Raw genomic sequence first — 144,179 nt, forward strand, 5'->3', positions numbered from 1 at the left:
GCTGGCCAGTCAAGTAACTGGTAGATCTGTGGTTTCACCAGCATCACTGGATGCAGTAGGTACTGCTGTGACTGCATGCACTCCTCAATGGAGATCCTCAAGGGAACCAAAAAGGGATGTGGGTTTTCGATTGGGCTAGGCTAGGATTTCCTACTTGAGGAGCAAGGAACACAGGCCAAGGGAATTGGTAGTCCAAGAAGGTGGAAGGAGGGTATTAGTGGAGTCTCTGTTGGGCTATGGGGATAGGGCCATAATGGAGTAAGACATGGTATGCTTTACATTACCCCTGGCCTTCACCTGCCTTGACAAAAATAGTGGGAGGGGCAAGGAGAGGCCCTTAAGTGGTCATTAATTGACCCTTAAAAATCTTAATTGACCCAGGGATGGGTGGGCACCTTGGGTGTTTGCAATATTGTGGAAGGTCGAGGGTGGCTGGATAAACACAGGGACATATGCCTATGTCATTACTGGACCAAATCTTACACACTTCACTTGCAGGTAAATCACTCTGCTGCTGCGAAAAATAAAATTCTGCATCATGCTTGTGGATGTTAAATGAAAAGAAGGCTGTTAGCCCTCATTGAATAGCCTGATGATGCTCACTGTTTGCATTCTGAAACAGAGAATGGCCACTGGATAGGATACTGGATGCTACCAATTAGCAAGGAACTATATCGTAACATTAGCCAATGCCTTAAGCAGAGAAAGCAACCTTATTTTTACAAATCTTATTTTCCTTCTGCTTCTCATTTTCTGCCTTCTTTTCCATGGCTGACACAACCATTTGGTTGGGTATTCTCAGCTCTACAAACACTTTGCTGAATTGGAAATTGTGATACATGCAAGGGTAGCTCATCCTAGAGAAGATGCTAGGTTTTATTTCTGTATCTCTTGACAGATTTTGAGGCAAGGAACTCTAGACTGATGCCAAAACATGAGTATGAATTTTACTTGTGCTTTCCATCAGCACATTAAATCCTTTTACATTTCAGAAAAAAACAGAAATGGGCTGAAGACACTCAGCAGATCTTTTGAGAGCCAGTCACAGGGTTCGAAACATGAACTCTGTAACTCTAAATGCCACAACACTGATGCTGCCAGGCCTGCTGAAATTCTCCAGCCCTTTCTGTTTCTCGTTCAGATTTCCCGACTTCACAATATTTTGCCTATATTTCCCTTTTTCGATCCTGATAGGCTAATTCCTTTTCTAAATCTTATTTCACTCTCCTGGAGGAACATTAGAAATCAAATTCGAACATTTGTACATGCTCAGCTGGTCCCATTGCATTTGCATGAATTATTAAATTATTATATTTTCCAATAATATCGATAGTGTAATCATTTCATTGGCATTAAACCATGGTGGTGACCAAATCAGAAGCCAATCAGCAACTACCAATTTTGATGTTTCAAATTGCTTGTGTCATGAAACTCATTTGTAACATGATGGAAGCATGTTGATTTCTCAGGGCAGGACATGTTTACCTGGTTACAAGAGGAAGCTGTTTCTCAGATCTGAAAGCTCCAAACAAATGTGCCTCTCCATAGCCACCATACCAAGGCAGCTAAGGTCACTTACGTTCAGGAATGCTGTCAACTGTTTGAGACTCATGCACTGAGTCTATTGATGTCAAATCACCTTCAGAAACAGCATAAAAGGGTTAATAATTGGGCTGTCTTTTCTGTCCTGCAGCTTCCAAGGGACAAAACAGTTTTTACAAGACCACAACATCACTCCAAGATTTCACATTCAAATCACAATTTGAACAAATCAATACCAAATAGAATCAAGGAGAGACACACATAATTTTTCTTCTGTCTCCTGTGACTGCTGCCCTTCAATTTCAATTCAATTAAACTCTGAAGTATAGTGACATTTCTTAAACCACTGCATATTGACTCTGCCTGTTCATTTAGTTAGTACTCTGTGTTTAATCTTCAGAACATAGAAATTGCTAGAATCATCCCTTGTTACCATAAATCTTCTTTAGAAATGCTTTTTTTTAATTAAAAAGGGCATAATTTTATTTATTTGCTTTGCTGAGAAGTATATTATCCAAAATCACTTCATTTTGTTCTCTCAAATATTGTTTTCATGTCTAAAATATGCTAGAAACACTAATCAATCTACATTAGAAAACTGCAAAGATTCAGTGAGCAACACAATTAAAGAGAATGGAAATTATCTTTTAGTGAAGTCAGAATTTCCATGTTGCGTGGCATCATCTCTTAAATCTTTGCTTAGTATAATTACTGTTGGTACAGGAGAGGAAATGTTTGGTGTGGTTTTACTGGCTTTTTTTTTTCAAGCATTACAAGACAGATATTAAAAGCTTTATGCTCCTGAAATATAATCTATGAATACACCATTGAAAATATAATTAAAGCAATTGACCTACCCAAAAACACATTTGTAATGTATTTGGTTTTAAAGACATTTCAACTTTTCTGGATTATCTTTCTTATGTGGTTTGGTTTATAAGTTTTAAGTTACACTTCTGCCATAATACTAGGCACTGCTTCCATTTGCTGAAGGAACTGGTACTGCAAGGATGAAACTTCTCAACAGATGCCTGTAAAAGGACCATTTTATCTTTGGAGGGGAAGAAAATTAAAATTTCTTTGATACCAAATGCAGCACTGATCTGATTTAGGGCAACTCGGTTAAATTCTCTACTTTCAAGTTGTGTGTGCTAATTTGAATAACAGAAAAATTGAAGCAACCTTACTGCCCCAGTGGGAGCATGGGAGGCAAGTGGCACGCTATGTGGGTTGTAAACAATGCAGATGTGTGGGTTGATGCCATCTGCAGCATAGACACAAGAGAAACAAAAAATGTGAGAGAAGAAGAGAACTTCTCATAGATATAATAGTGAAGGACCGAAAGTAATCAATCAGAAGAGTGACACAAATGGTGAAACACAACAGCGCTGATGCGACAAGATGTCCGAGATGTCAGCATCACCCGCAGCGTGTCAATCCCTCGGGTAGCTTTGCTTTATATATTGCACCCCTGATATTAAATAAAGTTCACTTCCATTGGCCCATGCAACCAAAGCATTGCTGCTTCTTCTTGCGCTTCTTAACACGATCTTTATGATTGCGCAGTCTTATGTGCTTGAGTACATTTATCCTTTGACCAATGCTGACAGTCCCTTGTAAGGAAGATGTTGGATCTACCAGATGTTGCGCAGTCCCACAATTACATAGGGATTATTTCAACGGAGTAACAATCTTGCAACAATACAAATGGAGCGTAAATACAATGGAAGACCAAAAACCTCAGCAACTGACACAATGCGTATTTTCCACAAATTTGCCTGAAGTGTTTCTCCTTGACTAAAGTTTTTATTTCTCACTCTTTTTAAAGAAAAGCACAATTGTGGTAACTTTCACAAAATATTCCTCACCAAAATAGCCCAAAAACCAAATGCACAATGCAAACCAAGAACATTCAAGGCAATTATGCTGCCATACTATTTTGCTTTCACCTACATCAGAATGCAATTGTGGACTTTGTTATTACAATAGAAATAGTGCTTGAATTCTTCTGTTTCAACATATTGTAGAGATATATTTTTAACACATAATAATAGGAAGAGAAGATCCCGAAAAAGAGAAATATTTGCTTCATACTTGATCAATATTCTTAGTTTTATTTCAAGGAATTCTTGGGAATGGTGTAATTATGTTCAATTTGATCGACTGAACATCTCAGCTTCTCCAGCGTGAAAAGAATGTTTAATATTGAATGGTTCTCAAGAAAGAAATATAGAAAAGAATCATGAGGGCAGTAATATACTGGAAATTGTGATTTTATTCTGCACCAGTATCAAAGGTTTGACCACCATTATTTCAGGTAATGTTTCACAACTGCAGATTCATCACTTTTCTGCTTTTTTTTTGATTTTCATATACCCTGTCATCAGATTCTAAATTCAATCAACTCTTCATCTTGACCCGAGAGCACCACACCATGATTTTCAACATACCACTTGTCAATTTTATCAATTCCAAAAACAGCCCATTACTGATTGTTCTGTAACTTGTCTAACCGTGAAACATTAGTAACTAAGTTAATGCAGTACAGCTTAACAACCTTAAATAAATCACACAGAGCTTCAGATGTGAATGGGGAACATTCTTGCATGATGTGACATTAGATACTAAAGACACCAATTTTCAGCTCTAATCCAGCATTCGCTGCGAAATACAGGTATGGTTTTAATTAATATCTATTAGTGTCCTTAACATTTTTTCAGCATTAAGCAAAACTTGATGTGTGATCACCTGAAAAATCATCTTTGATTAAGCTAACAACCTTCACAATTGCACCAAGTACCAAAAATATTCTACATATAGTAGCAACATCTAAGCAATTCCTAATTTTAAGCAGCACAATTATATACTTCATATTGTCATTTATTTTTAAATTATGCCACCCTCTATCTGTGTTCACCTATCCCCACCTCACCATCCTGCCCCCCCGCCATCTACTTTATCTGCAGCTCCCCTTACACCCACCTCCAGTCCTGAAGAAGAGTTACACCTCCTGATGCTGCCTGGCTTGCTGTGTTCTTCCAGCCTCCTGTTTGACTACCCAATAATATCAGCAACAAATACTTGGTAATAACATGCAAAATAAAATTCCTTCTGTACTAGCCGAGCAATGCATGTTAATCCAAACCTCAGATGAATACCAGTAACTGTGTCAGAGTGATATTTCCACATCTCATTACAGTGATCTGTACCCTTCTATTATACATGCCTAAGATCCTTTGGTAATGTTTACACTCTCATTCCTGGCTATTTGCAAACAAGAATAAACTATCTATTAAATTAACTCTGTCTGCCTGCATAGCTTTGACTATACTGGCTTTAAACAGTTGGTTTAACTATTTCATTTAAAATCTGCCAAACATGGATTTTGTGCAACTTTTTTTCAAGAAATCAGTATTTTAACATTTCAGTAAATGCAAGAGCTGAAAAAGAATATAAGTGAGTAATTTGAATTCAGAAGTTACTTCAGCAGTGATAGAAATACCAGCAGCTGTTATGTTCTGGGTACTTGACTGAAAACCTAGAAATCATAGGAACTTAGCTGGGAGGTGAAGGAGAATATAGATCAGGCAAAATAATCTGCAAATCAAAGGGAAATTTGCAAAAAAAAACTCTTCGCATTTTGATTTGGTTTCGAAAGCTTTGTTAAAGACAAAGAAAGAAGCAATTGCTGTGACCAACAAAGCTGGGACACTTTCTAAAACAGCAACATTCCAGGTTGTTAATTTACCATATTAACTATATTAATATAATCTATATTACATTAAAACTAAATCATCTAAAAAGACAGTTAAATATTACAAGTGTTGTTTACAGTGTAATCATGTGTTGTGGAGTGTTTTGCATGATTTCAAAACACAAAAAGCTAAACGTAATGAATCAAAAATAAATAAGGCTTCATTTTTTCCTGGAGACATGTCAAGCTGATTATCTGAAATAACAAATTGGCATGTCAAACTTATCTGTGTTGCTTTACCAAACAAACCTACATATGGTTTCTATTCCTTAATGGACCTTTTTTTTTCAAATTAATAGACTGCCTGATGTAGATTATAAGCATAGCAGAACTGAACAAAAACTGTATTCACTGAAAATATGTTTTTATCACGTTTATGTATAGACTGACAAAACACAAAAGATGGCATCTTCTACCTTCTAATCTTTATTATCAACACAGTGCACTTGGATGGTTTCTTTTTGCAAAGCATAACACATTGGAAATCTTGGTATTAGTCTCTCTAACATTCAGTGTGTGGGTGAGAAATTCACTACCTACTTATCACACTTCCTGGTCCAAACTTAACTACTAATAATATCTGTTCCTACTACTCGATCTGTGATTTGGCAAATACAGAGAAAGCTGAAGTTGAGTGTGTTTTAAATGTTTCTTACTTCTTCTGTGTTAACAAATAAAATAAACCAAGTATTCAAACAAATAATGATTGCAAAAGGGATATTGTGCATAAATTGCCATTATATACCTTCAGTTCTTCAAAACTTAAATTTACAAAATGACCTTGGAAAATCATAGCAATAAATATGAGTGTAAAGAAACTTTCAAGATATGATTCCCCAGGCTAGAATTAGACTATGACAGAAATAAAGTGAATGAAAGAAAGTAAAAGAGAAATATGTTTCAACATCTTAGAATAATGTCATGCTTGAATGATTTAAAAGAGTGCATTGATATAGGGCAGGTAGATGGGAGTCACCACAGATTAGGAGGAAAACATTCTGAAACAATTGTTCTTTAGAGTATTGATGGAGGTTTGCATGATTAACAGTCCTTGCAATTACACATGAGGTAACTTAAAGGCACATTTTCAAATAGAACGACATAGAAGTTGCCAAAGACTGTTGATTCAAATTGAAATATGCACAGTAGCAAATTTACCAAAGCAACCAGCTGAGATATATCAAAGTTTATAGACCTTGACAGATCCTGATCACTCACCCAGATTACACTTGTGGAGTCTCACACTCATCAAGGCCCAACTTACTTAAACAAAGTTCATATGCAAGTTCTGTGAGCAGCGTACAGTAAAATCTTATTTTTAAATTATTTACCCAGTATCTCTTGTATTACAGACAAGTGTAAATTTTTGGTAAAAATAATGATTAGTTCATCATCATTTTCCAAATCCTCAACTTTTCCAACTGACATTGTGAGTTATTGACATTGTTATCAAAATTCCAATACCAAAAATAAATTTTATTCTAACAAGCTATTTTAGGATATTGAACAGATCACAGTAGAGAGATTAAATTATTTGGATGGAGTCCATAGTGGAAAAAATGTCAATGATTGATGTAATGATTATGTTGGCCAAGTAGATTTTTTGATTCAAGCTTTCCATACTAGAAAGCAATCAAATTACCAATTATTATTTTAGGAGAAAGTGAGGACTCCAGATACTGGAGATCAGAGTCAAAGAGTGTGGTGCTGGAAAGCACAGCCGGTCAGGCAGCATCCGAGGAACAGGAGAATCTGATGAAGGACTTATGCTTGAAATGTCAATTCTCCTGCTCCTTGGATCCTGCCTGATTGGTTCAGTTACTATTTTAGCTTGGTTTAAAAAAAATTCAAGCAGTTAACCAAGTCCAGTCTTTTTCATTTTAATAAAGACAATGTATTTTCCTGGTGTGGAGTGTAGTGGGTGAGTAGGGGAAAGGAGAAGCAAAACTGTGAGTTGACAGGAAATAACACACTTTTTGACGACAGTCTAAGATTTAGTTATTTATTTTTTAAAAGTTAAAAATCACACAACACCACATCTTTATTTGGAAGCGCTAGCTTTTGGAGCACTGCTCCTTCATCAAGTGGTTGCGGAGTAACTTATACTCTTATACTCCACATCTTATACTCCACAACTACCTTATGGAGGAGCAGTGCTCCGAAAGCTAGCGCTTCCAAATAAACTTGTTGAACTATAACCTTCTGTTGTGTGATTTTTAACTTTGTACACCCTAGTCCAATATCGTCATCTCCAAATCGTATTTTTTTAAATGTGCTGTTTTCTTTTGTATTGGGAACATGTTACAATGCTATAAAGTGAAGCTTTTTTGTGATGAATTATTTATAAATATAGCAGAATAAGCATATATTGTTTTTGCATTATTCAAATTTATAACAGGCCAAATATTTTCAAAACAGATGATTGCTTAACCCTGCGGTATTATGTTTCTTGTTTTCAAAAGAAAATTGCACCACATGGAGAAACTGTGATGGGCTCAAAATGGAACTAAATTCTCACCAGTAAATCTGATGTGATTACAACAACTGTGCAATGGGACAACTGTAATTGTTTTCATTAAACCTTGGAATGTGTTCAGGGGATAAAGCACTACAGGGTTAAAGTGAGTAGGTGGTAAAATAGCCAAGTGGGCACAACATAAAGTGAATAAAATGACTGATTTGACATATTGGAGTTTGTGAGATTGTGTATTGAAGCAAACACTTCTGTGTCTCTTTTCATCCATATTCAGGAAAGGGTCTGGGGGAGGCATACACAAAGCCTCCTGCTGGGCTGGTGCCTATCATTGGCTGACGGTACTGATCTTCTGTGGAGATGTAAAGCTGTGAGTAGGAGGATGTTAGCAGCATTTAGAAGACTAAGTAAGTGAAGAAGAATTTCAAAAAAACAAGCATCACTATTGCTCCTAATTAGTCTTGCTGTAACAAAATCTAAAGGAACATTGCAACATAAGAATAGTTATAATTAACCTAATAATCTTTACTCAGTTCTCTCAAACAAAAGCTAAAATATGGGATAACAAATTTCAGGTATATTCAAATGAGTTAAATGGAGGTGTATAACTGCAGCAGTAGTCCTTTATCCCCAAAATGGTTCTCTGAAAGATTCTGAGGAAAACCACAACCATTTTATTTATAGTATGTCTGCTTAAGAAGCCATGCTGTGCACAGTGGGATCCCAAGGATGACCAGTAAATCTATGGTGTGGGATAAGGGACGGATGTTGTTCAAGGGGGAATGGGTGGTGGTGGGTGTGTGTGGAAATGTTGGCCAGGTCAGTTATGTATTACTTTTTGAATAATATCTTGGGATAGGATCCAGCTAAACCAGAACAAAGAGGCCTTGATTTACTATTATATTGATAGCATAACTCTTCAGTCAGTTTTCTTTTAGATGGTCTACCTAAAATGTCAGGATTAGTTTCTAGGTTACTTTAAAAAGGTTAAGATCTTAAGATTTTGAAAGAAGTTTGCTTGCAACTCCTTCAAGTTGGGGTGGATAAATTCAATTCGTGACTTTAATTGGGAAGTGAAAATATATTTAAAAATCACAGAATTGTGAAATTGCAGAAGGAACTTCATGTCTGGATCTCTGAATGATCATTATGATTTCATATCATTTTTCTTCCTTCTCCTAACCCTGCACATTATTTCTATTTAAATAATCATCTAATGCTTTGTTGAATGCCTCCATCGAGTCTGCCTCCAATACAGGTAGTGTATTCAGGATCCGAGCTAGTTACTGTGTGAAAAAGTCTTTCTCATATCCCATTTGCTTCTTTTGCAAATTACTTTAAACCTGTGCCCTCTCATTTTCAATCCTTCCATGACTAGGACATTTTCTCCCTCTCTACTGTGGACAGACCTTTATGGTTTGGAAGACTTCTGTCAATTTTTTTCTTGGCGATCTCCTCGGAAAGCAGTCCTAACTTCTCCAATCTGTCTTCGTAACTAGAGTTTCCCATCCTGTGTAATGTATTAGCAGTTTATTTATTTAGATTGCAAATTCCTTCTTTGCTATTCGCTTCAATCAATCTCAATGAATACATCCTATGAAGACGATCTACATTTTGCACCCTAGCTAAATGATGGTCGCATTCTTTGCATAATAGCATATTTTTAATAAAAATTCTGTTGATCAGCAACTGAACTGTTTGCACGGACAAGAAGTGCACTCTCTCTATATATGATCTGTTGAATTTAAATATGGTGAACCCAAAAATGACAGCAGAGAATTAAATACGAGAACCTATCTCAATGTTCGTATGGTTACAATTCATTCGCCACATTATTAATGAATAGGAATGCGTTTAAATGCAGGTTTAGTTTCTGCGTTTTCACGCTCTGCTGTGAGTGAACAGCACATCGAGTCGGCCTCAAACCTCTTGCTAACCTAAAGTTCTAATCCGGGTATTGGGAGGTTGCTTTCCCGAAACTTTATTGAACGCGAAGCGCTCTAACGATTCCACTTGGTGGCGCTGGCAGGTCAGTTGCAATGTGAGCAAACCCAGTCGCTCTCCATCCAGTTGTAACTATTTCAGCAAAGCCTGAGTCCGTCTGTCTGTACTTAGCGACCGGGAATCATTCGTCACTTGGATGGAAATGGTGCAAGACGACAAGCTGAGAAGACAGGTTTGGGTGAGATGAGAAACAGGCGTCAGATCCAGCCATCTGGGCCCGAGACTTCATACATTATTGAAACAACTTCTGAAAAGTTACACGAGAGGTTAATGCTTTGCCCCAGTTGTGTAAGTTAGTAAAGCAACACCCGCCACCACACACCAACCCCCCCCCCCCCCCCAGTGAAATGTAACAGATATTCTTATGGCATGCCCAATAACTCCCACAGTGCTGGAAGTATACCAGTGCTTAATACAGACGTACAATTGTATAGTTCTTGCCGCAAAAAAACCCTCCATTGTTGGGATATTCAGGCACTCCAATGACACACGATTGAAATATTTATAAGGCGCAACGAGAAGAAGGAAAGTGCCAGTACTGGAAAAATACACACATCCCGCTGGTGAAGTATGGTGGACATCCTTCCTTACTGACCTGGTAACAGGCCAGCGGTTGTTCTTTGGCATTGGCTTAAAGCCATTGATGATTCAGTTGGTGAAACCATGAGAATGAGCGGAGTACGTGAAGACACACGGTGCAATTCCAACCTTTGAACGCTCAGAGCACGGGACTACATGAAACCCTGGGACTCCGCCGAACTCGTCCCCTGTATTTTGCCCACGTGCTGCACTCAGAAAGCTGAAAACATGTCCCTTCAAATCATTTGCCAAACTGGAGTCGAAACCCTTAGTGTGCACTCCCAAAATAATTACCCGGGAGGACGTTTACAAATGATAAATGCGAGAGAGTGCAGAAAATGTCCCAAGTTGTTTTGATTGGGGCGGGGGTTGGGGAGTGTTCAGCCAGTGTCCGGAGTTATATGTGTGTGTGTGTGTGTGTATTGGTGTCTCTCTCACACATACTGATGCAGGTCTCCAACAAAACCAGATATGAGAATTGAAGGAGATTTGCCGCAGTCTGTTAGCGAGAGAGTGGGACCATCTCCATGCTATGATTTGAGGGTTTGCCTCCTGCCCCCATTCTGAAGGCTAACTCAGGACCTGTGTGGTGGGGGGGGGGGGGGGGGGGGTGGTATTTTGAGTGGGATCGGTTTGATTGACGGCTGACGTCAGTCTCCGTCCCCGCCCTCCCCGGCAATGTCTACAAACTGCAGCTCCCAAAGTCCACTCACTATTCCACCGGGAAACTGGGCAGGCAGGCAGGCGGGCCAGCGAGCCGAGAGAGGAGCGCGATGGCCTGGATTGTACAGTTTACCGCCTGGGCGCTCGCCCTCCGCACTGCTGCCGCTTTCTACACCTCCAAGCTCCATCCACCTAACCAGGGTAAGTCAGATCGTCCCTCTTACCCCCCCCCCCCCCCACTGCGGAACTTGCGAGGATTTGTGAACTTGGAGCGGAGCGTTCCCCTGCTCCCAGCCAGTGCACTGGGGCAATAGCACAGGAGCAGAGAGGCAGATACCCAGAGCCTCGCTCTTAAAGTCTGTTCACCTTTCTCTCCCTCACTCCTTCCCTCAGACTCTTTCTCCACGGGCCGGCTAGCTCTCCCGAACCTTTTTAAACTGTTCGAGCGGGCTCCCCTCCAACTCTTTACCCCGTCTGTCCCAGGGAAGTGCCCTTCTTGGTCAGAGGGCTGCCCCCCTCCCCTCCCCTCCCCTCCCTCAGTACCGTGAGGGACAGTCCACACCTTCCGCAGTCCCGAGCCTAACCCAACACCTTCAGGAATCGACCGTGGGAGCCGCGTTCGCAAAATGACCAGCATTTTTTTTTGTGCGTTCGGCTGCTCACACCGAGCAAGGAATTTGAGCGTTGGGAATGAGGAACAGTTCAAGGTTGCGCAGCGTTGCGATCTGAATGGGGAATTTACAAGATTACTATATTTGAGGGAAAAACACACTTCACAGCAATCGGGTCATTGAAATGAAGCAACAGCGGGTTAACTGTTTTCCTGAAGTGCTTTTTTAAAAGTTTTTTTTCTGGATGTTTGGGGCAGAGAGAAACACAAAAGGCACAGATTCTGGTTTTGCGGCGAGCTCTGTTCAATATTCAGACCATGTCCTCTGTCCTTCATTGTCCTCCCGCAGTGTAGCCCATGTTTCAGCACATCTCCAGCGGAGCCAGTCAGTAATTCACAGTCACTCCGCCCCCGGGAGTGGCATTCAGCCCCTTCACCCACTTTCCCCCTGCAGCCTCCTACCCCGCTGTGCCCAGTGAGGTGCCAGTTAACAGAAGTTAAGTGGGTGCTTTCCAATAATTCCTGAACTCAGGCATTGCTGGGGGGAGGGGGGGGGGGCTCTCGATAACGGCGCCGCCCCCTCTAACCATTGCGGCTGGCATTCAGAGCTGCTCTCGCCCTGAGGAAAATCATGCGTTAGGAGGAAATTTCCCACTCTCCTATCAAACATCCATTGGCTTCTTGTAGCCCCCCCGGGGGGGGGGGGAGAGATCTTATACACTGCACCGCTTGGCAGACCCGAGTTCTTACAATGAGTGTTCTTCTCTGTCTCCCCTTGTCCTTGCCAAGAGTTAGTGACAGGGAGCGAGTGCGGGCTCCCTACCTGACCGTTCAAACCCTGACCTTGCACTATATCAAGTCAAGCCCTGTTCTTTCAATCACATCGAAACACTGGCTGCTGCAGTGGCGAGTGTTGCTGAACACCACCGTCCAGTCAGGGAGCGGGCATTAACGAACCACATTCCTACCGAACCCAAACAGTTTCAAACTGGAAATGTTCTCGCTGGGTTGAAGCTACTTGGACATAAGCAGGAGTTTTTTTTTTGGTGGGGTGGGGGTGGTGTCAGCCTTTATTTACTGTAACCTTTCCGCTGACGGCTTGTTCTTTCACTCCACGCAGTGATTTTGTTGGACTCCAGGTCTGTCCAGGGCGAGTTGGGCTGGGAGGCGTTTCCCCCGGAGGGCGGAGTGAGTATGCCAAACGTTGAGACTCTCTTTTGCAGGTTGAGAATGATTCCGTTGCCAAAATCTCTGTTGGCAGCGTTTTGGAGCGGGAGGGAAGGTCACGTTCCCACCCCCCCCCCCCACCCCGTGAACTCTGTCCCGGGGGGAGAATGATACCTTCCCCGAAGGGGAGGGAGCGATCCAGCGTTGGAAACCCGAAAGGGCCGGCAGCTTAGCCGAGCTGGTCAAGCAGAACGGGGTGGCCTTTAACAATGCTCACATGGTTCCGAAAGCCATGATCAACTCGTGGGATCCTCCCCCCACTCACCCCCCCCCCCCCCCCCCACCCCGTGCACCCAAAGCAGGGTTAGAGTACACAGTCACAATGGCTCGCTGTTAAAACGGACTGCAAATACCTCGAAAGAATCCTCCCAGACATCATTCAGGCAATTACTGAAGAAGGGTTTAGGATGGATCACAACCAGCCGGAAAGTGGCTGGACGGTGGGCACCGGTTGAATGTGGGAGTGATTCCATTTGTGGGTGCAGTTAGGTGGAAGGGGTGGGGGGTGGCTCTGATCGGTGCCTGGTGCTGAGTCCGGGGAGCTGGGGGGAAATCAGACCTCCACACCACCTTCACTTCGAGACAAGCGACAATTGGCAAACAGAAGCGAGGCAACTTGTGCCATCGACCCAGGCTAAAGGACTAGCCATTGCAACTCTTCCCCACAACACTCTTTTATTTTTAGGGAAAAAATGGCAAATTTTCTTTCCAGTTTCCCTCAAAGAAAATGTGCAAACGAGGGCAGTCAAATACAGTTTGAATCGAGGTAGATCCCCACAGTTCGAAATACGAAGGACGGTCAGTCCCGATGCTTTAGTTGTCGTTAAATATTTGCAATGCGTTATTTCTCTCACTGATTGGAATTGCATTACCGATTCAATTACACAGACAGACAGTGGTTTCTGAAGAAGGTTGGCAGGGAGCGTTAGCGTCAGCTGAACTTTGGTTGCATTTTTCCCCTGGCTCCGTTTGCATTTGCGCGTTGCTGGCTGTGGAACGGTAATCCCGGTTACAGGCCGGTTGGCAGCAGAGTGGGGGATGAGGCAGCAGCAAGCACCGTCCGCCGGCCAGTGTCCTCCCTTCGCCGGGCGGTGGGGGAGTAATTTTTTATCTCAGTCAGTGTCAGACATCCCCATTCGAAGCGAACATCCCAGGCAAGGTCACTGACTGCAGAGGGAACTGTCTCATCTCAGAGGAGCTGGAGTGGAGGCAGCAGAGCAGGGCAGTCTTGAATGAACCGATATGGGTCTGACTGATGGGCCAGTTAATAAAGTCTGCTCGTGGCCATGGCTGCGGGCGAATAGGACACTTTTTGTTGTTTATTATTTACAAAACGGAGTTTAACATTGAAACGCTTTTCATTTAATTGAGAGGTTGGTTGCTTCCATAACAGGTGCTTCAACTCTATTTATAAACCCTTGTGAAAAATTAAACAGGCCCTGTTTCTCTGCCGCTCAAAGTGCGCTTGAGGCATTTCTTCAGATTTCCCTGGGCCAATGTTTTAATACAGTACAGGGAAAAAAAAATGACTTTACGTTTTCAAATACAAGTTGTCATAACAGGCTCAGACGTGAAGCAACCAACGTATTTACACCGAAATGTATGATTTACAATAAACGCAATGAAAAAAAAACTGTCCTTGTACCTTTTAAAAATGTATATGAGCGCTTAAAATTAATTAACACGGGCGGCGAGGCACTGGAGTGGTTTGAGCAGCATACAATTATTCTGAGCAGTTGATGAAGGTTGTCGGGGATGAGAGGCAGACGTGACCCTGCCGTGTAGCTTGATTTGAAGCCAGCTTCTAATTAGAGTTTATCGCTTTGTCTCTAACAAGATTTAACACATTGCTGATAAATTAAATCCTGGTACCCAATCTCCCGGGAGCTCCGAATGGCGCGATGGCCACTGAATCTTTATTAATTCCGCGGCAAGTCAGGGTAATGACCGAGATATTATGGGACTGACATGAGGATTCATGTGTGGCAAGACAGCAGGTGCACTGTCTCCACTTTCTCTAATTAAACCTAACCAGCTACACTGACAAATGCAGAATGAAAGGTTACGCTCAGCCTTCAGTTAAATACCATCCGAATCCAGGCTATATTCTGCATTGAGCACACAACTCGTCCTTTCCCGTTTGAAACAAATACATGCAGACTGATTATGAATGTAAACGCAATGTATTGTGTCATGACGTAACTTTTTATAAAAAAAGCAATCTGTTTTAAAACAATTCAACTACATATTTACAGCAGTTTTTAAAAACTGTACTGCAATGAGTTATTGATCTGTACACCTCAAATTGGTTCCACCATATATAAATTGGGATTCATTCAAAACTCACTACCCTCGACTTCTGATTATGCCCATAAATTACCAAATTTTTAAAAAACTTTTACAAAATCACCTCTGCAATCTTTTCCAGTACTGTTTCCATCCTCTGTCCTTCTATTCCCAAGTACCTTGCACATTTTGTCCATCCATTTCCCATGGCTACAGTTTCCTGTATCCTTCTGCATTGATTTTACAGTCCATCATCAAGAAATGTCTGGAAGCCTATGTCACCATCAGTCATCTCCCTTAAAATTTCATTGTTCAATGGCATCTGCCTCTCTCTTCAGAAAGCATCTTATAATACCTGTAATTATTTGATGTACAAAAATGTATGTTATTTGCTCAATGTTTAACCAACCAGCTCCATTTAACATCCATCATGACTGGTTTTATCGAAAGCAGATTGAGACAAAGTCTTGGGCAATGTAGATTACACTTTTGGAGAAATGCTTGCAGTGTGAAATTTTACATTAATGATGGTAAATTGCATTACACCGTTGTATGTAGACATAGAAGTAAAAGATGGATGCATTTATTTTAACAGTGGGAGGAAGTAAGTATCATGGATGAGAAGAATACTCCAATTCGTACGTACCAGGTCTGCAATGTGATGGAAGCAAATCAAAATAACTGGCTGAGGACTGATTGGGTCCCTCGTGAGGGAGCTCAGAGAGTTTACATAGAGATTAAGTTTACCCTTAGGGACTGCAACAGTCTGCCAGGTGTCATGGGAACATGCAAAGAGACATTTAACCTATTTTACTTTGAGTCAAATAATGATAATGAGTGGTATATCTCAGAAAATCGGTACATAAAGATTGACACCATTGCAGCTGATGAGAGTTTTACGCAAGTCGACATTGGCGATCGTGTGATGAAACTGAATACTGAAGTCCGGGATGTAGGACCACTGACTAAGAAAGGCTTCTACTTGGCATTTCAAGATGTAGGTGCCTGCATTGCCTTGGTATCTGTCCGTGTTTTCTACAAGAAATGCCCACTGACAGTACACAACTTGGCACAGTTCCCTGATACCATCACAGGTGCTGACACCTCATCCCTTGTGGAAGTCCGTGGTTCATGTGTGAACAACTCTGAGGAGAAAGATGAGCCAAAAATGTATTGTGGTGCAGATGGAGAATGGCTCGTGCCCATTGGCAACTGCCTGTGTAACACTGGATATGAAGAACAGAATGGAGAGTGCCAAGGTAGGATACAATAGTATATTTGAACTTACTTCATTTTGACTTTGTACATAAGTAATTTCATTAGTGATAAGATTGTATGGTGTAAACAGGGATAATTAGCTGGTCCAGTGGGACATTATAAGATGGAACAATGTAATTAACAATTTAATATTTAAAAAATAGATTGTCCTTGAAACTGGTATTTGGTGATATGTCACTGGGCTTGTGTCTAATTCCTTGATGTAACCCATTTGTAAGTAACCTCTTGTTGGTCATAATGATGCCATACTGACTTCTGTTCCAATACTGTATCATTCACAAGGACACAAAGTTACAATGATATTTTAGTATAACCATATTTTTGTAAAAATGTTAATTTATCATTTATCATGATATCGTTTATCTAAACATCACAATCTTGTTGATTAATGAGGAATTGTTGCTGCAAATTTCCATTGTAGTTAATGCATCTAAAGGTAAGTGCAAAGTTCAAGTGACCCCCCCCCCCCAAAAAAAAAGTTAATGTTAAAAAACATAATATTGATTCTTTTTTAGTAAAGGTTTTAGATTAGGGACATTACACACTGATTTCAGCAGAATATCATTTGGTTTCTGCTAAAGAAAAGAAAATACAGTATGTAACCTAAGGATCAAAAGGAATGGCATGAAACCATTTTTACAGTGAATAATCTAATTTTAGAAATTGTTGAGGAATTTTTTTGATTGTGAGCTGCTAACAAAAAGAGAAATAATGTAATCATAGTGCTTGAGTACATATGTGTACAGTAAAATTACACTTTAAGAAGAAGCTGGAGCACCATGAAATTGCAAAATGTCTGTCAAATCCATTTAATAGTTTTAACCAGAACTGCTTTATTTTCTTACATAATTTCAATCTTTAAGTATCCCTACATTCCCTTTTCCATGAGTTGTACTGTATTGGGTTCACTACGTTTTTAATGTGGGAAAAGAATTACCAGCCACCTTTTCATTTATTTCATAGACTTTGTAATCTATTTAGTTTGGCCATACTGGGGATGATCAAGAGTTGAAGATATATAGCTGAATGGATCATTATTGGATTGTCCTGATTTAATAACAGAATGAGTTTTTTTAAACTTGTATTAACATTTTGTGTAGCTAATTATGTTGCTCTGTTCAAAAAGAGCCTCGTGACAGATACTAATGGACAATATAGAAGAGAGTACAGCTCTATCCTTGAGCATAACCAAATGTTTTATTGAGTGACAGAATCCAGGCCACTCTTTGAACTTGGCACAGATACAGCACCAGTAGAATTTATCATCCTATCCTTTTTCTGAAACTACATTGTCATTTAAAGAGGATGAATCAGAATATTGTAATTGATAATCCAGTAATAAATTATCCTCCAGTTTCAGATCAGTCATTGCAGTTCTTGCGAAATAAAAAACAATGTAAGTTATAGGAAGAAGTGAGGGTTAAGGGCATAATTCAATATTGAAAGACCATTCAAATTGTAACCACTTTTTAAAAAAAAATTCTAATGCAGTTGATGCAGTTTTTTGATCAAGCCAAGAAAGCTAAATTAGGTATAATAAAGTGATGATGCACGTTTCCAAAAGAGCTAAAGATAATTTTGTTACCTTCTGTCTTCAACCTGAACTTCATTTTGTTTTATAAAGTTAAATAGATGATCATTTTATCATTTACACATAAATGTAAAAATCCAACTTTTGCTGTGACATAATTGACAAGGTGTCACAGTAGGGGACCAGGATTCATCCCCCCCCCCCCACTCCCCACTTCCCCTACACACTCTTCCCCCCCCTCCCCCCCCACCACCTCCACCCACCCCAGCCCCATTTGATTCAAGTAAAACTGACTGTTTGAATCTTTTTGAATAGGAACTGCCCCTATTGTTTTTGCTTGAGAGGACTCTGACGGGACAATTATGGAGCAGGGGTCAAGGGTCACTTACTTCCTCATCCATCTTCCTCCTGTCATTAGGGGTCAGAGTTAGATTGATTAAGATCTCATGGTGTGACAAAAGCCTGGCAATCAGCAGTGGTGGCTGCTTATTGTGATTGCAGTCACCAACGCTGGTCATCTGCTGGAGCCTGAGACCTCATGGGACAGAATTACATTTCCTCTTCCAGTTGTCACTTTCAGCAGAATGTGTTAATACTTGAAAGAATTGAAAGATTGGAAGGGACGTATCTGAGGTTTCAAAGTGACAGACGGGTATTGTCTGTGCCACCTGCAAGTTCATATGAAAGGGGCAATGGTGTCTGACAGACTGGCTGATAAGATAGCAAGGAGAAGAGAGTCTAGTGATTGCATCGCTGATCAAATGCTACTGAAAACTGATCACAACACTTGATTTAACAGAAGCGAAGAAAATAACATGGTTATACTGCCTTGCAGAATCTCAACAACTCTTTTATTTTAATGAACCACATTCCTAGATTTCCCAAGGAATCAATGTTGTGGCGTTTTTATGCTGCTTACACAGCAGATTCCATTTGCCGGATGTTGAGTCAGTTCAGAAACTCCCCACTGATCCCTCCTTAATTATTGCCTCATTAAGATAATCCTCCATTTGAAAACAATCTCTTAATTATGATGCTGTGTTGTGTGTTTTATTAATCCAAATGAAAAAAATAATGGTTGTAGTCATGGAGCAGTAGTTGATGGAGCTAGACTTTCAAACATTGAGGAAAATAAACGTTTTTGGGGCCATGCCTTTTACTTGTTTTGACACGATAGCATCTCCAATCCAACTGAAAGTAAATTGGGCAAGTCATAAATACGGGGCTGCATCATTTCTGATGAGTGATAGAACAGTACTTGTATCCTAATGCACAATTACAGTACAGCCAAATTACAGAATGAGTAATTAACAGCCAACAAGTTTTGTAAAGCAGTTAAACAGCACTTGCACAAAGACGACAAAAGCAACCTTCAGTCCAACATTCCAGCAGTCTTAAAGGGGAACTGTCTTTATAGGAAAAGGTTCAACACCTTTTTCTGTTTGCATTTACCAAGTAATAGATGTGAACCTCTGAAACAATCACTTGTAATTTCAGTACAACATTATGATGAAATTGCGGCTCTCGCAGTTTACCTGGAATCTGGATCATTTCGAATCTATCTTGCAACTACGTTCTGGATAAATATGCTTATTATGTAGGCAGAACTGTCAAATAATTTTTAATAAAGGTAGTTTCTTTAAAGTATAATCACAGAGTCTAATCGTTTTTAGTGTGTTGAATGAAGATACCTATTTATTCTACTTCGATACTTCGTCATTTATCAAAACAAAGTGGGTTATATTAGTGCAACGTTGGAGAAAAAATTATAGAAATTTGGCCTATTGAAATAGTAGTTTTAAGCATGTGATAGCTGTTCAGGATTCAAATACATATCAATATTCCTAACCAAACTATTACTGTGATTGCAATTTAAAACGCTGCAGTGGAAAAATTCCTTCTGAGTTCAGTACATGAGATTCAATGCAGGATGCTGGTGTTTTACTGTCCATCAATGCTGAAAGATCAATATGATCTTCCTCAATGTCGTCATCATCATACTAACCCTCTCACCCCCCCATTCATTTGATCTGTGAATGAACATTGTCAACCAATCTGCCAGCTTTCTCTTGCATATATCACTGTCCTCATTTACAAATATTTTACATTGCATTATGCAAACTAATACATCCCATTTCCTATTCCACTAGGAAAGAAACTTCCTTTCCAAATTGTGTTTCCCACAGAAGATGACTGCTGTTTAGAGACTCTGTGCAAGAATGAGATACAGTGGATTTTAACACTGGGGAGGATCACACTTGGATTGAGAGGTGTGAAGAAAGGAGTGAGGGTATAAAGGAAATTAGAAATCTGTAAGCTCATGAGACCTAACATTTAAAATGATGAGGCCTCTTTGATTGGAGGGCAGTTTGGACAATTATGTCAGCAGCAGCCTTTAAGTCCTTAAATTATGTTGGGAATCACAGGTTACTATCTAAAGCATCAATCTACCTCTTAACAGATGAATGCATTCATTCAAGACAAATCCTGCTTCTTGATGTTTGTTACAGAGAGTAGAAAGTCAGTTTGTTTCCGGGTTTTCTGATGCCTCCCTGGAGGGACACACATACTGCAGCCAGGGCTGCTTCACCCAAGTGGTGAAATAAAATCCAACACTGCCATTTTACTGTTTGTTGGTGACAAAGGAAGTTCAGAGCAAGGGCACCACTCTGAGCATCTGAATATGTGCCTGGATTCTTTGACATTAACAGGTCAGGAATGGTCAGTCCACCTCCTTTCCTGTTGTCTTCTGTTGCCTATACTCATCCCCTCCTTCCTCTACCATTCAGTCCATTCATCCTAACTGCAAGACTTCCCTCATCACTGATCAAAAGGACAAATATAGCAGCTCTCCTCTTGTGTCACCTGTTGCATTTAGTCTTCCCAATAATGCATTCTCATCTCATTCGTTCTCAGTTGCGTGACCTGCACTGCTTTGGCAGTGCATTCCCTCCATAATTTACGTTCAAGCCACTGGCTTCAAATTTAACACAATTTCTATTTCTTAACATCTTGTGTCTTTCTTCTCTCAGCTTCCTAATTACATGCATAAGTCACAACTTCATCTCCACTTTCTTTTACAGTAGACACCAATCTTTCCTCTGCAGGACATGCTCACACCCTCTGGGGGGATAAAAGAAATCCCTGTCAAAGTATTTGAGAACCATGTTTAGTATAGAAAGGTATGCCTCAAGTGTATTCACTGCTATCAATTTTATGGCACTTATGGCATTGGAAAGAAAATGTGTTAGCTGAAAGTTAAAACTATTGCATCTTTGATTTATTTGCAGCAGCAAAATGTGGGGATCTTGAAACAGTAGCCTGGAAGAAGCCATAAACATAAGAACTGAGAGTAATGGTAATCTTGACAGGCACAGGTGTTATAAGCACTCCTGGTTGACCAAGCATCAGTTTGTAGAGATTAGCCAGTGTCTGCTCTGTCAAGTACAGGTTCCTTTGCTACAGCTCTCGCACACGTTGCAATAGGTGACTCTTAACCTGGGAACCCAATTGTGTTGTGAAACAATCTGAAAATGGGTTTTGTGAGTTGCTATATTTGGAGTGCACCAAGCATGGCTGCTTCTGCAAGTTGAAGGTATCGCTGACATTGCTTCTCTCCCTCTTCCTGCACCTAATACAGTACATTTAGAAAGGCACCCATCTTTCTCTGTTCCAGTTTCTTGAGGGTGAGTTATCGAAATCCTTTCCGCTCTAGATATCATCAAATCAGTATTTTCAGAGATTACCACACACGTCTGGAGCAGGTGGGAATTAAATGTGGTCCTCCTGTCTCAGTGGTTGGGACAGTACCATTGCACCACAAACACCCTCTACATCAACTTGTTCAGACATGTCAGGATATTTTTCTGAAACAGGTGGGACTTGAACCTAGGCCTTTGAGCTCAGAGGCAGGGTAATGACCATTGTGCTCAAGAGTCCCTATCCCCTCTTCACTCAAAGTGAACAAAATGAATAATTAGTTCACTACCCAAACACCTTGAAGGCTAAAATCTCAATTACATTCTGTTATTACTGAATTGAGTGCCTGCAGCATGTGGCCACCTGCAATCCTGTAGCCAGTCACATTTTTCTCTGCTGGGCTGTTTGAAGAAGTCTGCCTTCAGTTTTTATTTTGTGTTAACATGTCATTGGAGTCCCAGTTACATCTTAACACCTAGATTTACAAAATATTCATGAGGCTCTTGCTTGCCTGCAATGGGCACCTTGGCTGACTGGGAAATGCAGGGAAATGAAAATGTTGAAGCAGCGTTAGTAGGTCTACTCACAGGACATTAACTCCTACATATTTTTCTTCTGGTTGGGTGGGGTTCAGGGATAGGCAACTAATGTTCATTCATGTTTTAACAACCCTGAACACTTTCACTTGCACTGCAGCCAAAACCTACCTGCTATATTTATTCTCCATTGTCTCTTTATGCACATTTAATTTCAATTTCAGACAGCACACTGCTGTTTGTTTAGCTGTCTATATATGGCAGATATACAGGGCTTCATTGCATTGTAATAAACTAACATTGCATTACACAACAATGAACTGTTGCCCTAAAGATCTTTTGGTTAAGCTTATGTCCTTTGAAAATTAGTTATTCCATCACTATTAACCATAGTAAATATGAGGTCCAAACTGAAGCAAGCAACTCATAATAATGTTTATAATAAGTGTTTAAATTTATTTTACAGCTTCATATTGTTAGCCATGGGCAGTCTTATTGCTTTAATGATGCGGATAACCCAGTTTGTTTCACTGGTTCCAAGTCAAGCGCAATAACTAACAAAAATGGTCCTTGAGTATTATAATACACTTCTTGTTAAGTTACTATTCTTTATGGTCTATGGAAAATCAAATATCAAATCATACAAAATATGGGGGGTGGGGAAGTCATTTAATTTGTTGGAAACTCTTTGTCATTGTCTGTTTAGTTACTTAATGTTGAGTATAATGTTCAATTGACGTCCAAAAATCAATTTTGAATATGGCTTTAGCAGCAAAAACAAGTCCTATTTCTGTTGTTTTTGCCTGGGTTTTTCCAGATCATTTTTCAGGGTCTGTTTCTGTGAATAGCAGAAGCATCAGAGACTGTCCAGCATAGAGTGCCAAGTGTTGTTTTGACAGTCTGATCCCCTGCCGTTTGCCATTTGACTGTGTTCTGACATGGCTCCAGAACGTCTCTTTGTTTCTTTCAGCGCAAGGGGTCAGAGGCTAACAGAAAACTCATTTTTCCTCAGCCATGATAATTTTGAAAAGCACCGAAATGTTTAATTCTTATATTTTGACTTGACTGATTAAAACTCAAACTTGAATACCTGTCTGGATTTAATGTAATGTTTAGGCACACATTTATTTTTGCAGTGACTGAAAAGTCATTATTTTATATTTCTTACAAGTTTGACTTTTTAAATTAGAAATTGATTCCAAATTGAGTGGTGGTTTTGTTAAGAGCTGAAATCATAAAATTAATGTGCACCCTCTATTGTGGGTTAATGATGGCACTATTCCTGCTAATTTTGATGAACAAATTACTGCAATTAGGATACTAATTGTGCCTAACTTAATTAATTTCCACCTCAACCTTAGACTTTCTTAAATATACAAAACATAATTATAATTAATGTTGTGTTGAAAAGCTACTAATCATAAGTGATGTATTTCCAACAGACTCCCATTTGAGCAGCTATTTCTGCACTTGCAGTCTCATGGGGCTGTTCTGCTTGAAATTGAAAGATGTTATATGACACAACAAAAGTCTCATCTCTTATTTGCTTTCATGAGAAATAATATAAAAGAATTGATTTGCAAACAGATAGGCTGGAGACTTTTAGGCAATGAACTTGATAGTAGAATGTGTTTGTTTGGAAATATGTGCATTTGTGTTAAAAAAGACATCCCTGCTTTGAAAAATGGCCCATTTTGAAGCGTGCCAGAATGGAAAGTGATTAATGCAGTCGCTAAGCAAATTAGCATGTCAAAAGCTTTGAATCAATACCAGTACTTTTTTTGCGCTGGATGCAGCGGGAAAAAGCCTGAGAAGCACCAGGAAGCTCTTGACAGCTGTGCCAATGTGCATAAGAGGCTGTCGATGGTAATGCAGACATGGAAAGCTTGATCTAGCAGCGAGGCTAATCCCCAAAAACAACGAGAGCAGATTAGTTGAAAAACCACTTCAAAGAACCTAATTGCCTCAACAGCGCAAGTTGGAGAAATTGAGAACAGTGTGGAAACCAATTGGTGGTCAGAATATTTGCCAACACTTGAAATACTTTGTATTAAGTATTTTCCTCCCCCATCTTTTATAGAAACAATTAAACAAGATCAATCCATAAAAGGATCTTGACATATTAATGTTTTAAATCATCATAGTTTTGGTAATAGGTAACAATGCAACTTCTGTCTTTCAAGTTGAATTAGATAATATTTAGGCTCTATTTTATTCTTGAAAAGACTGAGGAAAATGAATATCTTTTATATTGATTTGCTGAGATTTTAGTTTGGCAATGACCACACCTTTATATCATGCTGTTGCACCAAAGTGCTCTTTTCCTGTTGATGCAAGCATACCTTATTTGGCTGGCAGTAGCCAACTTGTTAATTTTATTGTTGCGTATGTTAATTCCACAAAACTACTTCTCTTGCAAGCTTTTTTTCAGCTGAATACTTCACTTTGTGATGCAGGCTCAGTTACTCTGCTCAGCAAAGTAACTTGGACAATATGCTTGCTGACCTTTGTTGGCTTCCAGTCCAACTATCCCTTGATTTTTAAATACTCCAAAGCACCCCTCCCAGCTTTGTAATCTTCTTCAGCCATGCAACCCTGGAGAACATTGCATTCCTGCAATTCTGGCCTCTTCCTTCTCCTATTGTGCCTTCAGCTGTCTAGGCCCTAAGCTCTAGAATTCCTTCACTAATCCTCTCTCCTCCTTTACAATTCTTCTGAGAACCTACTCTTTGACCAAGCTTTTGGTCACCTATCCTAATGTCTCTGGCTCGGTGTCATAGTTGTTTGATAATTGCTCCTGAGAAGTGTTTTGGCATGATTTACTCTGTTAACGATGCTTTATAGCTACTATGTGCTTGTTCTTGCATGCAGTTGAAAGTGAGTAATGTGTGCAGAATTTGCTGGGATAGTAAACAATGTTCCCTCTAAACTGCACAGCAAACTGAAAGTTTCCACTTGTATAAATGAATCTCTTCAAATTACCACATGGGAGAAGAGAGGGCCTTTGCAATATAAAACATAAATAGTGGGGTAGATTTGTTGCAGTCATGTAATTTTACCTTGAAAGCTTTGAAGTTGAAGGAAGAGGTTCGTACAAATTGTTGCTTCTGAAAATGTATTTACTGAGGGAACCTACATGAGGTTTAGTTGTAAGGGTTTATGAACTGAATACTTCACTTCATGGTACAGACTCGATTAGCCCGAACAGCAAAGCAACTTCGACAATGGAAACATAAGCCCTGTGCCTGCTGACCTACATTGGCTTTCTGTCTGAATTCACTGAATGAAATCTTTGACCAGTTTCCTCTGGATCTAGCTTGTCACTTCCTGCCCATTCTAAAAGATAACTTATTTGATTGTGAACATTCATGTGCTGAATAGTTTGTCTCCAATTTTTATTTATCCAGCGTAATTTTAATGCTAAAAAATGATTACTAAAACAGTGGAAATGTAGTTTGTTTAGACATAAACTCCTCAAAAGTCACAATTGATCTTGAAAGCGTACATGTACTGACATGAATATAATATTCTACATGCAAAATTGTACTGATGTTCATTTAAAAAGGTGGCTGGGTGGATGGGGGGTTGGTGGTGGGAGGGGAGTTTGAGAAGCACCTGGTAATAATTCTGGATGTTGCTCTTCCAAATTTGGGCTGTTTTGATAAATGATGTTTACGGCTGTAAAGCAGGACATATTAGTAATGGTGGTTACAGTCTTTTTAGTGGTGTCGCAGTGTTTTAAAAATTGTAATTTTTAAAACAACACTTCAATAAGATTTGTTCCCCAAATACAGGTTTTATATAGTCAAAAACATCTGAAGTTTGCTCAGAACAGTAGCATGACAGACCTATCAAATATATTGGTAGTCAGTCTTTGTGAGCTTGTGTGATTTTTGACCAACTACATAGAACCCAAAGTGTGGTGTCCCAGCAACACCAGCACAATTTAACATTGCCTGAAGAGAAGCACACTGGACCCTAATTCTGCCAAAACAATCTTGTTGTGGTTTAAGGGTGATTTTTTTAAAATCCCCTACAATGTATTGATTTGATAGTTCTGCTGAGTGTAATTTTGTTGCTTTTAAAATTTGATACATTGGTATGGTTTGCACCATAATTGCATACTTGTTTTGAATCCTATGAATTCACTGACTTTTCTTTTCCTTCCGCTAGTTCTTTGCTATGATTTGAGCTTGCTGTGAGTAAAAGCACCAAGTCACTGTAACAATTTCAAAGTACAGGGAAATATATTCTCCACTGATTGCACAAATGGAGCAATGGACTTTGGGGGGGGGGGGGAGGGGGGGTGGTGAAGAGGTGGCAGGCAAGTGCCTATAAACAATTGAATTATTGTAAATCTGGTTCATCTAGAGTTAAAATTAGGCCTCCGTATTATTCTCCACTGTGCAAAGCATCATTGCATCTCAATTTAAATTGTCAACCTTCCCTTCAAATAACTGGATTGAACAGTGACAAGCAGACAAATATCAACACGTAAATGACTCAGTGTTGCACACACGATTCCATTCTGTTGCCCTTCAAATACCCTATCAAAGCTGGCTCAGATTAAGAATAATACATTAGTTAGCCATGGCTTAACAAGATCTTATCAATTGTCCTTAAATATAGAATCTTGGAGAGGTCAACATTTCTGCTGTTTTTGGATGGGGGAAGAATAGCCTGTTGTGACACACTGTAGATTAAAAATAACACCTTATTTAATCAGTGATGGTTGCCAGAGTTCAAACAAGCATGAATTTCATTTGAGTTTCATATCAAAACAATTGTAAAGCACAATTTCTATATTAAAATTGAATTTAAGGTATCATAATTCATTCTGACATAGGAGCAACTATAAAATATATTGAAGATGTTTACTGAAATGTATGTATACCTGTTGTAAGTTTGCTCTTGTGAATCCCATTTATTGCTTTCTCTGGAATACATTTCTAATTTGCAGAAATTGAAATGTCTGAACTACCTCTTGAAGTCTAATTATACTCTAAGGGAAGCGATAAAATGCTTTGCATTTAGGCCCACAAGATTATTTTCGGCCAGTATCGGAGAGAAACTTTGTAGAAGGTTTAGTATTCCTCATTTATTTGGACAGAAGCAGAGAGTTCGGCGGATTCTGCTTCAGTGGAAGGTCACAGCTCATTTTCTAACAAAGCGGTTGGGATTATTCCAGACGTTTGGGGGCATGGTGCGTAAATTCTGAAGTTGGGACTATATGTGGTTTCTGAGTCTTTTGAAAGCAGGCACTGGGTCTGCAGTTGCAATCTCCCCAGAAGTGATCTGTTTGTTGGCTGACAGTGTGTTGGCTTTCCGTGTTGTCATTTTAACCAACAGTACCACAAAGAATGGTAGCTGCTACTGAGGGTTGTAAGGAGAGCAAGAGGGCACCTCTTTGGAGAGGAGAGAATGACTCTGTCCTTGGGACCCAGTCAGGCAGGCGCTAGTGATTATCATGCTGAGCCTTTGCACGGCAGCATTGGAACCAGATGCATTCCTCATAGGCCATCCATCCTTTGTACCTTATAGTTTCCATTGGGACGTCACAATGAGACTTCCCCTACTGGAGCATTTGGGGATAGTGGGAAGGCAACTTAAAACTCTTAAAGGGCTAATTGATTTGAATTATCTGCCCCTCTGATGAGTGAGCATCAGGTGTGCTTGCAGTCCTCGGATTAAAATGATCCAGTGGCCAGGCCATGCCAGAGAGCTGTGTGAATGCCATTTAATCCATCTGTGCTACGCTCCACCTTCCACTTTGTGAACCCACACACCCCACCCCACCCCCACCCCTGGAGACCCCTCAACCCACAATCTGTGCAAGGGAAAATTCCACCTAACAATTTGAATGAGACCACTGTTAGGAGGTTAGTATTCTTAAGAAACAAGGTCTTGAAAAAATATTTGACAAATCATTTTCCACTTTACAGTTGGAGAGGATGGGAGTTTGTATGTAGTTTGATACAATGGTGTCATCGAGAGATATGTTGATGCTTGCAATATGTTTTTGCTGAATATTTTTTGACTGACTTGTAAGTTATGTAGAAGAAAACATCAAATTAGACAAAAATGTAAATAAATGATATTCAGTGTACCATATCGAATTATCAGTGAGCAGTAGTTTCTGTCTCAAGCATCCATTTTGTGAAAAGTGCAGGTTTACAGTTTTTTAGTATTGCAGCTGCTCAAACACATGCAGGGAACAGAATTGATAAATTGGGGTCTACATCGGATAATATTTGAAAATGGCATTGAAAATTATGCTGTATAATTAACTGTTCCCCGAGTGATGGCAGTCAGGTTGAATGCCAGTCATGCTGTTTATTGGCTGGATGTAGCTGTGTGGGGTCAGTATCGTAACCGGTTAGCACCAGTGATAGCTAAACTTTTTTAAGGGAGACATACGGTGTGGCTGGTACAGGTGCTTTGAGTTGTGGCTGAAAGAGTTTGAAATGAAAAAATGAATTAAGTATTACAACAAGAGAGATTGGTGCCAGAGTTTTCAAAGTTTGTACTGGTGCTCTTGTTGGATAAAGTGGAATGGAGGAGAGAGATCCTGCACTTGCAATGGGGAAGGAGAGTTCTCAGATACACAGGTAATGAGAATAAGTAACCGTGAATGTTAAAAGTGAAGCTTGGAAGATCTGGGCGCAGTGCCACAAGAATTTCAGTGACCTCACATAGGTGGTCACGGTCAGTGAATCCATCTTCAAATACCATAACCTATCAAATGCAACCAGCCTCAGCACTACTCAAATCATCATACATACATGTATTACTCAATGCCAAAAATCCCCATCAATTAGGACTCAAGCTAGAGTGTTCAAGCTCAGCAGTTAACACTGCTACAAGCATCCTGCCCACATTCCACAACTTGCATACACTGCTAGCTATTCAACCATGGGGACTTCATTAACCAAAACATATTACATCACGCCAATAGGCACCTTTCCCTCTGAAAGTTTTTTAAAAAGTCAAATACTTTGTAAAAGTGTCTACAGTTATGTTGGGAAAACCAATGGAGGCAGCAGGAGCTAACTGGACAGAGTGGAACCATGTGTAGATATTTTCTAATCCACTTGGATAGTGATGTTGTTACAAATGTATGGGGCCTGAACCCAGGCCTCCTGGCTCTAAAGTTGCAGCACTACCACTGTCCTACAAGAGCCTTAGGGCACTTGCATATCATGGTATGTGTCAACTCCATCAGGACTGCGGGTAAAAATAGTGCAGGTGGCAACCTAGCAGATGTTTCACACATGCTCTGTAGCATTCTGATTACAATGTTTAGGATATCCTACACAGGATGCTAATGATAACCATGTGTATCAAAATGTTTTGACTCAGAACTTGCCAAAAAGGCTGAAATAAATGCCAAAAAGCATTGAGGAGTTGGCATCAATTGGGCAGAGCTTGGAACTCATCTTTTCCAGCATGAAAGAGACCGAGAGAGAGATCCAAGTCCACAGTTGCCGATCCAAACATGGTTTATGCCTCAGCTTTTGTTGTCCTACCAGCAACAGCCACGCAATTTCCAAGTCCTCAAAGGAAGACCAGGCTGCCATCAATTTAACTGTGAATTACAGTATACAAAGGCACCTGGAGATTACTGCAACATTCTATCTATCTGTCTTCTGATAAATCGCGAGAATGTTTGAGGCTTATCCACACTATTATCAAGTCATCTTTGAGTGCTGATTGACGTCATGATCACAATGCACATGCATTGTGGCCACCATTTTGGTGTTTAAGTTTTAGGTAAAAATGGATGCAAATGAGTCAAGTTTCTCATCAATTGCCTTTCATACGGACTGCAATTTGCTTTCTGAAGTGCGAACTAGTAACTGTTCCAATTATAAACAACAGTGCAGCAGCATAGGGAGAACTTTTGTTTGCTACTTAATGCAATGGGGAAGAAGCTGTTGTAATATGAGCCTTCTCAAGTAATTGTCTTTCTACTATAGTAGCTAATACATTGTGATTCAATATCAATGCTGTCCCGGAAGAATTTTAAAAATGATACTTTCTTTGGATAGAGAACTTAGCTTATCTGATCGTGCTTTGAGGAATTCTCTATATTGAATAGAACAAAGCATTTATCTCTGTTTCTTCTGTTATATGTTACCCTGTTTATCTGTGTGACTCTGCATCATTGCACCACATTTTTGAGATGGGTTTTTGTAATGAAGTTATTGTTCAATGGGAGGGGATTAATGGATCGTTTTGTTTACAATATCTTCACACATATCAGATTAGTTTCTTTTATTGGTGACCAGAACTTGACACCTCAGTATCATGTTTTCAGCCAAAGAAACAAAACACGTTTTGAGAAAAGTTAGAATCCTTTTTAGTCTTGCAAACACCTCCAATTTCTTGACTCAGTGATGTTGCTCCTGGTTGCAAAACCCAGAGCAACAGAAGATGCCCAACATAAGCAATGCTGAGAGTTGCCAATGTATTCTTCAGGGTTTTAAATGGCAGCTTGCTGCAACTGGGTATCTGATTCAGTGCAGTGTCCTTTGAAGGAAATTACTGTCAAAGTGAACAAGGCAAATGTTTCAATGAATCCAACTGATAAATCTTCACTAAGACATACAGTTTGAATTTAATCGACTGCAACAACATATATAATATGAATATAAAAATTTGGGAATGCACAAGGCCAGAATTCGAAGTACAGTTGGAGAGTTGTGGGATTGGAGGAATTTATAGATGTAGGGAGGGATGAAGGATGTCCAAAAGATTGCTTGATGTAATTCATCATGCACAGGAGTGATAGGGAATGGGACTTGCTTTGTGTTAAACATGGACAAAGATTTGGATGGTCTCATGTTTATGGATGGTAGAATGTGGGAGACAGCCAAAGTGCTTTGAAATAGTTAAAAGTTACCTAAACTCTCCAAAATGTTGACTTTGGTGTGGTTGAAACACCACCAGAACCTGGAAACATCTTGCTTCCACGAAGGTAGGGTGAAAGGGACCACACTGGCAGGATCATTTTGATATTAAAATGAGGCTGCATGCTTCAGAGTTAAAGTTTGTTTTTTATTTTAAACCTGGCCTTAGCAAATATTTTAAAGGTGCCTAACAGGAGGCATAGATTGTTGGAGGGATCTACCTGTAAATTTACCTGCTAGATGTAGTTTATCTTTTCACATCACTTCTTCCCAAGTACCATTCTAACACCCCCTAATAACTGGACTAGGAGAAAGTGAGGGCAGCAGATGCTGGAGATCAGAGTCAAGAGTGTAGTGCTGGAAAAGCACAGCAGGTCGGACAGCATCCAAGGAGCAGGCGTATCAACATTTTGGGCATAAGCTATTTTCTGATGATGGGCTTACATCACTTCTTCCCAGATACCATCCTATCACCCCCTAATAACTGGACACCTTCCTGATGCTTCTGACATCCTCTACAATTAACCTTATGACCTCTCTGAAGGGTCGTCCAATCACTCCCATGCCTTCCCTCCACAAAGGCCTCAGATCTCATTCACCACTAACCCCTTCAATCTCCCTCACCTAATGAGACCTCAAATCCCTTCTTCCTTTCATAGTCTTGAAACTATACCCAGCTGGCAGCCAACTGCCACCTCAATCTCGTGATGGAAAACGGAGCTTAAAAAAAGTTGCTTCGGTAGTATTGTTAAATTTAGCAGGACCCACCTCTCCTGTCGTAAAATAACCCCCTCATGCCCATCCTACCTTCAAGCTCATTATCAATGCTGCAGCTTTAAAGCAGATAGTATTTAGAATATTCAGATCATTTTAAAAATAATGCATATAAGTAATATCGAACAAAATAAAAATATGATGTAAAAAAAGATGAGACAGAGAAAGTTTCAAAACAAAACTCTAACAATAATTAAACTCTAAAGGGGGTAAGACTTCTCACTAGTAAAATTAAACTTCTGTACCAGGGAGATTCTTTGTGTGTAGCTAAAATTTATCGCTCAAATTTCCATATGAATACAATTCACCAGCCCTGATTCCTGTTTTCGTATTTTTGCTGAGTAAAACCAATGGGCCAGCTTAGCAATATAACACCAAAATCCATGGAAGACTATTAAGTCAACAATCAGTCAGGGCAGCAGATCATACTGAGAAATATGATTTCTATATTTGACTGCATCACATAGACTGTGGATGTTAATATCCAGTATACACGACAATAATGTTGAGTGTAGTTCACCTGATGGATAATCCCATTATAAATCACTAGTCCATTGTAGCACATAATTGCATTTTGTAGCTGATAAACTACTTAGTTTGGGAAATTTTAGATCTTCCAAATATAGTGCACTTCTACAACACCATTGAAGTTATCTTTGGCAACACAGACAGCAACTGTATTCAGAAGATGCAATCAGTACATGGACCTTATATTAGCATTAAGAACCAATCAGTGTGAAGGGTTAGTGACAACCCACAGATATTTTTACGCAACCATTTCCTTGTCAAAGTTGGAGCCCTCACACAGAAATCAATAAGCTGATTGTAAATGAGTTTAGGTGAAATGTGAAACATTGCAGATGCTGTGCCAGTGAGAATTGGGAAGCAGGCTAAATATAAACTCCCATTAGGCTTTACACTATAAGTGCTAGTTGTTAATAGAAATCAATACATAGTTAAGAACCTCTGAGAGCCTTCAAAAGGACTGGCTGTTTAGACATTTCGTGGTAACTAATCTCCCAATTGAAATAACCAGTGAAGTATTTAAATCCCACATTGTTTGACGAAACAACATCAGACTTTATCTCTGGCTTTAATTTGGCAGATTTCTCATCCAGATTCAGAAGAATAGTATGTATTATTGCCAGCTTTATTTTTAAAGCCAATCCAAAAGATTATGGGAAAAGTATTTGAGTTGGAGATGAGTTGAAATAAGTAGTGGGTTTTATTCCTTAGAATCCAACCATTGCATTGGTCCTATAAGCCACCTCAAAATGAAAATTTCATGCTTAATTTAACTTGTCTCCAATTGTAATCATGCATCCATGGCAACAAACCAAGTGAATGTATAGTTTACAGCATACTTGCACTTTCTATACTAAGGTACACATTGAAATGTAGGAGGGAGGCAGTGACTTGGCAGTCATCCAAATGGAATGCTTCAAATACATCATAGATTGCACAAATACAGCGTGATTGGTTTTGAGATGTCATCTGAACTCCGAGAATGGATTACAGCCTTCACTATTCACTAGATATTTATTGGTTTTGATATAATGCAACCATGTTGAATGGTATAAAGTTAACTGTTCTAACATTCCAACATGCTGAGCACAGTTGCAAGATTGAGATAGCATGATGCTTGACTGAAAAATATCCCACACTTTGTGATGAGTGCTGTTATAATGTGATAATTTCCTCCTTTGCACGACACTTTCAACATTAACCTTGTTCATGGCAGAATGGTCAGTAGTGAAGTTTAGACAGAATCGAATGGAAGTCACCAGTTCACAGCACATTTTCTGAGATCAACGTAGGAGCATAAAGAGGTGCAAATTTGACTGTCCCAAAGGAACACAATGAGGTAAACAGAAAATTGAGTATAACTGGAATGTAAGCAAATAATTGTGGACCAACCTGTTATGATAGCAGTAGGACAGGTGAGGTTGAACCTAGACTTTCTGACCCAGAGTAGGGACATGACCTCCACCATGAAACACCCAATCATACAGTTTAGACATATGACACATATTCGTGTTAGGTGGGTCTTGAACCTGAACCTTTGTGGTTCAGAGATAGCAGTATGACAGTTGCGTCACAAGACTCCATCAGAAATCATGCAGTTGAGACAATTAAATTTGAAGACCAAAGTCTTTAAAATCCCACGTGAACCTAGAAAGGTACCTCAAACCATTTAGCAAAGTTTTAATATGATAATGTTTAGAATATAGCCTGGAAAGAAGTGAAAGCTACCTCATTTTAAAATGAGCTGGAATGATTTTATGTAACTCTGTTCTCCATGTTAATTGGCGGTTACATTAAAAACATAATGACAGTCATATACCGTAAAGTTGGCTAATGGTATGCTTTGAAAACTCTACACTGATGTACTGAGTAATGCGCTTAAGAATTTGGAGTACAGGAGTGTTGTTGGGAAACTTGACTCTTGATCTGGATGCTGAATGTTCAATGTAAGACAAAGATTCAGCAAGTTCCTGTAAGAGGATGAAGTTATTGTGGTTAAAGTATATCAGGTTCCCTTTTCAGACTTCATTGAAAAAGTGCTATTTGAGATGAGACATCAGGATTAGATTACCTACAGTGTGGAAACAGGCCCTTCGGCCCAACACGTCCACACCGACCTGCAACCCACCCCCCTACACCTAACACTACGGGCAATTTAGCATGGCCAATTCACCTGACCTGAAAGTTTTTGGACTGTGGGAGGAAACCAGAGCACCCGGAGGAAACCCACGCAGACACTGGGAGAATGTGCAAACTCCACACAGTTAGTCGCCTGAGGCGGGAATTGAACCCGGGTCTCTGGCACTGTGAGGCAACAGTGCTAACCACTTAGCCACTGTGCCATCCTATTGCAATTTCTGATAATGTTCCTCAATGTCAACAATGTCGCCTATTTTAGTGTCATCAGCAAACTTATTAATCATTCTTTATACATTCTCATCCAAATCATTGATATTGATAACAAAAGTAATGGGCCCAGCTCCAACTCCTGAGGCACTTCACTGATCACTAGGCCTCCATTCCAACAAACATCCTTGCACTATTACCCTCTGTTTACTTCCCTCAAGTCAATTTTGTATCCAATTTGCCAAGAGTAACCTTCAAGAGCAGCCTACCATGTGGAACCTTGTCAAAGGCCACACTGAAATCCATATAGTCTACATCTATTGCCCTGCCCTCATCAACCTTCAACCCAAGGTAATGAAAGTGTCCCAATTGCGCTGTTATCCTGAGATTAAATTATTTGATTTAACTACTTCTGGATTCTGGTCTCCTGTTTTGGTCTTTGCCAAGCAAATTCACTGTTGTACAAGAGTGTACAAACATACAGAATGCTCTCTTTTTCTGCTCATACAAAGAAATTTGGGCTTGTGTACAAGGCCAACATGTATTGACTGTCTCTTTGCCCTCAGGTAGGTGGGTGTGAGCTGTCTTCATGAACCATTGCAGCCTTTATGGTGAGGGTACTCCGAATGTTGTTAGGGAAAGAGTTCCAGTGATGATGAAGGAACAGTAGCGTCTTATCAAGGCAGGGGAATGTGTGACTCACCGGGATAGTGATCCTATGCACCTGCTGCCTTTGTTTTTCAAGGGGGTAGAAGTTATACCCTTCTTTGGGTGGAGAGGTGTGTGGTGCGAAAGAAGCTTTTGTGAATTATTGCATTTTATTTTGTAAATGATACACTGGGCAGCTACAGTGTGCCAGGAGGTAGAGGCCGAGTACATTTTAAGTGGAGGATGGAGTGCCCGTCAACCAGGCTGCATGATATGTGAGATTTGTATTGTTGGAGCCAAGGAATGAAAGTTAGTCCAGGAAGTAAAAACTAAGTTATCACTTTCCTCTCTTGTACCTTGTAGATGGTAAAAAGGACTTGGCAGGTTAGAGAGGTAATTACTCATTGCAGAATCCCACCTTTTAGCCTGCCTTCTTTTGGAAAGTTTGTCCATCAATTTGATACTGACTGCCCATCCTGGGCACTGTACCCATCATTTTCTCATAGCACTTCACATCGAGAGACTGGAAGTAAAGGGCAGGAAACTCACTTTGCAGTATACGCACAAGGCCCCAGCTGATAACCAGGTAACCATCCTCCCTTTTTCCCTGAGCCTCCACAACCCTATTACCACATATTACTGCATTCAACCTATTTCCACTCCCCACCCTGCACTCCCACCTCTCACAACGCAATTAACTTCATCCACAACTAGCCTCCCTGTACCCAAACCAGTATTTGACAGCACTGGGACTGTTTGGCTCTAGCTGAAGGACCAATTTATTGACAGATATGCTACAGCAAGGCATGGATGGTATGAGTATATAGGTAGGAATTGAGTGATCATGTTCTGAGGGAGTGAGAAAGTAATCTTGAGGTACGTCTGGATCCCATGCCTGAGCTGGGTGTCTATACCTATGTGCAAAGTATCTCTGTTGCAGCCTTTTAACTATGCTGATGGTACACCCTGAAATCCAAATCTGTGCTTCCTAAGTGGTTTGCTTGTGTATCAAAGTGGTGCTGTGATGGTGATGAGGGGTTGGCAAATGCTGCTTGCCAGTGTAAGTGGCTGAGGGTTCCATGTAGTTAGTGCCCACAGATCATGCCCTGAGATGCGGCTTGATTGTACGCAACATGGCGTCATATGGTGAGCTGAATCTGCTTGTACCTGCTCCCTGTAGATGTTTTCATGACATTTTGACCTGTTCAATAGGATAGAAAGTGAAATATTGGTCAGGCACATTGGGCCATTAATACGGTGTTTCACAAATCATAATCTCACTTAATCGACAATTTGCTGCTGCTGAGTGAGAAACTCACCACACCATTTGTGAAAAACATAAAAGATGAAGTGAGATGTTACTGACATTGAGATTAGCCTCACTGGACTGCTGCAATTCTACCACACGTCTCGTCATCGCCCATGACTCAGACCCATTCTTTCTGCTGTATACATTAAGTACTCGTCGTGGTTCATAGATACTCAAAAGTTAGACACACAATCACCTTTTATCTATCTTGGCAACAGCATTCAATAAATACTCCAAAGTTCAGATTATTAAACACTGCTGCAGATTTCCTTTCATCTTCCAAAATTACTGCAACTCAAATTATAAAGCTATAAGGTTGCAGGACTTTACTTTTGCAGTTGCAGCACGGCAACCAGACTGATGGTTAATAATATAAACACCATTCATTTGAAAAACATGCACCACGAAAATCTAAAAGAGACGGTATTTATCACTAACTTTGCTTAATAGTGTTTTTAAACCAGCTGCATTATAATGAGCGAAATCTTAGGTTTATATATGGGATTCAGTTCAGTTCCTATGAACTTTTTTTTATATCCCCAAAGTACACTGCAACTCAAAGTTTCATTTGTACTGTCTTGAACTAAGTGTTTAATTTCTTTGGGTTCTGATTTGCTTATTGCTGGAGGGTCTTCAACATAAAGTTCTTTTTCTCAGCAGAAATCTTATCCCAGTTACAACTTTGAAATGATTAAATTAGGGCCAGACCATTGCTGGGACATGAAATGTGGGAGTTTCAAGTGATGCATTCATATTACCTGTGGAATTATTTAAGGAATGCATACCATAATTAAAAACATGTCTTTGGCAGGGAAAGTGAACAGTTGATCCCAAGAATACAATTGATCATAGGACGTCATTTATGGTAGTGACAAGGGTTAAATTTTCCTTTCTCGACCTGCTTTGACATCATCGGCCACTTGGACAACACACTTCTCCAATGCCTGTCCATTGTTGTCCAACCTGGTGGCTCCACCCCTATCTATTTCTATTCATATCCATCTACTCTTCACCAGAGAATCACTTCTGCTGGCTTCTTTTCCTGCACTTGGACCAGTACCTCTGGTGTCCTCCAGGTAGCCCTTTTAAACTGGATGTATAGCTTCCTCAATACTAGCTCCAACAAACACTTTTAGGACAGGGATAACATTAGATAAATGCAGAGTAAAACTCTCTCTACAATGTCCCTTCTTATTTCTCCTCTACATGCTGTTCCTTGGCAGCACCATTTTAAGGCACAGCATTAGTTTTAACTTGTATACTAACAACATTCAGATTACCTTCACCAAAGTCTCTCCCAACTTCTGCACCGTGGCTAAATTTCTCAGACTGTTTGTCCAATGTCTAGAACTGGTCAAGCAATAATTTAGTTAAATATTGGAAGCGTTGGTATCTGCTTCAACATTATCCTCTAACTACTGAATAGTCTGTCTCTGGTATCCGTCTTAGACTAAGTCAGTCAGTTTGCAGCAGTGATGTCACATTTGATCCTAAAGTGAGCTTCCACTGTCATATTTGTTATTTCTTCTAGCTACATTACATTGTTCAATTCTATTGCTGTCTAAATGAGTATGTAGATGAAAGACTCATCCATACCTTTCCATTACTCCGAAGTTTTACTATTTCAGTACACCATTGCCTGGTCTCATATAATCCACCTGTTTGTTCATGGAATGTGAGTTTATTGCCCATTCCTGTTTGTCCTTCAGGTTTGTATTGGTGAGTTGCCTTCATGAACTGTTGCAGTCCATTTGGTGCAGCCTTTTAACCATATTGATGGTACATCCCGCAATCTGAATCTGTGCTTCCTAAGTGGTTTGCTTGTGTATCAAAGTGGTGCTGTGATGGTGATGAGGGGTTGGCAAATGCTAGATGCCAGTGTAAGTGGCTGAGGGGTCCATGCAGTTGGTGCCCACAGATCATGCCCTGAGGTGCGGTTTGATTGCACGCAACATGGTGGTCCTTTGGAGTCATATGGTGAGCTGAATCTGCTTGTACCTGCTCCCTGTAGACATTGTGGTGTCAGGGATCAGGGCCAATATGATAAAGTAATATAAGTAAGCCCAAGCAGTGTAGGTTTACGACATGGCTGTACAGGTCGATCAGGTGAAATGAATGACCTGTACGAAGTAGGAATTCATGGACTAGTTCTTCAAGGGAGTGCAGTCAGAACCACGTTTGTGTCATTGCAAATGGCTCAGATGTGCAGAGGGGATGAAGAAAAAAGGGGGAGTAATAGTGAGAGGGGATTTCTTTCATCAGGGGAACAATCAATGGTTTTTGTGGCCATAGACATCACACTAGGAGGATGTTTGCCTTCCTGGTGCCAATGCCAAGGATGTCACAGAGCGGCTGCAGGTTTTTCATCTGGGAGATGGTGAACAGCCAGAGGTCACGGTTCAGATTGATACCAACGGGTAGGAAGGGTGATGTGGTCCTGCATTCAGAATTGAGGGAGCTCAGGGAAAATTAGTGAGCAGGACTTTAAACGTAGTGGTGCCTGGATTACTCCAAGTGCTAATTGAGTAATGAGCGGCACGGTGGCTCAGTGGTTAGCACTGCTGTGTTGCAGCACCAGGGACCCCGGTTCAATTCCAGCTTTGGGTGACTGCCTGTGTGGAGTTTGCACATTCTCCCCATGTTTGTATGGATTTCCTCCCACAGTCCAAAGACGTGCACATCAGGTGAATTGGTCATGCTAAATTATCCATAGTGGTAGGGGAATGGGTTTGGGTGGGTTGCTTTTCGGAGGGTCGGTGTGGACTTGTTGGGCCAGAGGGCCTGTTTCCGCACTGTGGGTAATCTTAAAAAAAAGTGCAAATGAGTAAGAAAGCAGAGACAATAGCCTGGTGCTATTATTGCTGGATAATGTTCTAGGAACCCAGGTTCCAATCCTGCAGCAGCAGATGGTGGAATTTGAATTCGCTAAAATAAAATCTGGAAAAATGAAACTATTTCAGGAAAAAAACCTATTTGGTTCACTAATGTCCTTTAGGGAGGGAAACTGCTCTCCTTATTTGGTCTGACCTGCTTGTGACTCTTAACTGCCCTCTGGGCAATTAGGGATGGGCAAAAACTGCTGGCCTAGCCAGTGATGTCCTCATCCCATGAATGAATAAAATAAAATAGGAGAGTAAACCAGATGAACGAGTGGAAAGATGTTTGGAATTATTGTGCAGGAAAAAGGGCTTTAGGTTCCTGGGATACTGGGACTAGCTCTGGGGAAAATGACACCTAAACAAAGCTGAGTCTGGGTTCCTTGTGGGGTGCATGTTAGTGCAGTTGGGAGGGCTACTTTCTAACCTGATGCAGGTACGGGACTTTGTCTCTTCAAAACTGGGTAATCACCTTTTTGCTGATACTCTGGGCAGATGCATCTGCAGTCAGCAAATTGATAAGAATGGGGTCAAGTATGCTTTTCCCTCTTGTTGGTTCCTCCCATGCCCACCCACACACTCCTATTTGTTTTGCAGCCCCCTTCCCCTTCCACATTCCTGATGAAGGGCTTAGGCACGAAATGTCGATTCTGCTGTTCCTTGGATGCTGCTTTTCTAGCACTACACTTTGCAAAATCCCACTTCCTTCAGACCAAAGGGGTAGCCATGGGTACCTGCATGGGCCCCAGCCATGCCTGCCTCTTCGTAGGGTATGTGGAACAGTTCATCTTCCGCAGTTACATCGACACCATTCCCCACCTTTTCCTCCGCTACACTGATGACTGCATCGGCACCACCTCGTGCTCTCACGAGGAAGTTGAACAGTTCATCAACTTCACAAACACCTTCCATTCTGACCTTAAGTTCACGTGAACCATCTCGGACACCTCCCTCCCCTTTGGCCTTCTCCGACTCAACACAAACATCTCCCTCAAATCCTACAAAACTCCACCCCCACCACTCCCCCTCACCCCGCCTGTAAAAATGTGATCCCTTACACCCAATTCCTCCACCATATCTGCTCCCAGGAGGAGCAGTTCCATTCCAGGACATCCCAGATGGCCTCCAATTTCAAAGATTGCAATTTCTCCTCCTACATGATCCTCTAGCAGATCTCCACCACTTCCCACAACACGGCCCTTGAACCCCACCCATCCAACTGCAACAAGGATAGAAGTCCCCGGTCCTCACCTTTCAACCTACCAATCTCTGGATACAACGCATCATCCTCAGCCATTTTTGCCACCTACAATCAGACCCCACCGCCAGAGATATATTTCCCTTCCTAAACCTATCTGTGTTCCGCAGAGACCATTCTCTCCGTGACACCCTCATTGGGCCCACGCACTCCACCAACCCACCCTCCACACCTAGCACTTCCCTTGCTGCCGTCAGAGGTGTAAAACCTACGCACATACCTCCCCTCTCACCTCCATCCAAGGCCCCAAAAGATCTTTTCACATCCAGCAGAGATTTTCCTGCACATCCAAATACCTCATCAGGCGGCACGGTGGCACAGTGGTTAACACTGCTGCCTCACAGCGCCAGAGACCCGGGTTCATTCCCGACTCAGGCGACTGACTGTGTGGAATTTGCACATTTTCCCCGTGTCTGCGTGGGTTTCCTCCGGGTGCTCCGGTTTCCTCCCACAGTCCAATAATGTACAGGTTAGGTGAATTGGCCATGCTACATTGCCCGTAGTGTTAGGTGAAGGGGTAAATGTAGAGGAATGGGTCTGGGTGGGTTGCGCTTCGGAGGGTCGGTGTGGACTTGTTGGGCTGAAGGGCATGTTTCCACACTGTAAGTAATCTAATCTCATCTACTGTGTCCGTTTCTCGGGATGCCAACTCACAGCATTTCGGGTAACATCTCTGGGACACATGTGCCAAACAACCACACTGCCCTGTGGCTGACCACTTCCACTCCCCCTCCCATGTAAGTCCTGGGCCTCCTCCACCGCCAAACCAAACCCACCTGACGTCTGGAGGATCAAGCCTCATCTTCTGCCTTGGGACCCTTCAAGCACAGAGCATCAACATTGAAATCATTAGTTTCCAAATCTCCCCTGCCCCCATCTCATCCCAGATCCAACCCTACAACTCGTCACTGTCCTCTTGACCTGTTCTGTTCATCTTCCTTCCCACCTATCCGCTCCACCCTCCCTACCAACCAATTATAATTATCCCCACCTGCATCCACCTATCGCCTTCCCAGCTACCTTCCACCCTAGCCCCACCTCCACCTTACCCGCCTATTTATCTCTCTGCCCCCTTCCCCCACCCACATTCCTGATGAAGGGCTTATGCCTGACACATTGATTGTCCTGCACCTCAGGTGCTGCCTGACCTGCCGTGCTTTTTCCACCACACATTTTTTTGACCCTCACCACCTGTTGCAGACCCAGACTAGCAACTATGTTCTTCAGGAGTCAACCAGCTTGATCAGTAGTGTTGCTGTGGAGTCCCTCCTGATAGTGGAGTACATTTGTTTGTCCTTGTCACCCTCAGTGCTTCCTCAAAGTGGTGGTTAACATGGATGAATATTGACTTATCAGCTAGGGGCATGTAGCAGTATGTGGTAATCAGGAGGGAGTTTCCTTGCCCCTAACTGACTCGATGCCATGAGACCAAAAGGGGTCCAGATGCAGTATTGCATCTCTGCCACAACTACCTCTGCCACCTTTGTGGGTTGGTGCTGATGGGGGGACAGGACCTACACAGTTATGGTGGTGCCAGGCACTTTGTGTCAGATTTGATTCTGTGAGTAAGACTGTATTGGGTTGTTGCTTAATTAGACTGAGACAGCTCTCATGATTCTGGCACTAGCCCTTCCCCAAAATAAAATGTTGGCAAGGAGGATCAACAGAACAGAGTTAACGCTTGTTGTTTCTGGTGCCAGGTGGTATGTCTGATGTCATTTCTTTTTTCATATGACTGAATGCTTGCTAGGCTTATTCAGAGGGCAGTGAAGAGTTGACTGCATAGAGATGTACAGCATAGAAACAGACCCTTCAGTCCAATTTGTCCATGCTGACCAATTATCCTAAATTAGTCTAGTCTCATTTGCCGACATTTGACCCATATCCCCCTCAACCCTTCCTATTCATGCACCCATCCAAGATGCCCTTTAAATGACGTGGGTCTGGCATCTCATATAGGCCAGACCAGGTGAGGACTGCAGATTTCCTTCCCTAAAGACTGGATGAATTTTTTACAACAATTGATTCATTGTCATTTGTCTTTCATTTGCAGATTTTTAAAAAAATGCAAATTCCACAATGCCATGGTGGAATTCCAACCCAGGTCCCAAGAATACTTGCATCTCTAAATTTCCAGGCAATTGTACTAGCAACAATATTATTGTATCTCCCACCATTGGTATCTGAGCCTTCAAAGTGCCAAGCCCTGGAATTCCCTCTCTAATTCTTTGCTGTTTACTGAACCTTCTTCCTTCGAGACACTTAGGTCTTTGAACAAGTTTTTGACTTAGTATCCTCTTTTATGGCGTGGTATCATGTTTTGTAATGATTCTATGAAGCACCTTGTGCTGTTTCATTGTGTTAAAGGCACTGTGTACATATAAGTTGTTGTTTTTGTTGTCCTCCCTCATTGTCTTTTGATACTTCCTGCTGTCTGGTTTCCTTTGTCACCGATATTCTAATTGTTTGTTCAGATCACATCACAGTAAACCTGTAAATTGAGAATTTATGTCTGGTTGGGAGATATGATTATAAGTAATAGAATCTGAACCATTGTGACTGCTAACAACACTGAACTAATTATATGCTTATAATTTAACATTTAAGGTATTTGCTGTTAATGAACAGCAGAGGAAAAATCATATTACTGTCATATAGTAAGCTTTTAATACAGGAGATATTCAGGGAGAGGTCAGTGCAAGTTTGTTCCCATCTACAGCTAATCATCCTTTGTTTTGGGAATATAATACATAGAATTGTTACAATTTTGCCAATTACTGTGTTTAACTCGGTGATAGTTCCAAAGGACTATGTGAAGGAATTTGGGCTTACATGTAATGCTTGTGCTGCAGTATCATTGCAAGTTGCCATACTTTAAAAGTGTGAGTTCTGACCGAGAGTACCAGCAGGTAATTCATTGAAGCGGGCATCGTGTAAAGACAAGTTACTGTTTTCATCTGTTGTACACAGTGAGACTGGGTAACAATCAGAATGAAGTAAATTGGTTTCCTAACTGAGGGTTACCAATGGGACTTCAAGAACACCGCCTTTACACTGACTGTAATATGGAGATTTGATCTGGAAGCTGTCTGATCTATGAATCAGATGCTCACTACTTTAACCAACTGATCATTGATGGAGCTTAAAACAACTTTCTGAATTGTGAATATCCTCCAAAGGGATGAAGGAGAATCATAATTGAGGAGTAATCCATTTGATTACTGCTGACCAACACGAATGACTAACATTGTGAGAATTCCTCCAATAGGCTGCATTCTACCTCATGAAAAGGAAAGTCAAAAATTAACCACATTGCTGTGAGTTTGGAGTCACATATAGGCCAGACTAGGTAAGGCAGTAATTTCCTTCCCTCTGGGACATTAGTATAATAGGTGGGCTTTTCCTGACAATTGTTTCATGGTCATCATTAGATCCTTAATTCCAGATGAAAAAAATTCAACCCAACTCCTGGATACATTAGGAGGGACTCTGAATATGGGACATTGTCAAATCTAACAGTCCCTGAAGCTGTCCTCCAAGAGACTCTGAAGAAGGAGAAGAGCTAATACAAAAACAGAAAGTGCTGGAAATACTCAGCAGCCCAGATGTAATCTGCAGAGGGAGAAATAGAATTTTTTAAAAAAAGGTCTGTGATAAGCTGGAAAGCAGGAGAGCTGAAATGACAGAAGGGATAATGACTAGAGGTGTAAATGTGTTTTTTAAAAAAAAAGCATTTGTGATGTGGATATCACTGATTAGGACAGCATTTATTGCCTATCCAGTTAAGAGTTAACCACATTGCTGTGAGTTTGGAGTCACATATAGGCCAGACTAGGTAAGGCAGTAATTTCCTTCCCTCTGGGACATTAGTATAATAGGTGGGCTTTTCCTGACAATTGTTTCATGGTCATCATTAGATCCTTAATTCCAGACTTTTATTGAATTCAAATTCCACCATCTGCCATGGTGGATTTGAACCTGGATCCCCAGAACATTGTCTGAGTTAATAGCGTAGTGGTAATACCTCTAGGCCATGGCCTCCCCTAAGTAGCAATGAAAATTACCAATAGCTACTGTTTGTAAAGATGGTGACAAGGATTTTGATGTGAATTGTTGAACTCACTGTTGGGTTTGTGAAGTCATAAAGTGTCAAATCAAAAGTCAGGGTGCTCTCCTTTGTGATAACAGGGCAGGAGGCTGAAGACAGCTCAGAATGAGAGATGAGAGTGAAGCAGAGCATCAGGTGATTGGAAGCTCGGGATCACTCTTGTAATCTGGAGATATTCTGCGAAGTGATCACCCAATTTAGTTCAGAGAAGACTCCAACAGTATATTGAATTGAAAGAAATACAGTTAAGTCAGTATTTCTCACAGAGGGAGTGTTTGCTAGTTTGGACGGTGAAAAAAGAGGAAGTAAAAGGGCACCTGGTACATCCCCTGTATGTACATGGGATGGTTCTGTGGAATGGAGAGAGGGTGGTGTAATCAGTGGATCAGTTATCCTGCTGGGAACAATTGCTTCGGCAAGCTGAAAGGGAAGGGCAAAATTTGGAGATGTCATGCTGGAGGTGGTGGCAATAGCAGAGGCTGGCCTTTTCAATGTGGTTATTGTGGCAGCCATTTATACTGAACATAGACATGTAATTGAATGGTAAATGCTCAAAGAAATACTTGTAATACACTAAACATGCAAGCTCTTACAACTGTTCAACCACATTAACACCCATTAAGCTACAATACCTTGGCTGTTGAATCCCCATCATTTTTGTCAGAATATAGATTGTACTAATACTGTGACTGCAGTGCTTAATGTAGCTGGAAAGCCAAAAGCAATGAGACTCTGCTCCAAAATTGATCTTCTCAACAGGCTGGGTAAATAGGAAATATTTTTCTTAGACATCTGGTAAGGACAAAGTGGAAAGACTTGATTCATTTCTGTGTTAACCTCCCCTAATCCCATCGACTATGGAACAAATCCATAACAAAAAGAAAAGGTGCCAGCCTACTTGGAATGCAGTGACCAGGACTAGATACAGTGCTTTTCTGTTTTGTTGCTCATAGGATCTGATGTCATTGTCTATGTCAGCTTTTGTTGCCCAGAGGGATTTAAAGAATTAACCACATTGCTGTGGATCTGAATTCATATGTAGCCCAGTCCAGTTAAGGATTTAACATTCCTTCGCTTTTAAAACAGTCCTTTGCCCATTTCAGTGCACAATCAAAAATACAGAAAATAAAAAGATGATGTCTTAACAGGGATTAGTCAATATGTCTGGATGACTTCCTTTCCAGATTGTTAAAGTAGGGTTGGAAATAATGGAAGGATTTAACATAATTTTCTGATCTTCCGTAGATACAGAGGGAGGTGCCAGAAGATTACTGAATGATAAATATAGCACCTTAATTCAAGAAAGGGTGTTTTAAAGTCAACCCTAGTGACTACAGACCAAATAGTTTAACTTCTGTGATGAGTGAAGTCTTAGTTAAATAGTGGGGAAAATCAACAAGTGCTTCAAGATGTTTGAGTTAATTAAGGACAACCAGCATGAATTTGTAATTGATTGATCGTGCTTGTCTAACTTAACTGTATTGTTTGATGAAATAACAGAAGATCAATGAAGGGAATGCAATGAACATTAGCTATATTGATTTTAAGAAAGCACTTGACTTAGTGCCACATAAGAGTCTTGTTAACAAAGCTATGGCTCAGCAAATAAGAAGGACAGTGTCAGTTCTTAAAAAAAAGCTTAAAGACAGAAAAGTGATCATGATAAATTGTTGTTTTTCAAACTAGGGTGGTGTTCTCCATGGACAATATTGGTACAGGTGCACAATCCTTTATCCAAAACGCTTGGGACCAGCTGGTTTTTGGAATTTGGAATTTTTCGAATTTTGGAATAAGCGACATCCTGATGGTGAAATTTTAAAAATCTTACTGAGCAGCAGATTCAGAGTACTATGGGCCCTGAGACAGAATTGAGACCTGCCAGTGCTGGCCCATGCCCACCCACATTGCATCTGAGTGACACGCATCAAAGTGGGTGTGGGTTTGGGTTAACTGCTTGCACACCAAACAACCTTGTGAATGAGAAAAAAACTTCACAAACAAACCTTTGGACTTCGGAGCTTTTCGGATTTTGGGATTTTGGATAAAGGGTTGTCTATCTGTACCATTTGTTTTGACCTATATAAATTATCTACATATTGGAATACATAAAATTTCAAAATTTGTCAATGAGAAATGGTATTCAATGAGGTTGGTACAATATGAAATAAATTGATTAGTAGAATGGGCAGCTGGATGGTAGATGCAATATCTCTTGTGGTGCAGTGGTAGTGTTCCTATCTCTGTATCAGAAGGCCCAGGTTCATATCTCACCTGCTCCAGGAGTTTGTGTCATAACATCTCCATATCAACCAGAAGTGTGAGTTGATGCATTTTGGTGAAAGGGATGGGGAGAATCAAACTATGTTTAATAGCTCAGTTCTAAACTGTATGAAAGGTCAGAGGGGCCAAGGATTCATGTGTGGGGATCTTTGAAGAGAGGATTTATTGAGAGAGGAGATAGCAAAATATAAGGGGTCTTGGGCTACACAAATGTTAGCATTGAGTACAAAAACAGTCAAGTTATGCTGGACCTTTATGAATCTATGGTTCAGACATAATGATAATATCATTGGACAAGTAATCCAGAATGCTAAGTTAATGCGTGGAAACAGGAGTTTGAGTCCCACCATGGCAGATCTTAAAACTTGAATTAAGTTTTAATTAAATGGGATTTATATCCACATGTTTACTCTCCAGCAATGGTAACTGGATAACAGTTTTGAGACAACCAAGGATGATTTTCTCCATAAAAGCTTAGTTATACTAGCAGCAATTGTAATCTCTCATCCCTGTGCAGACTTAGAATCAAACTGTGGCCCTTTATTCAATATGGCTTGGTGACAGGTAATTCTATGCTTGAAGGGTGCTTTTACCTGTTAGTTTGATTTTTTTTTAAAAAAAAGTCTTTTGGCTAGGGAAAACCACACACAAAGATGAGGTAGCTGTTTGCTTAATTGGTTCGGGACTGATGATATCTAGCTAATGCCAACCGTTAGGTAAACATTAGAAATTAATTTAAGTTATATCAGATAGTTATTCCCATTGAAAAGACACAAAACTGTCTAACCATTGGTTTTGCATGATAAGCAGAACAAATGGGGTAATGCCCATCCAACTTCTGTTGCTTTTAGTTGGTGCTGGCATCCATTCTCATACAGGCTCAATTAAAATTAATTAATTGCATTTATCTATGGGACGTTGGATAAAAATTCTATGCTTCATCCTGGCATGGTGCCATTTTCCACGTGACCTCATCACCAGTTTAATCTTAGCTTTTTAATCTGTGACTCCAAGCAAGGGAAAATTTTGAAGCTATGTTGCAATATTGACATTTTTGTTTCCCACCTGAAGCAATAAAGCATTCAACACACAAGCTGTTTTGGAGCAGACATTAAACTGACATTTCATCTGCATCATTGAGCGTAAAAAAGATCTCACGGCCCTATTCAAAGAAGAGCAAGAGAGATCTTTCCAGGGAATTGACAAAGATCCAACCCTTATTGAAAATCACTCAAAACAGGTGATCTGATCTTTTTATTTTATTGCTATCATGCATCTTGAAGTGTGCCAGATTACAAAATTATTTGGGATACTCTGAGACCATAACAAACATTGTAATTATGCATTTTTTATTTCCGTGTGCAAATAGCTCATCTTTACCATATTCCACTATTGTTTTGGAAGATGGAGATAAAATATCTTAGACAATGATGCTAAATATTTCTCACCTAATGGGTGATAATAAACTCTGATTTTAAAAAAATGTCAGGGAGGTTACTCCTCTAGTTCTAGCTGATTTCCAGTTAAAGACAATAACACATAATGGAAGGCTACATTACCCTAACAACACTTTTTGATTTCAATCCATACTTGTGTAGCACCACAGGCACACATGAACGAGCAACTCTAGTCCAAGTCTTTTAATCAGATGGCAATAAACCTTGTGTTTGTGGGCATTATAAATGCAGGAGGAGACCATATGCATATTAATCAGACATAATTTTCCAAAAAATGATAAGATAAAAAAGGCTCAACTTCACTGTTTCAGCGTTTGGTAAGGCTGTCCAAAATTGTTCTGATACATGTATCTGATTCCTTAAGATTCATAAGATGTTGAACCAGCCAATATTCAATGAATTTATCATGGAATAGTCTCCTTTGTTCCCCTACATAATATGAAGTGTTATTGAGCAGTAACAAAAAATTGTCAAGTGTTTTGAGACATATGATTGACTTAATTGAAGACTGTATAAATATTTTCTTTATAAGTATGGTGATACTAGATTGTAAGAACATCCTTTGTACTCACCCGTTGTTGTTTCAGACGGTGCAGGTTCCAGCCAGCATTATTAACACATCTCATAACATCTCAATGTTTTCCTGATTAAATTTTCTATGCAAAAGACAAACTTGTTTAATAATCCAGTTCAACCCCAACCATCTGCAAAGCAAGAGATTTGACTTACAACATTCTAAAATTACATTCCATGACAAAAGCACTCATTCATCACAAACCAACTTGTAATTAATCCATAAAATTCTACCATACAGAATTTGGACATGTTAAAATGGTAGGATTGTTCAGAAATAAGACTAAATGTAAAAGTTCTGTGCCTGAAATGCACATAATTACCCTTCATTTAAAGCTGCGCTGCAGTTTTGTGATTTTTCTCCTTTGTGCAGAAGAGCTTTGTTATGGATTTTTCAGGTGATGTTGACCTTGTCATTAGTAAAGTGAATTGAGACTGTAATAACCTTTCAAGGACTCCTGCCACAATCGAACCGTTAGTGATGTGAGGCTGAATTTGATTGTACCCTGGGCAGTAGGAATGCAGTTGGGGTATTGGTAAGAGAGCAAGGAGCTATGTTAGGACAGCTTCCTATTGGTGCCTTGCTGCTGGGTTAGCTTACTAATAATGAATGGCAAGGCAGATGGAGTGTCTGACCCACAGTCAATTTGCGTAATAAAGGTTAATTTTATGGGTCTGTTGGTATTTTTCAGGGATGGAGGCAGTTACCAGCTTCATAGAGACTGCATCAATGGCAGACCGAGTGACTGTTGGAGCCTAAAGCTCCATAGACCCCCAAAAGGGGGCTGTGGGCAGGTATGGCAACCCTGTGGCTCCAAATATCCCCCAGATTGATTTATCCTGCATCCCATGGGGCCGACTATCCTCTTAGCCCCATATATTTTAATTTGTACATCCCTGCCCAAGGGCCTAATCATGTCAAGGTGCCTTTGTGGTTTCCTTGCTGCCTCAGTAGTGCCCATCTCTCCCAATGGTACCTTGAAGCTCCAGAGCTGCCAGTCCTCTGAGTTAACAGTGTCTAGAGCCTGTCCACCGTTTTTAATTGGACAATAAACCCGCAAGCAGTCAATCAGGAGATCCGTGATAAAATTGCAGAATGCAAATCACTTTTCAGCTTAATGTTAAGCCTAAAGCTCACAGGAGAGTCCAGCCTACTGTTCCTAATTAGCTTCAGTTAGATCATTATTAGTCAACAACAAATTCACATAAATCAAGAAGATGAATCCGTTTCTCAAATTAAAAAATATTTTCAAATAATGTGGCAATATAAAATTAATATTTTATCTAACTGCAAGTTATCCTTACAAAAGTACATTTTTTAAAGCTTGCACCTAGTCTAAATTCAGCACAGTCGTCTTACATACAAAGCCATATGGTGTTCACAGATGCAATCAGAGATGTATGATAGACGGAGAGCTATATATCGTTGGAAAACAAGGTGAGAATGGGACTGAATTTTTTACAGAAAATGGTCACAAGCCAAGTAAAGTGTGTGGAGGAGAATGGAAAATATTTTCAATTGAGTTTCAGTTCAATGTTATCATCTAACAGGATCCTTTTGAATGGTTTTAAAGTTGGTTTGTGCAATTACTTGTGCAGTATTTGTGCAATTGGAAGCAGTGTCATTGTGGAAGAATTTTTAGTTGTAATTTTTAGGATACTGTATTATCAGCAAAGGAGATTACAGGCACACAGTTGGGAAACAGTGAAACAACTCATCACATAACATGAGGGGTGGTGCGCTGGGGTGGTTAATGAACTTTTTAGGAAGGCAGATAAAGTTGTTTCAGTCAGCACAGTATAAATCAAAGGATTATCATAGAATTGGAATTTACCTGCTGGCGGTATTGGCCAGGGGCCCATTCCCAGGGAGTTGCTTTAATACAGAAAGCTATGTAAACTTGCCAAACAAAATATATCCTTATTTGGCCTTAAGGTGAAAAAAAAATCAGAAGATTTCAAATATCAGTTAAGAGTGACTTAGAACAGAAACCTCAAAGTAGTTAACCTGTTCTGCTGTAACGTTTTGAAAACTACAGTTAAACTCTAATTTCTCAAAATGATTTTCTTAAGAATGGATTTGCTGTTTATTCACCTGAGAAAATAGTGGTGAAATTCAGGCCACAGAAAAATATAACTGCTGCTGCTTTAAGGCTTATGAGTGAAATGAATTTGTTCTCAGCCTGGAGTTTGGTGTAAGGCCATCATATAAAACTGTGAAATTTTTGCATTACTTGGTGCACTATTACATGTCTCAATCAGAGATAACACAAAGATGGCTGGTGTTGGTAATGGAAATGTCACACTAAGCAGTAGGAGGTGATTTTGCAGGAGCAAAGTGCATTGTTGAGGTAGATTAAGGGAGGCTTACCCTACATTCATAAGGAGTGCTTGATGTTGGCATTTCATGAAAAGGGTTCCTCAAAACTGATGCCCCTTACCTTAATAACTGCAAATAACATCTACAAAAATTTCAAGCCATTTTCACTGACAGGGACTTTCATTGTCTACAGGTATATACATATTTAAAATTGCATGCCATTTAGTTAATACATCAATCATAGTTGACAATAGTACGTTATAAACTATTTTATGCCAAGCTTTTCTTCTTTGCGTGCTTAACAGAAAATTAGATTTAAATTCAGTGCATTTTAGAAAGATTTTCATTTAATTTGGAGTTAGATGATTATACTGATTAAAATTGCAGGAGATGTTGAGTTGAATTTTTGTTTCATCTCAAATTACCTGAAGAAAATGATAGGTTTTAGATAACTACATGGTATGGAAAATCTCTGTAATTTACAGCTGTTCAGAATTATGTCAAATCTTTTCATTCAGTAATGGCATGCCAGTTTGAGCAGAAACATTAAATTTTAAAAGTTGGTTAAAATTGAGAGAACACCTTCATTTAAAAAAAAATACTCTTCCACGTCCTTTTCCAAAGGTGATGAATTATCTGAGAACTTGACTCTGTTTATGGCAGATATTGTTTTGTAATTATCCCAACGACCCCCTATGCTGTTGCATAGATGTAAGATGTCAGTAAAGCTTCCATCTTGAATTAATTTTTGCATCTTTGTTTGTTGAATTCTGCAGAATTTTCTGTGCGTGGACATTTGTATCCTTTGATTTTGCTGCCACATTATGTAGGTCAGTCTCCCTAAGTGTTTATACATAGAGACTTTCCTAATTGGGATATTCATGATAAAGTGCTCGCATATCTCATTGTCTACGCACACTTAACATCATTCCTGTTCTTGAAAATTACAGCTGTAATGTGGCTTTTACCACACTGTGGCACCAATTATAATGCTGACGTATCAATCTCAATGTGATTAATTCTAGTTCTTAGTGTTTTAAATATAAATAGTTTGGCTGAGGTATAAAACAATGTCAGTGTATAGATTTAAGGTTTCTAAATTAGAAGTATCACATTGTTTGCTGAAGGATAATTCATTATCACGATTGTTAACTTTTAGAATAAAATATACAAGGTCTATTATTTTAACCATCAATTACACAAGAAAAAGTCCCTTGAGCTGTAATTTGCATAACCAGTGAGTGACCTAATACTATTTTTTGTTTGATTTTAGTTAAGTGTGGAAGGGTACAGCATATTTAACCTTTGGTGTCAAGCAAGCAGACTTTTAAGTGAGAAAAGATTAACCTATATATCGTTTTATTTTTGTTCACTTGTGCAACAGGGAAAATATTTTACATAAAACTCCTGAGAAATAGGCAAATTACTTATAATGAGCATTCATTTTACTTGGACCTTCAGCCTCTCACTATTTACCTTCTCACAGTTACATTAGTGCACATCAAACATCACATTTGAATCTGCGCGATTTAGAAAAAATAAAAATGCAGTATGATGATCTCTTGTGGACACAGGCTGACAGCAGTCCTGACTAGATCTGTGAATAATAACAGTTCTTTGTTTCCCTAGCTGCTTGGGTTGATCCCATCTGCTAGCTGAGTTTGGGACTTAAATGGTTTTTTAAGGATCAGTATGACTTAAAAGATCAGGGATAATCTCAGGCAGACTAGCCAGCTCTTTAAGATTTAGATCTGTGCTTTCTTTGCTTGTCATTGTTTGAACAGTCATGTAAATGATTCTCTTGTTGCAAGTGCAAGATCATTATAACTCCTTGTTAATACATAATATTAATAGATAATGCTTGATGAATGAAAACTACTATTTTATATTTAGCTTCTGTTTATTTTTGCCAATGTGCCAAAACAGGAGAGAATAGTTTAAAGCTTGAAAATGCTTTCATATTTTTTAAGCGGCTGAGATGTGCGGTTCTACCTCAAACTGCCCTGATCATGAGCTTCTATACTTGTTAAGCAAGACCTATTTACATTAGCAGGCAGACTGCCTAAATTCTAGCATGCCCCATTAATCCCACTACTTAAAATCATCCCAATTTCCTTTTTCTTTTAAAACAAAAAAACAATTTTATGATCGCAATGTCTGACACACACACTTTTCTCATCAATCTTAAATATAAAGCATTGGCTGAGATCATCTCTGAAGATTGTCCCTGTGACTACTGAACAAACTGATAGACTGATTTTGCTTTGGAGTAGCTGAGCGGTTCAATATCCAATCATGTTTAAGCATTGGATTCTCCAGAAAACAAAACTAAAAACATAAAAGCAAAACATTGCCGATTCTGGAAGGAAAACAGACAGTGTTGGAAACACTGAGGTCTAGCCACATCTGGGGCAAGAGAAGAAAATTAATGTTCCTGGGTCAATATATCAAACATCTTGGTGAATGTTTGGATTTTTCAGTTTCAATCTAAATGTTGAATTTAGTTTGTACTCATTTATCCTACCCTTCATATTTATGGCAATCAAAAATTCATGGCTTAGTGCTCTCCAGTTCTGTTCCCGTCAGACTGTGAGAGGTTAGTGCGTCTGACAGCTGCCTATGCAATTGCAGCACATCATACCTGCCCACCTGCCCTTTGCTGCTGGAAGCTCTGCCATGTCAACTGTGCAGGGGCTAATGCAGCCCTCGTCTTCGAGACCAACTCCACACTCTCCATTCAACCACTTTGTTGAAGCAAGCCAATAATAAAATCCTTCTTTACAAACTAGTAACTTCTTCATCTTCTGTGTCTGGATGCCTCTCTGGTGATGGCCGTTGAACTCTTCTGAGGCGGTTATGTCTCATCTGATCCAACATTATGATCACAAATGCTGATGATTCATGTCTAATTTCTTGCTTAAATTGAACACTTGTTGAAGGAAGATAATAAGAATGCTACCCAGTCTATTACATTAAAAAAATTATCAAGGAAATTCCCAAGGCAGCCTATTCAAGGAAGTGCATTATCCTTGGTATGCATATAACATGATACTTAATTGTATGTTGAACTTCTTCATTCTAACCTTATGAATGTTTTGACAGGTGAACAAATGCCTAATTTAATTATAATTTTACAATCAACATGCCAAAAAGGTTCAGGTTCTTGACTATACTGAGATAAAGTGGGTTTCCTCCGGGTGCTCCGGTTTCCTCCCACAGTCCAAAGATGTGCAGGTCAGGTGAATTGGCCATGCTAAATTGCCTGTAGTGTTAGGTAAGGGGTAAATGTAGGGGTTTGGGTGGGTTGCGCTTCGGCGGGTCAGTGTGGACTTGTTGGGCCGAAGGGCCTGTTTCCACACTGTAATGTAATGTAATCTAATCTAATCTAATAACAGATTACACGTAATTTTGTAGCCTAGCAACTTGGCTACATTACACCTGAGTGGGGTAATAAGCCAATTCTGTTGGTTGTCCAGTGACTAATGTTGCAAAATGCCAACTACTGAACACCTGTTCAAGGTAGAGGTTTTTGTAACAAATTTGAATTCTATGATTTAAGTTGCCTGTCTGCATTCAAAGATGTGACTGACAAATTCAGACTTTCCATCTGTAAAAGTTATAGGGTGACTAAGTCAATGTGTCCCTGGAATGATCATAACTGGGGAATATTTTTCTTTCTTTGTAAAGGGGTTATGTACCGAGAGCTAAATTTTATCAGGAATTGGCTCAGTGTCAGTTTTGAAATTTTCTTTCCATGAGCCCTTTGAGTTATGCTGATCACTGCAGTTTGCCTGATTAGGTATGCACCATGTCTCTATGCCACCCCACGCATGCTCTGTTCTGCTTGGTAATGGTGGATGTACTTGCCGCAGATAGGACCTCCCAGGATTCCTGACACAGGCGTTGTTTTAAAGCATAAATCTGCCAACCAGGAACTCCCCTTCACTGTGTACATAATGGGAGGGGAACAGAGAGAAACTATTCCAAAGGCACACTTGTGGCACAGCTGATGTTTTATTGCAAATACAAGCTCACAATTACTATTTTATATCATCAGCTGTCCGATTGGCAGCCATTTAACTGCAGCTATAAAAATTCAAGCTACACAGATTAACCACCTTCAACATCATACCATCTTCAAACCCTGTCTAAGGGAGTACTACTCTGACCTTAACATCAAATGTAACCTAAAATCTTCTCATTGTCTAACCTAGGAAGCCTGCAAGCAGTTGAAAATGCTGACTCTTTTTCTGCAACATCAAAAGCAAAGAAAGGCTGCATTTGCCTCTGGGAGCATAACTGCTTGCTGTTTGAGCACTGACACATTTAAAGTCAGTGAGTGATCATTTTACCCAGCTCTCATCTACTGGAACTAGGTATCAATTTAGTCCTGTCTGACTTGTAACGCTTGTTGCTGCAGCACTCTATCATGCAGAAGGTGATGTTCCTCAGATTCAACATCCTCATCTTCATCCTTGGAAGATTGCAGCTGCTCTCCCAGGTCTCCATTGTCTGTCACACCCCCATGTCCTGCAATGCTTTGTCAATTCCCATCCTTGCATAATGAGTTAGTCTTCATCACAATTATTGGCCCCTCTGCAACCCTGTCCACCTCCTTGACTGACTGCTGACAACCACGACAAACTACCTGACTCTGTCCACAAGGCAAGGCAGAAGACTGTGTGTGTATAAATTCTGGCAGTTAGAGAAAAGGTAAGGCAAAAGGCAAGGCATAAATGTCATGAGCAGTCCTGAGATGCAGCCTTGTCTTCATTTTGATGGATGCTTGCCCCTGTGCAGCAAAGTGTCCTGGCAGCAGCATTACAATGAAAGGTACCAGTGTGCTACAAAGTGCAGCAATGAAATGGAAAAGTGTATTGTGGATGGGTAGGTGATGCATCATGATGACCTAGTGAGGCTTGTACACATCTGATGCTAATCATTGTGGGGGGAGGAGGAGAAATGTGGCCTGCCAGTGGAGTGTGCTCCGAGATGTTGGTGACTGCTGGCTAAGTTGGAGGCTGAAGAAGTGCATGGCAAACTGGAGTTGTCAGGTTCCTGCACTAGCTTCCATATCATAAATGTGGGATACATCCAGTACTTGTAGAATGAGAAATTGCAGATCAATCAGGCAAGCTTGGGTACTTGGACAATGACAGGATGCAGAACTGGGCTGAGAAGTGTCAGATAGAGTTCAACCTGCAAAAGTGTGAAGTGATTTACTTTGGAAAGTTGAATTTGAATGCAGATTACAGGGTTAAAGGCAGGATTCTTGGCAGTGTGGAGGAACAGAGGAATCTTGGGGTCCACATTGATAGATACCTCAAAGTTGCTACACAAGTTGATAAGGTTGTTAAGAAGGCGTACGGTGGGTTTGCTTTCAGTTGCAGAGGGATTGAGTTTTAAGAGCCATGAGGTTATGCTGTAGGCTCTTTAAAACCTTGGTTAGACCATTCTTGGAATATTGTGTTCACTTCTGGTAACCCCATTATAGGAAGGATGCAGAAGCTTTAGAGAGGGTGCAGAGGAGGTTTACTGGGATGCTGCCTGGACTGGAGGGCATATCTTATGAAGAGAGGTTGAGGGAGCTAGGGCTGTTCTCATTGGAGTGAAGAAGGATGAGAGGTGACTTGATAGAGATGTACAAAATGATGAGAGGCATTGATAAAGTGGATTAACAGAGGCATTTTCCCATGAAGGAAATGTCTATCACAAAGCGGCATAATTTTAACGTAATTGCCGGAAGGTTTAGGGGACATGTCAGAGGTAGGTTCTTTACACAGAGAATAGTGGATGTGTGGAATGCACTGTCAGCAGTGGTAGTAGAGTCAGATACATTAGGGACATTTAACCGACTCCTGGATAGGCACATGGATGATAGTAAAATGTAAGATCCTTCGGTTAGTTTGATCTTAGAGTAGGATGAAAGGTCACCACAACATCGAGGGCTGAAGGGCTTGTCCTATGCTATACCGTTCTATGTTCTACGTAACAGCATGCAAGTGGGCTTCTTGTTACTCACTAGAGAGATTCTTATCTTGTTGTTCAAAACATGAGGTGGAATCAGACATTTTTCATGATGACTAGAATTAATATTTGCTGATCTCACTATATTTCCTAACTTGACATTGTCCACATGTGTTCAGGGGCTGGAAAGATTTCACCCTGATTTTCTACATTTGTATTTATTATTTATGGATCTGAAAGAGTTAATACTGAGAAATGCTATAAAGGCACCTATTACACTGATGTCATATGGACTTGTGGGCAGAACATCTTACAATCTTGAAGGACTGAGACCTAACATATGGTACTCCTCCTGACATGACTGATGTTGTTGCAATGTAACCTCTAGCTAGTTGCTCACATGCAATAAACTACATTTTGTCAACTACAAAAGACTCTTCCAATGAGACCAGGAAGTTATTTGTCTCTAACAGACTAGACCAAGGACTTAAAGAACAATGGTGGCAGCAACCTTCATTTAGAACAGCTGATGATATAACATAGTGAGTTGCCATACAACAATATTGTCCAAAGGCAATCTGAATATCTCATGTTTTTATAAGAATGACTTTATTCTTCAGAATCTGCCCCAGTTCTTCAGTAATCTACGATGCATTTTATTAAAACAACAAACCAGCACACATACTTTTAGAATATAGACAGAGTCAATATCTCCCTAAGAAATATGTTAGTTTGGACTTTTAATTTCTCTTATGACAAGCACGTTATCACTATTTGAAGTAGAAAATACTGGAAATATGCTGCAGGTCAAACAGCACCTGTGAGTGGTTCTGATCATAGAGACATTTATTGTGGTTTTTCCCTTGAACGATGCTGACTCATTTGCTGTGTGTCCTCAGCCTTCAGATTTCAAATTGCAGTATTTGTACTTTGTTTATCTTACTTTCCATTCATTAAGGAAATATTTCAATTAGAATTAGAACAATAACTTTTCATCCCCAATTGTATATACTTGTGTATGTTAAATTTACACTTGCTAACGATCATGATATATAAGAGATAAATGAATAAAGTTTGCCTTCAGAATCTTGGTCACAGTAGTTAACAGTAGGACACAGTATTTAGTTCATATTTTAAATATTTGACATATGAGATTTTCATATATCAACTTACGCTTCTGCATTATTTTCTTGAAAACTAACCAAATGAGGAATGGATGGGCAACTGTAACTCTAGTGTTTCGATACAGCTGTTACAATCAGTGCAGTGGAATGCTCAGTGTTCACAGGACAATGTACTTCACAGTCTCCATTTGTTTAATCTGACAGGCTCCCTTGCCCATTTGGGCTGTTATTACTTGTTTCTGGGATTGCTTTGGGTTAGCATTATTTGATGTGGAGGGAGGGCTTTGACCTTTATACTTAGCTGTGATTCTTGATTTTTTTTCTCTCAATAAAATCCTGAAGCTGCTGAACTATAGCCAAAAGCATCTTGCAACCTTATGCAACAGCGCTAGTTCCATAAATCTTAGTCACTTCTGTTACAGATTTGAAGCTAGAGCTGGGGGAGATTGATAGTTTTGGTTAATCGTTTTTTCTGCAGTCGGAAGAAGTTTATTGCCCCAATTACTACTCTTGATAATTTTGTAACTAGCAAGGATGATAAGTAACAAGAGGTGAGCTTATAACCTTCAGGTGACATAAAGATTTTAAATCCCTCTTTTCAGTCTCGTTCAAACCACTGCCTGTTTTAGGAGAAACATAGTCTAGTGATGACAAAATGATGACATTCAGACCAGCAGAACCATTATATCTGAGACACAAAATCTCATGGCATGTAAATGTTTTGAAATCCATCCTTTTACTCCTCTGGTTATTTACATTAACACTCCATTTCTCTTCCATTAAAAGTCAAGTGTTATCCCACTGTAGAGACTTCAAAATGTTACGAGGAGGTTCCATATAAAGCTATGTAAATAACACAGTGACACTTCATTCTTTCTTCCAGCTTGTAAAGTTGGATACTACAAGGCTTTGTCGACAGATCCAAGCTGCTCGAAATGTCCACCCCATAGCTCTTCCACTCAGGAAGCTTCTACATCCTGCACCTGTGAAAGGGGGTACTTCAGAGCTGAAAATGATCCCTTGTCTATGCCCTGTACAAGTGAGTCTAATTTTCATTTTGTCTCAATTGTTTGTTTATTGAAGTGCAATTAGGTCCTTTATTTCACCTACAATTCTAACAACAAAGCAATCGTTATATAATAAATGTGCCATGATACATTATACATCTAAATGAATGAACAGTTGTGCCTTAATGGTACATGAATCTCAGATGATTTTCATTCTTTGACAACAAAACAGAATGCTGGCACATTACATTGTACAGCTAAAATGAACAGCATATGTATCACCCAGCATTTAGTTTAAAACGAAATGCCAACAGTCAACATTTAAGTGTTACTATAGTAATAGGAGTAAAGTAGGAAAACTGCATTGTATTTAATCTCTCAATTCAAGGAAAAAGGTAAGTGGAGGAATTAGACTGCTGAGCAGTAGTGGTTCAAGATCTATTGGAGATAGCCAAGGATATGATGATGAGAGCGCTTTCAGGAAAGTGAGGAAGAACTATTAAGGGATAGGAGTTCAAGGTCACGGTAGGTAACAATTCTTGACTAGTTGATAGAGCTGCATACTTACTGTGATGCATTTTGAAAGGCCATCCTTTTTAGGATCCCTGTTGTTCTATTGACTAAAGTATTAATCACCTGGAGACGGGAAAGGCATCAATAATCAGAGCTGGAATAGTCAAGGATAGATGCTGAGTTATAAGACAGCGATGATGAATTCAGCCAGAAGGAGACTCTGGCAGTTAAGTCTCAATTGTGCATGTGTTAATAATAATGTACAAATAACCAGATCGTCTGTTCCCTCAAATGAAATTGTTGGCTATTAGAAATTTCAAAACTACCAACAAGATAAAGCATGGGGTTGTTATCCAAAATGGAGACACTAACTTGGACTCTGGAAATGGAAATTCAGTACCAATTACCTCCTGCAGAAATAGTTTTGATATAGGTGACAGCCATTCTCTGGTTCATTTCTTAGGCAATGCCTTGACTAATTGGTCAATTTGAAAAATGTGTTGCTGGAAAAGCGCAGCGGGTCAGGCAGCATCAAAGGAGCAGGAGAATCGATGTTTCGGGCCGAATCTCCTGCTCTTTTGATGCTGCCTGACCTGCTGCGCTTTTCCAGCAACAGATTTTTCAGCTCTGATCTCCAGCATCTGCAGTCCTCACTTTCTCCCAATTGGTCAATTTACCTTGTTAAAATGTAAACAAAGCTTTGCACTTCATTGTCAGTCGTCATTAACTGATGCATTAGCCTGTACAAACCAGAGTTCACTTGCTGCACCTGTCATACAGTAGAAATGTCATTTTCCTTTGTTTAGGTATTTCATACAAATTGTCTTGATGAGTGCAAGGGGAAAATCTTTGACAAAATGTGTCATTTTTAATGCAAAAAATTTCCTGTACCAACGGAATTGTATTTTTAAAAGTAAAGCGGTTTGATTTTACTGAAAGTTGTTTGTGGATTAATTAAGAAGTTAGGATTTTGTTATTCACTAAAATAAGTTTGTTAAAGTAACTGCTGCTTGTTTACTCTGGATAGGTACACATCAAAAAATGAACATGGTTTGTGCAGTAGTTAAATCTAGATACTGATTAACATTTCATTTTATTAAAATTAATATAGTTTTCACCGTAGAATGGAAAGGTATCAGCCTATCAAATAGTTTGGAAATGTGTTGGCAATACCAAATAATAGACTGTATAATGTAATGTTATGTTTTAATCACATTTTCAACTGAATGCAGAAAAGACATGACCTTCACCGATGCAGTGTTAATTTGAGTGATTCTTTGCAGTGTTCAAACATTGCAACTGTTCCTTAACGTAACATTCACAAACACAACTTTCTTATCAGTTAACTCTTTTATACATCCCTTGGATTTTTCAATTATGGTTTTGTACTCTGGGAACTCTTACGCAAAATAGTTGATTTTAAGAAATCTCAATGTTTCCATGATTTTTCAGCCTAGACTTTCAGAAAAGGGAATTTAGAATATGTGCAAAAAAGCAATGTAAAGCTAATGTGGGTACAAAATTAAATTCTGTAAATGTACCATACATCTATATTGTTTCAAAATTTACTAGAATTAAAAGAATCTGTATGTTTATCAAGAAACCATTTCAAAGGGGTTTTCCTCTAATTTTTCATTAAACCAAATGAAGATTTTTTTTTGAAAAACGGCATTGGTTGTCACTGAGTTACTTATTATCGTACTAAAAACTTCATTCTTGTCCACCTTGTCATTATTTTACTGGCAAGCCTGGAAAGAAAATATTGGCAGACAATTGAACTAATGTAATAGGAAGTGGTCTTGTGGCATGGTGGTGGTGTCCCTAAGTCTCAGCCAGGAGGCCCAGGTTTAAGCCCCAACTGCTGCAGAGTTATGAAATGACCTCTCTGAACAGATTGATTCAGGGGGCGGGGGGAAGGAATGTAAGTGTAACAGGTAGGTGCAACCTCTACAAAGAAGACAATAGGGTACAGAGATTTGAATGAGATCAAGTTTATAAAAATGCGAAGTTGGAAAACTAGCTGGGGGACCCTTGGAAAAGTAGAATATGGAGCTGGGAAATGGACGAAGGGGGTAATAAAAAAGATGAACAATATTATTGAGCTGGAATTAGTCAGGCTTTATGATGGACAAGTTCGGTTTGGAGCTCAGTTCAGAGTTAAAATCCACAAGGGCCTTTGTGAAGTGCTGATTAGATGCTGTAGAGAGTCTATTTCATTGATTTCAAGCTCGTTCTGTTGTAATTTTCCCTTCTAATTTTATTAACTATAAAATTTTATTTTCCTAAAAGATAATTTCTGAACTCTGTCTGTTATAGGAAGTTTATTGTTTGCAATCTTACTTTTGCCCTTTGCTCTCCTGACACTACATTGTTTCTACCTTCCATCACCGCTGACCTTTCACGTAGTCCATGCCCTTTGGAACTCACTTCTGCAGCCTTGTATAATAACTTCACTGCAAGATTGTTCAAAATTGTGACATTTATAGCAAAATGGTCAAAAATCAACTTGCTCCAAGCCAAGTTTGGGGTTGCTAATGGGCTGCAAGATATAATGCAGAAAATATTTGTCAACAGAGGTTTGGAAAGAAGTACATTACCCTTTTCCATTGGAATGAAGCATTAAGTGTAAATCTACTTCTCATGTTGAATGATAAATGGTGCAATGCCAAGGAAACCTTTGCTAACAGATAATGTAATCTGAGTACCACCACTTGAATAAACTGGCCTCCAGCAAACTACACACTTTCCATACCTGTTGAAAGAAATCTATTAGGGCTGATGATATGTGGATGTGTCAAGAAAGATTAAAAAAAATCCTTTAAGGGTAATAAAGTAACTTATTTCTCTTGTTTACGATCATCCATTTTCACAAATGTGCCTTTCTGCTTTCATGGTTGACAAGATTTATCAGTTGCCTGGGCTAGCCATGTCAGCCCATCATTGAGTACTTTTAGAGTGTTGGTCAGAAGTGATGAAATTAAAGAGTTTCTGAAGTCCTTCATTTAAACCCCTTTCAAAACTAAACTTGGATACTCTGCATTTCAACACCACTTTTAAAAGATCGAGAAATCAGAAAGCTTTTCTTAAATTGATTTTCCTTCTCTGTATAATTCCAAACTTTGAGTCCTGCAAACTCTTTCCCCACTGTATGATAATGGAGAAAGATAATGGATAGACCAAATGTGAAGGAGTAGGATTTGCATAATGTTATTATTTTCTTCATTTTTAAGACCCCCACCTCCCTAAAATCTTCCATTCATATCTTCTTCCATTACTTTACCACAGTTAATGGCAATTAAGTTACCATTTCCAAATCAAACAACATCTGGTGCCTTCACCAAGTAGCCATTGCTGTCACACAAAACCAGGCAATTGGATGATGGTAGATTATTTGGTTATGTATCCATTTACAGACCTGTCAGACCTCTGTAATCTCTGACTGTCCATATTCACTGACCATCATGGTAATCACAAGTTCTGCTATTACTTGCCCTAAGCAGGGAGCATCATGTCCAATTGTAGTTGCCTCCTACTATTTAAACTGTGTTCAGCTAACTTAAGATTGGCCAGAGCTCTAAACAACTAGCATCTGAGTCTTAAGGGCAAATTAATGCATGCAACTCAGTCATTGCTTTTCCAAGAATGACTACATTTCAGAAATTGGCTGCATAGAGCTTTATGATATCCTTGAAGTTGTGAAAGGCACTATAGAAATGCAAGTTCTTGAACCAGGGTTAAGCCTTATTTTTACAGATTGTTATAATACATCAAGTTTGGATTGTTTTCTGGTAGACGATATCTTTGCAAACAGTATCCCTATTCACTCAAAGTAAATCAGGAGACCATATTTCAGCTACTTCTACACCACTGTTTAATGCATTTTGGTTCAGGTCATATCAGTATACTTTAATGTAGCTGTTAATCCATTTGAAGTAAATATGAAGCATTAAACATTGTGATTAAAAATTGTATGTATAAGAAAATAAACCCACAAGTTAGCAGTTGCAGACCTGCAATTAATGATTCTATCTATGTTTTTATTGTGCTGTAACAAGTTATGGCAGTACCGTGGCAAGATACTTGCATGTAAAACCATTCCCTTCTAAAATTATTTCATTTTAATTGCCTTTAATTTCTTCGCTCAATGCGGATCAATTCCAGCAGTAAGAACAAATGAATGCCACTGAACTTTGCTCTTATTAAACCCAGTTCCCACCAATCCCAGAACCAGGTGCAAAGAGAAGAAAACTGAGTTACATGAAATGCATGTTATCAGTATTGATTTTCTCCAATAAAAAGTAATTATAGGGTACTATCTGAAAGGAAATGTTTTTGTAGTGAGGATTGTACATGTAAATTGAAACAAAATATAATTATTCTACAGTGCACCGCTAACCCCACATCAGCAGGAGTACTCTGAGAAATTCATTCCCTTTGACGTTTTTATATCTTTTCTTACATATTGCATTAACTACAGTTCATTTCCAAAATAAATTTTTAGCACTAACTGCATAAGTCCCATTTCCAAAACATTCCTGTTAGCTAATGAGGTTTGATAATGGCATTCCTGAATTATTTGGAATGCAAACAGCGGTCTTCGAAGACCCTGGCAAATAACTTGGAAATGGTTAGAAATGCCAATATGATAGTTTTACTTAACGTTAAAACACTCATTCTGCAAGAACAGTAAAAAGCAAACTTAATTGATATTTGTAATTTTAGTTGAATTAATAATGGGATGATTGTAATTGTGCAAAGCACACAGCTGGATTAGTAGGTAAATGGCTTCCCCTTCACTCCAGGCATTATGCAGCCTTTCCTTTTGGTGAGCTTCAGGCTTCCACTTTGTTGTGTAACCATGTCTCTCTTCTTTAGTGCACTGCTCCTCAACTCTTGCAAGCAGCTGCTTTCCAGTTTTACGCCTCACTGGTTCCCTCTTTAGACACTGTCGTGCCCTGTCCCCACATAATAATTATTGACTTTTGCTTCCAAAAAGCTCTTATTCAGTGTGGGACATTTTCCCACGTGAACACAGAGCATTCCGTTGTGATCCAGTTTGAAAAGTCCAGTCCACAAAATGAACTTAGAATAAACTACGAATATTTCCATCCAATTTTTAAACTATTTATTCTTTATGCTGCTTTTTCCAATATCCTTGCTCATGCATATTGAATGTGATTTTAAATGTGATTTTATTGTTTACAGTATAGAACGCCATGGTAAAGTTTACAAGTGCAGCCAATTGCTGTGTTCTGAACAAGGATTGATTTTCAGGAATTTATGCTGTGCTTATTTGTGTAGGGTATTGCGAAGATACACAAAACAGCGATAGTTAATTTGACAGTGTTCAGTAAAACTGTTCTCCAGAACATCACCAATGAAGCTGTTATCACTGAACAGATTATATTCAATATCTGTTCACATTTCTTGGCAGCTCTATGTTTTTACTTGCTTTTTGCCCATGGCCATTACATCAAGTTTAGAAATCCAAGATAACCAGGTTAATATGAATAAACTGGAAGGAAGTACAGCAACCAAGATGATTAAAAATAAGCTTCATGTCTGTGTTTGAAAATATTTGACAGTGATTTATTTTCAATAAGTGCCCTTAAGAGCCTTAAAAATGATTAGATGGATTGAATATTGTATCAAATTTTTCAAACACAATAAAGTTGTCATTCACTGGATTTTTCCACTCTAACCAGGACCACCCTCTGCACCACTGAATTTGATTTCCAACATCAATGAAACGTCTGTGATCCTGGAGTGGAGTCCTCCCCAGAACAATGGAGGCAGGCACGACGTTACCTACAATGTTATCTGTAAGAAATGCACCAATGACCTCAGCCGTTGTCATCCTTGTGGGAGTGGGATTCATTTCATCCCTCAGCAGACTGGCTTGAAGAATACCAAGGTTTCCATCACTGATCTTCAGGCTCACACCAATTACACCTTTGAAGTTTTTGCAGTAAATGGAGTAACAAATTCGAATCCCAGCCATGACCAATCTGCCTTAGTCACTGTCACAACCAACCAAGCAGGTAAGTCTGCGAAATTACTTAATTTTCATAATTGCTACAGTATTATTTGACATTTTAGCCATTTTGCATTTGAGAAGTATCGCCAGAAGTATTTTCACTGTGCCTGAGGTCACATTAGAAATGTTCAAAACTTAATGGAGTTCTTTATGAAACTTTTTGTGCTTGTTAAGGGGGAAGGCTTTTGATTCAGTACTGAGAAAACGTGCATCTCTAGTCAGGTATTCACTGAGCAACACCAGGCATTCCCTGGCCAGCTAGAGATGTACATTAATGTTCTTCATGCACTGTTCCATCAATACATGTCTGTTCCAACCTCAGAGCAATGCCAATTTGACATTGATCCAAACATCCTATAACTGGAATGAGATTACTAGTCAGAAACAATTTTGCACAGTTAAATATATTCACAGTTCACAAACTCATTCCATATAGTCCAATAACAAGTAAAGACATTTAACCCATCAATTTGAGCCACATTTAAACCCAGATCTGAAAGACAAAAGGAAATGCAATAAGTTGCCAGACTCCCAGTTCGACTGCATTTTTAAAAGTGAGTTATTTGGTATTCAGTAGAATAATCCTTGACCCATGCATTCAGTAAAGAATCTTGACCTCACAATATTATGAATCTTAATGGTGTGGCCACTGATTTGAATTATTAACCAGTAATACTGTTACAGATTCAAAAATAATAATAAATATATTCTCCTAAAGCAGGGAACATGAACATAAAGTTCTCTTTCTGCTTAAATGAGCCACACTCAAAACCCGCAATTATAGCTTAAACTATAATTTATTTTCAAGCCTCACTTGAACAAGGACCAAAACTATGAATACATCTAACTGCTTGTTTGTGAAACGCTTCAATGGTTTTCTATCCTCCATTTATAAATTCAAAGCAATGCAGTTACTTTAAATACTATCTCCAAGCATGTCCTGGGAGTACTTCGTGCTTTTCATGCAAGCTCAATAATGCAAGTATCAATTTTTTATTGATTGTATACTGTCTAGACTGCTCCAGTTACTTGATGTGGTTTACCTTGCAGAGAGTACAGCCAACAGTTATAATTTTAAACAGATTGTTTTGAAAAACAACTGTGCAGAAACAGATTGATCACTTTTAAAAAAAATAAAATCAAGATCGCATTTTTGTGGTAGGGAAATCAATTAGTCTAAAGTTGGATTTTCCTGAAAGGTTCTTTCTAAGGTGCCTAGGCATTACTTCAGTGAAACGAGCATAATTCTGCAATAGTGGCCATCTATCATTCCTGGCATTGAGGTGAAGACTGTTTTAATTGTTGGCCTCAGTATAGAGTTGAGTGAATACCAACTGATAGGATTTTGAGAGGAAAGATTTTAATCATAGCAGTGATATGCAAAACCTTGGACATCAAGTCTTCTAGAATATTGTAATGCAGATTGAATATTTAATACAAATATATTATGATTATTGCAGGAAATTAGTTTTCCATTGTTATTTGAGCAACTGGAATGTGAAAACATGATGGTGTTGACTTCTTATAGTTTTTTACCTGCTCACTATAACTATTAAAGGGGGTAACATGGTGAAATTTGAAGTATATGCAGACATGTACCAAGTAATTGATCAATCTGGACTCCAGTATATTTACCCTTGTAAGAAGACATACAAAATCCTGTCTAGTATTTCAAGGCCTCAGCAGGAAAATGGGGAATGATTTTCTTCCATTTTTACAGCACTTTGATAAATGCATTGACAGGAAACTGAACAGTCTTACGCAGAGTTTGACAGTTGCAGGAGTCCAAGGTTTTCTTGGTCAGACTGACCTAAAGCTAAATCAGGCTCCAGCATGACTTTCAACAGCTAACTTCAGAGCCAGCCAGTGATGTATCTCCAAATACAAGTAGGAAGAAATATGAACTGTCTTTATGCTGTTACATTTTTTTCAGGTCAGATTCTGGGAGATAAAAATCTGTGAGACTGCACCTTCATGCTGTGACAGAACCTAGTTTTGTATTGTATTGCTGGGGCAAAGATTCTAATCTCTTGAGATCCAAACTGAACAACTGACAGCAAACAAAGTGACTATATTTGGAAGAATAATGCAGTTGTGTAATTTTCTATGTGAAGTGCTTTTTTTCACAGATATTGAATGTTATGACAGTTCAAGTGTTGAGGCGCTGCACTGCATGGAGTAGTACTTTTGTTTTCATGGTATAATTTTGAATAAATGTTAATCTTGTATATCCTTCTGTATTATTTCCTGTAGGTTTGCCCTTCCTCTATTTTCCAAAGTATTAAAAGTTAAGGTACATTTGAAAAAGTTAATTCCATTGTCATCACCATCAAAACTGCCTAGTATCCAAATTCCAATCATCAGTGTTAACTGGTTTAAACTAATTGGATTATAGCTATTGAATGGGATTGAATGTCCCCTGAGGACCATCTCTTGTGAAGCTAAGGAAATGCAGCTCACAAATATTTGCATCCTTTAGGTGAAATCTTTATTATGGGCAGCTAGTGTGTAAATGTGGAGCTGGTTTTACTTCATGTACTGTATATCACAAATCTGGAGCATAATTGCATATAACATTGTGCAAATTAAGATTAGGTGTCCTTGAGGAAGCAATTATACAATTCTTGGACTTAACAATAGATGCAGAAACTGGCACAAAACATGGACCATCTGGCAATGTTGTGGATCTCATTTTAGCAAATTGGAAGTTGAACTTTGGTAGGGGGAGTAATTGCACTGTTAGGGATGGGGAGCAAGTTCCATGGGGTTTAGCAGAAGGAATGGCAATAACCTTTTCCTTTACTGGCTGCCTCTGAACAGGATCCCAAGCGTAAACAGAAGAGTGATCTCAGCCAATGGAAACACAGCTGACATCTGCTTTCACAGTAAATGGATGTGAAGTATTCCTGGCTCTTTACAATGTTTTGTGTAGAATCTGTGTTAAAGTTACACTGGTTGTCCCATCATGCACAGCAGTTAAAATGTTGACAGTGTGCTCGAAGTTACCTCCGATCAATCCACTGCTGCATGAATTCAAGTCATTTTCATATCACTGATGGAATCCCAAAGGATTGAACTTTCTTGTGGTGCTTCCATGTTCCTGTCAGCAATCTGGAGAATGGCCCCTTGGACAAAAACCTTATGTAATTGGACTTGAGACCTAGTTAATAATACAATTTAGCGCTTACTTAGAATGTATTTACAGCAGAGTTAGATTTTGATGGACAAGGCCATCAAGGATTCTGTTAGGGAAGGAAAAGGGTGTCTACAGGAAGGTGGATTTGAAACCACAACAGCTTTGACCTTGTTGAATGGCAGAACAGGTTCAAAAGCATGCGTAGTCCACAAATATGTTCCCATATCTAATGAAAAAATTGAAATAAATAACAATTGATGAAAAATTGCATTTTATGATATTGTGTCTCTGACATCACAGAATTATCTCTAGATGGAGTAAAACTGGAACCAGCACCTTTTCAAGCATTGTGTCATAGAATCAGGTCTACAAATTTTGAGAGAGTACAGGACATGCCTTGTTTGGTAGGAGGCCACAAGCCTGAAGAAATGTAAGAGTCACAAAAATGGTTGGAATTACCAAATAAATATTCTTTTTACCTGCAAGTGATTTTGACCACTAAAAAATGCTAAGTGTCACTCTCTCTCTTCTAGTAAAATTGTCTTACAGTCAATGTTTGATCTTTCTTCACTCCATTGCCTCATAACTACAACATTCTTTTAGATCATTATAGTTTTTAAATGTTTTGCAAAATTGATTTTGCTGTAGCACATAAGTGCAACAATTGCAATAACAGAGATAAACTGAACATTATGGTAGTTTTCAATAAGTTAATTAAAATTTATTTTGTATAGTTGAATTAGCTTTCTGATCCCTGTATTGATTTTTTTTTGACATACTATCTTCCAAATAACTGACAGGGAAATGTTAATAAATTTGTAACAGTATTGGAAATGCTTTATGGGGTAAGCTTAATTAACCTAAGGGGAAATCAGGCAGGTCTGTAAAGTAGATACAGCGAAAAGGCCATTTTCAATCCAAAAAATTATTTGTATCAATCAAACAACTTTAGATGCAATGAGAGATGTTATTTTTAACTGTAGCAATGAATACGTTTACTTTATATGCCACTTATATAATATGCTATATAAGGTGTGTAAACCTTTTCTTCAACAAACTAGGGAACAAGTTCAATTTAGTGTTTATATACACTTTATAATCCACAATTAATTATAATGATCTAATCTTGGAAATTTGCAGGATGAAGGCAGATTGCAAAATAAGACTTAGCTGCATTTAAATATGCATTGTCAAAGATTAGAATTAGATGAGACACTCCTTAGCATTTTCGCATTGACAAAGCTGTGAAACTGATACAACTACAGGGTGTTTTACTGCATGTTCACATTGCTAGTATGTTGGTAACAATGGGCATTGCACCATTTGCCAGAGGACTATCTCTCTAATAACAACAGGCACACCTTTTTATAAACTCACTTTAAACACTGGCATCAAAATTAGAGGTCAGGGAAATTACTTTGCTTTTGTTGGCCTGCATGAATCTCCACCAGCTATCATCTCTGGGAAATAGCTATAGTCAAATCAGTAATTAGACATATCCAATGCAAACATAAATGTATTTATTACATCATTGACAGAGCAACTTTGAGGGGCAGGGATGGGGTAACTTTGAAAGGAGTGGTGATGCCTGTGCAGTGTGTTTCTGTGTTTAAATCAGGTTACAATTTAGTTGAAGCAGATTCAATAGTAATTTACAACAGGGCATTGGAAAGGAAAAACTTGCAAGGCTATGAGGAAAAAACATTGGAATGCAAATGATTAGATAGCTCTTTCAAACTGTTAGCATGACTACAGTGGGCTGAATGACTGTCTTCTGTGTGTATGGTTGTATGGTTCAACAATTTGGGAGCAGAGAGGGGAGGCAAATATTATGGAGAGAGTTAACTATATACATGTAGTTACAAGACACAAGTCAGGAATGTGATGGTATTCTTTCTCCATTTTCTTGGAAGGCAATTCAACAAGAAGCTTGATCCCATTCAGGACCAAGCACTCCATAAGATTAGTGCCCCAACCACAGCCTTCAACATTTGCTTCTTTCACCACCAGTGCACAGTATGAGCAAAGTGCTCCTTCTGCAATATGCATTACAGTAATTCACCAAGGCCCTTCCAAACCTGTGGCCCCTACACCTTATAAGTGAAAGAACGGCAGTTGCAAGAACACAATCACCAGCAAGTTCGCCTCCAAGTCAGTAACCATCCCTGACTCGAAATGCCTCCCTAATGCCATATTTTTCCACTGTCAAATTCCTGGCAGGACCTTTCTGACAGGCCTGTGGGTGAATGTACCCCAGTGACTGCAGTGGTTTAAGAGTGCAACATGCCACCACCTCCTCCAGGGCAATTCATAATAGACAACAAGTGCTGGGAGAAAGTGAGGACTGCAGATGCAGGAGATCAGAGTCGAGAGTGTGGTGCTCGAAAAGCACAGCAGTTCAGGCAGCATCTGAGGAGCAGGAGAATTGACGTTTAGGGCAAGAGTCCTTCATCAGGAACCTAGCCAGTGATGCCCATGCCTCATGAATAAATGAATAAAAATTCTAAAGTTAACAGCGTTCAAACAAAGGTTTATTAGAAATAAAGTTGGACATGGGTGAAGATGCAAAGCATGTGGAATTGCTGTTTAACTTGTTCTACATTCCCACCATTATTCAGTTGCATTGACTTCAGTCTGACTCAATTGGATAGGCCATGTCATAGTCCTTAGTCGATTCCATTGTTCTTGATTAATGCCCATTGAAGAATATGGACTTTCTGTTCATATTGCTAAAACAAAATCCAGCTTTGTGGTCACAGGACTCTACAAAAATATAAGTAGTACTGTTAAGGCTCTAGAAGATTTGTCCATACGGTAAATAAATTGTGCAAATTCTGCTCAAGAGACTCTTCATCTTGATGAATAGAATGAGGGATAGGTTACACATCACCATTTCTAATTCCCAGCTTGGTAAATTAGGTAGAGTCAAGGAAGAACAAGAGTCTCCTTACAGTTAGTGAGGAAAACAAAAGGAGCAGTGGTGAGAACCAAAATCTCTTCTGTAAATGGAATAAGACTTATGAACAGCAGATGCAATGCTTTAGTGGTATTATCACTAGACTATTAATCCAGACACTCAGAAATTGTTTTGGAGAACAGAGGCTCAAATCCTGTCATTGCAGATGAATCTGGAATTAAGACTTTAATGATGACAGTGAAATCATTGTTAATTGTGGGGAAAACCCTATGTGGTTCACCAATATACTTTAGGGAAGGAAACTGCCATCCTTATCTTATTTGACCTAAATGTGACTCCAGACACACACCAAAGTATTGATTCCTCTGGGCAATTAAAGATGGGCAGTAAAAGATGGCCTGGCCAGAAACAAACACTTCTAAGAGTGAATTTTTAAAAATAGCTTCTGACTGCAGTGGCAGAGGTTGGGATTTTAAAAAAAGAATTCGGACGAAGTTTTAAATTTTTAAAAAACTCAGAAATTTTATGATATGCTGTACTTGCAAATACATATGACAAATTTACACTTTAGGCTACTAAACCAGATGTGAAATCTATAATTCATGTTGGGATGCAGGTGTTAGGTACTAAACTCCCACAAGAATCTTGCACCAAAGCTTAATTTTTCAGTGGGAATCTAGGTTGTGATTATTACAAGACAAAATGAGTCTGAGGACCATCAAGGCTGATTGCAATCCTGCCCTTATTCACTGCCCACATAAGAGGTCTTTCTAGCATATGCCACTGGATTGGTATCACAGCAGAAATTCTACAGCAAGTTCTACCCTTTAAAAAAAATGAGGAGAAACGCTGAAGGCAACTGTAATCATCCTTACCACTGATCCAGCAAAGGTCTCAAATTTAGTTCAAACCTGATCTATTACACAGCAGGATTACATCACGTATTATCACATTTACTCATTGTAGAATTGAGGTACATCTCACACTGGTTTTTAAATACAAATTGGAATTGTGTTCAAACATAACAAACCCCACTAATAGTTATTGCTAGTGAATGGTGAGCGTCGTCAATGGTTAAAGCTAAAGTCAGTCACCAGAAGATTTGCACTATCCCCACCCTAACTCCTAACCCACTCCTATTTTAGACCATGCCTTCAGCTAAGTGGTCCCCATATTGTGTAATTCTATTCCTGAAGCCCTAGATTTCTACATTTAGAACCTCTTTCATATATTAAAAAGACCCTTTAAAACCTGTCACTGACCAAAGTCTCAGTCCATTTGCTTGACCCTTAATTTTGTTCATTGTGAAGATTGTCTGAAAGGTTTTATACACTAGTGACATGGCACACATGCAAGAAGCTGTTGCTCTGTCAGCAAGAAGTCAGGCTGGGAAATCAGTCAACTTTAAACTAGGAAATATTTTAAACAAAATCACTTCCAAATTCCCTTTTGGTTATTGGCAATGAACATTGCTTGGAGAATCAGAACATCTCTGAAACAAATTCTTCTTAGCACATGCTGAAAGTAATTAATAATCTTTTGAGTTCACCAACACTTCTTCCTGTGAACAGATCAAGTCAGGCTAGGGCCAGACAATTAGCTCACAGTCAAATTTATCTCACCATACTTTCGTTCCAAATATCTTTGATTTCTTGGTGCATAATGGAAATTTTATTGCCTATAAAAGGCTCTGTGTCATTTGACTGCAAACAGAACAGATGGTGAGATAGTTTCAGGCAAAGAGTAATCACATTTCTCAAAGTATATAGGGCATCATTAAAGAGGGGGGTTACAGAGTTACAAGCTCAATTTCTTTTTTTTTCATCATGCAAAAATGTTTTTGTGTCCAAGTGTAACTATTGTACAACATTTGGTTATATTGCAGAGGGTTCCTCACACCATAATAAGTAAGGGCACACAGGGGGACTGAATTGCAAACTTTAACATCTTACCCATGTATACTAAATTATAATTTATTCTTTCATAAATAATATTTACACTGAATATAGAATTATATTAAATTCTCATACTTTCACCTTTCTTTAATCATAGCTCAATTTTCACAAAAAAATACATTTCTGTAGTAATTTCCGAACAGTTTTTTTAAAGGCAGTAAACAATCTATGCTAAGCAAACACAGGGAAGAATAAAAGCTGACACATTTGTGTACTAAGTGCACTTCTTGGTGTTCTTAAGAACAAGACATGACTGGTTGGTTCATTTTGTGTGGACTCTTTTGCATTGGGCATTTGTTAGGGAAATAGTATTAGCAAACTGCCAAAACAGGGTTTTAGCTCTTTTTTTTGCTTCATTGGCTCTATTGGCTCTATTCCAAAACAGATCTGGCCTTGAATTAGTATTCCTCAGGGAGACATTCCTGATTTTACGATTACTATCCTACATTGGCCAAGTAATTATACCTGATGTAGATAGTGTAGATACCTGATGAATAGCTGCTTTGCTCATTTCCTGAGACTGAGTGACAGTAAAGACATTTGCTCTCTGCTCTTGTGGCAATAAAGACATGTTTCCCAGATCCTATGAAAGGTTTAAGGCAAATGTGAAATCAATGATAATCTCTGTATTCTAATAAATCTGTCATTTTAGATTTTTTTTGTGAACCACAGCTTAAGTTCTTAGAAACGGTTATTTTGTCTAAAGATTACAGATTATTCATACCAACAGAGTGCTGAAATGGGTACTGGTGCTTTGTTGATAAAAGTTTAACCAGAATTGTTTGGACTCCCTGTGGATCACAGTTATTAGCATACCCAATCCATTTAAAGTACAAAACGAAAAGCTGTCCTGTTTGGATTGGCATACACATTTGAGGTGTGCATGCTGAAACCCAGGTAACAATTCGCTTTTAAAGGTTAACCTGGTTTACTTGTTTTCACAAGCAGTATTTCTGACCCGACGTGTCCTTTAGCAACCACTTGACCCTGCATACAACAAATAGGAAAACAGGTTAACCAAACAGCCATTAAGGCATTCCACACTTAAAAGATTAAGGAGTTTTAGCCTAATCAGTCCCCATCTGCAGATTTTGGGATGTTTACCTCAAAAAGAGCAAGAAAAAAGTTCGAGCTAACTCAAAGCCCCCATCCCATTTCCTGATGCAGTACTACAACAACAATATGTATTTCTATAATGGTTTAAATGTAGCAAAAACATCCTAAGGCATTTAGTTTCAGATGTCACAGAGTTATTATTATTCTTAATTTGTGAATTAGAACCAGGCCCAGGCTTTCCTTTTTACATGATTGAATTGGTAGTTGAAATGAACACTCGTTTTGGAAACAATTGAATTTATTTTATATCTTTAACATTATTTAGAATAATACTCCAAGTCTGGATATTTGGTCGTTCTTTCTAGAAATATAAAGTTGGATTTTTACAGCCCTCTGCTGGGCATGTTGTTTCTGCAGAATCTATGATTGATGGATCGACCAATACCTTTCTGCCCACTCCTGACACAGTTATTATAATAAAGTGGGTGGCCAGAGTCAGTATTTCAACCTCTATTTAAAAAAAAACATAATGGACAGCTGAGCTTGATAACAAGCCAATTGATCTGGCTTTGAGGTGTGCCCTGCCATTAGCGCAGTTCGTGTGGACATGGGCAGATGAGCAAGAGTGGCAAAGCTACTGTTTTTATACAACTTTGTTAAAAAGGTGGGAATGAAAGCGAACACATTGTTCAGGGTGTTCCCTGTGGTTTTTGGTGGCACTCCATATTGTACCTCCCCACCTGGATTCCAAAACCTAGACCCTCCCTAATCCCTCCCCCATCCAAAATACCCTGACCCACCTCTGTCTAGTAGCCATGTCTTTGTCATCCCAGTAATTTCCTGCTATCACAGCAGTGCTACCTGCTGAGTTCTAGGAGAACAAGAGACGGCAGAGCCAGGTGGCAGGACTTACTCCTGATCAGTAAAAGTCCCGCTGGCTGTTTACTAAGACCACTGGTTGCATGCTATCACTGCAAGATTAATTTTTTTAAAAAGTGACCTGGTTCAAGTCAGCTAGTTCACAGTCAACTTTTCTCCATTGTAAGTCTCAACTCGTATTCAGAATACGATTACTATCGTGTTTAAATTCATTAAGGTGTTCAAAACTTCATTTTTTTCCCCTGATTTGAAGCATTTTAGCAAATACAAAGAATGCTCCAGCAATTTAATAGTTACATGTCGTTTTTAGGAATATTGGACTCTGCTGATTTCCTTTTTTTGAAAAAAAAATCGACACTGTTCTTCTCCAAAGCCTCAGTTGATAAATAATTTGTCAGCCTTGGCTGAATAATAATAGAATAAATGTTTCCCACATCTACTTTACAGACTGACACAATCTTAAACTGACAGATTAAGATTCATATTTCAGTGGCTCTTTAATGCTGATGTGTTGGGTCCTTTAGCAGTGTATGAAGAGCAGAATCTATGATTGAAGGATCGACCATTACCTTTCTGCCCACTCCTGACACAGTTATTATAATAAAGTGGGTGGCCAGAGTCAGTATTTCAACCTCTATTTAAAAAAAACATAATGGACAGCTGAGCTTGATAACAAGCCAATTGATCTGGCTTTGAGGTGTGCCCTGCCATTAGCGCAGTTCGTGTGGACATGGGCAGATGAGCAAGAGTGGCAAAGCTACTGTTTTTAAACAACTTTGTTAAACAGGTGGGAATGGAAGCAAACACATTGTTCAGGGTGTTCCCTGTGGTCTTTGGTGGCACTGCATATTGTACCTCCCCACCTGGATTCCAAAACCTAGACCCTCCCTAATCCCTCCCCCATCCAAAAAACCCTGACCCACCTCTCTCTAGTAGCCATGTCTTTGTCATCCCAGTAATTTCCTGCTATCACAGCAGTGCCACCTGCTGAGTTCTAGGAGAACAAGAGACGGCAGAGCCAGGTGGCAGGACTTACTCCTGATCAGTAAAAGTCCCGCTGGCTGTTTACTAAGACCACTGGTTGCATGCTATCACTGCAAGATTAATTTTTTTTTAAAAGTGACCTGGTTCAAGTCAGCTAGTTCACAGTCAACTTTTCTCCATTGTAAGTCTCAACACGTATTCAGAATACGATTACTATCGTGTTTAAATTCATTAAGGTGTTCAAAACTTCATTTTTTCCCCCTGATTTGAAGCATTTTAGCAAATACAAAGAATGCTCCAACAATTTAATAGTTACATGTCGTTTTTAGGAATATTGGACTCTGCTGATTTCCTTTTTTTGAAAAAAAAATCGACACTGTTCTTCTCCAAAGCCTCAGTTGATAAATAATTTGTCAGCCTTGGCTGAATAATAATAGAATAAATGTTTCCCACATCTACTTTACAGACTGACACAATCTTAAACTGACAGATTAAGATTCATATTTCAGTGGCTCTTTAATCTGATGTGTTGGGTCCTTTAGCAGTGTATGAAGAACAATGCATTTACCATCAGCTAACCTCACTGAATAAAAGAAAGTACCTTTCAGTTATGACATGCAAAAGCTAAGGTTTTCATAAATAAAGATTTATTTGCTGGGCAATTTAATAGTCATCAAATTAAGTAAGAATGGGGTGGCACAGTGGCTCAGTGGTTAGCACTGCTCCCTCACAGCAGCATGAATCCAGGTTCAATACCATCTTCAGGTGACTGACTGTGCGGAGTTTGCACGTTCTCCCTGTGTCTGCATGGTTTCCACCAGGTGCTCCGGTTTCCTCCCAAAGATGTCTAAGTTTGGTGGTTTGGCCATGCTAAATTATCCACAGTGTCCAGGGATATGTAGACTCTGTGACTGACCATGGGAAATGGAGGATTACAGGAATAAGGTAGAGGGGTGGGTCTGGGTGGGATGCTCTTCAGGCGGTCCGTATGGACTTGATGGGCCGAATGGCCTACTTCTGCACTGTAGGGATGCTGTGATAAAAGCAGCAGCATAATCTGGAGTGGTTCTAATAATATTTAGAGATAGCCTTAGGTTTATCTTTGTACTTTAAGTCATCAAAGCACTTCAATCTGTCACTTTTGGAGCTCACCCCACCCCACCCCTGTTGTAAGTTGACAATATGTAACGTACAAAGAATCACAGGAATTAACATAAGATACAGAAGAATTACTAGGGAACACCAGTTAAGCAACATGAAAATTGCTAAAACCAGCTGTTTCTAGCCTTGTGATGTTCAATCACAGTAAAATCCCAAATTGTTGTACACTTTCCAATGTCCCAAGAGGTTCTCAAATTCATTTTTGCTGATCTGTTTTGACGTGATTGATTTGAAAACACAAATGGCAGTGCTTAATTGTTAAAGATAGCCATAACACATTAGAAGTACAGATGACATATTTCGACCAAATCTATTTACTGGAACAGAACAGTGGTTCCAGCAAAATGATCGATGGGTTGTATTTCTTGACTGAAAGGTGCAGTAATAGATTAACTCCTTACTGCTTGGTTTATAGTCAGTTCAGTTCAATAAATTGCAATTATATTTAGAAATTGAAACATTTCATGAATTTGTGATCTGATTTTAAGCAACATTTTTTCCGACCTTGCTGTTTGATTTTATTTTGTTCAGTTAACATTTTAAAAAATGCTTACACGGTTAAATAATGAGAGACAGCCCAACACATATTGAAAATGCAGCAGTTCTTTAAAAACGTGTCACCTACAAATTGCTTTCCAGCAGAATGCTTTGTTTTGATATTTAGTTGAGTCGAGGCTGACTCTGAAGGAAATACATGTTTCTCTTGGCAGGCCATAAGTCTTCATTACCCGATTTTAAGAAAATATATTACATTTAATGGAGAGAATTGGCAGAAACAAATCAACAGCACTTTGCTTGGTAGAAGTACATTTTAATACTGGAATGCAAAAGCCACTTGAAGATTAATGTCTGAAATTGAAAATAATGTCATTTCTGTTTAGCAAATGAACTGCTGCTGTGCATAATATAAACTGAATGCTTTCCAGCTCATCATTACAGTAAAGTTAACTTGAGCTCCAATTCTGTTTCCAACTAAATGAAATAAAACTGTTTTTGCAAAGTTCCAACCTAAATAATGTTGGTTCTGAAAACTATGTCTCATGGTGCATAACCCATAGTTTCAATTAAAGTGTCATTGAAGTGAATAACCTAAGCTATATTTGAAGTGAAGTGTTATCTGCTGTTTAAATCCACTGTTAGAGACGAAAAAAAACTGCAGATGCTGGAATCAAAAGTAGACCAGCAGGAGGCTGGAGGAACACAGCAAGCCAGGCAGCATCAGGAGTTGAAGAAGTCGAAGTTTCAGATATAAAGAAAGATTATTCCTGAAGAAGGGTTGTACCTGAAACGTCGAGTTCTCCATCTCCTGATGCTGGCTGGCTTGCTTGCTTGCTATGTTCCTCCTGCTTGTCTATTTTAAATCCACTGAACTATAAGGTGAGTCTGCTTGAAATAACACAAGCCTGTGTAGCTTTACCTGTCCTAAGACTCATCAATTTAGATCAAAAAAAAGTTTGATGCTGGAAATAATGCCCCAAAGTTCAGGGCCTATCCGCTTCTTTCTGCCATATCATGAGTAGGTTTTGCTGGGATTCAACGTCCAGAACCATTCAGTTGACCATTTGTGAGATCTCCCATGTTCCCATAAAGGCAGTCTGGTTGCCAGCTGTCCACTGTTGCCAGTGGTTTTACCATGGCAAAAGAAACTATCTTTAACCATAAAAACGAAAACAAACAGTAATCTAAGTGTGTTCCAGAATTTAAAAATGAATTATTATACATTTGGCTTTATTCGTTTACAAGCAACAAGGATCCAACTTTTGCAACTATTTCTATCTTATTTTGGTTTATTTAATGGATTACCAAAAGAATTGTGGATGCTGTAATTCAGAAACAAAAACAGAAACCTCTGGAAAAGCTCAGTGGGTCTGTCAGCTTCTGGTTAAGAGAAGTCAGGGTTAATGTTTTGGTTCCGGTCCAGTTCTGAGGAAGGGTCACCAGACCCGAAATGTTAACTCTGGTTACTCTTCCCATATACTGCCGGACCTGCTGAGCTTTTCCAGCAACTTTTGCTTTTATGGTTTTAATGGATCTGTTGTTTTATTTCTATACTTTGGTTTCTTAGGTAACTTCAACTGCTTCTGATTCTTGGATACCTTGAAAATTGCATAATAGAACTTGCCACATAGAACAAAGCTGTTCTTCAGTACTGGAAGTGCTTGGGTTCAGGTCAGGAGGACAGCAATAAAACTACTGAGGCGTGTAGAATAGCAGATCATTGAGGAATTGAATCTAGTCAAAGAGTTTGTTCACATCTGGACAGAGTGGAAGAGCATTGGACACAACAAAGTGAAAATTCCAAGGCTGTGCTACATTTTGTTGAAATGAAACACTGGAATGGTATGTTCCAGCCAGCAGCTAATCATCGCATACCATCACCCAAGATTTTACTTCAGACCATCTCAGGGCAGATTTCTTGCAAGACATGGGGAGTACAACACAAGCAGTGGCAGCGGTTATTGGTGGGGATGGAGGTGGGGGTGCATATTCGCTATAAGCAGTTGCAAACACAGATTTCAGTGCCTCATCTTTTTACATTTGATTTCTTCTGGGTCAATTTTTTTCCCCCATCCCCTCTCCAGGCGTTGACTTTTGACTGAAGGGTGAGATTTTGGGTACTATACTTTAAGTGGCTATTTTTCGGCAGTAAAATTCAAACATGAAGTTGTCACAGACAGGCCATACCAGTTCCAGCATATATCATGTACTAATAAACAAGATTTGGGAACGGAAATTGATTTTCCTTTCTCTAAAGCAGGATATTTCTGTTGTTGTTATAGATGAGATAAATGTTTGCTTGATAGCTCTCTACCAAAGTACGTGGAGATAGTTCTCAACTTGAAAATTTATAAGTACATTGGTAATGATGGTACTCCCAGCTTAGAAAATATTGTGTCTGAAACATGACAAAAGTTACAGATTTCTATTACTATTTGTAGTGTGAATCCTGTTGATTAACTTAACATTTGCTTAGTTAGGCTACTTTTTTCTCACCACCCGTGCTTTTGATAAGATTGTGTCAAGAATATTTGGTTTAGGAAGCTCTGACAATTGCTCTCTGTTTACTTCAGTCTGGAAGTAGATGAACTTTGGTCAACTCGGAGAAATTGAATTCAATGCCAGCATGCTTTTGATGAAAAAAACTGAGGCTCTTAGACTAATGTTGGTCAATCTCTGTTCATCAATACGTCTAGTGATTCTGACAAGTAACAGCAAAGGCTAAACCTCTTCTGACCAGGAGAAATCAATTTGCAATCAATGAAAATTCATTTACATGAGCTTCAGAAAGCCATGTTGATGAATTAACCTGTGAATGGCATTCTTGTATGGATCATATTCTTTAAAGTAGGGATCTTGGCACATAGTGGTAGTGGCCCTACCTCTGGACCAGGATGTCCAGGCTTAAATTCCACTGATCCTGAGGGTGTGTCATAATATTGCCTGATCAAGTTGATTAAAAATAATAACATTCTTAAAAGCACAGCATGTCAATTCCTTCTTTAATGCAGCACTAGCATTCTGTTCCCTTATTAATTCCTGATATCAACATCTTTAGGTATGTACAAAGATTCACAAATCACAAAACATTTCAGGAAACGACATTGTGATGTGGAGTTTACAAGTTAATCTTTTCATTAACAAGCCTGTCTGGAAACCTGCCCATACAATAAAATAAGTTTTATACACATTTGTTGTAATGAAATTATTTACTTTTAAAAATTAAATTCCTCCACAATGATTAGAGTGTATAAAGGATTAGTTGTATCAAGGGTGTTTTTCTTTATAAGTTGGTTAACTGGCGCATTTATTCCACACAGCTCCATCTTCAGTTGGTCTAATACAAGCAAAGGAAATAACAAGACATGGGGTTACATTGGTTTGGCCAGAACCTGAGCGGCCAAATGGTGTAATTCTAGAATACGAGATCAAGTACTATGAAAAGGTCAGTGGCGATCAACACATGAAAGGATTTGGAGGTGCTGGTGTTGGACTGGGGTGTACAAAGTTAAAAATTACAGAACAGCAGGGCTTCCGAATAAACCTGTTGGCCTGTAACCTGGTATTGTGTGATTTTAAACATATGAAACTGTCTACATTATAGAGAAACGTCAAATAATACAGGGCAGAAGGGGGCTTCTTGGCCCATCAAAGCTCTTTTGTACTTGCACATCTAAGATCTCCGGCCCTTCTAAATGTTTTTTTTTCCCATTCAAAGTTCTTGTTAACATCAAGGGAGAGTTAAACTTAATAACAAATGTAGCATCTAACAATACATTGCTGTTTAATAAAGTCACCTCTACCATTTGTGGTTCCATTATAAACTGCAGGTTGTGTCAGTAAATTTCCAACTGGTATTTACAGTTTAATAGCTCTTCACTTGAAAAACTCCAGTTATAATGTAGATTTCTTACAGCTGCCTTTTCTGCATTGTCCATTCTATACATCTTGTAAAATCAGTCTTTACAGAGGCCGTGTCTTCTATTTGGCTTTGTCTTTATGAATGGAGCACTAACAAGCACACTGAGCAGTAAACACAGGACATCCCCTTTCTTCTCTGATGTGCGCATATCCTGAAGGCAAAACTAGAGTCTTTTATTCTCGATGTGAGTACCAGCTCATTGTTTTAACTGTTTCCCTTCTAACACAGTGATTTATATTTTTATACAGGATCAGAATGAACGCAGTTACAGAATTGTTAAAACTTTCTCAAGGAACACAGAAATCAAGGGTCTGAACCCCTTAACAGCCTACATGTTTCATGTTCGTGCACGAACTGCTGCAGGATATGGTGATTTCAGTGCCCCATTTCAGTTTATAACAAACTCAGGTATTAAACAGAAATCATTTCTGTCAGTTTCATTGATATTCTTCAGCGATTTTCAAATTTAGATTTAAACATATTTGTTGAATCAAGTAGAGTATAGATGTGTGGACAGCATCCATTCAACCCTTGCTTAAAAACCTGATTACCATATGTAACCCCAGGCAATGAATGGCCAGCTGGTTATTCAGCTATGCAAGCATCACAGCTGAAGCTAAACCTGCCAGCAGCAGACTTGGACTTTCTGGCAGGGATTTGTGAATAGTTAATGGTAGCCGAACTATTGCTGATTTGTTCTCATCTCTTTAACTGACGGAGTTCAAGACTGACCTTAACATTCTACCCTTGCTCTGGATGAGATCAGTTTTGCTTAATACAATAGGTCAGATTTAACCTGTAACAGATGAGGACATTCATTTCTCAACAGGAGGACCTAACATAATAATGTTTAGTTCAGTTCAATTTCTAACATCAGGGCACCTGTATAGATTAAAAGGAAGTGTCTCCATAATTAATGTTTTACTTTGTGTGCCCTATGATGAGATCTGTCTATTAAGAAACTCCTGTACCTTTCTCTGTTTGTTCCCAGCTCCATCAGCTATCATTGGGGATGGTGCCAGCCCGACTGTGTTGCTTGTGTCTGTGGCTGGCAGTGCAGTTCTACTGGTGATTCTGATCTCAGCCTTCATTATAAGCAGGAGGTAAGACATTATTCTTTACAAGTACGGAGCAAAAGATCTACTGCAGCTGGAAATTCAGATCTACCATAGAATTGAAGGTGTACACCTTCCCATTCATTATGCAAAAGCCCTTTCCCTCCCTCTCAAGCAGCAGAGAAAATATACATTCCCATGGGCCTTGTGAACTGAGCCTGGATTCAGTGGCTTTGCTTCTTGCTCAGTTTCTCAAAGAAGATGGCTCTAAGTGGTATTATAAATGAGGGAGAGCTCTGGGAGGCCATTATATCACCACTGCTCCTGAATTAGAATTCAAAGCAAAAGTATCTTTAATCAATACTGAAAAACATACTTATTGGCACAATTGCTCAAAAGTTGCCTGAGATGCCACCTCACAATTTAAAGGATGTTCGAATTTCTGGACATTTTCAAAGCTTAAAAGTAAACATTTAAAAGTCCAGTAATACAGTACCAATCAAAATAAACCATGGAGGGAGGTGAATAGAAAAACATGACAAGATCAGGTATGTTTGAGATCATCTTGACTCACGTCAAAAATAACCTCAGAGCATGAAAACTACATGGCACCAATGGGAACAGCTGTAAAATATCTAGGGTGTTTCCACATGGGGTGCTCATTGCCTGGTCTCTGTTAGAAAGCTGATCTGAACCAGAAAAGCTTAAAGATACTAAATTGGAAGCAACCATTTGCCATAGAATTACAATCCAGTGATCTTTCTTGAAAGATATTACTGCATAAATTTGGGGAATTTGTCTGTGTGTGCCCATTGTCTCCCTTTCACTTCAGTTATGACCAGTTTTTCATGTATGAGTGTCATAGAGTCACAGAGATGTACAGTATGGAAACAGACCCTTCAGTCCAACATGTCCACGCTGACCAGATATCCCAAACCAATCTAGTCCCACCTGCCACCACCCAGCCCATATCCCTCCAAACCTTTCCTATTCATATACCCATCCAAATGCCTCTTAAATGTTGCAACTCTACCAGCCTCCACCACTTCCTCTGGCAGCTCATTCCATACACGTACCACCCTCTGTGTGAAAACGTTGCCCCTTAGATCTCTTTTATATCTTTCCCCTCTCACCCTAAACCTATGCCCTCTAGTTCTGGACTCCCAGACCCCAGGGAAAAGACTTTGCCTATTTACCCTATCCATGCTCCTCCATTTTGAAAACCTCTATAAGGTCACCCCTCAGCCCCCAGTGCTCCAGGGAAAACAGCCCCAGCCTGTTCAGCCTCTCCCTATCGCTCAAATCCTCCAGCCCTGGCAACATCTTTGTAAATCGTTTTTGAACCCTTTCAAGTTTCACAACATCTTTCCGATAGGAGGGAGACCAGAATTGCACGCAATATTCCAATGTCCCAAACAATGTCCTGTACAGCCGCAACATGACCTCCCAACTCCTGTACTCAATACTCTGACCAATAAAGGAAAGCATACCAAACGCCTTCTTAACTCTCCTATCTACCTGCGACTCCACTTTCAAGGAGCTATGAACCTGCACTCCAAGGTCTCTTTGTTCAGTAACACTCCCTAGGACCTTACCATTAAGTGTATAAGTCTTGCTAAGATTTGCTTTCCCAAAATGCAGCACCTCGCATTTATCTGAATTGAACTCCATCTGCCACATCTCAGCCCATTGGCCCATCTGGTCCAGATCCTGTTGTAATCTGAGGTAACCCTCTTCGCTGTCCACTACACCTCCAATTTCAGTGTCAACTGCAAACTTAAACTGTCTTTAAACTCCCACATCTGACAAGAAATACATATCACTGTATCAATTTATGAATCATGGCGTGGAAGTCATCTTGGGTGGTAGGGCTAAATCACAGAAGTTCTATGACCTAGGAGGAAGCAATTCAGGCCACCGGCTCTTCAAATAAGTATCATTACCTTGTGCCAATCTCCCTTTTTTTAATCCCCCAATATCCTTGCACATCACTATTTCTATCCAATAGGTAAAGTGTTTTCTGTCACATCAAATTTGCTCCTTTTGCAAATCAGTTCAAATCTATGTCCTCACATGCTTGTTCCTTTTACCAAAAACACCAGTTTCTCCCTATCCACTCAATCGAATCCAGTACTGATTTTGAAAACTTCCATCAGATTTCCTCTGAGCTGCCTTCTTTCAAAAGAGAACAGTCCCAACTTTTTCAATCGATCCTTGTAACTAAAGTTCTTCATCCTTGGAACCACTCTTGTAAGCCACTCGTCCACTCCAATGTGTTCACATCCTGCAAATAATATGGCACCCAGTGCTACTACTACACACTACTCCAGCTGAGGTCTAACAAGTGTCTCATACAAGTTCAACATCACCTCCTTGCTCTTTCATTTGATAGCCTATGAGTAAAGCTGAAGACATTCTTTTAGTAGCTGCTGTCTCCACCTATATTGCCAACTACAATGATCTGTGCATGTACACACGGGCCCCTTTGCTCCTGCATTCCCTTTGGACTTGTACCCCAATTATATTACCAGTCATTGTTGTTCTTACCAAAATGCATATGTGACAGTAGATTTAGTCTTAGCCCGATCATCATCTCTATTGATGTAAAGTGGTTGTTGATTGGTTTAAGTGTGTGATGTGGCATTGCCTCATGTGTGATGTAAAGAGGAGAGAAGAAGATTTTTTTTAAAAAAGACTTTAATGGGAGTAATGGTGACGAATCTGCCAGTGTTTGCCATCATTACTCTTCTGAAACGAAGGAGTCTTGTGGCACACTTGTTGTGCCCCTAACTCTGGGCCAGCCAGTTCAAGTCCAATCTATCTCAGATGTATTGTCACATGTCCAAAAGTTGATTAAAAATATTTATTTTAAGTTCCTCCGAAACTTACAGCATGTTCTGGAGTCAACACATGCCGTTAAACATGGGAATCTAGGAGATGCTGTCAGTTACATTTCCTCAGAGAATGAGCTCTCCCCCACCACTGTCCCACAAGACAGATGGTCAGTAGCAAGCCACTGGTCCAGAGAAAGCCCATTCTGCAGCCATTCACATGGTTGGGAAGGCTGAAATGCTGGAGCCTTGATCTTCTCCAAATCACTGTGGTGGAAGCCCCAATTCGATTGAGGGGACGATAAGATTCCAAAGGTTACCCTCCAAACATAGTCCCGGATTCACTTTCTTCTCATCATTTTAATAAACAGGCGATCCAATTTCCAAAGTGGATGGTATTAATCTGTGGATAGGGCAGTTGGTGGTCAATGGAGATTTTAGCAAGCTCCATTGAGACATAGATAATTTACTTAGATATGTTGGGTGGGCACTGAAATCACACACCATTTTATCCAGATGGGCTCAGGGACATAGAAACAAGAGAAGGCATTCTGTTCATAGAGCCTGCACTGGCATTCAATGCAATCGTGGCTAATCAAACATGGAAACATAGCCCTGTATGCCACTGGCATTCAGAAATCTTCAATTAATTTCTACCTTAAACATATTCAAAAGATTGAGCTTCACTTCATAATCCTCTGGATAAAAAAGATTTTTCCTCAATCTTAGACCTAAGTGGCATCCCCCTTGTTTTAAAGTTTGATTCCTGGTTCTACATTCCAACCATGGGAAACATCCTACGTGCATGTCGCCTGTTTAACTATTTTAGCTGTGCACTAGTTCACACTTGACAGTAAACAGCCTCTCTGGCCCTGAATGAGTAATTATTTGTTGAATGTTAAATGTCTCCATTATAATACTAAGACAAAATCCACATGGTTTTGAAATAATAAACATTTATAATATTTTTATTTATAGCTTAATACCTTGTGCATGCCCAAATCATCATTTATTTTGTCACATGAACAACTTGTATATTAAAGAGCTACAGGATTTTATTTTGAACTTTTGGCAAGCTTTCGATTTCTTAACTGTAATAGGCTGCTTAGTCTGTTGATGGCCTTATTGTTGCTACATGCCTGGAGATCAACTTGATTAAGTGCAAGATTCAAACTAATAATGTTGGGAAATGGGAATGCATGTCACAGAACTTACTACATCTCTGTGGGCAGCTTTCTTTGAGCTCAATGGAAAGGATCCTTGTTCCACTTCTCAATGTAAAATCGAGTTTGTTATATCTAGGATTCATCAGTTTGTATGAGATGTTTAATAGTTAATTCCCAATTGTTACTCTTAATCTTTTTTTGGAATCCTAAAAGTTTTCTACCTTCTGTAAGCCGCCCAATATTGTCTGAACTTTACCATAACAGAGAACCTATATTTGTCAAAAGCAGGAAACCATCTCAAAGCAATGCATTGATCCCTTACATTTTTCCAAATACTCTGTGGTTTATTGGTAAAGATGGTTTTCAGAAGTGTAGCTTTGATTATACTTCATTGCAGTTAACCTTGAAAAATCTGTGAGGTTTCATCATGTGTAAAATTCTTGAGCTATTTAATTTGAAGTGCTTTTTCAGGGAGGAAAAAAGCAAAAGGTAATCATCAGCATAATTCAGTGAGATATCTTCATTAAAAGCTACTATAATACGAACTAGTAATGACAAGGACAATGACATAATATCACATGCATTTATATTGATGACTTTATTATTTAAGATGGAATTGATGGCATGATTCATTTGAATTCTAATTATGACTTCCCATCTAAAAGCATTGAGATTCATGGAGTGTAGATGATGTTAATTCTGTGCAATAAATATAGTCATTTCCAGTCTCTGATAAAGAGGATCTAGTGATTGGCTCTCTATGGATCACTTTCTCAAAATGAAATGTCATATCATAGATTTTTTTTAGCTGAAAAATGTCAAGAGAAGACTGGCAGTAGACGAAACACTGAGGGGCAAATTTGCCAGTGTAATATTTGTGCTGGGTTCAGTTATCTTGGGTATTTGCTGGGTTAACTATCGTTTATATTAGTGCAAAGGAGCAATAAATCTGGTGATAACAGCTATGCTCGTGAGTTGCAATAAATCATGGAGAGAAATCAATTGAATTCTGTCTTTTAAAAATTGCTTGTATTTAGAGTACTTCAGTGCTGTTTACCTATTGCCAAGCCAACTAATCTGTTGAAACCCAAAAATTGACAGCAGCACTAATCTGTAATAAGCCAGGAAAGAAACAAATGAGAAATGTTTGCAAGACTGTGGGACAAGTCAATAGTGGAATAAGTAATAGAATTAGACAGGGACAGTGATAAACCAAGGTTCACAGGCTGGTGTTTTGTTGGCTGTTACTTCACAGGATGAGATGTTGAAAAAGCTGAGCACGACAAAAATGTATGAATTTAATTCTATATTTATTTTGGCAGTCTTTCGTGTTTAAATTGGTGAATGTTGGGATTTTGACAATTAGTGAAAAGTAGTGACAATTTATTAGGAGGGATTGCTTCTTGACCCTTGAAACACAACAGGCATTAGAGCCTTTTCCTGGAAATAACAACTTTAGATGCTAGAATCCCTCCCAAATAGCTCATTGGGTGTGGTGTCTTACAGTTCACTCAGATCCAAATTTCCATTCCTGTACGTGCTTATGTGCATGTTTTAATCTGGAGTTATGGGTAATAATGGGAGAGGCTCCAACTATCTAACTCTTATCATATCACTGACCAGGAATCTCTCCTGAACTTACCACCTAGCATGTTTTGGAGGATATGCAGTTTGATTAATTAACCTGTTTGGCTACATTATTAATTGTAACTCTTTGCAGATCAAGTCCTTAGTTGGGACTTGAACCCAAAACCTCTGACACAGAGGCAGAGATACCACTCTGTGTGTCATAATAACTCTTATCATGGGTATGTTCACATCCTATAGATTGCCGTGGTTCAAAAAGACTGCCCACCATCACCTTACTGGCAGTTTGGAATTGCCTGCATCTTAGGGTTGCTCACTTGCTTTCATGGTACTTGCATGCTTGTAGCAACAATGGCTTCCCTTACCATACAATGCCAGTTAGTGGGTTAGCACTCCAGCTGGAGCTTAAAGGCTGTCTGTTCTACTGTTTTGATGTTCTCTTGCACACAGATAGGCTGCTCAGGAGTAGGCGAAAGTGAGGAATGCAAATGCTGGAGATTTGAGTCAAGAGTGTGGTGCTGGAAAAGCATAGCAGATCAGGCAGCATCCGAGGAGCAGGAAAATTGACGTTTCGGGCCAAAGCCCTTCATCAGGATCTGATAGCACATTTTACTATACGGCATACCAAGCTGTCAATCTAATACTTATTGCTTGTATCAGCTACTGTGTGGCAGGCACACTTTTTATATTCATTCGACCATGTCAGGAACGGGGTTGGAGCTATTCCTCAGTCCGGTCTAGGGGCACCGCTGTCAATCGGGAAGGGGTACAGACACCAGAGTGGACATCAGTGAGGGCTAAATGTCAGGCTCAGAGGCAAGGAGGATAGTTGGATTCCAAGTTTAATCCACATAAGGGTAAGAATGGGTGGAATATGCTGTTGGGATAAAGGGGACAGGGTGGCTCTGGGAGGATGCCTGGGGACCAGATGCAGCCCAGTGTTGATAGTTTCCACCACAACTGACATTTCCTGCCATCACTTGTCATTCTCTAGATACTATCTTCAAACCCAAAGATGGGTAAGACAACTCCCAGAGGGTTTGTGTCACTTTGTATATACAAATACCTTTTTTTTTCATCTTTGGATATCTAAAGATAGCCCAGGGTCCACATGTGGTGGGCATGAGAACATTGAAAGGGAGATATAACATAAAACATGTACTTTCTCCAGCTGCATTTAATTTCCAATCATTCCATCACCTGCTTGTAACGCATGCAGAGTGAATATGCTCAGGGTTCAAATGCTGACCAAAAGTGATTTTCACTGTGCCATTGGTGCTTGAAGATTGAGCACTGGCATCTAAATGATGTAGCTATTAGCAGCAGTGACTTAAAAGAGGCAAATGCTGGCCAAAAGCAACCCATAACTTGTGACACTTCTAAGTATGCTTGGGAGGTGGAGAACATCACCATCTGTGAAGTGGGGAATATGATGGGCTCCACTGAATGTGATGAAAAGTTGAATGGTTCATGTAGGTCTGGGGTGTGAAGGGGGCTCAGAGTGCAAAAGGCTCTCTCTTTTCACAATATGTGTCGGCCACTCCGCTGGCACGGCATCCTCAGCAAGTTGGTGTCCATGGTGCAGATGGGGCATGATGGAGGAAAATAGAGGGTAGTTAAGGATGTGGTTCTGCTGCTTGGACCAGTCTGGGAAGCCATCTATTATAGTCCAGACAGAGTGTAGCATCCTGGCAAACGGTGACAGCATGCAGTAGTATGTGTGATGGAGTGTCCGCAATGGTTGGGTGCTATGAGAAGCATGGCTTTGTGGCTGCTGTGCCACTACAGTGCTGCTAAGGGGCAACACTAGATTATAATTCTCATCCAAGTACACAGCACTCGTCGAAAGGTGGCACTTGATAAAATTGACAGTCAGCCAAAAAAATTATTTAGCCCAGTGTTTTAGGTCAAGTACATGTCGGAAGAACTATTCTTTTCAAATTTAAGTGATTGGAATATGTTACAAGGATTAAAAGAAAATTTGACAGGTACTCAAAATCAGGAAGGGCTTTGGTTGCGGAAATAAGGGGAAACAGATTCCAGTGTTTGAGGGCCATCGCAAGAGAACACAGATTTAACATAAGTGGCAAGAGAATCAGAGGCGTTTGAGGACTTCAATGCAGCAAGGTATGATGATCTGGAAGATACTACCTTGAAAAGGTGCTAGAAATAACATTCAGTAATTTTTTTAAAAGGGAACTAGATAAATACTTGAAGGTGCAAAACAAAAATATGCAGGACCTGGGTTCAGGCAGAGGAGGAAAAAGTGTGGAACTATGTGGATCTCTTTCTCAGGGAGTAAATGCAGGACAAATAGGCTTCTTACTGTTTCATCTTATGATTCTGTTGTTTTCTGTGATATCACTGTGGGGCAGCACTTTGGCTCAGCAGTTAGCACTGCTGTTTCACAGTGCCAGGGACCCAGGTTCAATTCCCATCTTGGGCAACTGTCTGTGTGGAGTTTGCACATTCTCCCTGTGTCTGTGTGGGTTTTCTCCAGGTGCTCTGGTTTCCTCCCACAGTCCAAAGATGTGCAAGTTAGGTGAATTGGCCATGCTAAATTGCCTGTAGTGTTAGGTGCATTAGTCAGGGGTAAATGTGGGAGACTGGGTCTGGTGGGTTGCTCTTCAGAGGGTCGGTGTGGACATGTTGGGCTGAAGGGCCTGTTTCCACACTATAGGGAATCTAAACTAAAACGTTAAAAAAAAGTGTATAAGGCATTCAGCTAAACAGACAATGACGTTTCAAAATTTAGCCACTAATCTTTGCTGAACTAAACCTCTTACAAGCACTGCAGCAGTATGCAACTCCTAATGTTGTTAGCATCTGAGGATTTTCTCACCCCTAGCTGCTATAAAGTGAGTTCTGTTGGAGACTTTATTACAACTCTTCTCGCATCCAGTTGAGTTGCCACAATTTAAGATCATGAATATCTTCAAGAGATGCCCTGTTTAAAAACTGCAGTAAGAGGTTGTGAAAAGAAATATGATTGCAGTTGGAATAAAAGATACTTCAATGATACTTATTCATTCTTCTATTACTAGCTTCACACTTACAACTTAATCACTAATTTATCTGATTGCAGTGAATATCATCAGTAAAGCACATCTTATGTCTGATAAATATAAATGATTTCACACAAGTAAGTGTGTTATCTACATGAAGTAGTGTTTGCTGAACAACTCATTGAATAAGTAAATGTAAACATCATGCAAACACAATACTGCTTATCAAACGTCAATCTGGAAACCATCAGGTTGCTGTTTATGGGAGCTGGCTATGTATAAATTGGCCACAGACTTTCCTTCATTACAGCAGTCCCCTGATTTAACTTCAACAGGGTGTCTTTTAGGATGCCTTGAGGTTGCTGAAGGCACTAAATAAATGCCTTTTCTTCATCGTTGGATATCAAATATTACTCAACTATTTGGCTCTTCATATCGAAACAGTCTCCTTTGCTAAGCTAACAACATTAACTTCATTTTGTTGAAACTTGATTAATGGTTTAAAACTCCTGATTCCTTTCAGCGATTATCTGCTGAAGAATATATTTGAGTAATTAATCCTTTGTCAACGTGCTACATCAATCAAAGGGACAGTAATCAAAGTTAGCTCTTCTTTTGTCTTAGCTGAGCAGATAAAAGTGGGAGACTTGCAATGTCATCAGCTGTTTACCCATCCTCAGTATCTTTTATTCTGTTCATTATCTTTGCTTTTGTGAATGATAAATGGAGCCACTTACAAAGCCTTGGAGCTTGAAACCCCAACAGCTCTGGCACATTGAATGAATCCACAAATGCCATGTTAATGTCCTTTTGTATTGTCCTGTAGTAGCCTATTGAGAATACCCCCCCTCTGTCTCACCTACAGTCCTGCTGGCCTCTCTGACCCCTGCTGCTTATCAAAGCACTCTCTACCTGTGCCCTGTCATTCTGCATTAACCTTTCTAATTACATAATTCAATCTGTTACAAAGGCTCCCTTATTCCATTTTGGCTTAGTCAGGTAAGTCATCTCTGAATGTCAATTTATTTTCCCAGTCTGCAACTGGCTATTAGCATTCATTTCCCTTGCTCAATGACTGGTTAATGAGTTCTCTTGCTTTTTCAATGGTTAATGATACACGACAGTGTCATGCCCCAGGCAGAGTTCAGCAGGTGACAGTCTTGCAGGTAGGGACTGGGGGAGGGCAAGAGCCAGGCCTGTAATTATGAGGCAATAAGGTACAATTGACTGTTTGAACAGCAAGTTACGGTGCATTCCCAGCTAAGCAGGTGGTCCTGAATTCTTATTTTCTCCCCATTGTCATTAATCTTCATGCTTTATTCCTGTTCCTGCAGGCGTAGAAAATACAGCAAAGCCAAGCAGGAAGCAGATGAAGAGAAGCATTTGCATAATGGCCAAGGTATGTGATAAGTAGAATTTGATTGCAATTACAGAAAGACTATACAATTTCTGTTAAATTTATTGCACAGCATCAAGATTAGCTCTTTTGTTCCAATTTTGTAACAGTAGGTCACAGCAACGTACTGGGTAATAGTTGCTTTTATATAGGTAATAGTTTGTTTTGGATTTCTTGGAGATATCCTCTTCCTGTCTCCTGATGGTTGTTTTTGTTCCACCTCCATCTTCTTCACCACAATGGCAGCTTGTAAACCTACAGAAAGGCAGGATTTGAGAGTCTGCTGCTAGACAGGGGAATCATATGTAATCACTGAGAGCTAAATGATTGGTACTATTTTCTTCAGAATTGAATTAAAAGGTTAAAGTTACTGACACCTCACTTGCATCTGTCATCTCACCCTCGTCTTTATTCAATGATCTGAGAGATTTGGAGCTGCCTTTGCAATCAGCTTATTTCCTCAGGCAGCATGGTATCTGTGTGGGGATGCCATCAGTGTACACCAGTTTTTTGTTTAGGTTCCCTAGTGTGGAAATAGGCCCTTCGGCCCAACAAGTCCACATCAACCCTCCAAAGAGTAACCCACCCAGACCCATTTCCTTCTGACTAATGCACCTAACACTATGTGGTAATTTAGCATGGCCAATTCACCTAACCTGCACATCTTTGGATTGTGGGAGGAAACCGGAGCACCCAGAGGAAACCCATGCAGACACGGGGAGAATGTGCAAACTCCACATAGACAGTGGTCCAAGGCTGGAATCGAACCTGGGACCCTGGCACAATGAGGCAGCAGTGCTAACCACTGAGCCACCATGCCGTCCACAGTTTTGGGTTGGTGTATTATGCCGGAGCAATATAAAACAAATATATATATATTCCTACCAATGTTCTTGATAGTTCAGTTGCTGTTTGAATTTTGCTTCCAGTCTGATTAATTGTCTTGTGTAACAGTGCTATCTTGATGCCGTGCTTTCATAATTACTGAAGTCAATTCAAAATCAACTTTCTCATTGGAATTCTTTGATAATTCGTGTATAGCATTTTTTATTGGAGAAAAAAGTCTCAAGCTGTCTCACTGAAATGCAATCGGACAAAAAATTTACTTTGTGACACATCTATTCAACAAAGCAGGTCATGTTGAATAATGAAAGAAAAGATGTCAGAAATAATATTTTCACCAAAGGCAGCAGAAAGCATTCCTCATGATCCACAGTATCCTAATGGGTAAAACACTTCTGTTCACATTAAACTGTGTCACCCAGAAGATCTGTCAATAGTTGATGATTAGATGCCACGTCTACTTTTTGAGTTAGCTGACCTTAGCTAAAGCAGTTTGAGAAGCCCAATTTGCAAGAGGTCTCTGAACAAAACTCATCCAGGGTTCCCATTCCAAATTGCTCAGCAGTTGCCCACAGTGCAGGGTCATTTGAAAAGAGCATTGAACTTGCTGTAAACCTTCAGTGGGTGAATAGCAAGCTGACATTCACTATCTGGATTCTCATGATGTGTGGAATCATGGGAGTCCAAATAGTGAATGTCAGCTAGCCAGACTAGAGGTTTGGGCATCTATCTAAATGTAGGTCAGCAGGAATCATAACCTTCAGGAAAAGCAGGTGAAAATAAAATATTAAGAAGTAACCCTTCTTCTCTTTCAATGATGTAGAAAATATTGAACGAACTGTTTATGTTTAAATGCTACAAAATAAATAGTTGTTTGCTAGTTTACTTTATATACAACTTAGGAATATCTCCCTTAAGTGGCATTAATTTTTTTTATTTTGAAGGCGTAAGGACATATGTTGACCCTTTCACTTATGAGGATCCCAATCAAGCTGTACGTGAATTTGCCAAAGAAATCGATGCATCTTGCATAAAGATTGAAAGGGTGATAGGTGTAGGTAAGTTATTCATACAGGCTAGTTGTAAATTGATCTCGAAAATAGATTTATGGTCAGTGTTTTGGTATTCAACTTTTTTTTAAAAGTTCCGTGTGTGAAGTCTGTGCTCATTAAATTGAGGCTGTCTGTATTGGGAAGTGGAACAATATCAATTTCGCACAACTCGGAGGCTCTGGAATTCTGGCTTAGTCAGATGGAGCTCAGTGGTCTGTGTCATTTGGGGAACATTCATCCTGTTGTAGTTTGCTCAGAACTGTTCAATTAAGGACTCTAACAGTTGGAGGGCTAGTATGGCACCCATCAGCACTGCTGAAGCAGCAAGTTGCCTTTTCAAGGGGATGGAATGTGTGAGGGGGGTGAGAATGGGGGGGTGGGGACAGGGCGATTCCTCAAGATGGAGGCTTTAGCTGCTGGACCACCAATGTGAATCCCCTCAAAATATGGCTACAACCAAAACCAAGCAACCAGACAGGTCTTCAGGATTGCCTGGAGTGCTGACCTATTGCACACCTCTCATCTGCCACTGGGAGTTCACCTCCAGCCAGCAATATATCTGTGTCTACTACTCTTGGGACCGGGAGACTAGCAAAAAATTTGCAGGGTTGAGCTGGGGAACTGGCACGCCAGCCAGTTGAAATAATTTACATATCAACCTGCTTTCATGCTTGTCACATCAGGCCCTAACTACATAGCCCATGGTTTCTGCACTGAACACCTCAAGGTCAGGGATATCACAATTAGATATAGAGTAAAGCTTTCTTTATCTCAGATGTGCCGACCTTGATGCATATCAGATTTGTATTTCTGGCTCTCAACTACCACCTTGCAGTTATTTCTAATCAAAATGTTCAGAGGTATTACTACCCACCTGTGGAGTAGTGAGTCATTAACCCAGATCTCCTAGCTGCGAGGGAGTGACATTACCACTGCACTACAAGAGCCCTCCAACTTCTGCTTTGCAACTTGCCTGAGTGAGATTGTCAATTAATACTAAATTAGAGACAGCTCTGTTGTATCATTAGGTTGGGCAAGAGTGGAGTTAATGTAGTCATAATAAATAGCTACATTTTATTCTCTGCTGTTTTTTCATAGGTGAATTTGGTGAAGTATGCAGTGGACGCTTGAAAATGCCAGGCAAGAGAGAGATCTGCGTTGCCATCAAGACCTTGAAAGCTGGCTACACTGATAAACAGAGACGTGATTTTCTGAGCGAAGCAAGCATCATGGGCCAGTTTGATCACCCAAATATCATCCACCTGGAGGGGGTAGTCACAAAATGTACGTCCAATGATGGCACTGAGCATAAAAGTTGCATGTATTCATCTGAAAATGACAGATGGAACATCTATTGATAAATAACAGGGGAGAAGACCCAGAATGCAAGTCATTAATCTTTATGGCAGATTTAAATGAGTTTATCGTGTAAATTGACATTCTATCCTGAGACAGCTTGTATTAAGATTTGCAGTGAAATTAATATCTAGGTCTTTGTGGGCCAGGGTATTTTTGACACACTGACAGATTAGGCTGTGTGTTGTAGGATAGGTTAGAAACAGATGGCAAAAGAATTCAGTATTCAGTGGCAAAACATTTTTTTATTGTAAATTATACCAAAGACTACCCGGCTATGAGTAGATGAGAAATTGGAAATATTCTCGCAGGAGAAGTCCTTTCTTCCTCAGTGACTGATGTATAGCGAAATTAACAAAAACACCCAACAAAAACTAAATGACATTGCTTTGCCATGAATGACTTATAATAGAAAATGATTCACTTGGAAATTAGTTGACAATGATTTTATTTTTTAAATTGCCACTTAAGTTTGCTATATGTAAAGCTAACCTATTGTGTCCTGTTGCTTGACTCCCAATGGGCACTGCCCATTGGGAATGAGTTCAGTCTCTATATCACCTCTTCCTTTCCTAATGACTGTCATTTAGTAAAGCATTCATCTCAGCTGCTGCTGTCTACATTTTGATAAATAACAATATTTAGTAACCAAAAATGAAATGCAAATGAAGTGTTAACCATTGTTTTCAAACTTGATTCCAAGCTGTCGCTTCAGCAACCTTTCTTAGTGACTTGAATACCACCCTGGCCTTGCAATGCGAGGATTAAATGCTAAGCTACAATATGCAATCGCCGCCTTCTTCCATTGGCTTAGAGTCATAGAGATGTACAGCACAGAAACAGACCATTCAGTCCAACTCATCCATATGGACCAGATATCCTAACCCAATCTAGTCCCGCCTGCCAGCACTTGGCCCATATCCCTCTAAATCTTGCCTATTCATATACCCATTCAGACGCCTTTTAAATGTTGTAATTGTACCAGCCTCCACCACTTCCTCTGGCAGCTCATTCCATACACGCATTATCCTCTGCATGAAAAAATTGCCCTTTAGATCCCTTTTATGTCTTTCCCCACTTACCTTGAACCTTTGCTCTCTAGTTCTGGACTCCCCAACTGCAGGATAAAGACCTTGTCTGTTCATCTTATCCATGCCCCTCATGATTTTATGAACCTCTATAATGTCTCCCCTCAGTTTCTGACGCTCCAGGAAAGCAGCCCTCGCCTATTCAACCTCTCCCTATAGCTCAACTCCTCCAACCCTGGCAAGTTCCTTGTAAATCTTTTCTGAACCCTTTCAAGTTTCACAACATCCTTCTGATAGGAAGGAGATCAGAATTTCATGCAGTATTTCAAAAGTGGCCAAATCAATGTCCTGTATAACCACAACATGACCTCCCAACTCATATACTCAATGCTCTGACCAATAAAAGAAACCATACCAAATGCCTTCTTCACTATCCTATCTACATGCAACTCTACTTTCAAGGAGCTATGAACCTGTGCTCCAAGGTCTTTTTGTTCCCTAGGACCTTACCATTAAGTGTGAAAGTCCTGCTCTGATTTGCTTTTCCAAAATGCAGCACCTCGCATTTATCTAAATGTGGCTTAAAAAGAATTGTCTACTTATGGACTAATTGTCCAAGTAAAATCAATCATTGCTTGAAATTTGTAATTGAGGTGAAGAGTTTGCTGTACGACCAATGTATAGAAACTGAAAAGTTTTTAAGTTCAAGCCTTCACCTCTGTAACCTTAGCTGGTCTGGTGATGGCCTATATTCCAGTGGGTCATAGTATTCCTGAACTGGGTGAGAGTTAATTCAGTAAGGATTCCTAGGTCCTGTTTGCATTCAATGATTTGTACTGAATAAGGATTATGCTTGCCTGTGATACATGCCTTAGTCATGCTGAAATGCACAAGCTTCACCCACAGAATGGCAGCTTAGTGAACAAAACCTGAAAACAGAGAAATTTGGAGTTGAAGTGGTGGATGGAGTATATTAAAATAGTACTTATCTTCATTTAGCTGTCAGGAAGTACAAATATTTACCATTTTTGGACTTGAAGGTAAGCAGTTTTGGTCAGTGAGTGAGCACAGATCATATTTACAATATTTACAATATTTTCTTCCTTTAGTGTTTGGTTGGGCTGGGTGTCATTTTCTCCTCCGATGTGGACAGTGCACTGACAATTATAGGCTGGCTGTCTGATGCTTTGCACTTGTTCCTGTCCCTAATTTCTTATTTATCACCCACCACAGTGAATAACAGTACTAGTAAGTAGATGCAGCTTCAACGGGGACTCGTGAATTCAATTTGCCAACACGTAATGTTCTAAAGACTTGCAATTATAATCCCTGGAGTTAGGGTAAAGTAATGGAAGGAAAACTGAGTTTCTTAAGGCAACTGAACCCTAGAGACATGCTCCAGATTACATAGGACCTTGTAAATATATGGTTAGCAAGGGTTAATCTGACAGATGGTGTCTAACATGTTATTCAATAAATCATCTAGACTACGATGCTTCTCGGGCGCAATTTTTGGCATTTTTAATTAAATTAAATCCCTCAAGATGAATGATGGTACAGACAGTGTAATTCTCTATATCTCATTTTCATCTCATTAATGGAAGCATTTGTCAAGTAATTCTGTTTTTGTTTTGAAACTCTAGGTAAACCAGTAATGATCATAACTGAATACATGGAAAATGGATCTCTGGATGCATTCCTCAGGGTAAGTCATCCATCAGACTCTGAAGGAAGTGCATTTTTCAGAAACAGCCACTTTGCAAAATGTCAGCTCTTAATTGGTAGTTTGCTGCATTGTATGTCAAAAGTGAATGTGATTTGTATTGTTTACAGAAGAATGATGGCCAGTTTACAGTGATTCAGCTGGTAGGAATGCTGCGAGGAATTGGTTCAGGAATGAAATATCTCTCTGATATGAGCTACGTTCACCGAGATTTGGCTGCACGGAACATTCTAGTGAACAGTAATTTAGTCTGCAAAGTTTCAGACTTCGGCATGTCCCGAGTTCTTGAAGATGACCCGGAGGCAGCTTACACAACACGGGTAAGCTTACGTTTAGAGAGTACCAGTTTGAAATTAGTGCTGGGGCCAGGGTAAAACATTCAGAATCCACAGATAGAGAAGTGAATTCTTTTTTCTTCCTCCTAACTGATGGCCAAATTCTAATCTACAGGGTGGTAAGATCCCAATCAGATGGACAGCACCTGAAGCAATTGCTTATCGCAAGTTTACCTCAGCAAGTGATGTCTGGAGTTATGGGATCGTCATGTGGGAAGTGATGTCATATGGAGAACGGCCATACTGGGACATGTCAAATCAGGATGTAAGTAGACTTCCTGTGATCCCAATGTTCATTTGGGATGCAATAGTTCAGGAATTTAAATATTTAGAGTTTAACACTGATCCTATTGGAAGGATGTTGTGAAACTTGAATGGGTTCAGAAAAGATTGACAAGGATGTTGCCAGGATTGGAAGATTTGAGCTTTAGGGAGAGGTTGAACAGGTTGGGGCTATTTTCCCTGGAGTGTCGGAGGCTGAGGGGTGACCTTATAGAGGTTTATAAAATCCTGAGGGGCATGGATAGGATAAATAGATAAAGTCTTTTCCCTGGGGTGGGGGAGTCCAGAACTAGAGGACATAGGTTTAGGGTGAGAGGGAAAAGATATAAGAGACCTAAGGGGCAACTTTTTCACGCAGAGGGTGGTACATGTATGGAGTGAGCTGCCAGAAGAAGTGGTGGAGGCTGGTACAATTACAACATTTAAAAGTCACCTCAATGTGTATATGAATAGGAAGGCTTTAGAGGGATGTGGACCATGTGCTGGCAGGTGGGGATATCTGGTCGGTATGGATGAGTTGGACCGAAGGGTCTGTTTCCATGCTCTACATCTCTATGACTCTCTGCCTCTATGAACATTTTCCTCCTCTTAATGTATTCTTCTAAAAATTACAACCTCCTCCCATTAACATCCACAACACAGGAGAACATTCGTCACATTTTGCTTCAAATTTACAAATTCCATTCTGTTTCAGTCCTCCCTGGTCTCATCTGATCTCTGTAACTACTGCTAACTCTACCACAATCCTGAAACTGTGTGTTCCTCCAATTCTGGTTGCTATGCTTCCCCCATTTCTTTTTAACAATCTGAGTTCAACACTAGAATTACAAACCTAAAATAACCCAGCTTCTCCATCTCCCTTTAGCACCCAGCTTTGAAGCTAACTCTTTGACCAAGCTTTTATTCAGCTCCCCAAATATTTCCTTCTTTGGTTTCTGTCCATTTTTGTGTGGTTACATCATGGGAAATTCTACTACACTGTATGAATGCAAGTCATTGTGGTGGGTCTTACATTGTATTAAAAATACATGTCAGTGTACATCAGAAAATAGGTTCAGAATTGACTGTAACACTTTAATTTTCTTCATGTTGGAACATTGTGTTGTTTCTCCTGGCTTATGTTTCCATGTACTTGGATGAAATACCATTATTGATCTTTAGCGCTCATGACAACATAGTGTGTTGTCGACTTTGAGAAAATAGGGTTAATGAGACAAATCAAGGACAAGTATTTTAAATTGGAAGCAGGTACCATGACATTTTATAAATTGTATTCATAAGAAATTGGAGTGAGTTGAAATTCAAGAAAAAGATTCTAATGTGGGAAATATGGATCTAAATCAAACTCTTATTTCAGGTGATTAAAGCAATTGAGGAAGGCTATCGATTACCTCCACCTATGGACTGTCCAGTCTCCCTCCACCAGTTAATGCTGGACTGCTGGCAGAAAGAACGCAATGATCGACCCAAATTTGTGCAAATTGTAAATATGCTGGACAAACTGATTCGAAACCCAAGCAACCTGAAAAGAACAGCAGTGAGTGAGGTTACAAGGTGAGTATTTAAAATCCTTTGATATTTTAGATTACTTACAGTTTGGAAACAGGCCCTTTGGCCCAACAAGTCCACACTGACTCTCCAAAGAGCACTCCACCCAGACTCATTCCTCTACATTTACCCCTTCACCTAACACTACGGCAATGTAGCATGGCCAATTCACCTGACCTGCACATTTTTGGACTGTGGGAGGAAACCGGAGCACCCAGAGGAAACCCACGCAGACACGGGGAGAATGTGCAAACTCCACACAGACAGTTGCCTGAGGCAGGAATTGAACCCGGGTCTCTGGTGCTGTGAGGCAGCAGTGTTAACCACTGTGCCACCATGCTGCCCTCAACATGTTATAGCTATATCTGAAGTAAGGACATTATAAATTTGTTTTTACACTTCATTATTACTTTATATAATTGTGTATATTGAGATTGCCATTGAGTATTGCTTATTTTTAAAGGTTGAAAATATTTCTAGTAAGTCTATATGTTTTCATGCCTACAGCCACTAAATATTCAGCTCAACAATCCACCACACCCTTAAACACCTCAGTTCTTCAGGTACCCATAATTTACAAAATGTTACAACTTCGATAAGTTTTTTTATCCAGAATTAATGCGTTAACAAAAGATTGAACATGTAATTACTCCTGAAACTGTTGTCTTGTATTCATGTTTCTTTGGGTATTACCACTTCAATTACCACTTGTCCCCAATGAATTGTTAGTATAATTATCAACTTCTATATTAATTGATGTCCTTATAGTACAAGAATGCACAATGAGAAATGTCACTAGGCAGACTGTTCTTGCAGATACTGTTACATTGCTTTGGAGTTACATTCTCATTACTGGCTCACTGAGGCTATTATTGACCTTTTACATGATTTGAACAGGTAGCAACCACCTTGGAGCCAGTAGCTGACACATTTTTCTTCAAACTGATTTAATTGTGGCAGGGCAAAGGCCCATCATGCATCCACGTGATGCAAGTTAATTATTCAGAAAGAAGGAGCAATTTATCCAGTCAAAGACTTAAACCTGTAAGCCTGCCCTCAATCCCAACTCAAGAATGCAGGTAATAAATATTTAATAATACAATACATTATTAAAATGAATCTGATCAACTTTCAGCCAAGAATTATTGCACTTTTGCTCCCGGACACTAACGATGACAGAATAGCAGCAAATGTATAGTTACATTTAAATACTTTCTTTCTCATAACCATTAAAACTGTATTTACAGTTAGGAATACATGGATAGATGTATGTAATAACTTTGGATTGAATGATTATTTCAATCAGTTTGTCACATCACACAAGTTAGATTTTTAATGAATCACAAATATATACAAACCACTTCATTTCACACTAATGCCTAAACAAACACAGAACTTGGCATGCAGCTAATTAGAAAGATAAATGGCATGTTAAACTTTCTTGTAAGAAGACTGGAGTACAAAAAAGGAATTCTTCCTTCAATTGTATGGGGCCTTGTGAGGCTGCATCTAGCAGACTATGTGTAAGTTTGGTCTCCATTTGAGGACTATATATATTTGCATTGGAGGTGGTACCATAAAGACTCACTAAAATAGTTCCTAATGATTAGAAGAATAAGAGCATTTTCCCCTTGATGAGAAGTTGACTCAATTGCATACATGTTCTCAAGTTTAGAATAATGTGAAATGATCCCATTGAATTGTGCAAGGTTCTGTGGGAGGTTTGATATTACAGACGCCTGAGAGATTTTTATTCTGACTGGAGGATATAGAACATGAGGATAGTGTCTTGGAGTAAAGGATCAATATTCAGGACTGAGATGTGGAGAAATTTCTCAACTCAAGTGGTTGTGAATCTTTGGAATTCTTTTCCCCAGACATGCCACAATTGAACTTATTTAAAGTTGAGAGGGACAGACTTTTTGATGTGTCAGGGAACTGGGGAAAGTAGACAAGTGGAATTGAGGCAAAAAAATCACCAGTGATTATATTGAATAGAACAGCAGACATAAAGGTCATATGCTCTTAGAACAGAATCTCTTTTTTCAAAAGAAAGGCATAAAAATAAGCTTTGTCAGAGGTACAAAACAGATGATAGCTACTGGACCAACCATTATATATTCCATATGATTTATTGAAGTTTGATAGAAAGGCAAATGGAGTAGGGATTATGTTTGATGCTGGTAATGGTTTTTAATGGTCACTGACTTTGAATCACACTCCTAAAATCTTCCATGATGCAGAAAAAGGAATTTATTTTTAGGATATTTGAGTTTTACACTCCAGTTGCTCAGTGTCTCCTGCATTATCTATAACTACATGCCTTTTACTATCTTTTTGTATCCTGACCTGTTTCATTGTCACCAAGTAATTGGTAGGATTTGTCCATGGAAAATGGATTGTTGTGAAATTACAAAAAAAAACAAACCATCTGCTATTTGCTTTGGTATTTAACTCATTGTTCACAATTTCATCAAAAAGTATGGAATGACACAGGAGCAAGGGCGCAGAACAAATCACCGAACATGTCCAGGAAAATAGCCAGGTAATTTACAAAAAAGATAACTGAGAAAAAACCAGCTAGACCACCCAACACAAACATGATGTCTTAAACATCATAATTCACAATGCTCCGACCCACCAACAGCCGTGCAACCTCTGAGGAATCTAAAAAAAAATTCTTCTTTAAAAATCACAGCGCATTTATAACAGTGGGAGAAATAGAAATGTCTGTCCAACCCCATGAAATGATCACCTGCAGGAGACCATTGGTAGGATGTTCCCTGTAGTCTTCCCTGTTGCCAGGCTAAGATGCAGATGAAAACCTGCACTGTGCAGGAAACAATCACTCAATGCAATTTTGTTCCCCCCGGCAGCCAATTAACGGCCAGAGGGTAGTTTGTTGATGTTGTATTGAATCAGAGGCCTTCACCAGCAGACTGCGGTGGAAGGTAAATCAGTAAGACAGTACTTCACAAATGAAGAGACCACCCCACACTTTGTTTTTCACAACAAGTCTGTGCCATTACTGTGGTTGGGGGGTTTGAGGAGCACTCTAGAGGGTGACTTGTAATTACAATCCGTCGGGCATTTAATCCTGCTTGGAGTAACTCCATCCTGGCCTGCCAATAGGAGACCATCTACAACTAGTTCCATTGGGCGATCTCCACCTCCAGGGACTCAGAGGCTGACTGGGAAATCCTAGTTTGTACCTTGTAATTGCGATTAATTGGTCATCCACAAGCTGTGCACACAGGTAGCACTGCCACCATCCCACTTCCATACTAATGGCCTGATAGTGGAATAAAGCTGGCAACTGGCACCTAGACAGGCCAAACTATTTTTAATTCCCACCGTCCTCTTGTCCCAGTCCCTGGGGGTGGTGGGGGAACTAAAAATCAAGCCCAGCTCATTGATGGCGTTCACTTGCCTATTCTGCCTGAAATTGGTGCAGTGCTTTATGAAGGTGTGCAACAAATCAATCTTTGCTGTGTGAACCAGCAATTTCTTCCACAGGTTTATACGACAGCATATTTGCTATTTACTATAGCTGATTAATATTTAAGTCCACTATGCTGTAAATTATAGATGAATACTGGACAGCAATAAGGTTTCCTTAACTTCTTTTGCTTGATACTTCTTTTTAAAATACAGACCTTCTACTGCATTATTAGACCCAGGCACACCTGACTTCTCAGCTTTGGGATCTGTTGGGGATTGGCTTGAAGCTATCAAGATGGACAGATACAAAGATAACTTTACAGCAGCAGGATATACCTCCCTAGAGGCAGTGGTACACATGAACCAAGAGTAAGTACTGAGAAGTTATGTATAGGTCTGAACTAATTACAGACAGAATTTTGCAAAGATTTAATACATTTTACATGTTGCAACTTAAACACAAGAATATGGGTTACATCTAAAGCTTAAACCACTTACGTAACAGCTGTGAATATCCACATAGATTTTTTCTAAATTAAGAGTAATCATCCCTAACCATCTCCAAATGTAGTAGGTACAAAAATAAGTTTGTAACTGTGATTGGAGTAAGATTATTTTTGTGCACACTATAAAGTTCTACAATCAACAATAAACTCAACTCCCAATTAATTTGTTTGTGGTGAGGTTAGTTAAGAACTAAATCTTTACACAGGACCCACTATTCTTACTGTTCGTATTCAGCTACTGCCATGGGTGTTTTAGATCCACTTTGAGAGTAGACATGGCCTTAGTTTAATCTGGCTTCTGAAGGGCTGCACTTCTCTGTATTCAGTATTGCATTGAAGTGTCTGCCAAAATAATGCTCAAGCATGCAGGGACAAGGGTACAAGGACTGAGACCGCAGCTCAACATTTTGTTTAAAATATAATAACCTGATCTCATCTGGACTGCAACCATCTTCCATTTATGTAGTGTAAATTATTTCCTTATCCCTCCTTCCCCAGAATCAATGAGTAGCCTGACAAGCTGAAGGCATCCCTTATACTACTGAGGTAAAGTGAGGAGCATAATCTTGTCTTCAGTTACCTCAGACTCTACAGACTCTGAGTAAATGTGACATTTCATCCCACTGAGCATGAATGGGTAGAAAGTGCAATACCTTGGAGTTAAAGAATGCTGTGAGATCACATTTAATTGCAAGTTTGTCAAAATTCCCAACAATGTCTACCAGTGCAAAACTCCTGCAGGTAAACACTATCATCAATGAAGCTTTATGTAAAAATATATGTTGGAACCCTGTATTTGATTTTGCTTGGGTAGAATTGGGGCAGGCAGTTCTGTTTTGTGAACAGTAAATGTGTGTATCACGTAGCTAATGTTCCGATGTTTATCTTCCTTTATTTGTTACCATAGTGACCTGGCTCGAATTGGAATCACAACAATAACACATCAGAGCAAGATCTTGAGCAGTGTCCAGGGAATGAGAGCCCAGATGCAACAGATGCAGGGAAGAATGGTTCCCGTCTGAGCCAGTGCAAAAACTCAATGAAATTATTTTACCTCATCCATGCACTTTAACAGAAATAAACTGCACTTTTTACTTCATTGTTGCCCTTTGATACAAGGATACTTTGTCAGCGGTTTGCCTGGTTTGAGGACAGAGTGCTGAACTTTATGACCACTGAATGGCAAATAAGAGATCTTTGTCTAAATAAGAGGAAACTGGATTACACGTGTATCTATTTTCAAATTCCTGCATTTCTTAGATGAACTCATGAAGGAGCAATCTAATAATTTCATGATTACCATCAGATTTCCAGTTTGCTTTCGTAATCACTGGATTGAAGGTTACTTTCTATTTGGCGGGCTTTCTAATGAGTGACTTGTGTAAAATGATTTGAAGGTCTCCAAGGCATTCCAGTTTTCACAGTTTTGATTTAAACAATGAATAACGAAAGGTTCTTCTGATGGACGCATCCCATGAAGGTTTTGGTAAACTGCCGCCATGTTCTTCCAGTTATTCACTGAACTGAGCAAGCAGCCTTGTGGATTACCATTTAAAACTATAATGACATTAATGTAACTTCTAGTAGTTCCCTTTACAAACATCATGGAGATTCCTTCCATCAATAAATGTTTAGGTAGATTTATGGAGTGGAAGATTCTCAAACTTTGGCGAAGGGACTACCAAATCTTTCAGTCTCTTTGGATGAAGGGAAATTACTACAACCAACTACAAAGATGACAAGGTAAAATCAAACTTGATCAAACTCTAAATAAGTCATAACACTAATTTCAAATGACCATCATTATGTGGTTGGTTGCTTTGAGTAATGTTACAATACAGATTCCCTTCCATGCCATCAAATCATTTTTACTCCTTCCTCTTCAGCTGAAAAGTCTGATTCATGTTTCATATGGTTTCAGAGATTCCCATCAGCCTTGCTCTACCATCACAAAATGGCATTAAATATTGGCAACCTATTTAACCAAGAGGGATCAGCATGTGTATTTGTAAAATGTCTATTGAGCTGTGTACAAAGAGCGACAGGAAATTGTGGCAGGAAGAAAGATTTAAATCTACTGAAGCATTTCCTTGGAAGCAGTTCTGCCAGATTCCTGTTTAAGATTGGTCCATTGCTATAGCATATTTGTGGTGACAACTTTACATTCCATGGTGATCTCTAGAAAAAGAGCCTTCTTTTTCATATTGCGAAATCATAGAGCTGCATTCAACCAGTTGTATGCTCTCCACATTTGTTTTGCCAGGTGAAACAGGTGAACAGCCATCAAGAAGTTCTATATAATTTTTTTGATGGAATGTCACTTGAGTGATCAACGTATTGCATTTTTGCAAATTATCTCAAAATGTAGTTTGATTTCTTAAGCAATAACAGCATATTTATAGAAGCAAATGCAGAAAGTCTCATTACAAGTTGTGGTTGAGGTACCAAAAATTCCAACTTGAAGTGAAACGACTTTTAAGTGAAACATTGGCTCCTACAGGAATCAATGTTAAAACTGGTGTTGCACTCAGTAGGGCCTTCAAACTGCACACTCCAATGTGAAATGCAATATTGTAAATCGCTTAATTCCTACTTTAGGTAGTGAAATAACAACATCAGCTTTAAAATAGAAAGGGAAAAAGTAACAGTCTGCTGACAGAACTTCCAGTATTGGCCTCTCCGATACTGGAGCCAGGAGGCCTTGTTCATTGGGTTTCTGGTTGCCTGCTGGAGCCGTCACTTTTACTGGCCATGTCATGGTTACCACCTGGTGACATCTGTGGGAGTGTGTGGGGGTTGGGTGGGGGGCTGAAGTGCGGTTTGGTATTGCCCTGTAACACACCTTGGCTGCTGCCCCATGTCCACTTGCGCCACTATTTGGTGGTGCTGCTTCTCTTGGCCTTTTCCTTTATTTCCCTCTTGCGGTTGGGCTTTTGGTCATGACTGGGTTTGGTGGCTTCTCTTCCTTTGCCTGAGCGTGCCCCCTCCCACCAAGACACCCTTCCCTCTCTCTCTAACTCTCTCTCTCTCTTCCCCCTTCTCTCTCCCCCCTGTCTCTTTGGTGAAGATTTTGCCCAGACTTCAAGGAGGGGGTCGTGGCACAAAGGCTGAAGACCATTTTGGTAGCTTACCTATGTTGTTCCAGTGGCTGGAGGGGCGGAAGTTCAGGGGTCAACTGGTTAGGAATGGTAGCTGAAATAATTGTCAATAATTACCTTTTTGTTTCTGTTAAACTTTGAAATAATTTTGGAATCTTGTCTATATTTTAGTCTGATGTTTTATAGGCACTGTTTTCTTTTCCTTCACCATGAAGTCACCCTCATGGCTGATAAACCCTCAGATGAAGTATGAATAAGTAACCTAGCTCCATGAAAATACTTTGTTCCCTTCTACAAAAGGCATTGATTCTTTATTGTAGTATGGATCATTGCTGTGTGGCATCAAATTACCATTCTTCATATGTGACCAATAGCAGGCTACTTATTTGGCAGGACAATTACAAAAATAACTTCCAGAAGAGGTTTTGGGATGGCAATCAAGGGCATTTTTAAAAAAATGCTCTTACCTGAAATAAGCAGAGATGGAAAGCCACCACAGCTGAGAAGAGCAAACAAAATGCAAATCTGAAGTCAAATCTACAGCCTCAGGATTTGTACGGCTCTGCTGTCTTAATCAGCTGAGCCACTGGTAGAGCCAACTGACTCCCTTTAAGAAAAGTAGCATTGAAGCTGATTTGGCTGTTTTCAGAGGAAATGGAGCTGTACGTATTTCTTACAAGTGCATGACTTATCTAATTATAACAAAACCTGGTTAAACCAAATCCGTTATTTGGTTCTTAGCTTTAAAGATGAAATGTGGAACTGAGATTTTCAAATTTGGAGATCCTTACAGGGTGGAAGGGAAGAATTCACATCTGTGTAAAACATTTCTCTTTCTTCTCTCACTCCTCCACCATTCTTTCAACTTCAAGTTCCAAAAACTCTGAACCAGATACGTTTCTCAGACTGGGCTTGATGTACTGAACCTCAGTATCTTATTGCATCTGATCTGAATACATTCTACATCATCTTGAGTAAATGAAGTGGTCTACTTCCTTCTCTAATTCAGTATCTGTGTAAACATTATTTCTCAGGCACCTCAGTGACTGAAACCAGACTGTTGCTTCTTCACAGCTGGATATTAGTTTTAAAACACAATTGTTTTTGTTGCCACTACAGAGACTGAAACAAAAATCATGTGACCTGTATGCATTGTGATTAACATTAGTGACTTTGATTGATGACAATCTGGGGGATTATATGTAGATGATAAAATTGTTTCTAACAAACAGTATTCTCCAAATACAGACTGATATGGAAGAAAATTAATACTAAGCTAAATAAAGTTGATTTAATCTTTTCTATGACATGTAACCAGCATTGTTACATTATGCAACAATTAAATCAATTATCCATTGCTTTACTTTAGAACTGACTGAACTGCCTAATCAACCTCAGCATGCAGCTTCTGGGAAGTCAGATCAACAATGAACATGAAAAATCCCACAGGATCAAATCCCACTAAAATCAGATCCAAGGAAGGAACTTCAGTTCTAAAAACATAGGCTTCAGACAAGCCCAAACTCAAAGCAAAAAAAAACTAATGCTTTAAGTATATAAAGTTCAGCATCTGTTCTGGAAAATCACTAGAGGAATGTACCATGTAAGATAACTAACCTTTGTGGACTTCTGCATGTCACTGCTGCGCCTAGTGTGACGACCTGTTCAAAATACTATTCGGTATTAATAATGTATGGAATCTGTTATATAGGAACAGATCCCTGGACCTGTCACTGAGCTGTCTGCGTGTATTTTATTGGAGTAGCATTTCAAAATGTGCCATTGGAATTAACTTGTTTTATATGCATTTGATAATGTCAGAAAAGTCTCAGTCATGTTTAACAGTCTTGGGTCATTTTCTTTTCAGATTATTTTTTTCTAGATACTTAAAATGCACACTTTCGTTATAAAATATGACAGTAAGTCATTCATCTTTCAAAGTTTTCATGAACTGTAACTGATAGTTTCATTTGCATTTCACATTCTTCTGTCTTGAGCAATGTTCTTCTTAAATGCTAAATTTAAAGAAATGACATAGATCTATTTTTTGTATTCCTGCTTGGACCTGATTGGGTATATGCAAGACTGTGGTCTTCTGAATAAAAGTGTACAGCATATTTTAATTTAGTTCAACTGGAATTCTTCTAACAGTCCAATATCCTTTTTTCCTTTGTACCCTTTTTTCAATGAGTTAGACATAGATTATTTTTTTTATTTGAATTTTAGGTACATGTAACTTATGTCATTTATTTATGGTCTTGAGAACTTTTTTGTACCTAGTTTGTACATTGTAAAATAAATAGTTACAAAATGTGCACAGAAAGTGCATTCCAAATAAAGTAGTTACAGCACAATTTTTGGCTCAAGGTGATTAATGCCTAGATTGATAGAATTGGTTTCTGTGGTCTAATCTAGCAGAACAAATTTTCCTTCTTTTCGCTGATGGTTGTGGAGCGAAGGGAGATAGGACTTGGGGAATTGATGGTTTAAGACAAGAGATGCAGCTCCTAATGGACAGCATAAATAATTCTCTAAAGTCCAGGAACAGGTCACTGAAGGGGAATTGATCGTATGTCCAAAGAGAAACCGTTCTGTTTGCAAGGGGCTTTGATCTTGACATCAGAGGCTATTTAGGAGGGAGAAGTTAAGAAACAGTTTCTCATACTAAGGATGTAAAACTCTACTACAAAACGTTGCTAACTCAACAAATAATTACAAATCTGAAATAGATTTTTACTAGTTAAGTCTGTTAATGGATTGAAAACACAGTAGAAATTGCATGACAGATCAGTCATAATCTCCCTGAATTACAGAATAGACTGGAGGAGCTGACTGAACCAGACCATTCTCTTTATCAATAAACTTCATAGAGCACAGATACACGAAAAAACCATTAAGATCTACTGCACAGAAGGGGTGGTCTCCTTTGTCGTTAGGAAAGTAATCCAAAACACATCCCATAGCTGTGTATCCCCTTTGCATCAAATCTTAATTAACATTTGCTTAAAGATGCCATGACCTCTGCATCAGCCACTTGCTATGGAAAAGCATTACATATTCTTCCCGTGTAAATAACATTCTTTTAACACCTCTCTTCACTCACTGTGACAATTTTAAATTGGTCACCTGTTATCACCAGCTACCTGATCAGAAGATCACTTATTAAATTACTGTTTTGCTTTCTTTGCTCCAGGCGTAGTCTAGTACCTGATCAATAAATTTGCATATGCTTTCTTGCTTCGCAACTAACAGTACCATAACTATGGCCCAACAGTGCCTTGCACAGATTTATCATAAAATGCAAGAGCAACACAACTTAAGTGTCTAGAAAATCCAAAGGACTAATGTATTTTTTATGGCTTTAACTGCACTTGAATTTTCAAGAATTCAGTTTTGCTTGTTTGCATTAGTTAATGCAGCAATCTCAGCTGAATCAGTCAAACAAAGGCAAAAGATCAGAGAACTTTAATTGTAAATGAGTTGCATCCAAAACAATTTCCATCATATTATGTGATTTTTTAAAAAAACTTATTTACAGGTTCAAGATTTAATCCATTCAAATAAATCTCTCACCTACAAAACTGGCAAATTGTAGAAGATGCATGTTGGTCATGGTCACTTTAGTTTTGACAAGGAAGTTACTGAGGCTAGAGGATTTTCATCGAAGCACTGTTTCATACTCTTACCAGAGACCAGTTGATCTTTTCATCAGTTAGATTATAAATTGTATGGGTACTATCGCATTGCTTGACACCAGTCCAGCTTTAAGTTGTATATTTCAGATCACCCACACAAGGCAGTTGCAGTCATAGGATTGTGAAGAAGTTTCTTTGACATCTAAATCTTTGAAGCACAATCCACAGAGCCTCGTTTTTAAGTTAAATTTGTCAGACCAATAACAAAATGAAGAGTTTTAAAAATTTATCAAAGTACTTAGAAGTCCCCAGTTTGCTTGTTGGATAGACTCTGGTTATCAGAAAACATCCACTACATTTCTGTACTCAACATGAACTACCATTTATTATAAAAAAAAGACTCTCACTACAAGTAAACAACTATCACCTGTTGGCATATAACTGTTCTAGTTAAAACTTTACTCCCTCTTCTGAAACACCCCTCTCCCCTAACAGACAGACAACAAAACATTGGTGGTGTTGTTGGAAGATAAAGTACTGGGAAATCAGTTCAGTGTCCCCAGTCCACAGGGTTCACTGAGAGGATCACTTTGCTTGCCAGGATTTTCTGTACTTTAATCTCTCTTTTCCACATTCTGTTCACCTCTCAGGAGACACTGGCAATTGGTGCATTGTCTACAAGTATTAGTTAAAGGCCACAGCTTTTAGTAACTGTGGAGGGAAAATAAACTGGCCTTTATGAGGCTTTAGGGATTTTACTGAAGAGAAAGACAGTCTGAGGCTTCTGCCTGCATCATTCACAACCACAAGCTGTCCAGTTACCCAGGAGCCAATCAGTTGTTGTCAGTATAATGGCCTTTGCCACCTCCAAGTAATCACAAGACCACAAATCAACCAGCAATCTGCTTTCACTGAATCTCTCTTTGTACATACCTCCTGTTGCTTGCTGTTCTGCAAACAGCCTCCCCCAGTGCTTGAACAAAGCAGCAGTGTAGATACACCTACACTGAGTTTTCGTCACATGCTTTTTTAAAAGAGTAGCAATTCCTTCCACCTCCTTGGTTTTACAACAATCCTTTAACCTTTTCAGTCCACAATCAAAAATGAGTCTTTACAACACATAGCAGAAATTTATGACCCTCATGAGGTGTACTTGTTAGGTATATTTGTTAGTATTATTGCATGTAAATCAGCTGTTTGTTTTTCTACATTATAACAATGGGCTGAATCCTACTTTGGCAACGTGTTGGATTTCATGGAGGATTGTGCTCCAAGAGACTGAGCATGTTTATTCTGCTACCAACCCAAATAATTGGAAAGTCAAATGGAATGTTACCCTTTCAAGGGAATGGAGTTTAAAAGTAGGGAGGTTTTGCTAAAACCATATAAGGCACTAATCTGGCCACACCCAGAATACTGTAAATAGTTTTGGACCTCTAATGAAAATAATATTGGCATTGGAGGCAGTTCAGAGAAGGTTCACTATGTTGATCCCGGGTGTAGAGGGCTTTTCTTATGAGGAGGAGCTGAGTTGCTGTCTGGAGTTTGGAAGAATGAGAGGAGATCTTATTGAAATAGATAAGATTATTAGGAGGCTTGTCAAGGTAGATGCAGAAAGGTTGTTTTCTTGTGGGATAGTCTATATCAAGACAGCATGACCTCAAAATAATGTGCTGCCCATTTAAGACAGAATTTAGGAGAAATCTTTTCTCATACAGTGTGGTGAATCTGTAGAATTTTTCAACAGAGCATTATGAAGGCTGGATTGTTAAGTATATTTAAGGTTGAGTCAAACACATTTTTACACATTAAGGGACTGAAGGGATCTGGGAGAACACAGGAAAGTGGAGTTGGAAACTATTAGATCAGCTATGGTCTCATTGAAAGGCAGAACAGACTTGAGAGGGCAAGTGGCCTACTTGTGCTCCCACATCTTATGGTCTGTAATGAGAATTTTGAGGATTACTCCCCTTAGATATCAAGACATGGCAGTTCCTTACAGTAGTATGTTTACCACATGTTTACCACATTTGGGCAGCACGGTGGCTCAATGGTTAGCACTGCTGTCTCACAGCACCAGGGACCCAGGTTCGATTCCAGCCTCGGGTGACTATCTATGTGGAGCTTGCACATTCTCCCTGTGTCTGCATGGATTTCCTCCAGGTGCTCTGGTTTCCTCACACAATCCAAAGATGATTAGCCATGCTAAATTGCCCATAATATTGAAGGATCTGTAGGTGAGGTGCATTAGTCAGGGGTAAATGCAGAGTAATGCGGTATGGGTCTGGTTGGGTTACTCTTCAGGGGGTTGGTGTGGACCCGTTGGGCCAAATGGCCAGTTTCCACTCTGTAGGGATTCTATGATTCTATACGGCTGGCATATGACGAAGATGTGAGACGGACATAACACTGTGCAACATGTCCAACCCGTTAACTGATGATTACTGACGAGCATGACCAGTTGCCTGGCCTATGACTCTGTACTAAATTGCAGTCACAAGCACAAGCACAATGAGCCTTTAAAGTACAGCTGAGGAGACAAAGCATTAAAAGACATAGCAAGGCAAGGCAGGAATGCTGTGAGTGCAAAGTAAATGAGCGCTAAGGGAACAAGTTGTGAGATGCATCCTGGGCTATACCATGAACTAAGTGTTTGTATCTGCATGTAAGTGTTAATTCAACAGCATTCCAAAGATAGTTATCAGAGCCCCATAAGATCAGTGTGGCAGTGCAGGAGCATATCTTAATTAGCTTGGAGAGGTGTCATGACATTGTAGAGGGGCTAATACATGGATATAGAGTCCATGCAGCCACTTCCCATGAAATGTGCCCTGAGCTGTTGGTGCAGGGTCCAATCCAGAGGATGAGAAGTGCAAGTGGGGAGCTGGAATCGCCAGGCTCTCGGTTTCATGTTGGGAATTGTTGCTGTCTACTCTCTATCCAGCAGGTAGTAGAACAGGAAAGTGCATATTAATGAGGTAAGATTACATAATAAAGAAGGTGATAATGTGCAATTATCCCCATTAACAGGCCTCTCACTACTCACTGGTGAGACTTTCATCTTGACATCCGGAACTTAATTGGAAAATTTGATTTGCTTCTCCCAAAGTCAGGAAAAGACTCACTCGACGTCTCATGTGATTCTCCAAGGTTTCTTGCCATGGCCCACGTTATTTAGGGCATGGTCCTTATATTTCAAAAATATTTCATTGGCTGTGCCGCACTTTGAATTTTCCTGAAGTCCCAAAAAGAAATTTTTCAAGGAATGTTTTTAATTTTCTTTTTTATTTGCATGGAACATATCAAGCCTGTATGAAACATGAACAATCAAGGAAAGCTGTGGAGGGGTAACTTTGGCTTTTTAAATTAGTGAGTATCCTTCATTTTCCTATTTATACTCCACCCAATCAATGGGGGACAAAAAAAATCAGGCTTGCCTTCAAAGAGGAAGCTAATTTATTGTAATCTATTGGCTGGAAGTAATAGTTAAAATGATTCTCCCTGTCGGAGTCCTTTAATCAACATGATACTTGTATTTGATTGTGGTGATTATCTAACCAAAGAATCACAACAGTTGAAAGCATAATGCATCCTTAATAGTAAACAACTTTTAAAATATAAATGCAGAAAAAATAAAAGATAGCTTTTTATTGTACTTAGAACTGGACTATGAAAATAATCAAATGATTAACATGTAACTTAGAATTATTACTGCAGGAGATATCCTCTGCTCCATTTCTGAACATGTATTTGAGAAACAGGTTTAGGAATTCAATGGAGTTAGTGAGTAGAGGAAAACTTTGCCCATATTTTATAAAAAAGGGCACCAATGACAATCATTCCTTTATGTTTTAGCAGCATTCTTGGCTGAGTGATTATCGATAACATTAAAATAAGACTTTGGTTCCAATCATTATTTCTTTATTCAAAGGCAGAACTCATTTATGTTTTATTGGCCAGGTTTTCATCAAAATGAAGGAGCTGTCAGGTTTAGATGTCGGGTCGGTAATTCTGCCAATCTCCACACCCAATTCTGACAGTTCACCAGTAACTGATTACTGCCGGCAACAAAAGCAATTCACTGTTTCTGCCAGGTATAATATTAAATGGGTGATGATTAATGCTGCATTTCACTCAGCTTTAAAGCCTCTCACTGGTCTGTGGAACTATAATTATGCTGGGATCTTAGTATCTGAAAATACATGGAGACTGCTGGTGCAATGGTTAAAACAGGGGCTTTTTATTTACCATTTCAAACTTAGGTCTGTGCTGCCAGGGTCATTTGTAAGATAAAGTTTGAATATTCACGAGCTGTTTTCTTGTGGGTTTGAAGTAAAAGCACAGAATTGGTTTGGATTTAACAATAACTCAGGGAGAAGAACTGAATACACAAAGGGGAATGGTTTGAGGGGGGGGGGGTTGTCAAAGTACATAGACCATAATGCAGAGGAGCAGTGGTAGACCTTTGACTCATCGAATCATTCCACCATTCAATTAGATCATGGCTGATCTGATAATTCTCAACTCAACTTTCCTGTGTATTCCTCATAACCTGTGATTCCATTGCTAATTAAGCAACTGTGTATTCGTAACTGCACTTAAAGACCCAACCTCTACAGCATTCTGAGGTAAACTTTCCACAGATTTATTACACTCTGATAGAAAACAAATCCTCATCTCGGTCTTAAAATAGGTGACCCCTTACTCTGGAATTATGCCCTCTGGTTGGAGGATTTCTTCAAAGGTGAAGCAATCTCTTTGTACCTGGCATATCAACCTTCCCTCCCCCCCAAATAAATCTTACACCATCTTTTATTCTTCAAAACTAGGAGTGCAAACCCAACCTACTCAACCTGACCTCCTAAGAAAATCCTCCTGTACTTAAAATAATCTTGTGAACTTTTTTCTGGACTGCCTCCAATGCCAGTATATCTTTTCTTAGACATGAACACCAAAACTATTCACAGTATTGCAGGGGTGCTCTGATGAGTGCCTTGTATGGTTTTATCAAAACCTCTGTATTTTTAACACCCCTTTCTTTTTGAAATAAAGGCCAACATTCCATTTCCCTTCCTTACTACCTGCTGAACTTGGATGCTAGATCTTTGTGATTTATGTCTAAGGACTCCCAAATTCCACTGTGTCACAGTCTTTCTCCATTTAAATAGTATTCTGTTTTCTACTGTTCCTGCCAAAGTGCATAACCTCACACTTTGACACATTGTCTCCCATCTTTCACTCAGTTAGTCTGTCTATATCCTTCTGTAGACTCTTTATATCATCCATTGGAAGGTAACCACATAGGCAGAAAATGAGTTGAAGAGGGAATGAACTCTAGAGCACACTGTCTCGCCATATTCTGGCTATTGAGGGAGTGCAGCGTAGGTTCACGAGGTCAATTCCTGGAATGGCAGGATTGCCTTACACGGAAAGACTGAAGCGACTGGGCTTGTATACCCTTGAGTTTAGAAGACTGAGAGGGGATCTGATTGAAACGTATAGGATTATGAAAGGACTGGACACTCTGGCAGGAGGGAACATATTTCCGTTGATGGGGGAATGCCGAACCAGAGGACACAACTTAAAAATACGGGGTAGACCATTTAAGACAGAGATGAGGAGAAACTACTTCACCCAGAGAGTGGTGGCTGTGTGGAATGCTCTGCCCCAGAGGGCAGTGGAGGCCCAGTCTCTGGATTCATTTAAGAAAGAATTGGATAGAGCTCTTAAAGATAGTGGAGTCAAGGGGTATGGAGATAAGGCTGGAACAGGATACTGATTAGGAATGATCAGCCATGATCATATTGAATGGCGGTGCAGGCTCGAAGGGCAGAATGGCCTACTCCTGCATCTATTGTCTATTGTCTATTGTCTATTGTTGAGGCAGACAGTGCAAGAAACAAGACACTTCTTGTGTCAGTGGAGAATCCTTCTGGTTCAGAATGACTGGAGCAAATTGCTCAGGCAGGACAAGAGAAGGAATAGAGAGATTTGCAGAAAAGAAAAGGACTTTCAAATGGATTTCATAAGATACAAGAAGGCTATGGAACTTGGCAAATGCGTGCCTATGGAAATTTGTGTGGGAGAAGATGGTGGGTGTCATAGTTTCAGATTAGTTTCAATTAATGAAGTGTGTAACATGGTGGCCAGTGAGAAGAGTTTTGGAATCTCAAGTGTTGCATTTGTGGAGTAGAATTTCAGCAGCTGTGACGGGGCGTGGGGCAGGGTAGGTAATGAGGGAATTGAAAAGGCAAAAGCAGACAATATTCCAGAAGTTTGGGGGAAAAAATGATCTTGGCAATTTACTGAATGCAAGTTAGAAAATTTAACTCAGTTGCAAAACAGAATAATGCCAAGGCTGTAAATCATTGGATTTTGCTTGAAGGAGACAGCCAGGCAGGTTGATTGAATCAGGGCCAGAGCTGTGCAAATTCTCACAGGAGTCACAAAGGATGGCTTCTGGTTTCCCAAGACTCAGTTAAAGAAAGTTTCTGCTATGACTTGATGTTTTACAGGAAACTGGGAAGTATTAATTCATACTAATTTAGCAACCTCAGTCAGGAGCTAGGGATAGCTGATGTAAAAAGTGGAAACCAACACAATTCTACAATAGAAAATGCTGAATTGAGGTAAATTATCGGGGCAGTGTAGATGTAACTCTCCATCAAGTTAAATCAAACAGAGCTCTCAATATTATTTAAAGCATTCAAACTTTTGTGCCTTTATTCATTTTCCTAACCTGCTTGTTAGAATGTTCTATAGGGACTCAAGTTTATTAAGTAAATAAATCTGCTTTCTGTCACCAATTCTTCAAGAAGTTTTAATTTTCAGAAATTTGCTGACTGACACAGTGGACATAATATCTGTCCACAAGCAAAACTGTAATCTTAAAGATTTTTGTTAAACCTTCTTCTTTGCAAGAAAATTAAAATGTTATCATAAAATCCCTAATATCTGGACAAAGAACTTGATAGTTCTCAGAACTGTGTACTTGATTTCATGTCATGAACTTGGCAATTTATCCAGCAAACGATATCTAGCATGTTATAAGCACAATAAATACACACCCTCCTCCTCACAACTGTCTAATTTTACATGGTGCTTCACTAAAATGAAGTTGTGAGCAAAAGAATTGCCAAAGGGCCAATTTTAACTCAGGCAGGAATCAGCCGAGTCTGGGTGAAAGGGCTCCATGATGTTAGCGGCCAGAGCACCAGAGCATTTTAACTCCAGGTCCTAATTACCATTTGATTGACAGGCCCTCCTGAACACATTATGGGCCAGGTAACACTTCCACTTGGCTGCACAATTTTCACCACAGGCCTACCTGAGGCCTATCGAGAACAGCGATGCCCCTCTTCAAGTGGATTTGCTTTAACTGCATACACATATCATTGTTGCAAGTTTAAGCACGCTCTATTGCATGGATCTTATAACAAGTACAATTGCTGTTGGCACTGCTCTCCCATCAAATGGTTTTGCTCCACGAAGCTAGAATTGTGCAGAAAACCATCGTACAGAAATAATTCTGAGTTGATCAAGAAACAAAATATGTGGAAATCAACCTTTTAAGAGAATCTGACAGCAAAATGATCTTTTAATCTGGAACTGAGAGACCCTCTATCTTTATCTTCAGTGGCTCTCATGCACAAACCTAACCAGATCTCCTGCTCCAGATTGTTATCCTGATGCTGTTGTGCTTTAGTGGATTAAGGCATGATTGGGCTTGGCTGTGTTACTGTCAAGGTTCACTTGAGTGAGACTGAGGACTTTATTTGTGGAACTGCATCACAGATAGGAATTGATGACTTGAAGAGAGAAAAGGGAAAGAAAAGACTGATGAATAAAAATCTTCTTGTTATGTCATTATAATTAAGTATTGTTCCAAAATGGCAAGTTACGAGGAATAAATATACACCATACTAAGTTATTCTGTGTATACAGCATTATGTAGAAGAAACATTTTATGGGGAAAGAACCTGGCACTGAGTCAATGCTTTGTCACTCTCTCCTAACTTTTTGATCTATACATAAGAACTCCTGAGCCAAGAAAAAAAAAGTAATTTTGCTTTAAGATTCCCTGTAGAGAGGCAGCAGCAGATGTGAATGCTGTGATGTGGCGCAGCTGAGTGCAAGTTAGATACAAGGCCAGTCAAAGCATAAAGTCTGACTAAACCGCAGTCGTTGTTAATAAATTTGGGCAAATCCACATTCTAAAGTAATTGAAGACTGTCTTAGTGGTCATTTTCTAGCATCTGTTAATTCGCCTGTGTTCTGGCTCATAAAAACTCGATTATTCTGGTATTCTTAGAAGGGCTGAAACTCAGCAAAATCAATGTGAATGGGCAGTGGTAGCAGCCTCAATTTGATATCTTTACTGCTCCACTAATTTTGTTGCATCAATTAAAAGCATTCTAGAAATTGGTCAGCCCTAAGCCAGTGTCGGAGTACCTGGCTATTTCTGGAAATTGTTTATTTATCACCCTCCCACACCCAGCAAATTTGCGTTCTAATTACACTATTGAAGCAAATGGAATGGAAACATCAGTCAAGATGAACTACTACCACCAAGTTTACCCCCATCTCAATACAGCGAGCCCCCACTCAACAGGCAGTGATGTTGAGTAGCTTAGCCAGTTCAGCCCACGTACAGCTGGCAAAAAGTGCATTGCCAGTCCTTCAGACTCTCAAATGGAGAGTAAACACTTGGCCCAAGGCTGGATAGTTGCAGACACCCATGGAGCCACAATTCAGCATGTTCAAGAAGGTTAGGAAATGGGAGGGGAACAGTACAAAAGCCTGGATTGCAATACTAATTTTCCCAAAGGGCCAGCCTTCTCGCAGAGCTTTCACTTTAGGTTCACCATGGCATTTTGCCCAGAACTGAACATTTCCTAATGATTCAGTCCCTTCCCTCGTTAGCAGGGAACTTAGCCAGAACACAATTTGGATGGTTGTCATACAAACCTTGATTTTCTCACTTACCATATTCATTCGTAATAAAATGCACGAACAATCACCTGGTTTATTTAAGTAGGATAGGATTCAATTGACTAATCTAACTGCACCAAAGTTGCAAACTGTTTGTTTGAATAAAAAGCAGAACTTCCTTTCTGTTCTTATTGGAATACCAGAATTGCTATGTTTGGATACCTTTATGATATTGTGGTTACATACTAACATGCTTAAAATATTAGTTAGTTATCAGCAGCTGTCTTTTCAATAATTAGTGAATAGATCTCATTATTAAAGCTCTCAGAATGGTGGTCAATGACCAATTAATGAATCAGCTGATCACTTGCATCCCTACAGAATAATGTGCCTTAACTGAACAATTACAAGGCCAAAAAACTAAATTCAAAATAATACTCCACTCCAATTCCTGCACCATCTGGTTTTTACATTATCTTCAGAACTGGATAATTTATTTTTGCACACTAATGGAAAACAAGCATAATTGAATTTAAAGGAGATGAGAATAACTGAAAGGAGAATGAATTAATGAGGGAACAAACTTCTTCACCTTTTGAAGCACTTTAGACATTATCACAGTCCATTGTCAGTTTATGCTTAGAAATGAACATGTATTCATTCCTGTAAGATCTGGAGTGTTCAATCTAATTTTAATTGGAAAACTTAATTCAATACAATCACAGAGTTGGGACAGCCAATGTAGGTCTTACAGTGCTGACTAATTTCAAGACCACTCGAGCCTGTTTTCACTGAATTTATTAAGTTTATCATGATAACCTCAAAATAATGATACTTGGGCAGTGAATAGTTGGTCCACTTTATCATGATAACTTTAAAACAATGATACTTGAGCAGTGAATCAGTCAGTCCACTTTAGCTTGTGACTTCTGGCTAACTGGGTGCTTGTGATTTATTGACCAGAATCTTTTTCTGTTTCCTCTTCTTGCTGCACACCTGTCTGCTACAACCATTGTTTACATGCTTTACAAGAATTCTCATTACAGTCTACAAGATTACCAAGAATCAAACTTGACCATGGAGTTGAATCTGTGCAGCCTATGTTGTCTGAGAAGGAATTATTATATTGTTAATTAACTGAAAACAAAATAATGTAACATGGTACCAATGAAAGACAAGCTTATGAAATATAACAAGTCAAATATCAATATTCAGGGGATTACCACTGACCAGAAACTGAATTGGACCAACCATACAAATAGATACAAAAGCGGGTCAAAAACTAGGAGTTCTGGAGCAAGTAACTCAACCTCTGCATCCACAAAGCCTTTCCACCATCTGAAAGACAGAAGTCAGGCATGTGATGGATGCAACTTGGATGAGTACAACTCTAATAACACTCAATAAGCTTGATATAATTCAGGAGAAAGCAACTATTTTGACTGGCACCATCAAAACACCTTGAACATTCACTCCCTCCATGACTGATGCAGAATGGTTCTGGATTAGTGGTGCTAGAAGAGCACAGGAGCTTCGAAATCAATGTTTCGGGCAAAAGCCCTTCATCAGGAATAAAGGCAGTGAGCCTGAAGCATGGAGAGATAAGCTAGAGGAGGGTGGGGGTGGGGAGAAAGTAGCATAGAGTACAATGGGTGAGTGGGGGAGGGGATGAAGGTGATAGGTCAGGGAGGAGAGGGAGGAGTGGATAGGTGGAAAAGGAGATAGGCAGGTAGGACAAGTCTGGACAAGTCATGGGGACAGTGCTGAGCTGGAAGTTTAGAACTAGGGTGAGGTGGGGAAGGGGAAATGAGGAAACTGTTGAAGTCCACATTGATGCCCTGGGGTTGAAGTTTTCCGAGGCGGAAGATGAGGCGTTCTTCCTCCAGGCGTCTGGTGGTGAGGCAGCGACGGTGAAGGAGGCCCAGGACATCCATGTCCTCGGCAGAATGGGAGGGGGAGTTGAAATGTTGGGCCACGGGGCGGTGTAGCTGATTGGTGTGGGTGTCCCGGAGATGTTCCCTAAAGCACTCTGCTAGGAGGCACCCAGCTTCCCCAATGTAGAGGAGACCGCATTGGGAGCAACGGATACAATAAATTATATTAGTGGATGTGCAAGTAAAACTTTGATGGATGTGGAAGGCTCCTTTAGGACCTTGGATAGAGGTGAGGGAGGAGGTGTGGCTGCAGGTTTTGCAGTTCCTGCGGTGGCAGGGGCAAGTGCCAGGATGGGAGGGTGGGTTGTAGGGGGGCGTGGACATGACCAGGTAGTCACGGAGAGAACGGTCTTTGTGGAAGGCAGAAAGGAGTGGGGAGGGAAATATATTCCTGGTGATGGGGTCTGTTTGGAGGTGGCGGATGATTTGGTTTATGCGAAGGTTGGTAGGGTGGAAGGTGAGCACCAGGGGCGTTCTGTCCTTACGGTTGGAGGGGTGGGGTCTGAGAGCGGAGGTGTGGGATGTAGATGAGATGCGTTGGAGGGCATCTTTAACCATGTGGGAAGGGAAATTGCGGTCTCTAAAAAAGGAGGCCATCTGGTGTGTTCTGTGGTGGAACTGGTCCTCCTGGGAACAGATCCGGCGCAGGCGGAGGAATTGGGAATACGCGATGGCATTTTTGCAAGAGATAGGGTGGGGAGAGGTATAATCCAGGTAGCTGTGGGAGTCGGTGGGTTTGTAAAAAATGTCAATGTCAAGTTGGTTGTCATTAATGGAACTGTAGAGGTCCAGGAAGGGGAGGGAGGTGTCAGAGATGGTCCAGGTAAATTTAAGGTCAGGGTGGAATGTGTTGGTGAAGTTGATGAATTGCTCAACCTCCTCGCGGGAGCACGAGGTGGCGCCAATGCAGTCATCAATGTAGCGCAGGAAGAGTTGGGGAGTGGTGCCGGTGTAATTACGGAAGATCAACTGCTCTACGTAGCCAACAAAGAGACAGGCATAGCTGGGGCCCATACGTGTGCCCATGGCTACCCCTTTGGTCTGGAGGAAGTGGGACAATTCAAAGGAGAAATTGTTAAGGATGAGGACCAGTTCGGCCGAACGAATGAGAGTGTCTTTCTTTGGTTCAAAATCCTGCAATTCCTTTCCTAATAGTATTATAGCTGTACCTAGCCACAGGAACTGCATCAATTCAAGAAGACAGCACACCACCAAATTCTCTTGGTAATAAATTTTAGCTGAGTCAGCAATGCACACATCGTGTGAATAAATCATTATAAGTCAAAACTGATGCAGAATGGTAGCAATGCATAACATCTACAAGGTACACTGCAACAATTCATTTAGGCTCTTGCCAAACTTTTAAATTCTATCACCGAGAATGACATGGGTAGCAGATCCATAGGAACAACACTACAGGAAAGTTCTCTTCCAAGCACTACCATCTAGACTTGGAACATCATTGCTATTCTTCCACTTTCTTTGGTTCAAAATCCTGCAATTCCTTTCCTAATAGTATTATAGCTGTACCTAGCCACAGAACTGCATCAATTCAAGAAGACAACACACCACCAAATTCCCGAGGACAATTAGGTAATAAATTTTAGCTGAGTCAGCAATGCACACATCGCGTGAATAAATCATAAGCAGTCAAAACTAATTATGTCATTTAATACATTTGCTTATCACATGTTTCAAAAAAAGTGGCAATTTCTCTTTAAGGTACTTTAAATTTGAAAAAAAGCCAAGCCAGTTTAGAACATAGATATATTTTGAAACCTTAAGCTACTTTACATAACACAATAGGCTTTTAAAGAACTACATAGTCAACTCACTTCCCAGCATTGAGATTATTTTCACAGCATTTACTTCGCTGAGTATGCTCCACAATTGGTTTTGATGTAAAAACATGAACTCATAGAGTCATAGAAATGTATGGCATGGAAACAGACCCATGAAACCAACCCGTCCATGCCGACCAGATATCCCAACCCAATCTAGTCCCACCTGCCAGCACGCGGCCCATATCCCTCCAAACACTTCCTATTCATGTACCCAACCAAATGCCTCTTAAATGTTGCAATTGCACCAGCCTCCACCACTTCCTCTAGCAGGTCATTCCATACTTGTACCACCCTCTGTGTGAAAAACCTATGCCCTCTAGTTCTGGACACCCCGATCCCAGGGAAAAGACTTTGCCTATTTACCCTATCCATGCCCCTCATAATTTTGTAAACCTCTATAAGGTCACCCCTCAGCCTCCGATGCTCAGGGAAAACAGCCCTAGCCTGTTCAGCCTCTCCCTATAGCTCAAATCCTCTAACCCTGGCAACATCTTTATAAATCTTTTCTGAACCCTTTCAAGTTTCACAACATCTTTCCGATAGGAAGGTGACCAGAATTGCACGCAATATACTGTCAGTGGCCGAACCAATGTCCTGTACAGCCAAAACATGACCTCCCAACTCCTGTACTCAATAGTCTGACCAATAAAGGAAGCATACCAAACACCTTCTTCACTATCCTATCTACCTGCGACACAACTTTCATAGAGCTATGAACCTGCACTCCAAGATCTCTTTATTCAGCAACAATCCCTAGGATCTTACCATTAGGTGTATAAGTCCTGCTAAGACTTGCTTTCCCAAAATGCAGCATCTCGCATTTATCTGAATTAAACTTCATCTGCCATTTCTCAGCCCATTGGCCCATATGGTCAAGATCCTGTTGTAATCTGAGGTAACCGTCTTTGCTGTCCACTATACCTCCAATTTTGGTGTCATCTGCAAACTTACTAACTGTACGCCTTATGCTCGCATCCAAATCATTTATGTAAATGACAAAAAGTAGAGGACCCAGCACCGATCCTTGTGACACTCCAATGCTCACAGGCTTCCAGTCTGAAAAACAACCCTCCACCACCACCCTCTGTCTTCTATCTTTGAGCCAGTTCTGAATCCAAATGGCGAGTTCTCCCTGTATTCCGTGAGATCTAACTTTGCTAATCAGTCTCTTGTGAGGAACCTTGTCAAACGCCTTACTGAAGTCCATATAGATCACATCTACCACTCTGGGCTCATCAATCCTCATTGTTACTTCCTCAAAAAAACTCAATCAAGTTTGTGAGACATGATTTCCCATGCACAAAGCCATGTTGACTATCTCGAATCAGTCCTTGCCTTTCCAAATACATGTGCATCCTCTCCGTCAGGATTCGCTCCAACAACTTGCCCACCACTGAGGTCAAAACCCTGAAGAAGGGCTTATGCCGAAACGCCGATTCTCCTGTTCCTTGGATGCTGCCTGACCTGCTGCACGTTTCCAGCAACACATTTTCACCACTGAGGTCAGGCTCACTGGTCTATAGTTCCCTGGCTTGTCCTTACCACCCTTCTTAAACAGTGGCACCACATTAGCCAACCTCCAGCCTTCCACCACCTCACCTGTGACTATCGATTATACAAATACCTCAGCAAGAGGCCCAGCAATCACTTCTCTAGCTTCCCACAGAATGCTCGGGTACACCTGATCAGTCCTGGGATTTATCCACCTTTAACCATTTCAAGACATCCAGCACTTCCTCCTCTGTAATATGGACATTTTGCAAGGTGTCATCATCTATTTCCCCACATTCTATATCTTCCATATCCTTTTCCACAGTAGATACTGATACAAAACACTCATTTAGTATCTCCCCCATTTTCTGCAGCTCCACACAAAGGCCACCTTCCTGATCTTTGAGGGGCCCTATTCTCTCCCTAGTTACCCTTTTGTCGTTAATGTATTTGTAAAAACTCTTTAGATTCTCCTTAATTCTATTTGCCACAGCTATCTCATGTCCCCTTTTTGCTCTTCTGATTTCCCTCTTAAGTATACTCCTATTTCCTTTATACTCTTCTAAGGATTCACTCGATCTATCCTGTCTATACCTGACATATGCTTCCTTCTTTTTCTTAACCAAACCCTCAATTTCTTTAGTCATCCAGCATTCCCTGGACCTACTAGCCTTTCCTTTCACCCTATACTTTCTCTGGATTCTTGTTATCTCATTTCTGAAGGCTTCCCATTTTCCAGCCGTCCCTTTACCTGTGAACATCTGCCCCCAATCTGCTTTCGAAAGTTCTTGCCTAATACTGTCAAAATTGGCCTGTCTCCAATTTAGAGCTTCAACTTTTAGATCAGGTCTATCCTCTTCCATCATTATTTTAAACCTAATGGAATTATGGTTGCTGGCCCCAAAGTGATTCCCCACTGACACCTCAGTCACCTGGCCTGCCTTATTTCCCAAGAGTAGGTCAGGTTTTGCACCTTCTCTAGTAGGTACATCCACACACTGAATCAGAAAATTGTCTTGTACACACTTAACAATTCCTCTCCATCTAAACCTTTAACACACTATGGCAGTCCCAGTCGATGTTTGGAATGTTAAAATCCCCTACCATAACTACCCTATTATTCTTACAGATAGCTGAGATCTCCTTACAAGTTTGTTTCTAATTTCCCTCTGACTATTAGGAGGTCTATAATACAATACCAATAAAGTGATCATCCCTTTCTTATTTCTCAGTTCCACTCTTGACTTTACATTTGACCTGAGACCAGATGGATGTTGGTGGAACTTTGGGAATGGTGGTCATTCTGTGCTTTGTATTGGTGGTGACATCACATTTTCCTGGCCAGCTACCTGCAGTGAAAGAACGGAATTTTTAGCTTATATACATGTCTAGTGTCAAAATTTATTATTTAATCCTCCCAGAGAATTTGGTGGTGAGCTGTCTTCTTGAATTTTTGCAGTTTCTATGGCTAGGTATAGCTATAATACTGTTTGGAAAGGAGTTGGTTATTCACTTTCACCACACATGGTTGAGATGACAACTGCTCAATACAGGTTTCAAATTGTAATAATGGCAGCCTTTTGCTGAAAGTGACCTCATAGAGGTTTATAAAATCACGAGGGGCATGGATAGAGTAAATAGACAAGGTATTTTCCCGGTTTGGAGAGTCCAGAACTCAAGGGCATAGGTTTAGGGTTGGAGGGAAAAGATTTAAAAGAGACCTAAGGGGCAACTTTTTCATGCAGATGTTGGTGTGTATGGAATGAGCTGCCAGAGGAAGTTGTGAATGGATATATGAATAGGAAGAGTTTAGAGGGATATGGGCCAAGTGCTGACAAATGGGACGAGATTAATTTAGGATACCTAGTCAACATGGATGAGTTGGACCAAAGGATCTGTTTCCATGCTATATATCTCTATGACTCTAATTCCACTCTGCCTAGCTCTGGTACTAGTGCGGCAATTTGAAATTTTGCTTTCTGTCATTTTGCTTTTATTTTGTTGCTCATGCCTTTTGCTAAATCTGCCTTCAGTTTTTTTTTGCTATTAGAAGTGTAGTTCCCATGTAGCATGACACAAGTCTTTGGTCTGGACTATTTCCCACGCTTTTAGGTGGTATGTTTCTCTACTCATGGATTGCCCTTGTACAAGTCTGTGCTTGATTTGCTTGATTCCTTTAGGATTCAGTTGGTAATTTGCATTGTCACCTGAACCTTTCCATTTGACTGGATATAGTGTGGATGTTTGGTGTTGAATTCCCCAATCCTTTACCATCGCAATGACTGGAGTTCCGTAATGACTGAAGTGTGTGTTCGGGCATTCTATAATCTTATTGGTAGTAACTGATGTTAACAGGTCTAATTCCCAGTAGTTAGATTAGTATTAATGGTGACAAGATAATTAGTTCCTGAAAGAGTGAAGAGGTCTACTCCAAGCCTTGTCCAGGGTCTGTTGGGCATGTCATGTCTCATAAGTATCTCTTTAGCTGACTTACCATTCTCTTCAATAAAAAATTGCAATGGACTGGTGTGGCCATTAATCTCATTGATCATATTTAGTGAGTAGAGACTTGCCTTCCTCAGACTTGATTCCATTCCTTGATAGCTTGCATGGATATGCTTTAGAATATCTTCTCTCATTTGCTTTGAGGTAATGGCTCTATTTCCTTTATACGAGGTGATATCTTGGGATATAATTTCACCTCTGCTTGTCCAACAGTCTCAAAGTAACTGCCCTATGAGGGACCTCTCATATGATTTTGGCACTTTCTGGGGTGAATTTGGCACTCACCCCAGCATCTTTGTATATTGAGAATCGGTATCTATGGTCTTATGCAGCATATATCCCATCACAGTTGCCCAAATTTACAGTCCCCTGAGGCTGTTTCAGGCTAGCTCCCTATCTGACAAATGCCACAATTATAGTCCTCTCCATCCACTCAAGTAGTGTTCTATGGATTCTATCAGCTTCTGTCCAAATGGACTTGAATTCTTGCTAATGAATAAGGAAGGTTAATTTGACTCTGAATTGATCTCCCAATTACTCCATACCTTATGAGGATCTTTTAGCTCTATGGCTGTTAATCCTGACATGTTCACTCAGTGCAGACCTTTATTCCCAATTGCTAAAAAATCTTAATGGCTTGTTTTTCTGCATTGGACACACCCAAGTCTACAAGGTGTAGCTTTGAGTGCTGTTTAAATATTTTGAATTAATGTTAAAAGATTTATGGTGCCCCAATTTAAAATAGGGAAACCGGAAACATTCTGGCAATTTGCCTTTGGTGTTCAATAAAAACTGAAAGAACTGCAGATGCTGGAAATCAGAAACAAAAACTGAAATTGCTAGAAAGGCTCAGCAGGTCTGCAGCATCAGTGGAGAGAAATCAGAGTTAACGTTTCGGGTTCGGTGACCCTCTCTCTGCTTTTGGTGTTCCACTGTTTGTTACTGATCCAACATACACCATGAATATAGGTCTTTCTCACGTGTGTCAGACTGGCTTCTCAATCGGCATTTGTCTGTTTACCAGCAAACTGTGTTTTTAATACTTTCCAATGCCATAATGAAGCATACGTTGTCAACAGTCATAATTTGGAGATGCCGGTGTTGGACTGGGTTGTACAAAGTTAAAATTCACACAACACCAGGTTATAGTCCAACGATCACCTGATGAAGGAGCAGCGGTCCGAAAACTACTGTGCTTCCAATTATACCTGTTGGACTATAACCTGGTGTTGTGTGATTTTTAATATTGTCAACAGTGTATTTCACTGGTAGATTTAACTTGCTTGCTGACTATTCAAGTATAATACACTTCTTCAGCATTACTGCTCACCATGACATGTTCATGGGAACGGTCTGATGATCCATCATTTGCCAGGGATTGGTTAACTCTATGGTTACTTTATTTAAACAGTAAAAGACATTCCCACGTTTTGAAGCAGGCATTACAGCAAATCAACTGATTTGTGTGTGTGCAGCTTGCATATCGACAACGGACTGCCAGGCAGAATCACAATATTGTATACACTCAGCACATAGAACCCTTAGAATTGAACTCTTTTTTAAAATATATTTTTATGAAAAAAGGAATTTTTTTTCTTTTGAATATTACAAGAAATTTAAAACCAAACAATTCAAAGTAATATTAAAAAACGAACCTGCTAGTTACATAAATAAATATCGACAAGTAACTAAGCTAAGAAAGAAGTCTTAACAATAAAGTAATGATAATAACCATAACAGCTCAGCAAAACAAAGCAATAGCCCTCAATCATTGAGCTCAGAAGTTTCATATGTTGATACATATTCATATGTTTGTAAATCCTCCCTTCTGGATACCAGATTCATTACATAGAATTGCCATGGCTATGTAAAGGCTCTTATTAGTATGGCGGACAAATCTGTACCCAGGTAGTCCAAAAAGGGCCACCAAGTCTTATAGAATTCTCAGTTTTATGGTGCACCATACTCATAAGAAAGTCCAAGGGGATGTGCTCCATGACTAGCTGATGCCAGCTCACCAGCCCCAGGGGATTTTTGACACCCACCCTGATAGAATTTTCTTCTTGGCACAAGAAGTGAGGATACTGAAATGCCTTTTTTTGTGTGTGCATCTAATGCAAGTGAATTAACAAAGCCAAAAAGAAGAGATACTGGGCCATCTCCACCTCTGTCCCCAAGGCTTTCTCTATTTCGCCTTCCACAGTACTCCAGCATGCCCACGGTCTGTGGCAGGACCAAAGACAATGAGATTTAGGACACATTGGAGATGCTCCCACTTTAAATTTAATGAGGTGGCATGGGGCCAGCTGGACCCTGTGCAGAATCTTCAATTGCAAGGCTTGACTCATGTTGAAAATTGTGATCCTTCTTCCCACATTTCAGAAGAGATCTCAACGTCCAACTCCCTCATCCATACCTTACAGAGCCATTCGGTCTCGTCCGAGGGACCCTCTCCCAATAGATGATAAGCATTGCTTTCGGGTAATACATCCTCAGCACTCAACACCTTCTTCTCCACGTCAAATCAAGAAGGAGCAGTTAGAAGTATGAAGTTTTTGTACAAGGTTCCTCATTTGAAAGAAACAGAAGTGGTCCCTACTGAGCAATTCATATTTCCGAGCCAAGTGGTCAAAGGACATCAATATGTCCCCTTCGAAGAAGTCACCCAGGCAAGACACGCCCCTAGCTGCCCATAGGTTAAACCCAGAATCCATCATCCCCGGCTGAAAACCCAGCATTTGAACTATGGGTGTTAAAAATGATGTTTTGGCAAGGTTGCCCTCATCCTAACATATTGCCCTCCACGTCTTGACAGTATTGATGACTATTAGGCTACGACAATATTCCTTAGCAGTTCTCATTTTGTCTCAGAACAGCAGACCAATAAAGGGGCATCTTGCCTCAGATGCTTCGATGTCCAACCGTAGTGAGTGTGAATCCCGCCCGCTGCATCTATCCATCCTGAACATCATTTCACACAACTCATTACCAGAAAGGAGACTCCACCAAGTTCTTTTTAAAGATGAGAAAACCCGAACAGCTCTGTCTTCTACGCTTTCTCAGCCATTTGACTTAAGTCAACGTGTCCACAAAGTTCTCCGCTTTCTCTGGCGAGTCAAACAAATGTATGGATCCACTATGATTGATCCGAAGCACCACTGGATATCTTGAAGAATACTGGATCCCACGCTCTCTCAATCTCCTCTTGATGCCATCGTAGGACTTTCTTTTCTGGACCACTGCCGCCGAGAAGTCTTGAAAAAGTATGACGCTGGAGCCGTCACACACCAACGCCCGCGAATCCCTCCCCTGGGCTCTCGAGGCTTCCATGGCCCTCTGCTTGTCTTTATAATGATGAAACTTCACCAGGACTGGGCGTGGGCGCTGATCCACACCTGACTTTTGTGCCGCGATCTGGTGTGCTCTTTCAATTGTTATCTTTCCCTTCTCAACCTCCAACCCAAGGAGCTCTGGGAACCACTTCTCGAAGAACTCCACCGGCCGCTCACCTTCCTTCCCTTCCGGTATGCCAACAACATACAGGTTCTTTCTTTTGTCCCTGTTTTTGAGATCATCTACCAGACCAACAGACCACAGACCTGTGTTTCCAGGGCTTCAATCCTGCTCTTGGAGGAGTCAATCCAGCTACTCCTACAGCCCAGTGCTTGAGCTCATCAGTCCTTTAACCCAGGTCTTGCAGTATAGCAGATACAGGAGTCAGCTTCTCCTTGATTTTTTCCTGGATCTGCCTCTCTAGGAACTTGTGAGATTTGTCTAGCTCCTCAAACAGGGCCTGGTGAGTAAGCAAGCCCACTGCTTCAGAGGGCTAGGCCGTGGACATGGCCCCAGGTGAGCCTCCTCCTTTCATCAGCATTCTCCAGCTGCAAGGACAAAGGTAAGTAGATTTATTTCAAGCTTCTAGCTCCTTTATTGTGTTTTTACTCACAGTAAAGTGTTTGGGATTGGTCCTGGCTCTGTCAGGTCGGTGTTGCAGCGCAGAGCCTAGCAAACGCAATCCTAACAGGACACTACCATCTTGGATTCCGCTCCTCCCCAAGGTGGACTCTTTCAATGGCAAGGTACCCTTTCAGCTTTCCTGTGATCAAAGGCACTTTTTTGTTTTTCTTTATTCTTTTTAGTGTATCATTCATTTCTTCCTTCACTTGTTCTTCCTTGGCATTATTACTGAAGAAACATTTGACGCATGTCGGAAACTTGCAGATGGAATGTGGTGGTGGGTCCAAGGTGATAGCATTAAAGGTCCTAAATTATTTAAATCAGCAACAAAAATTTGCATTTCTCTAGTGCCTTTCAAATAGTAATACTCTAAGTTACTTTACAGGAATGTTTCCCTATAAAATATGTCACAAATAAGGAAGTAACAGAACATTGGATGAAAATCTTGCTCAAAAAGGTATAATTTAAGCTCCATCTTAAAGAAGGAAAGGGAAGTAGAGGGGCAGATATTTAGGAAGGGAATTCTAAAGTTTAAACCCAGGGCAACTGGAAGTATGGAAGGTCTTCAAGGAGAAGGAAGGGGAACCTCTGTTCTCCATCTTGTCGGCGGTCCCATTGTATGTGCTTCCTGTGCAGAGGAGTCGGGTTGTAACAATCCAGATGTACAACCCCCACGTCCCAGCAGCAGATGTCCTGACCTTCCTGAGAAGATACGTCCAGGTTGAGGGAGAGAGTACCGATGTAGTCGATCCTTTCGGGATCTGGACCAGCAAACGACAGGTCAGGGTAACACTGAGGATCGATGCCAGTGGGAACATCCTCCACCCACCCTCCAGCTTTGCCATCAGAGGAAGCAAACGTTACCTGACATATGCAGGACAGCTGAAAGTGTGCCGAACCTATGGGAGGTCAGGCCACATGACGGCGGATTGTAAGGTGACTGTCTGCCGAAACTGCAAGCAGGAAGGCCACCCGACTGAGGAATATAAAGAGGCCAAGAACTGTAATTTATGTGGAAAGGTGGGCCACATGTACAAGGCCTGCCCAAGACGAGGGGCCGCCACCACCTACGCACAGATGGCCGGAGGTGGCCACACGAGCCGTGGACCACCGAAGACCAGCAAGGTACCACAAAACAGCACGGGAACGGTGTCTGGAGGCACCCAGAAGGAAGGGCAGGCTGTAGCAGAGCAGGCGGCAGACAGCGGGGAGATGCAGCAGCCGATCCAAGCTCCTTCAAGACAGACGGAAGAAATGGAAGAGGAGGGAACAAAGGAGGCAGAGGATTGGATTACTGTCAAAAACAGGAAGAGGAAACCTCTCAAGAGTGCTAAAGCCACCCAGCAAAGGGGGAAGCGACACCTACACGATGAGGATACAGGCAGCTTTTTCTATGGTGACGACGGGCACAAGGAGGGTCGTCACCAGAGGAAGAGACAAAGCGCCATAGGGAAAAAGGAGGGCAGCACCGCCCAAACAGGAAAAGACAATCCCTCTGAGGGGATGGGTGAAGGCCTCCCCCGACCTGGTGAGAACCAAGAGGTACCCACCGGCCCACAGCTCCAGGTAACTGGGAGCAGTGGTCCTATGACAGCCCCGTTCATTGGAGAACTGGACGGTGGGGACCCTGGGCCCGACCCGAAGACACCAGAGCGGGGAAATGGCCCCAGCTTGGAGCCGGACAGCTACCTTAGCCCTGGGCGGGTCCAGCAGTTTGCCGCCACCACGGGGATGCACACAGCTACCCCAGAGGGGCAAGACCAGCAGCAAATAGACACTGTTAATCTCGTAAACTGTTAAAATGGGGTTAAAAATTGCCAGCATCAATGTGCGTAGCATCAAATTGGCTACGCGATGTGTTTCTACGATGGCCTTCCTGGCCAAAGTTAAAGCTGACGTCCTGTTTCTGCAGGAGTGTGGGATACAGCACCTCAGCAACTACAAGAGATGGTTGAGCTTGTGGGCCCATGGGCTGTCAGTTTGGTCAGGGGGCAACGATAGCTGCGCCTCCAGCCTGGGTATCCTGTTGCAAGGAGGCAACTCCACCATCTCCGAGGTTAAGGAGGTGGTGGGCGGGCACCCACTTGTCACCGACGTCATGTACAGGAATGCTCCCCTGAGACTGATTAATGTGTACGCCCCAGTGGGTAAGAGTGAACGGTTGGCCGTCCTGCAGCAGCTTCCACTGTTGCTGGCTACGTCCAGGCCGGTCATTCTGGCCGGAGACTTCAACTGTATCATTGATGCAGATGGACGATCCAGCGGGGGGGTGGGATAGTAAACTGAATGCCACGTCCAGAGCCCTGATGACAACGGTAAAAGATGCCAAGCTGCACAACGTCTTCAGCACCCGTGCAGACGGAGCGCAGTATAGATACACCTGGTCACAGGGTCTATCCACTCAAGGATAGATTACCTGTTTGTATCCCAAACGCTCTTGGTCAGATCCACCAATGTCAAGCCGGTGTTATTCTCTGACCACTGCCTCCTGCTGGCCGACTGTCACCTACAGGACAAGCAGCAGGCTGGTAAGGGAATGTGGAAGCTGAACACAAAGCTGTTGACCCTGGGAAACATTGAGGAGCTCAAGAGGGATTACGCAGGTTGGAGAACCGTGAAGTCCCTCTTTGAGTCCCCAGTGGACTGGTGGGAAACAGTAAAAGGGAACATCAAGAGGTTCTTCATCCTCAAAGGTGTTCAGGAGGCGAGAGAGAGGTGGGGAAAACTGTCCTAGCTTCAGGAAATTATGCAGAACCTGCTCCTGCTGCAGACGAAGGGGGTCGATGTCACGGAGGACCTCAAGGAACTGAACAGACAGCAAGCCTCGCTCTTTGCCTCGGAGGCCTCCAAGATAATCTTCCGGTCCAGAGTCCGCTCCGTGGAGCAAGATGAGACGTGTTCACGTTTCTTCTTCCACAAGGTGTACAAAGAGAGCTCTGGGCTCAGCAGCCTGAAGGAAGAAGATGGCTCAATAACATCATCTCAGGCTGACGTCATGAGGATCAGTAAATCCTTCTATGCCAGTCTGTATGACGCGATGAACTAATGGCACAGATAATAGTGAATGATTATGATGTAGTAGGCATCACAGAGACTTGGTTACAGGGGGGTCAGGACTGGCAGTTAAACCTCCATGGTTTTTCAACTTATCGAAAAGACAGAGAGGTGGGCAGAGGGGGTGGGGTTGCCTTGTTAGTTAAGAACAAAATTAAATCTATAGTATTGAATGACATAGCGTCGGATGATGTGGAGTCTGTGTGGGTGGAATTGAGGAACCACAAAGGCAAAAAAACCATAATTGGAGTTGTGTATAGACCTCCTAACAGTGGTCAGGACCAGGGACGCAACATGTACCGGGAAATAGAGAAGGCATGTCAGAAAGGCAAGGTTACATTGATCACGGGAGACTTCAATATGCAGGTGGACTGGGTAAATAATGTTGCTAGTGGATCTAAAGATAGGGAATTCATGGAATGCTTACAGGATGGCTTTTTGGAACAGCTTGTCATGGAGCCCACAAGAGAGCAGGCTATTCTGGACCTAGTGCTTTGCAATGAACGAGACTCTATAAAAGATCTTAAAGTAAGGGAACCCTTAGGAAGTAGCGACCATAATATGGTAGAGTTCAGTCTGGAGTTTGAAAGGGAGAAGGCAAAATCAGATGTAATGGTGTTACAGTTGAATAAAGGTAATTATGAGGGCATGAGAGAGGAACTGACTAAAATAGACTGGAAGCAGAGGCTAACCGGGAAGACAGTAGAGCAAAAATGGCAGGAGTTTGTAGGTATAATTGAGGACACTGTACAGAGGTTCATTCCCAAGAAAAGAAAGATTAACCGGGGAGGGATTAGACAACCTTGGCTGACAAAGGAAGTCAGGAAATGTATTAAAGAAAAAGAGAGATCCTATAAAGTGGCTAAGAACAGTGGGAAATCAGAAGATTGGGAAGGATACAAAAGCAAACAGAGGATAACAAAGAGTGTAATAAGAAATGAGAGGATCAAATATGAAGGTAGGCTAGCCAGTAATATTAGAAATAATAGTAAAAATTTCTTTCAGTACATAAGAAACAAACGACAGGCAAAAGTAGACATTGGGCCACTTCAAACTGATGCAGGAAGCCTAGTGATGGGAGATAAGGAAATAGCAGGAGAACTTAATAAGTACTTTGCGTCAGTTTTCACAGTGGAAGACATGAGTAATATCCCAAAAATTAAAGGGTGTCACGGGGCTGAGTTGAGTATGGTTGCCATTACGAAAGAGATAGTGCTAGAAAAGTTAAAAAGTCTTAAAATTGATAAATCTCCTGGCCCCGATGGGATACACCCTAGAGTTCTGAGAGAGGTGGGTGAGGAAATAGCAGAGGCATTGGTTGAGATCTTTCAAGAGTCACTGGAGTCAGGAAAGGTCCCGGATGATTGGAAGATGGCTGTTGTAAACCCCTTGTTCAAGAAAGGATCAAGGCAAAAGATGGAAAATTATAGGCCAATCAGCTTAACCTCGGTTGTTGGTAAAATTCTAGAATCCATCATTAAGGATGAGGTTTCTAAATTCTTGGAAGAGCAGAGTCTGATTAGAACAAGTCAACATGGATTTAGTAAAGGGAGGTCATGCCTGACAAACCTGTTGGAATTTTTTGAAGAGGTAACAAGTAGGTTAGACCAGGGAAACCCAGTGGATGTGGTCTATCTAGACTTTCAAAAGGCCTTTGATAAGGTGCCACACGGGAGGCTGCTGAGCAAGGTGAGGGCCCATGGTGTTCGAGGTGAGCTGCTGGGATGGATTGAGGATTGGCTGTCTAACAGAAGGCAGAGAGTTGGGATAAAAGGTTCTTTTTCAGAATGGCAGCCGGTGACGAGCGGTGTCCCGCAGGGTTCGGTGCTGGGGCCACAGCTGTTCGCATTATATATTAATGATTTGGATGTGGGAACCGGGGGCATTCTAGCGAAGTTTGCCGATGATACGAAGTTAGGTGGACAGGCAGGTAGTACTGAGGAAGTGGAGAGGCTACAGAAGGATCGAGACAGGTTGGGAGAGTGGTCCAGGAAATGGCTGATGGAATTTAACGTGAGCAAGTGCAAGGTCTTGCACTTTGGCAAAGAGAATAAAAGCATGGACTACTTTCTAAATGGTGAGAAAATTAATAAAGCCAAAGCACAAAGGGATCTGGGAGTGCTAGTCGAGGATTCTCTAAAGGTAAACATGCAGGTTGAGTCCGTGATTAAGAAAGCGAATGCAATGTTGTCTCTTATCTCAAGAGGGTTGGAATATAAAAGCAGAGATGTACTACTAAGACTTTATAAAGCTCTGGTTAGGCCCCATTTGGAGTACTGTGTCCAGTTTTGGTCCCCACACCTCAGGAAGGACATACTGGCACTGGAACGTGTCCAGCGGAGATTCACACGGATGATCCCTGGAATGGTAGGTCTAACATACGAGGAATGGCTGAGGATACTGGGATTGTATTCATTGGAGTTTAGAAGATTAAGGGGAGACTTAATAGAGACGTACAAAATAATACATGGCTTGGAAAAGGTGGATGCTAGGAAATTGTTTCCGTTAGACGAGGAGACTAGGACCCGTGGACACAGCCTTAGAATTAGAGGGGGTCATTTCAGAACAGAAATGCGGAGACATTTCTTCAGCCAGAGAGTGGTGGGCCTGTGGAATTCATTGCCACGGAGTGCAGTGGAGGCCGGGACGCTAAAGGTCTTCAAGGCCGAGATTGATAGATTCTTGTTGTCTAGAGGAATTAAGGGCTACGGGGAGAATGCTGGTAAGTGGAGCTGAAATGCGCATCAGCCATGATTGAATCGCGGAGTGGACTCGATGGGCCGAATGGCCTTACTTCCACTCCTATGTCTTATGGTCTTATGGTCTTATGGTCTAAGCCAACTGACAGCGCAGCCTCCCAGTCGTTCCTGTCCTCTATCACGGAGGTCTTCGACGACAGAACACGGGAGAGGCTGGACCAGCCGCTATCTCTGGATGAGCTGACCAAGGCCCTCGAGTCCTTCGAAAAGAATAAAACTCCCAGAAGCAACGGCTTACCGGTCGAGCTCTATTCCGCTCTGTGGGACTTGATTGGCCAGGACCTGCTGGAGGTGTATGTCAGTATGCTTTGGGTTGGTACCATGAGTGAATCCATGAGGAAAGGCATCATCACCCTCATCTACAAGCGGAAGGGGGAGAGGGAGGAACCCAAAAATTGGAGACCAATCTCACTGTTGAATGTGGATTACAAAATTCTGTCAAAGGTAATCGCCAACCGGGTCAGGTCTGCTCTGGGGTCGGTGATTCATCCTGACCAAACCTGTGCTGTACCGGGCAGGAAGATCGCCGAGAGTCTCACACTCCTCAGGGATACGATCACCTATGTGCAGGACAGAGGGTTGGACACCTGCCTGATCAGCCTGGTCCAGGAGAAAGCCTTTGACAGGATATCACACAGGTATATGAGAGATGTTCTCTCCAAAATGGGCTTTGGGGAGGGAATCTGTAATTGGATCAGACTGCCCTACAGCAACATTGTCAGTGCAGTCTCAATCAATGGGTGGGAATCGGATAGATTCCCAGTCAGATCTGGAGTCAGGCAGAGCTGCCCTCTCTCTCCTGCCTTGTTTGTGTGCTGTATAGAGCCATTTGCCGAGTCCATCAGGAAGGATGCGAGCCTGAGAGGGGTGACTATTCTGGGGCAGTGGGGGCCTGCAGGTTAAGGCCTCCCTGTACATGGATGACGTCGCCGTTTTCTGCTCAGATCCGCTGTCCGTGCACAGACTCATATGTGACCAGGTCGAACGGGCCTCAGGGGCCAAGGTAAACCGAGGCAAGAGCGAGGCCATGCTCTTCGGGAACTGGGCCGACCATCCTCGATCCCCTTCACCATCAGGACCGACCACCTGAAGGTGCTGGGTATTTAGTTCGGAGGGGTTGGGGCGTGCGCCAAATCTTGGGAGGAGCATATCAGCAAAGTGAGGCAGAAATTGGGCAGATGGAAGCTATGGTCGCTCTCCATCACAGGAAAAAACCTGGTCATCGGGTATGAGGCACTGTCATTGCTGTTATACATGGCACAGGTCTGGCCTATTCCCAGAACCTGTGCCGCTGCAGTCACCCGGGCCATCTTCCAGTTTATATGGAGGTCAAAGATGGTCCGGGTCCGAAGGGACTTGCTGTACAAAGATCTGGGCAACGAGGGAAAAAATACACCAAATGCCACCCTCACCCTGATGGCCACCTTTGTGTGTGGCTGCATCAAGCTGTGCGTGTATCCGTACGCAAATACCAAGTGTCACTACGTACTGAGGTTCTACCTTCCCCAGTGTTGCAAAGGATGGGCCTGGTCTCGCTGCTGCAGAACGGTTCGAGTAGTTGGACCATTCCGTATCACCTGTCCTTCATGGAGAAGTTTATGAAGAAAAACACCATTGACTACAAGTCCGTCAGGAAGTGGTCAGCACGTAGTGTCCTTGAGACCCTTCGGGAAAAGGAGAGGGCGGATCCTATCAAGCGGTTCCCTGAGCAGACTGTCAAAGCCATTTGGCAGAATGCCTCATCGCCAGAACTTTCCAACAAGCACCAAGACGTGGCTTGGCAGGTGGTGAGAAGGGCTCTGCCTGTGAGATCATTTATGCACACCCGGACTCTCTGCCGCACCGCACGCTGCCCTCGAAGTGGCTGCGGGGGACGAGACTGTCGCACACCTCCTTCTGGAATGTGCCTATGCAGAGGAAGTCTGGAGAGGAATGCAGTGGTGCTTGTCGAGGTTCGTCCCGAGCAGTGCCGTGACGCGGGACTCCGTGCTCTACGGCCTTTTCCCCGGGACTCACACCGAGATGAACATCAACTGTGCCTGGAGGATCATCAACTCGGTGAAGGATGCTCTCTGGGCAGTCCGAAACCTGTTGACCTTCCAGCTGAAGGAGTTGACCCCGACTGAGTGTTGCAGACTGGCACATTCCAAGGTCCAGGACTATGTGTTGAGGGACGCGCTGAAGCTTGGGGCAACTGTCGCCAAGGAACAGTGGGGAAAGACCACCGTGTAACATCTGCCTGCCTAAAGAAGAACAGGGGGCCCACGCAGTCATTTGGGCTGTGCTGATGCCTCAGCTAAAAATGTCATCGTACAGACCTGTAAATAAGAATGATTACTCTGTTTCGGTATGCAAAGAAATGGAATGTTTACATATATATGGCATGTCCAACTGAACAGACCATCAAAGTATTTTATGAATAAAGTATATTTTTGAAATAAAAAAAATGCAGTGCCTTAAATGAAGAATGCATAACAAGCTCTAAATTGAGAACCTTGCTCTGAAGAAACAGATTGGAGGAAACTTCTGTCTGAAGGGACACAATTATTTGATATCAGCCATTGGCCAGTTGGAGGATTGAAAAGGAACTTGAGAAAGGAATGCCAGTGATATTGAAGTCATAGAGTCATAGAGATGTACAGCACGGAAACAGACCCTTTGGTCCAACCTGTCCAAGCCGACCAGATATCCCAACCCAATCTAGTCCCACCTGCCAGCATCTGGTCCATATCCCTCCAAATCCTTCCTTTTCATATACCCATCCAAATGCCTCTTAAATGTTGCAATTGTACCAGCCTCCACCACTTCCTCTGGCAGCTCATTCCATACATGTACCACCCTCTGTGTGAAAAAGTTGCCCCGTAGGTCTCTTTTATATCTTTCCCCTCTCACCCTAAACCTATGCCCTCTAGTTCTGGACTCCCCGAACCCAGGGAAAAGACTTTGCCTATTTACCCTATCCATGCCCCTCATAATTTTATAAACTTCTGTAAGGTCACCCCTCAACATCCGACACTCCAGGGAATAAAGTCCTAGCCTGTTCAGCCTCTCCCTGTAGCTCAAATCCTCCAACCCTGACAACATCCTTGTAAATCTTTTCTGAACACTTTCAAGTTTCACAACATCTTTCCGATAGGAAAGAGACCAGAATTGCAAGCAATATTCCAACAGTGGGCGAACCAATGTCCTGTACAGCTGCAACATGACCTCCCAACTCCTGTACTCAATACTCTGACCAATAAAGGAAAGCATACCAAACGCCTTCTTCACTATCCTACCTACCTGCAACTCCACTTTCAAGGAGCTATGAACCTGCACTCCAAGGTCTCTTTGTTCAGCAACACTCCCGAGGAACTTATCATTAAGTGTATAAGTCCTGCTAAGATTTGCAAGATCAGTTCCACTTCTCACAAACACCTATGGCTCTAGGACTGTGTTCATCAGCCATGCAAGGAGCCTATTAAACCATGACTAGTAACATGAAGTTTCCTAGATAGACAATCATGGTCATTGCAAGTGAAACAATTTGAGAAGCAGAGAGATCTTGGAGCTAGATACCCCAGCTTATTAGGTTCCTTCTCCCCTCCACTTTACTAAATCTTTTGCTGCAGTGTTCAAAACCTTGACCAGCTCCCCCCCCCCACCCTGCACCAACCACCCCCCAGCCATCCCCACATTCCCCTCCCTTCTGTTGCCTCCCAGCATCTAACAGTGATCTTTTTTGAGCACAGTTTTGCTCTTTGCACAGGGAGGACGTCTGCTGGCAGATAGGGACTCCCACAAGGAGAGACAGCCACTAATAGGTAATGATTCCCAACCTAGAATTTGGGATAGGATAGTAGTGGGGGTGAAATGGCGAAAGCTCACCTAGCCTCAAGCACATGAGAGTTAAAAAGAACTTACAGCCTAATGGTTAGAATTTAAGAGAAGATTTTTAGGGTGTTTAAATATTAGCAGAATGTCTTTTGCCACATTCTTCATCCATGAATACTCACTCAGGTTTAACATTCTCCACATCTCAATTATGAGCATATTGTTGAGATATAATGTGTTTTTAAAATAGCTGTTTGCAGTTTCAAGACAGGCAAGAACCATTTCACTTATATAAATAAGAGATACAGAAGCATTTTGAATCTTGATTACATTCTGAATAAACTATACTGCAAGAAAAATTGTTTGACTGTTTTTGACTCAGTGGCATAATAGCAATTCTTTACAATAAGCCATTCCTGAGATACAAGAGTGTTTAAAATTCATGAGTTGTGCCTTGACAATAATGACAGTACTTAACATACCAGCACTTTGACATTGTCTAATTATCTGAGTGGGGGATTTGGCAATGAGAGTTTACAGCTTTCAAAGCTGAAATTCCTGACTGCCATCTCTTTCAAACATAGAATGACCACTTAGCCTCAGCAGCTGTTAGTGACCTTGGATTCCTCATTTAAGCGTGCCCACATTCCAAGTTTGTTAACACACATTCTCATTTGAAGTGCTAAAGGGTCAGGAAGACCTGAATACAATAGAATAATGACTTACAGGATTAGATCAATCATGTTCCCACCTCATACCAGCAGGAAAAATTTGGATTACACAGGGAGATGGCCATTGTGCAGATTTACCTGATCAAGGAAAATCATGCTGTTTGTTTTCTTCCATCTCCTCCTCCCACAACTGAAACAATAGAGAAAAAAGTTCTGGCTCAACTTTTCTTCTTACCTTTGCTGAGAGGAGATAGGGTATAAGTCAATGTGGGGCTGGATTCCCCTGAAGTAAACCACAACTGTCCAATAATGGTAGGGTAGGAACTCTAAACACCTCAAACTCAGATGCCACCTACAAAAGGATAATGTTGTCATGCACTTTGGCTACATGCCTGGTGACAGAAATGCTTGAACCAGATCAACTGATTTGTTAAATCTGAAACCTGGATCCACCAGATTCATCCTTCTCCAGGGCTTAATTGATGAGACACTTGGCTCATTATTGAAACCTGTTGAAGTAACTGCTGGGTATTTTGATTTACCAAATCCACTCGAGACAATCCAGCCAGTCAAAGTCCTAGCTGGATAAGCAGTGGAAACTTACCAGTGATG

General features: G+C 40.4%; 1 protein-coding gene across 2 annotated transcripts; it reads left to right on the forward strand.

Moving 5' to 3' along the window:
• The first annotated feature begins 11,022 nt into the window (after window positions 1-11,022).
• LOC140479021 (ephrin type-A receptor 4) lies at window positions 11,023-111,090 on the forward strand. Of its 2 annotated transcripts, XM_072572792.1 has the most exons (18): window positions 11,043-11,216; window positions 12,746-12,813; window positions 15,734-16,397; window positions 59,540-59,695; window positions 65,882-66,217; window positions 82,120-82,244; window positions 82,970-83,129; window positions 83,713-83,824; window positions 93,700-93,764; window positions 95,549-95,662; window positions 96,755-96,940; window positions 99,684-99,745; window positions 99,874-100,083; window positions 100,214-100,363; window positions 101,738-101,934; window positions 105,583-105,738; window positions 106,783-107,618; window positions 110,343-111,090. In XM_072572792.1, the coding sequence occupies exons 1-17, from the start codon at window positions 11,126-11,128 to the stop codon at window positions 106,895-106,897; spliced, it is 2,967 nt and encodes a 988-aa protein (XP_072428893.1). In that variant the 5' UTR covers window positions 11,043-11,125; the 3' UTR covers window positions 106,898-107,618; window positions 110,343-111,090. The 2 variants fall into 2 exon arrangements, with proteins under 2 accessions (XP_072428892.1, XP_072428893.1); XM_072572791.1 differs by lacking the exon at window positions 12,746-12,813 and having other exon boundaries at window positions 11,023-11,216.
• The last annotated feature ends 33,089 nt before the right edge of the window (window positions 111,091-144,179 follow it).

This window comes from Chiloscyllium punctatum, chromosome 6, assembly GCF_047496795.1.
Source record: "Chiloscyllium punctatum isolate Juve2018m chromosome 6, sChiPun1.3, whole genome shotgun sequence".
NCBI lineage: Eukaryota > Metazoa > Chordata > Chondrichthyes > Orectolobiformes > Hemiscylliidae > Chiloscyllium > Chiloscyllium punctatum.

What these genes read in the sequence shown, in the direction of transcription:
- LOC140479021 (XM_072572791.1), top strand. Translation starts at nt 11,031, where the DNA reads ATGTCTACAAACTGCAGCTCCCAAAGTCCACTCACTATTCCACCGGGA. An exon ending in TCAGTTTATAACAAACTCAG is followed by an intron (nt 83,130 to 83,712) that starts GTATTAAACAGA and finishes GTTTGTTCCCAG; the next exon opens with CTCCATCAGCTATCATTGGG. An exon ending in GGGACATGTCAAATCAGGAT is followed by an intron (nt 100,364 to 101,737) that starts GTAAGTAGACTT and finishes CTCTTATTTCAG; the next exon opens with GTGATTAAAGCAATTGAGGA.